This window comes from Zosterops lateralis (assembly GCF_965231275.1).
Source record: "Zosterops lateralis genome assembly, chromosome: 6".
In the NCBI taxonomy this organism is placed as follows: Eukaryota; Metazoa; Chordata; class Aves; order Passeriformes; family Zosteropidae; genus Zosterops; species Zosterops lateralis.
The window spans coordinates 53,041,064-53,147,785 of NC_139761.1; the positions used below are offsets into that span (position 1 = coordinate 53,041,064).

The 106,722-nt window shown below is 58.6% G+C and overlaps 11 protein-coding genes and 5 pseudogenes across 19 annotated transcripts; 7 read left to right on the plus strand and 9 right to left on the minus strand.

The window, feature by feature from the left end:
- The first annotated feature begins 12,598 nt into the window (after positions 1-12,598).
- On the plus strand, positions 12,599-14,922 carry LOC310910187 (NACHT, LRR and PYD domains-containing protein 12-like; annotated as a pseudogene). The gene is made up of 7 exons: positions 12,599-12,681; positions 13,294-13,306; positions 13,365-13,534; positions 13,748-13,920; positions 14,045-14,215; positions 14,377-14,531; positions 14,857-14,922. The product of its transcript is annotated as an NACHT, LRR and PYD domains-containing protein 12-like (transcript).
- Positions 14,923-15,144: 222 nt separating this feature from the next.
- On the minus strand, positions 15,145-19,570 carry LOC310910188 (scavenger receptor cysteine-rich type 1 protein M130-like; the record flags this gene model as incomplete). Its single annotated transcript, XM_083862638.1, is given in 14 exon segments — positions 15,145-15,260; positions 15,445-15,591; positions 15,824-15,907; positions 16,126-16,221; positions 16,359-16,469; positions 16,577-16,948; positions 17,034-17,342; positions 17,418-17,831; positions 17,947-18,261; positions 18,341-18,473; positions 18,477-18,643; positions 18,718-19,038; positions 19,127-19,447; positions 19,519-19,570. Coding segments are annotated over 14 exon segments (2,958 nt in total).
- A 2,688-nt stretch (positions 19,571-22,258) lies between these two features.
- LOC310910189 (NACHT, LRR and PYD domains-containing protein 3-like) lies at positions 22,259-29,686 on the plus strand (annotated as a pseudogene). The gene is made up of 9 exons: positions 22,259-22,613; positions 23,227-24,399; positions 24,864-25,017; positions 25,560-25,691; positions 25,922-26,091; positions 26,305-26,477; positions 26,602-26,772; positions 26,934-27,030; positions 29,594-29,686. The product of its transcript is annotated as an NACHT, LRR and PYD domains-containing protein 3-like (transcript).
- A 1,579-nt stretch (positions 29,687-31,265) lies between these two features.
- On the plus strand, positions 31,266-40,571 carry LOC310910190 (NACHT, LRR and PYD domains-containing protein 3-like; annotated as a pseudogene). Its single transcript has 8 exons — positions 31,266-31,620; positions 32,224-32,977; positions 38,358-38,917; positions 39,212-39,374; positions 39,464-39,789; positions 39,840-40,012; positions 40,137-40,307; positions 40,469-40,571. The product of its transcript is annotated as an NACHT, LRR and PYD domains-containing protein 3-like (transcript).
- Positions 40,572-44,825: 4,254 nt separating this feature from the next.
- Positions 44,826-49,025, plus strand: LOC310910191 (NACHT, LRR and PYD domains-containing protein 3-like; annotated as a pseudogene). The gene is made up of 5 exons: positions 44,826-45,180; positions 45,796-46,967; positions 48,132-48,301; positions 48,515-48,687; positions 48,812-49,025. The product of its transcript is annotated as an NACHT, LRR and PYD domains-containing protein 3-like (transcript).
- An 868-nt stretch (positions 49,026-49,893) lies between these two features.
- LOC310910192 (scavenger receptor cysteine-rich type 1 protein M130-like) lies at positions 49,894-54,319 on the minus strand (the record flags this gene model as incomplete). Its single annotated transcript, XM_083862639.1, has 13 exons — positions 49,894-50,009; positions 50,194-50,334; positions 50,567-50,650; positions 50,869-50,964; positions 51,102-51,239; positions 51,320-51,691; positions 51,777-52,085; positions 52,161-52,580; positions 52,696-53,010; positions 53,090-53,392; positions 53,467-53,787; positions 53,876-54,196; positions 54,268-54,319. The coding sequence occupies 13 exons, from the start codon at positions 54,317-54,319 to the stop codon at positions 49,894-49,896; spliced, it is 2,988 nt and encodes a 995-aa protein (XP_083718765.1).
- Positions 54,320-57,008: 2,689 nt separating this feature from the next.
- Positions 57,009-66,355, plus strand: LOC310910193 (NACHT, LRR and PYD domains-containing protein 3-like; annotated as a pseudogene). The gene is made up of 7 exons: positions 57,009-57,363; positions 57,982-58,725; positions 64,149-64,701; positions 65,248-65,410; positions 65,624-65,796; positions 65,921-66,091; positions 66,253-66,355. The product of its transcript is annotated as an NACHT, LRR and PYD domains-containing protein 3-like (transcript).
- A 3,091-nt stretch (positions 66,356-69,446) lies between these two features.
- Positions 69,447-73,946, minus strand: LOC310910194 (scavenger receptor cysteine-rich type 1 protein M130-like; the record flags this gene model as incomplete). Its single annotated transcript, XM_083862640.1, is given in 13 exon segments — positions 69,447-69,664; positions 69,872-70,012; positions 70,245-70,328; positions 70,548-70,643; positions 70,781-70,918; positions 70,999-71,370; positions 71,456-71,810; positions 71,814-72,208; positions 72,323-72,637; positions 72,717-73,019; positions 73,094-73,414; positions 73,503-73,823; positions 73,895-73,946. Coding segments are annotated over 13 exon segments (2,988 nt in total). The 3' UTR covers positions 69,447-69,569.
- A 1,450-nt stretch (positions 73,947-75,396) lies between these two features.
- AIP (AHR interacting HSP90 co-chaperone) lies at positions 75,397-77,306 on the plus strand. 2 transcript variants are annotated; one of them, XM_083863352.1, is made up of 6 exons: positions 75,397-75,531; positions 75,662-75,841; positions 76,035-76,223; positions 76,404-76,580; positions 76,667-76,808; positions 76,894-77,306. In XM_083863352.1, the coding sequence occupies exons 1-6, from the start codon at positions 75,433-75,435 to the stop codon at positions 77,097-77,099; spliced, it is 993 nt and encodes a 330-aa protein (XP_083719478.1). In that variant the 5' UTR covers positions 75,397-75,432; the 3' UTR covers positions 77,100-77,306. The 2 variants fall into 2 exon arrangements, with proteins under 2 accessions (XP_083719478.1, XP_083719479.1); XM_083863353.1 differs by having other exon boundaries at positions 76,667-76,800; positions 76,894-77,089.
- A 613-nt stretch (positions 77,307-77,919) lies between these two features.
- On the minus strand, positions 77,920-89,002 carry PITPNM1 (phosphatidylinositol transfer protein membrane associated 1). Its single transcript, XM_083863306.1, has 24 exons — positions 88,984-89,002; positions 88,431-88,541; positions 87,589-87,803; positions 87,394-87,515; positions 84,808-85,032; positions 84,408-84,722; positions 83,994-84,089; positions 83,779-83,886; positions 83,609-83,670; positions 83,294-83,538; positions 82,603-82,792; positions 82,391-82,498; positions 82,158-82,300; positions 81,753-81,931; positions 81,262-81,432; positions 80,914-81,063; positions 80,666-80,814; positions 80,482-80,592; positions 80,231-80,347; positions 79,872-80,020; positions 79,621-79,770; positions 79,104-79,287; positions 78,729-78,857; positions 77,920-78,623 (listed from the first exon to the last, which is right to left on the minus strand). The coding sequence occupies exons 2-24, from the start codon at positions 88,506-88,508 to the stop codon at positions 78,357-78,359; spliced, it is 3,663 nt and encodes a 1,220-aa protein (XP_083719432.1). The 5' UTR covers positions 88,509-88,541; positions 88,984-89,002; the 3' UTR covers positions 77,920-78,356.
- A 323-nt stretch (positions 89,003-89,325) lies between these two features.
- On the minus strand, positions 89,326-90,557 carry CDK2AP2 (cyclin dependent kinase 2 associated protein 2). Its single transcript, XM_083864220.1, has 4 exons — positions 90,131-90,557; positions 89,876-89,976; positions 89,651-89,783; positions 89,326-89,537 (listed from the first exon to the last, which is right to left on the minus strand). Exons 1-4 carry the CDS (start codon positions 90,219-90,221, stop codon positions 89,470-89,472), a joined length of 393 nt encoding a protein of 130 aa, XP_083720346.1. The 5' UTR covers positions 90,222-90,557; the 3' UTR covers positions 89,326-89,469.
- A 1,067-nt stretch (positions 90,558-91,624) lies between these two features.
- Positions 91,625-93,543, minus strand: CABP2 (calcium binding protein 2). 2 transcript variants are annotated; one of them, XM_083863363.1, is made up of 7 exons: positions 93,206-93,543; positions 92,612-92,773; positions 92,461-92,491; positions 92,249-92,383; positions 92,065-92,174; positions 91,839-91,986; positions 91,625-91,764 (listed from the first exon to the last, which is right to left on the minus strand). In XM_083863363.1, exons 1-7 carry the CDS (start codon positions 93,446-93,448, stop codon positions 91,739-91,741), a joined length of 855 nt encoding a protein of 284 aa, XP_083719489.1. In that variant the 5' UTR covers positions 93,449-93,543; the 3' UTR covers positions 91,625-91,738. The 2 variants fall into 2 exon arrangements, with proteins under 2 accessions (XP_083719489.1, XP_083719490.1); XM_083863364.1 differs by lacking the exon at positions 93,206-93,543 and having other exon boundaries at positions 92,608-92,774.
- Positions 93,544-93,867: 324 nt separating this feature from the next.
- On the plus strand, positions 93,868-96,384 carry NDUFV1 (NADH:ubiquinone oxidoreductase core subunit V1). The gene is made up of 10 exons (XM_083863051.1): positions 93,868-94,001; positions 94,086-94,168; positions 94,239-94,409; positions 94,489-94,672; positions 94,763-94,952; positions 95,292-95,504; positions 95,573-95,739; positions 95,815-95,896; positions 95,971-96,116; positions 96,191-96,384. The coding sequence occupies exons 1-10, from the start codon at positions 93,948-93,950 to the stop codon at positions 96,272-96,274; spliced, it is 1,374 nt and encodes a 457-aa protein (XP_083719177.1). The 5' UTR covers positions 93,868-93,947; the 3' UTR covers positions 96,275-96,384.
- A 13-nt stretch (positions 96,385-96,397) lies between these two features.
- Positions 96,398-98,467, minus strand: NUDT8 (nudix hydrolase 8). Its single transcript, XM_083863054.1, has 4 exons — positions 98,169-98,467; positions 97,970-98,102; positions 97,134-97,211; positions 96,398-97,059 (listed from the first exon to the last, which is right to left on the minus strand). The coding sequence occupies exons 1-4, from the start codon at positions 98,378-98,380 to the stop codon at positions 96,829-96,831; spliced, it is 654 nt and encodes a 217-aa protein (XP_083719180.1). The 5' UTR covers positions 98,381-98,467; the 3' UTR covers positions 96,398-96,828.
- Positions 98,468-99,200: 733 nt separating this feature from the next.
- Positions 99,201-102,330, minus strand: MTCH2 (mitochondrial carrier 2). 2 transcript variants are annotated; one of them, XM_083863053.1, is made up of 13 exons: positions 102,178-102,330; positions 102,006-102,090; positions 101,812-101,918; positions 101,649-101,672; positions 101,136-101,189; positions 100,997-101,054; positions 100,838-100,889; positions 100,690-100,749; positions 100,334-100,427; positions 100,170-100,217; positions 99,842-99,909; positions 99,534-99,609; positions 99,201-99,402 (listed from the first exon to the last, which is right to left on the minus strand). In XM_083863053.1, the coding sequence occupies exons 1-13, from the start codon at positions 102,262-102,264 to the stop codon at positions 99,316-99,318; spliced, it is 900 nt and encodes a 299-aa protein (XP_083719179.1). In that variant the 5' UTR covers positions 102,265-102,330; the 3' UTR covers positions 99,201-99,315. The 2 variants fall into 2 exon arrangements, with proteins under 2 accessions (XP_083719179.1, XP_083719178.1); XM_083863052.1 differs by having other exon boundaries at positions 101,649-101,675.
- A 422-nt stretch (positions 102,331-102,752) lies between these two features.
- AGBL2 (AGBL carboxypeptidase 2) lies at positions 102,753-106,410 on the minus strand (the record flags this gene model as incomplete). Its single annotated transcript, XM_083862641.1, has 13 exons — positions 106,263-106,410; positions 106,050-106,175; positions 105,749-105,832; positions 105,549-105,656; positions 105,320-105,470; positions 104,479-105,243; positions 104,233-104,395; positions 103,998-104,124; positions 103,809-103,906; positions 103,619-103,728; positions 103,478-103,544; positions 103,285-103,371; positions 102,753-103,166 (listed from the first exon to the last, which is right to left on the minus strand). Exons 1-13 carry the CDS (start codon positions 106,390-106,392, stop codon positions 102,753-102,755), a joined length of 2,430 nt encoding a protein of 809 aa, XP_083718767.1. The 5' UTR covers positions 106,393-106,410.
- Between the last annotated feature and the right edge of the window lie 312 nt (positions 106,411-106,722).

The following is a 106,722-nucleotide window of genomic DNA, read 5'->3' on the forward strand; positions in this document are numbered from 1 at the left end:
CCAACACCCGGCCTCTTGTCCGGGGCTCCCACCCACAGCAAACGCAGCAGCTTTAAGTGCAGCTGTTCCCCATCCACCCGCACCGCAGGAATTCCTCACTGGCACAACGTGCTGGTGCCTCGCTCTGCGGCGGCAGGAGGAGCTGCCCTGCCCCATCCGCCCGCCCTGCCGGGCACCGGGCACCAGGCAGTGTCCGCAGCTGTTCCAGGGACAGACATTGGCACTGCATGGAGCCCAAAGCAGAGCCCGTGGACGGGGGCACCTGAACCAGAGGGCAGTGCACGGCTGGGTGGGTGGGTGGCTGCAACACTGGCCACAGGGGACAGGAGCTCTCCGAGTCCACGGGTACCTCTGGGGGCCTGGGTCGGCTCGGAGGCTTTTTCCCGAGGGTTCCCATTGGGCTGAGATATTGCCGCCTCACGGGCCCCTGCTTCTGGGAGGACGTCACCCATTGCTCCGCCCTTCCCACCTGCAGCAGCTCAGCAAGCCGAGGCCAAAGCCCTCCTTCCCTGATCCCCTGGCTCCCACAGCCTGGGGAGCTGCCGGTTGTCGGGTGCCTGCTGCCCAGCCCTGGCCACGCAGCTGCTGCAGGGGCCCCGTCTCACCTGCCTGGACCTGAGTGACAACGAGCTGGGAGCCCCCGGCGTCCTGCAGCTCTGCCAGCAGCTCCAGCATCCCACCTGCTACTGCAGAGCCTGGGCTGAGGACCCTGCCACGGCCCCTTCCATGCCCGGCATTCCCTGAGCTGGGGAGCAGAGGCTGTGGGACAGGCAGGGCCACACCTGGAACCCGGCTGCTTCAGCACCTCCCTCCCCACAAGCTCCAACACCTTCTCCTCTTTTCCTGCATCCTCCATGCCCAGGCTGAGCACAGACTTCAGTCAGGCCCTGCTGCAGGAACTGGACGCCCTCCGGGAACTGTGGCCCTCCCTGAAGATCAGGAACCTCCTGGAGCGTGGATGTGTGATTTCAGGAAGTATTTAAGGGGGCTGCTTGACCATGTAGGAAAAAAATTAGGGAGGCCAAAGCTCTGTTTGAACCTAGAATGGCGACTTCTCTAAAGGATAATAAAAAACGGTTCTACAAATATATTAATGGCAGAAGGAAAGGCAAGGCCAACCCTTGTTCTCTATTGGATGAGAGAGAGAACTTAGTAACGGCATCTGAGGAGAAGGCAGAAGTGCTTAATGCCTTCTTTGCCTCAGTTTTCAGTGGGACGACAACTTGCCTTCAAGACAACTGTCCTCCTGGCTTGCTTGGTGGTGTCAGGGAACAGAATGGTCCCCCCAGCATCCAAGAGGAGGCAGTCAGAGAACTGCTGAGATGCTTGGATACTCCTAAATCTGTGGGCCCAGATGGGATCCATCCCAGGGTGATGAGGGAGCTGGCAGATGAGCTTGCAAAGCCACTCTCCAGCATTTACAATCAGTCCTGGCTCACTGGGGAAGCTCCGGGTGACTGGAAACTGGCCAGTGTGACACCCACTCACAAAAAGGGTGGGAGGGAGGATCCCAGTAATTATAGACCAGTCAGCCTGACCTCAGTACCTGGCAAGATAATGGAACAGTTTATACTGAGTGTCATCAGGGAGCACCTACAGGCTGGCCAGCTCTTGGGAAAGTTGGGACAGGAAGGGCTTATGGATATGTTTGCCTAGTAAGAAATACTAGAGATGTAAAACCTGTGAGGGAAATAGAAACGAAGGCCAGCTTTGTAATGTAGGCATGGCAGGCAGGAAGACAGCGATTAGCTGGAGTTAGGTTGAAGGACAGAAAACAAAAGGACCCAAGAATGCAGCCCCTCTCCACCCTGCCAAGGCATCAGGGAAAAAGTAGATAAGAAAAGCTGTCTTTAGAGTTTAGAATATAAGATGATATGGTAATATAATAGTTCTCATAGGCTACATGCAAAGCTTGTAGGGTTTGTATCTTGTGCCGGTTGGTCACTGTAAATTACAATATTCAACACAAAAGGAGATACAATGTATTGTAACAAGGTCCTCTCTCTCTTACCTTTCTCACTCTGACCTCTCTCTGGCTCTTACCTCACTCTTACCTCTCTTACCCCTCTTAGCTTTTTTCCTCCCTTACCTCATACCCTCTCTCTCTCCCTTTCTCTTTGGGCCTTTGCTTCAGCCGAGGCTGGTGGCTGAAAGCAGGCCCTCTTTACCCACCACCCTTGAAATAAAACCACGTGTTTCTAGAATATCTCAGGTCTGCAGAGTTCCTTCTCCCTGCCGTCCACGGATGCTCCCACAGCCAGCCTCTCTGGCCCAGCCAGCACGGGTTTAGGAGAGGGAGGTCATGTTTGACCAACCTGATCTCCTTTTATGACCAAGTGACCCACCTGGTGGATGCAGGAAGGGCTGTTTATGTTGTCTATTTGGACTTCAGCCAGGCTTTTGACACTATCTCCCACAGCACACTCCTGGATAAGCTGGCAGCACGTGGCTTGGACAGGAGCACTCTTCTCTGGGTGAGGAACTGGCTGCACAGCCAGGCCCAGAGAGTGCTGGTGAACAGTGCTGTATCCAGCTGGGGACAGTCACCAGTGGTGTCCCTTGGGGTCTGTGCTGGGACCACTTCTGTTCAATATTTTCATTGATGACATAGATGAGGCTGTTGAATCTTTCATTAGTAAACTTGCAGACAACACTAAGCTGGGAGCATGTGTCAATCTGTTGGAAGATAGGATGGCTCTGCAGAGAGACCTGGAACGGTTGGATGGATGGGCAGAGTCTAACAAGATGAAATTTGATATGTCCAAGTGTCAAGTCCTGCACTTGGCCACAATAACCCCCTGCAGTGTTATAGGCTGGGGACCGTGTGGCTGGACAGCGCCCAGGAGGAAAGGGGGCTGGGGGTTCTGGTCAGCAGCCAGCTGAACATGAGCCAGCAGTGTGCCCAGGTGGCCAAGAGGGCAATGGCATCCCGGCCTGGATCAGAAATGGCGTGGCCAGCAGGAGCAGGGAGCTCATTCTTCCCCTGTACTCGGCACTGGTCAGGCCACACCTCGAGTGCTGTGTCCAGTTCTGGCCCCTCCGTTTAGGAAGGACATTGAGATGCTTCAGTGCATCCAGTGGAGGGCAACAAGGCCAGTGAGGGCCTTGGAAAACAAGCCATATGAAGAATGATTGAGGGAGCTGGGGTCATTTAGGCTGGAGAGAAGGAGACTCAGAGCTGACCTTATCACTCTCTACAACTTCCTGAAGGGGGGTTGCAGACAGCTGGGGGTTGGTCTCTTTCTCCAGGCAGCAACTGACAGAAGGAGAGGACACAGTCTCAGGCTGTGTCAAGGGAAATACAGGATGGATATTAGGAAGAAGTTTTTCACAGGAAGAGTGATTAAAGACTGGAATAGTCTGCTTCGGGAGGTGGTGGAGTCACCATCTCTGGACGTGTTTAAAAAACACTGGATGTGGCACTTGATGCCATGATCCGGTTGAGGTGTTAGGGCTGAATTGGACCCAATGATCCTAAAGGTCTCTTCCAACCTACACATTCTGTGATTCTGTGATTCTATGCTGCAGGCAGGGACCATGGCCCGGCTGCCCTGCCACCACAGGGTCCTGCTGGAGGGCAGGAAGACACTCCCCTCCTTCAGGAGACCTCCCCTCCTTTAGGAAAAGTCCTTCCAACAACCAGAGCCATTCCCAGCCCAGCTCTCACTGCTGCCACTGGGACTGAACGTGCTGCAACTGTGGGACACAAGAGGGAGATCCTGCTGCATCTGCAGGTGGGCAGAGGTCCGGGTCCTTCCCTCTCCCTTCTCCCCTCGGAGCTGCTGGGAACACTTGTGAGCATTTGGCATTGCCAAATAAACACCCTGCAGACAATCCCAGCAATCCCTCAGCGCTCTGCCTCCTCACCCCACCACTCCCAGGGATGTTTCTTTGCATCCTGTTACTTCCTCACATCCCCGAGGTGATGAGTGATATACTCGTTATAGAGGTGCCAGTGCCGGTGTGTGGTCACAGGCCTGGGAAAGAGTCTCTGAACAGTTTGGGTTTTAAAAAGAAAAAAGGGAAATTCACACTGAAATCAAAGACAATCCCTACACTGGAGCTGTCTTCCTGCAGCGCTGGGCAGGGAGGGGTGACCTCTGTGGGCAGGGCCACTCCTTCCTGGGGACAGGGCCCCAACACACTGACACACATGTGTCCCCAGGGCTGTGACATGGCCAGGCCATCCTCATGGCAACATCCCCAGGGTGCTGCTGCCAACATAATCATAGTCCATGTGTGGCAGGGGCTGTTCTGAGGGGTCACTGGATGCTCCTGGGGGACCTGGAGGGGAGCAGATCCCACCTTGGGGACAGCACAGAAAGGTGCCTGAGGGGACAGGCAGCTCCATGTCCCCTCTCACACACCCCACCTGGGCTCTGACCACAGCACCCATGGATCTGCTACTGGGTCCCTGCCCTTCCCCACAGACAAACCCTGCCAGGGAGTGGCTCTGCAGAACAAACAGGGCAGCTGTGAGCCCTCTTACCTGTGGGGAGGACACTGATCCACCTGGGCTGTGACACTCCCTGGGAGATGTCCCCAGTGCTGGCAGAGGGGGCCTCCTGCGGCACATCCAGGACATCGTCGTAGCCGTCCGGGGTTCCTTGCTGGGGCCTGAGCTCTGAGTTCAGTCCGGGGCCCTCCTAGTTGAAGCCTGTGCTGAGGTCAGGCTCACCAAATCTGTCCAGCCACCTCATAACTGCAGTGGGCTTGTAATGCCTCGATAAAGGTGTTGTTTAAAATCACAGAAGGGTTTGTGTTGGAAGTGACCCTAAAGCTCACCCAGTGCTCTCAGCACTTTCCAGCAGACAGCTGGGCACATTCTTTCCTCCTGGGATGGGGATTAAGCATGTCTGCTGAAATCTGAGCTCTGGAGCCCAGGGACAGTGCCTATGTCCCCTGCAGCATGAGTCAGAGGCTCTAGGGATGAGGATGATCAAACAAGAGTTGATAGATCAGGATCAGGAGCCAGAAGAAGAATGTCCAACTGACCAGAGTGCCCAAATGCTCACCAATTGTGTCCTTAGTGCCCTAGCCAGACTGAGGAAAGCAGTGAGCCTTGAAATTGGTGGCTGCTGGTGTGTCAGGAGCATGGCTGGGCTGGAAGGGAATTGGTCTGGGCTGGGGACTGACCCTGCTCCTCATGGGCACAGAGCACAGGTGGGACAGCAGAGAGCACAAGGTGCGGGAGCCCCGCCAGGACAGGGAGCTGGGCAGCTGTCCCAGGGAGAGCCCATCCTTCCACAGCCACTCCACCACCCTGACCATCTCCAGGGAGCCTGGGAGCAAGCACGGAGCCAAGGATGGAGCCGTGGCAACCGGCCAGGGATGTGGCAGCGCCGGCAGCGGAGCAGCCACCGCCGGCACCACGGCGCTGTTTGAACCTGGCAGAGACGGGCAAAGCCCGCAGGTCGTGGTGCTGCTGGGGGCCCCGGGGATGGGGAAGACAACCACGGTCAGGAAGGTGATGGTGGAGTGGACAGAAGGGACACTCTGCACCCACTTTGACTTGGTCTTCCGCTCTGACTGCCCTTGTCTTCTGCACAGCTGTTACAGTTCTGCCTGCTTTATCTCAGCTGAGGTCAGGATGAAAGACACAGGAAATGCAGAGTCGAGTTGGGTCTTGGTTGTTTATCATATCTTATCTATTTACAGTATTTACAGTCTCATCAAGCGTGAGCTCCAACTTGCTATTTAAAGAAACGAGACGAAAAGGAGACTTTCTAACTTTTACCAAGGCTATTTAGGAGATAATTAGCCAATACCAAAGTGACACTTTATGCTTTTGACGCAATCATGACCATTCCAGGTCTGCAATGCAGACATCTCTCACCCAGTTAGAAAAAACCACCCAAATCCACGAAGAAGAAGGAAGAAGTTGAGGAAGAAGAGCTCACACAGCACCCAAAATCTTCCATCTTGATCCCCACACACTACTATATACCAAAACCCCAAACTTAAGTTTACACCCTGTGAGATCACACAACACCATTCCAAGAACACACCCACTACCCCAGTGCTATCACAAATCTCAGAAGCCTCTTCCAAGGCCTCAAGTCAAATGCAGTGCCTGCCTGAGGGTCAGCACCCCTCAGCCCAGAAAGCCTGAAATTTCCACAATCCAGGGTTCCAACACCAACCCATTGTCCTTGCCATGGAAGCCAGCGTGGCAGACCTGGATCCACAGCACTGTCCTGGCCTGCGAGTGCCAGCTGGGAAGATCCTGGATGACCACAAGAGGATCCTGTTCATTTTGGATGGCTTCCAGGCCCTGGGGCTTTCCTTGGTTCAGCCCAAAGCTGGGCTGAGCTCTGACCCCAGGGAGGTGAAGCTGCTGGAGCTCAGCCTGATGAGTTTGTTGAAGGAGACAGTGCTCCCCAAAGCCTCTTTGCTCATCACCGTGAGGTCAACGGCTCTAGGAATCCTGAAGGGTGGGTATTCCATGGAGATCCTGGGATGTTCTGCAGCCAGGAGGGAGGAGTATTTCCACAGGTATTTTGAGAAGCCCAACAAAGCAGACATGGCCTTCAGGTTTGCCACAGGCAACGACATCCTCTAGAGCTGGTGTGTCATCCCTGTCAGAATCTGGACCATCTGCACCATCCTGGAACAAGAGTTCTGTCGGAAGTAAAACCTCCTGTAGTGCTCCAAAGCCAGCACAGTGATGATGATGTTCTACCTCTCCCAATCACTGAAGCACAGGGACAACGCCCAGATCCTGCAGCAGTTCCTCCTCCAGCTTTGCTCCTTGGCTGCTGAGGGTATGTGGAAGCACAAGGTCGTCTTTGAGGAGAAGGAAGTCAAGGACTGTGGATTGGACCAGCCAGGTCTTCTCTCCTTTCTTCCTCAGTAAAAGGATCCCAGGGGAAGGAGAAAACACAGGAAGGGCAAACAGGTTTTGCTGACCACCCAGAAACGTGGCGGAAAGAACTCCACCATTAATAATAATTGTTAGAGCGATATGTATTTATTAATATCAAAATGCGTGGGGGATTAATTTCACCAAAGACACGCATACTCACCAGGGAACTTGCCCCCCTTGTTATTCCCTATGGTCTCTACATATGCATGACATTCCATGGTCCCCCTTCATCCATATTCATTCTCTGACCCTGCCCATCTTCACATGGTATGGTAATTACTTCCACCCCCTTCTGGCCATGCTCAGTCCATTATGGTGGTCTTTTGGCTGGTCTTCAGGTGTTTACCTCTTCACCTTTATCCCTCCCATGTCTGCTTTGGCTCCCTTGGCACATTTGCGAGGGAACATACCATCTTAGAATCTGTGTTCTTTTTTTTATCTGCACCCTTAGTTCTGCTATTCTACTGTTTAGGCTAGTTTTTCTTCTGACTATGGCCCAGTCTCCCAGTATGTGTAATGTTTAAAAATATTCCAAAGGGTAACAGACACAGCATTCAGTGTTCACTAAGTGTCTTCTAAAATATGATCTCATATATTCTAAAGTACTACTTGGAATACATCCTAACATACAGTACATCTTCTTAAATCTACTATAAAGGATTAGCAGGGATTTTTCAAATCTATGTCTCACACCCCTTGGCTCTACAGCTCATGGATCATCTTGTGGATGGGGATCACGGCGTCTCGATGCCTCCAATCCTGCCGGCAGTGCACCGTCCAGGTGGCAACAGGTACTCATTGCTCTTCTACCTTCAGGAGTCCTACTGCAGATGGCTTCTCTGATAGTCCAGGCAAGGTGTTCAATTGCTTAATGCCCTCTGCCTCCACAGCAGCTATCCCAAAAGCCCATCTGAGTCCCTTAGGGTCTTTGGAATAGCCATTCCTGAGGAAGTCTATGCTCAAAATACATGGGGACTCTGGGCCAGTCACAATGGGATGATTCTACCACTTCTTCCCAGTCAGGCCCACCTCAGCTTCCAACAGAGTCAATTCCTGTCATTCCCCCTGTCACCCCGGCAATGGAAATTTGTTCTGCCCCCACATGTCCTGATGCCATTAGGGTCCCCTTGCCCCAGTATTGACCTATGGCTCTCATGTGCCAGGCCATGGAATCCACACAGTCCAAAAGACCTGGTTTTCCCGTGCCTATTTCTGGCTAGAGGCAGGGCCCCTCTAGCACTGGTTATTATTCCCTTCCTGGGCATACACACTAGAGGTTCCTTCAAGGGGATCCAACACAGTATCCTCACTTCTGTAATACCTGGTGACTCAGTCATGGGAGGCTGAGGCTACTTCATTTTAGTGGAAGCCCCTCGGTGAGTGTTTCTCTCCTTGAGCTCACACACCCATGCTGCCAGGACAGAAGTGGGCTTCCCATCCCACCTTCCCATGTCTTCCCCGTGATCATGCAGGAAGGACCACAGGTCAGCTCGTGGGGTGCACCCTCTCTGTAGCTGGGGGACGTTGAGCTCTGACTCTGGGGCCTGTGACACACACTGGTGCCATATGGGAACTCTTCCTCCTCATCTCCTCCCTCACCTCCCTTATCTCCTCTTCGAGTTCCTTAACCACAGCAGAGACCTGAGCCTGCATTGGGTCACTGATCATACTCTCATCATTTCTGAGCTTGTTGGTGACAGAACCCACAGTCTCTGGGTTGGTATCAGGATTAATTGTGGCAATGAATGTGGCGTATGGAGACGGCCCATGAGTTGCCAGTGTCCACAACGTGTGCCCTGTGCATCAAACCTTGTTGGGGTCATTATCCTGGTGTCCACCCCTCCCAAAGTGTGCCTCCAATACTGCCTCTTCTCTCAGCTGTTGGATCCCCTCCTCAAGGGTCTTCCAGTCCATTGTATGATGGTGCTCCTGCACTTTGTCTTGGTGGACAAACCTCTCTCTTCTACTCCATAAAAGCCGCTCCCAGAGGGAAAGGGGGCCTGGCTCTCTTACGAATACCTGATTTACATCTGAGTCCTGGGTCAAGGGTCCCAAATTCCTTGCCTCACTACTATCCAGTTGCACCCCTGTACCCATAAGGTCCCAGACCTGAAGTAACCAGGCTGTGTAAGCCTCACGACCCGTCGCACAATATCTTTGTGCAGATTACGTAGACTTTCATACGACAGAGAGTCAGTGATGATCTCAAGCTCTGGTTCCCCTGTGGGTTGTGAGGGCCCTCCTTTCCTCTCCTTATTACCTGGCTGCTCTGATTTCATCTTGTACTTCTTTGTTTCCACAGGGGTGACTGCTGCTGGCTGTGACTGCCCCTGTGGTTCAGCTGGAATCTGGACGGTTGTAATGTCTGTGGGTTCCATTGCTGCACCTTCAGACTCTCCCTTTTCAGGGCTGGAGGAGGTTTTCCCATCAGCTGGGGCTAATGAGGCTAAAGAGGCCACCACTGGGGAAATGTGCTCCTTCAGCATCTGGCCCATCTCCTTCACCAGAACCCCCACTCAATCCAGGTGGTTCATTTCTGAGGTGGGCTGTGGGGCAGGATCAGGCAGTGGGCCAGCATCCCTATTCTGTGGGGCAGTTTCAGGCCCCATGGCAGTATCCCTGTTCTGTGGGGCAGTGTCAGGCCCCATGGCAGTATCCCCAGTCTCTGGGGCAGTGTCAGGCCCCATGGCAGTATCCATGGTCTGTGGGGCAGTGTCAGGCAGTGGGCAGTATCCCCAGTCTCTGGGGCAGTGTCAGGCAGTGGGGCGGTATCCCTGTTCTGTGGGGCAGTGTCAGGCCCCATAGCAGTATCCCTGGTCTGTGGGGCAGTGTCAGGCAGTGGGGCAGTATCCCCAGTCTCTGGGGCAGTGTCAGACTCCATAGAAGTATCCCCAGTCTCTGGGGTAGGTGTCTGTGCAGTCATCCAAGTTGACCTCACCTCATCTCTGAAAGCTAAATAGACTGGGACTATCAGCAACACTTGGTTAGTATCTACAGGAAATTCAAACCCTTCAAAGAACTGGTTAAAGGGCTGGGACAAAACTTCCCCTGCTGTCATTTCCTCACAGAAAGTACCATTCTTAAAGGAACCCCAAAAACATACCCTTAGTGTGTGGTAGCCATGTAGCCATGTGCCTGCCTTCCAGAGGAAGTTAAAAATCCATGAATGCCTCACCTTATCTACCCAGAAAACAAAATGGATAACAGCCACAGCAGCCTTACTGATAGGGCCCGTGTTTAGATAGGGGCCTGCAAATGGGAGGAATACAGCCACAACCACGAGCCATCCTAACCAGGGGAAGCTGGACCACATGATGCTGCCTAATGAGGTTTTTAGATCCAGCACACACAGAAGAAAATATTAGTTTACTCAAGATCCGTTATTCCTTTTTTCTCTTTTCTTTCCTCATTGCCCTCAAGCCCCACGTTGATCACTGTTATATATGGTATAAAATAATTCCTGCTTAAGAATTAAAGATTTCAGCAATTATAAAACCACAGGCGGCGATGGGGAAGGAACCGATTTGCAATAGAAAATGGTGGCTTTGATTGAAGCTGAGTCTCCTCCGGGGATGGGCTCGACAAGGCCCCGGTGATGAGCACCCGATATGCATCTAAGGTCTTATCTATGTGATAAGACAATCTTCGTCGTCAAGGGCATACATCCCAATGCCAGATCCCCGTAAAAAGAATCAAGTACTCATCTCTACCCAAAAAATTTTCAAGAGACCCTTTTCAACAGACCGGCAGCAAGAAAAGAAACTACATGAATATGTGAGAAGAACAAGAAGGACAAGAGAAGAAGAACATCCCTGTTCGGTCGAAAAACTGTATAAAAACGGGCCCTGCAAAGGCAGAATTTGTGAACAGAGGGGGATTCAGAGCAATAGAGGCTGAATCTAGGTTCACCCAGCGCCAACCCCAGGCTCAATGCTGTTTTTGATTGTGGCTTTCCAAAACCAATTTTGATATCGCAATCAAATCCGCTTTCATTATCAATTTGGTTACGTCGTTTATAACAGGCACCAAAATCTGTCTTGGTTTGGGAAGACACGTATCTGCCAGGGAAAGCTGGAGTTTCCCTTGGAATGGAGAATGTAAACCACCTCTCCCACCACCTCTTCCAATTATAAATTTGCAGTTAGAGGCTTTCAGGCAAAGATTGGGAGATAGAAATAGCAGTTCTTTACTAGTATGTATAACGAAACAAACAAAAACAACAATTACAGCATCAATAACAAAACAGTACCAAAAACCTTGAGGGATTTGCCTCACAAAAACCCAGGTGGGGCAGTTTGGCCTCATTGCCCCTGCAGGACCCTCAGAGCACCAGGCTGGAACAGTGGAGAGTCCCGGGCTGGGAGCTGGTGTCCTGGGTTGCAGTGACGGATGTACACACAGTATTTATTCTATCACCATCTTCATGAACTGTTAAACCAGGTGGGGCAGTGATATCCCAGGCCCCCTGCCTTTGGGCTGTCTCCTGCTAATGGCCCATTAACGCCTTGCCCATGACTCACAGGGAACTCCCTCCAGGAGTTATCTCTGTTTAATGGGCCATCAAGGACCCACTTCACAACTCATCATCCCATTGTGAGATGCTCTGCCCAGGGGGAGCAGCCAAGCATTCTCACCTGGATATAAGCTGGGATTTGGGACAGTGCAAGCAGCCCTTACCTACTGGATTCCCAGAGGACCAGAGCTACCAGACCTTTCTACAGGATCACGGCTTCAGGAAGACCACTTCATCTGGACTGCTTCCACCATCCTGCTCAGGTCGTATTCTGACTCTGTCAGTGGTCCATTGTGTTATTGCATTTATTTTATTTTCACCTTTTTACCTTTTTTCTTATTAAATTGTATTTCTGAGTTGGAGCCTCTCACTCGTTTTGCTTTCAAACCACGACAGCTGGGATGGCAGGATGTCCCCGGCAGGCAGGGACAGGAGGTCCCGGCAGTCAGGGGAGTGCAGAGTCACACTGTAGCAAGAGGAGCAGAGCTGAAGAAGCCGCGACAGTGGGGCAGGGCTGGCCCAGCTCCAGCAGGGCAGACAAAGGAGCTCAGAATTCCAAGACATGCAAGCAGATGATGGTAGATTTCCCAACACTGGACATTCGGGTGACAGTGAACTCCTCCTGCAGCAAGCAGGAGCCTGGCCGTGTCCTCTCCATCTCCGAATGGCGAGAGCCAGAGAGCCAAGCTGCCTCCAGCTCTGTCCATTGCCTGCCACAAAACTGGCGCTATCCCCCCTCCGAGCTTTCTGCCACCTCTTTGTTCTGGTCAAGCACCCTTAAGCACACAATACTTAGTCTACTAAATAACATATGGGGAAAAAAATTCTTTATAGTGAAGAAAAAAAAGAGAACAATACTAATCCCTAAAAGAGGGGAAGGAGAAGAGCATGTGAGTGTCTTTGCCTTCACTCACCTGCACCTCCAGGACTTTTTGGCAGCAATGTTTTACGTCCTGGAGGATGATGGGAAAATGGTCAGCACCTTGGGGAGGCTTGAAAAGGATGTAAATCAGTTCTTAGAAAGCTACAACAAGTCCAGAAAGGATTTGAATGTCACAGTGAGGTTTCTCTTTGCTCTGGTCAGCCAGAAAGCCATAGAGTACATGGACAAAACCACTGGGTGCAGAATTTCACCACGAGCCAGGGAAGAGCTGCTGCAGTGGCTTCGGGGGAGGCACAGAGGCCTCTCCCACCCTGGCCAAGCACTGAAGCTTCCAGACATGGACACTTTGCACTTCTTGTTCGAGGCCAACGAGAAGAGCTTTGCACCAAGTGCATTCAGTCATTTCACTGACCTGGACTGGTGAGACCCCAAGCTGAGCCTGTACGACCAGATGGCTCCTTCCTTCTGCATCCAGACCTGGGCTGGGCTGTGTCACCCTCCAGGGATGTCCCTTCCACTGGCAGCATCCTCAGGCAGAGCTGGATGCCAAGTCAGTGCCTTGTTAAGTCCTGCTCCTCCTCACTTGAATGACCCAAAAGGGCAAAGATTTCTCTTCCTCTGCCACAAAGGATGATTCAGCTCCTCCCACCCCAACACCAGCTGGGCCTTTCCCTGGGTGTTTAGTTCCTCAGCAGAGAATTTACTTCCTCCTGGGGAGAATGAGGAACACATGGGCCTCTCCATCCACTGCCCACTATGGGATTGATGGTGATGGAGCTTCTTGGCTCCACCTGGCCAGGCCCCCCTGTGCCCAGTTGTCACTCTGGCTTCCGGTCTGCCTTCTCCCTCACAAAGGGAAATCCCTGGTGCTGGAATGTTCAGTGCACCCTGTGATTCACCTCACATCCATCTCCCGGCTGGTTCCAGCAGCAATGCTCCAGGTCCTTCACATCTGCACAACCAGCAAGGTCCCTTCCAGAGGAGCCCTCCGGTGCACTGGAGGCTCTGTTCGGGGTGGGTGTTGTCCCTCAGGTTTGGTGGGCAGGTGAGCAGCCAGCACAGGTGAGGTGTGCTGAGCCCCCGTTCTCCGTGCTCTCCCACAGGCTGCAGCGGTGCCGCTGTCCCAGAGCTGCTGCACGGAGCCCGCAGCGCCGCTGGCGGAGCAGCCTGGCCTGGCCCGTCTGGAGCTGGGTGACAGCTCGCTGGGTGACAGCGGCGTGCGCCTCCTCTGTCAGGGGCTGCGGACTGCGGGCTGCCGCCTGCGCATCCTGCCGTGAGCACCCCCGGCATCCCTCGGGCATCTCCGGCCTGGGAGCTGGGGACGTGCCCCAAAGGGACCCCACGGGGTGGCATCGTGCCTCTGTCCCACTCTTCCAGGCCAAGGAGCTCCAAGGTTATGGCTCTAGGCTGGGGACTGCCACCATGGTGGGAGGGCAGTGAGGGCACTGGGGAGGCTCTGAGGGTGTTTCCACGGGATTCCCACCAGGCTGCGCTATTCCCGCATCACCCGCTCCTGCTGCGAGGACCTTGCCGTGTGCTGAGCACCAACACATGCCTGGAGGAACTGGATTTGTCCTTCAGCCCGGGGCTGCACGATGCCGGCGTGGAGCTGCTGTGTCAGGGCCTCCAGCACTGTGCCTGCCCTCTACAGACACTGCGGTAAAGGGGCTGCGACATGGGCCAGTGCTCCCTCCTTCCCAGGCAGAGCTTTCTCCTTCCCACCTGCAGCAGCTCAGCAAGCCGAGGCCAAAGCCCTCCTTCCCTGTTCCCCTGGCTCCCACAGCCTGGGGAGCTGCCGGCTGTCGGGTGCCTGCTGCCCAGCCCTGGCCACGCAGCTGCTGCAGGGGCCCCGTCTCACCTGCCTGGACCTGAGGGACAACGAGCTGGGAGCCCCCGGCGTCCTGCAGCTCTGCCAGCAGCTCCAGCATCCCACCTGCTACTGCAGAGCCTGGGCTGAGGGCCCTGCCACGGCCCCTTCCATGCCCGGCATTCTCTGAGCTGGGGAGCAGAGGCTGCGGGACAGGCAGGGCCACACCTGGAACCCGGCTGCTTCAGCACCTCCCTCCCCACAAGCTCCAACACCTTCTCCTCTTTTCCTGCATCCTCCATGCCCAGGCTGAGCACAGACTTTAGCCAGGCCCTGCTGCAGGAACTGGACAGCCTCCAAGAAATGTAGCCGGCCCTGAAATTCAGGAACTTCCTGGGGCATGGATGTGCCACAGGCAAGGGCCATGGCCCAGCTGCCCTGCCACCATGTGGTCCAGCCAGGGGTCAGGAAAGCACTCCCGTCATTCACGAAACTTCTCCTCTTTCAGAAAAATTCCTTACAACAACCAGAGCCATTCCCAGCCCAGCTCTCACTGCTGCCACTAGGTCTGAGCCTGCCTCACCCCTGGGGCACACACTGGAGATCCTGCTGCATCTGCAGGTGGGCAGAGTTCCGCGTCCTGCCCTCTCCCTTTTCCCCTCGGAGTTGCTGGGAACACTTGTGAGCATTTGGCAGTGCCAAATAAATGCCCTGCAGACAATCCCAGCAATCTCCATGTGCTCTTCCTCTTTATGCTACCGTGTATTTGGATATGTCTGTGCATTCAGTTACTGCCTCACATCCCCAAGGATATGACTGATATATGTGGTATGGAGGATCCAGAGGTGGAGTGATGTCCCAAACCTGGGAAAGAGTCACTGACCAGTTTGGCTTTTAATAGGAAGAAAGAGAAATTTACTCTGAAATCAAAGACAATCCCTACACAGGATCTGTTATCCTGCAGCGCTGGGCAGGAAGGGGTGACCTCTGTGGGCAGGGCCACCCCTTCCTGGGGACAGGCCCCAACCACACTGCCACACACGTGTCCCCAGGGCTGGGACATGGCCAGGCCATCCTCATGGCAACGTCCCCAGGGTGCTGCTGCCAACATCATCATAGTCCGTGTGTGCCAGGGGCTGTTCTGAGGGGTCACTGGTTGCTCCTGGGGGACCTGGAGGGGAGCAGATCCCACCTTGGAGAGAGCACAGAAAGGTGCCTGAGGGGACAGGCAGCTCCATGTCCCCTCTCACACACCCCACGTGGGCTCTGACCACAGCACCCATGGATCTGCTGCTGGGTCCCTGCCCTTCCCCACAGACAAACCCTGCCAGGGAGTGGCTCTGCAGAGAAGACAGGGCAGCTGTGAGCCCTCTTACTTCTGGGGAGGACACAGATCCACCTGGGCTGTGACACTCCCTGGGAGATGTGACACTCCCCAGTGCTGGCAGCAGGGGCCTCCTGCGGCACATCCAGGACATCGTCGTAGCCGTCCGGGCTTCCTTGCTGGGGCCGGGCAGGGGGATCTGGGACAGGCACAGGGCTCCATGGCAGTGACCAGCGGCCCTGGCAGGGCTCTGCCTCTGCCATCCCCTACGGCCTTGCCACTGGGCATGTGCTGGAGGCCCTTGGCTCCCGCAGGGAAAGGCGATGCTTCCCTTCACACCAACAAGGGGAGGACTTGTCCCCTCAGCTCCCCAGCCCAGCTGTGTCCTCTGTCCTCCTACTCCCCGCTGGGTCCCTGCCCTGTGGCCTTACCTGGGGCAGCCTCGGTGTCACTCCCCTCCACGCTGTCCCCGGTGTAATAGGGCAGCTTCTGGAGCGATCCCTCTGACAGGGAACCTGAACGGGACAAACAGGGACATCGCGGGGGGATGGCCTCAAGCAGCATCACAGGTAACAGAACTTCACACTGCAGACCGGGGTGCCATAGTACTGAGGGGCCACCCACAGCCCTTAGAGAGGAGCCATTACTGGGCCACCAAGACCCAGAGCTGCTGTGGGGCTCTCAGGCAGAGCCTTCACTCCAGACAGAGCTGGGGCACAAGGGCTGCACCCACCTGGGCGACTGAGCACGTCTTGGTACTCAGGCATTGCGGTGTAGTCCAGCTCCTCATAGACAGCATTGGAGATGGCATCTGCAGCTCTGCCAGGGCCTGGAACAACAGGCAGCACTCACCTGGGGCCCTGGACACTGGGATCATCACTACTCACTGTGTGAGCTGTTATGCATGATAGGAGCCCTTGGACCCCCAGACTAGGTCTCTCCCTGCCTCTACCCACCAGGACCCACCTTGGCGCCGGGCAAGGCACAGCAGCACAGCCAGGGCTCCCAGGGACAGGCACAGCAGCGTCCCCAGCACCACACACAGCACAGTTGGCACAGGCACAGTCCCCACAGCCACTGCCACGGTGGTTCTGCTGGGAAAACCTTCGGGGACACATTCAGGCAGTGAGGGCAGGGGATCCCAGCCAGCCTGGCACAGGGAATGCAGGAACAGGCAGAGCTACCTGTGCTGCTGGCACCCTCCAGATACGGGGTAGTGTCTGTCTCAGTGACGTCATCCCTGTCCTCCTCACAAGCCACGTGGGCGTCCCCGCCAGGGCCGCAGCTCTGCAGGTGCCAGGGTGCCGAGGGGCACCCCCAGAGCGAGCGGGCCCCGTCCTCGCAGCCCAGCCAGGCCAGCCAGGCACGGGACGGCTGCTGGGCGGGGACGGCTGACAGCCAGCCCCGGTGCCCACAGCCCAGCTGGCGGCAGACGGCGGCGCCGGTGCCGGGGCTGGTGCCGTTGGCGCACACGCGGCCCCAGGTGCCCTTGTGGGACACCTCCAGGAACCCGCGGCAGCGCCCGCCGCCGCCTGCCAGCCGCACGGAGAGATGCTCTGCAAGGGGTGCAGGGGGGTCACGGCACGGCCACCAACCCCCCGGGCCTTCTGCCGGCCTCTGCCCCCAGTGGCCGCCACTGACCTGAGCACACGGCCCCTGCCCCGCCGCCGCCAACGCACTCGCGTTTTTCCGAGTGCCCGCATTCCCAGAGAGACTCCTCGGCCCCGGAGCACTCGGGGATGGACGGCCACAGCGGCCCCGGGCCGGGACCGAAGTGCGCCGAGCTCGGCGCCTCCAGTGCCCTGCCACAGCCCAGCTCACGGCACACAACGGCAGCGTCCTGCAGCTCCCAGCCTTCCTGGCAGACGCTGCTCCAGCTGCCACCGGAATAGACCTCCACACGCCCGGCACAGCGCCCAGAGCTCCCCACCAGCCTCACCCGCCGGCTGCCTGTGGGCGTGGAAGGAAAGGGCTGGGCTGGCTGCCTGGGGCACCATCACCTCTCGCCTTTATAGGGACACTCACCTGAGCAGACCACGGATGCCCCTTGAGAGATGTCAGTTGGTGCAGTGTACTTAATATCTTTATCATAGTCATACACATACTGAAACTCATACTCATACTCTAATGAGAATGATTGATTAAAAATTGGATTTACAGTTGTAGTTGTCAGTTCTGTTGTTATCCCGTGGATGGTTTCAATCACCCTTTTCATAACAGCTTTCTCCGTCTCGTTGACCTCCGAAAGCCTGAGGTTACCAGAGACTCCATGACTCTTGTCCAGTCCTCCACAGTCCAGCTCCCAGCACACATTGCTGAAATTCCGTATGAGCAAAAGCTCTGCGGGCACTCGGCGCCAGGTCCCGTTGTCTATGGCCACCTCCAGCCACCCATCGCACCGGGTCTCACCCTCCACCAGCCGCAGGGACTCCACAATCCCTGGAAAATGGCCAGACGCAGCCCGTCATCACAAAACATCCCTGCATCTTCTGATCCAAGTTCCTGGGAGGGACCCAAAAGCCCTTCAGGCTCCTCCCGCAGGTGCCCTACACACCTGAGCAGGTGACAGCCGCGGCGTTTCCGGGGGCACACGGCGGCTTCCCCAGCACGGCCACGGGGCACTGGCCCGGGTGCCGCTCGCTCCCGCTGCAGCCCAAGGCGTCCGGCCGCAGCGGCCCCTCCCCGCTGCCGAAGGAGCCTCCCGGGGGCACGCTCAGGGCGCGGCCGCAGCCCAGGTGGCGGCACAGGACGTGGGCATCGGGCAGGTCCCACTCGGCGGCGCACACCGACCCCCACGTCCCCCTCACTGCCGCCTCCACCCGCCCGCTGCATCCCGAGCTGCTGTTCCCCAGCCGGAAGCCCGTGTAGGCTGTGGCAGGAAGGGCAATAAGAAGGGGGATTGTGCAGGGAACCCCAAGAGCCCCCGCCCCGCTGGCCCCGGCACTTACGGGAGCAGATGAGGCCCGCGGCGCCGCTGCAGCCCCGGCTGCGGGGCGGACGCCGGGCACAGGCACTGAGGAGGGGCTCCGTGCCATTGCACTGGAAGCCCCCGTCCCACAGCGATCCCGATCCCGCCGCAAATCAGCCACTGCCGGCGATGCCCAGCGCCGCCCCACAGCCCAGCTCCCTGCACACCACCTGCGCCACCTTCATGTCCACCTCCTCCTCGCACACGCCGACCCAGGCCCGGCCCTGCCGCACCTCCAGCTGCCCGGCGCAGGCTCCATCGCCTCCGACCAGCCGGGAAAAGCCTGTGGGAGCAGCACAGGGTCAGTGTCAAGGCTTGTGCATGAACAGCCGCGTCCCCCCACAGTCCAGCTCCTACCTTGGCAGACAACGGCAGTGTCATAGTCATGGAGGAGGCCGTTATAGGGACCCCAGCCACGGATCTCGCAGTCCCAGAGCGTGGCCTCAAACCCATCACAGTCCACCCAGACCAGACTGACGGGCCCCTCTCCTGCACCAAAGCGCTCGAGGGCAGAGTAGGCACCGGAAGCCGAGCCACAGCCCAGCTGCTGGCAAACCACCTCGGCCTCCTCCATGTCCCAGTCGTCTTCTGACACAGAGCCCCATCGTCCCTGCAGCTTCACTTCCACCCTCCCGGCACAGGGACTGTCACCGCCTGCCAGCCTCAGCTCCACGGCATCTGCACCGGGACACCGGCACGGCTCAGCCCTGCCCGGGATGCAGCAGCACAAGGTGCCTGTCCCGGCACGGCCAGCGTGTCCCCTCACCTGTGCAGGTCACCCCCGCATCCCGCTCGTGGCCGCAGAAGTGCCGGCCCCATCCGAAGTGCGGACACTCCTGCAGCGCATCCTCGGTGCCTCGGCAGAAGAAGGGCTGCAGCCAGATCCGCCCTTTGCCCTGTCCGAATGGGGCGTACGGGGACGCCTTGGCCACCCGGCCACAGCCCAGCTGCCGGCACACCACGGAGGCCCAACGCGCTTCCCAGTCGAAGTCGAAGACGCACACGAAGCCCCACTCACCGTCATGCTTCACCTCCACACGCCCGGCACAGCGCCCGCCGCCGCCCACCAGACGCAGCTCCCCGGAGCCTGCGGCACGGAGCCCGCTGAGCCGGGCCCGGCACCGCCGCGGGCCGCGCTCCCGCCCGCCCGGCACTCACCCGCACACAGCCGCACGCACAGCAGCAGCCCCAGCGCCGCCAGCGGCCCCATGCCACCGGCCCCGACCCAGCGCGGCCGGGACACGTCTCGCCTCCAGCCGAGCCACTGCAGGCAGCGGCACCAGGGCAGCCTTTATCAGGCGCCTCATCTCCCGGCTGCGGGGCCGCCACCTCCAATAACCTGCTCCCTGCCCAAATATGAGCCTCGGCTGCGCTTCTGGCGTCACACACCTCCTCGCCACAGTGGGCTGCCACCCGGATGTCCCCGGGGGGAGACAGCCCCCCCTCGGCACCTGGGCTGCGGGGGCCCTTCCTCTACCCCCCGTGCCTACAGCTCTGCTGCTGGAGCCTGCCAAGAGCCGTCCCGATGGGGACAGCCTTCCCCCCAAATCCCAGCAACAGCATCCGTGGGGCCACCTCTGCCTCGGGCACCGGCAAAGCTCCAAGCCCCCATTTTTGGGGAGCTCCCCTCCCCCGCGGGGGGTGGCAGCAGCCCCCGGCTCCGCTCGGGGCTGGCAGGTGCCGGGTCCCCGGGCCCTCGCGGCGGCGCTGGCACATGGCGCTGCTGCCGCAGCTGTGGCCCCGCGCTCGCCTCGCCGCCAGGGCAGGAAGGAGGCGGTTACCCCCCGGCGGCTCCCGGCATCGCCATCGACCGCACGCGGCTCCCGACACCTGCGCTGCCGCCGATAACGCCGCGGATAACGCCGCCCCTGCCCTGCCGCTCTGTGCCCCTCCAGCTCGGCAGCCGAGCACTTCTGCAAACTGAACCACCCTCACCCTTCACCACACTCTCTGTCAGCACGATCCCAAGGCAGGAATCAGCTTCCACTCCTGGCCCCGGCCCCCCTTCACAGCTGCGGCTCCTGTGACCCACGCTGGCCCCGCAGCTTCCCCAAACACTCATTCCCACATCCACACCATGTTTCCTCATCCGTTCCACCCCAGGTTTCCCATGGCACAGTGGCAGGTGTTTCCATCCTTAAATCCACTTTGCGCTGCCCCAGGAGCACAGGAAGAGCCCCAGGTGGTGCCTCCAGGAGATTCCAAGGTAAAGGAATTGGGCCAAGGTCAGGCTGCCCTTCATCCGCAGGGCCCTGCCGGGGGACAGGAAGGCACTCCCCTCCAACAAGAGACCTCCGCTCCTTTAGGAGAAGTCCTTCCAACAACCACAGCCATTCCCAGCCCAGCTCTCACTGCTGACACTGGGTCTGAGCCTGCCCCACCTGTGGGGCACACACTGGAGATCCTGCTGCATCTGCAGAGTTCCGGTTCCTGCCCTCTCCCTTTTCCCCTCGGAGTTTCTGGGAACAGTTGTGAGCATTCGGCAGTGCCAAATAAACCCCCTGCAGACAATCCCAGCAATCTCTTCCCCCTCAGTCCACCTTTCAAGGAGGTGTCTGTGCATCCAGATCCTGCATCACATCCCCAAGGCGATGACTGATATACCCAGTATAAAGGTGCCAGCACCAGAGTGAGGTCCCTGACCTGGGAAAGAATCTCTGACCAGTTTGGGTTTTAATAGGAAAAAAGGCAAATTCACACTGAAATCAAAGACAATCCCTAAAATCCCTACACAGGAGCTGTTTTCCTGCAGCGCTGGGCAGGGAGGGGTGACCTCTTTGGGCAGGGCCACCCCTTCCTGGGGACAGGGCCCCACCACACTGCCACACACGTGTCCCCAGGGCTGGGACATGGCCAGGCCATCCTCATGGCAACGTCCCCAGGGTGCTGCTGCCAACATCATCATAGTCTGTGTGTGGCAGGGGTTGCTCTGAGAGGTCACTGGCTGCTCCTGTGGGACCTGGAGGGGAGCAGATCCCACCTTGGAGAGAGCACAGAAAGGTGCCTGAGGGGACAGGCAGCTCCATGTCCCCTCTCACACACCCCACCTGGGCTCTGACCACAGCACCCATGGATCTGCTGCTGGGTCCCTGCCTTTCCCCACAGACAAATCCTGCCAGGGAGTGGCTCTGCAGAGGGGACAGGGCAGCTGTGAGCCCTCTTACCTCTGGGAAGGACACTGATCCGCCTGGGCTGTGACACTCCCTGGGAGATGTCCCCAGTGCTGGCAGCGGGGGCCTCCTGCGGCACATCCAGGACATCGTCGTAGCCGTCCGGGGCTCCTTGCTGGGGCCTGAGCTCTGAGTTCAGTCCGGGGCACTCCTAGTTGAAGCTGTGCTGGAGTCAGACTCACCAACTCTGTCCACCCAGCTCATCCCTGCAGTCAATTATGTGTGCTTGTAATTCCTCGATAAATATGTTGTTTAAAATCACAGAAGGGTTTGTGTTGGAAGTGACCTTAAAGCTCCCTCGGTGCTCTCAGCACTTTCCAGCAGGCAGCTGGGCACATTCTTTTCTCTTGGGATGTGGATTAAGGATGTCTCTGCTGAAATCTCAGTTCTGGAGCCCAGGAACAGTGCCTTCTTCCCCTGCAGCATGACTCAGAGGCTGCAGGTAGCCCTGGGGAGTTGCATTTGCTCCAGGGGGATGAGGATGATCAAAGAAGAGTTGCTAGATCAGGATCAGGAGCCAGAAGAAGAATGTCCAACTGACCAGAGTGCCCAAATGCTCACAAATTGTGTCCTTAGTGCCCCAGCCAGACTGAGGAAAGCACTGAGCCTTGAAATAGGTGGCTGCTGGTGTGTCAGGAGCATGGCTGGGCTGGAGGGGAATTGGTCTGGGCTGGGGAATGACCCTGCTCCTCATGGGCACAGAGCACAGGCGGGACAGCAGAGAGCACATGGTGCGGGAGTCCCGCCAGGACAGGGAGCTGGGCAGCTGTCCCAGGGAGAGCCCATCCTTCCACAGCCACTCCACCACCCTGACCATCTCCAGGGAGCCTGGGAGCAAGCACGGAGCCAAGGATGGAGCCGTGGCAACCGGCCAGGGATGTGGCAGCGCCGGCAGCGGAGCAGCCACCGCCGGCACCACGGCGCTGTTTGAACCTGGCAGAGACGGGCAAAGCCCGCAGGTCGTGGTGCTGCTGGGGGCCCCGGGGATGGGGAAGACAACCACGGTCAGGAAGGTGATGGTGGAGTGGACAGAAGGGACACTCTGCACCCACTTTGACTTGGTCTTCTGCACTGACTGCCCTTGTCTTCTGCACAGCTGTTACAGTTCTGCCTGCTTTATCTCAGCTGAGGTCAGGATGAAAGACACAGGAAATGCAGAGTCGAGTTGGGTCTTGGCTGTTTATCATATCTTATCTATTTACAGTATTTACAGTCTCATCAAGCGTGCGCTTCAACTTGCTTTCATTTTAAAGAAACAAGACAAAATGGAGACTTTTTAACTTTTACCAAAGCTATTTAGGAGATAATTAGCCAATACCAAAGTGACACCTATATTATTTATGCTTCTGACCCAATCATGACCATTCCAGATCTGCAATACAGACATCTTTCACCCAGTTAGACAAAACCACCCAAATCCATGAAGAAGAAGGAAGAAGGTGAAGAAGAGCTCACATGGCAGCCTGAATCCTCCATCCTGCCCCCCACACTACTATATACCCAAACCCCAAACTTAAGTTTACACTCTGTGAGATCACACAACACCATTCCAAGAACACACCCACTACCCCAGTGCTATCACAAATCTCAGAAGCCTCTTCCAAGGCCTCAAGTCAAATGCAGTGCCTGCTTGACGGTCAGCACCCCTCAGCCCAGAAAGCCTGAAATTTCCACAATCCAGGATTCCAACACAAAGCCATCGTCCTTGCCATGGAAGCCAGCATGGCAGACCTGGATCCACAGCACTGTCTTGGCCTGCGAGTGCCGGCTGGGAAGATCCTGGATGACCACAAGAGGATCCTGTTCATTTTGGATGGCTTCCAGGTGCAGGGGCTTTCCTTGGTTCAGCCCAAAGCTGGGCTGAGCTCTGACCCCAGGGAGGTGAAGCTGCTGGAGCTCACCCTGATGAGTTTGTTGAAGGAGACAGTGCTCCCCAAAGCCTCTTTGCTCATCACCGTGAGTCCAATGGCTCTAGGAATCCTGAAGGGTGAGTATTCCATGGAGATCCTGGGATTTTCTGCAGCCAGGAGGGAGGAGTATTTTCAAAGGTATTTTGAGAAGCCCAGCAAAACAGACATGGCCTACAGATTTGCCAGAGGCAACGAGATCCTCTACAGCTGGTGTGTCATCCCTGTCAGGAGCTGGACCATCTGCACCATCCTGGAACAAGAGCTCTGTGGGAAGAAAAACCTGCTGGAGTGCTCCAAAGCCAGCACAGGGATGATGATGTTCTACCTCTCCCAATCACTGAAGCACAGGGACAGGGACAACGCCCAGATACTGCAGCAATTCCTCGTCCAGCTTTGCTCCTTGGCTGCTGAGGGTGTCTGGAAACACAAGGTCCTCTTTGAGGAGAAGGAAATCAAGAATTGTGGCTTGGACCAGCCAGGTCTTCTCCCCTTCATCCTCAGTGAAAAGATCCCAGGGGAAAGAGAAGACCATGGCTCTGTCTATGTCTTCACTCACCTGCACCTCCAGGACTTTTTGGCAGCAATGTTTTACGTTCTGGAGGACGATGGGGAAATGGTCAGCACCTTGGGGAGGCTTGAGAAGGATGTAAATCAGTACTTAGAAAGCTACAACAAGTCCAGAAAGGATTTGAATGTCACAGTGAGGTTCCTCTTTGGTCTGGTCAGCCAGAAAGCCATAGAGTACATGGACAAAACCACTGGGTGCAGAATTTCACCACGAGCCAGGGAAGAGCTGCTGCAGTGGCTTCAGGGGAGGCACAGAGGCCTCTCCCACCCTGGCCAAGCACTGAAGCTTTCAGACATGGGCACTTCTTGTTCGAGACCAACGAGAAGAGCTTTGCACCAAGTGCATTGGGTCATTTCACTGACCTAGACTTATAAGATAGCAAGTTGACCCTGTGGAGAGCAGTTTCCCCTCGAAAAAATGAGAACCCTGGAAAAATGCTTTGGGAAACTCCATTCTTAGTGCCATTACACAAGGCTGAGTGACATACTCTCTATGCTAATTGTTACCAGAAAGTTCTCAGTTCTCTGTGTTATCATGGGTTGATTTTTCATGCAGAAATGTAATATTTCGAATCACTGTTCCCCATTGTCTGACCCTCCCCTCACACCCCACTGAAACTCCCCACCCACACCAGAGTGTAAAACTACCCCTCTCTGCCCCTAGACATGACCCTTCTCCTCATGCCTTTTGCCCCTTGTATTGCCTTGGCCAGTTTGGTCCAACACAGTGGAGGTCTTATTGTTTCTTATTTTGGTATTATTAAAAGTACTTTTGGGACAACTGGTTCAAAGCTGTCTCTCTCCAATCAAATCACTGAGGGGCTGAGTCCCAAGGAAACACAAAGGGCCATGATAGTCTGGGCCAGACCCCAGGAACTTTCATGACTCTGTATGACCAGATGGCTCTTTCCTTCTGCATCCAGACCTGGGCTGGGCTGTGTCACCCTCCAGGGATGCTCCTTCCACTGGCAGCATCCTCAGGCAGAGCTGGATGCCAAGTCAGTGCCCTGGTAAGTCCTGCTCCTCCCCACTTGAATGACCCAAAAGGGCAAAGATTTCTATTCCTCTGCAAAAAAAGGATGATTCAGCTCCTCCCTCCTGGTCACTAGCTTGGCCTTTCCCAGGGAGTTTAGTTCCTCAGCAGAGAATTTACTTCCTCCTGGGGAGAATGAGGAACACATGGGCTCCTCCATCCACTGCCCACTGTGGGATTGATGGTGATGGAGCTTCTCGGCTCCACCTGGCCAGGCCCCCCTGTGCCCAGCTGTCACTCTGGCTCCCCTTCCCTCTTCTCCCTCACAAAGGGAGAAGAAATCCCTGGTGCTGGAATGTTCAGTGCACCCTGTGATTCACCTCACATCCATCTCCCGGCTGGTTCCAGCAGCAATGCTCCAGGTCCTTCACATCTGCACAACCAGCAAGGTCCCTCCGGAGGAGCCCTCCCGTGCGCTGGAGGCTCTGCTCGGGGTGGGGGGTTGTGTGCCGCTGTCGGAGCCAGGAGCTCCCAGCACCGCCAAGGGCTGCCCGGCCCCGCGGCTCCGTTCCCCTGCAGCTCTGGAGTCTCGGCACCCGGAGCACATCCCAATGGCCTCGTCGTGCGGCGGCGGCAAGAGGAGCTGCCCTGCCCCATCCACCTGCTCTGCCGGGCTCTGCGGCACAGGGACAGCGCCCTGCAGGTGCTCCGGTGAGAGATGCATGTGGAGCCCAATCCAGGGCTAGGATCAGGGCTCGGGCTGGGGGCACCCAGACCACAGGGCAGTGGGTGAATGGGTTGCGGCTGCCCTGCTGCTCCCTGGGGACCCCGTAAGACCCTGTTTAGCTGAGGGTGGGTGTTGTCCCTCAGGTTTGGTGGGCAGGTGAGCAGCCAGCACAGGTGAGGTGTGCTGAGCCCCCGCTCTCCGTGCTCTCCCACAGGCTGCAGAGGTGCCGCTGTCCCAGAGCTGCTGCACGGAGCCGGCAGCGCCGCTGGTGGAGCAGCCTGGCCTGGCCCGTCTGGAGCTGGGTGACAGCTCACTGGGTGACAACGGCGTGCGCCTCCTCTGTCAGGGGCTGCGGACTGCGGGCTGCCGCCTGCGCATCCTGCCGTGAGCACCCCCGGCATCCCTCGGGCATCTCCGGCCTGGGAGCTGGGGACGTGCCCCAAAGGGACCCCACGGGGTGGAATCGTGCCTCTGTCCCACTCTTCCAGGCCAAGGAGCTCCATGGTTATGGCACTAGGCTGGGGACTGCCACCATGGTGGGAGGGCAGTGAGGGCACTGGGGAGGCTCTGAGGGTGTTTCCCGGGGGTTCCCACCAGGCTGCGCTATTCCCGCATCACCAGCGCCTGCTGCGAGGACCTTGCCGTGTGCTGAGCACCACCACGTGCCTGGAGGAGCTGGATTTGTCCTTCAGCCCGGAGCTGCACGATGCCGGTGTGGAGCTGCTGTGTCAGGGCCTCCAGCACTGTGCCTGCCCTCTACAGACACTGCGGTAAAGGGGCTGCGACATGAGCCAGTGCTCCCTCCTTCCCAGCCAGAGCTTTCTCCTTCCCACCTGCAGCAGCTCAGCAAGCCGAGGCCAAAGCCCTCCTTCCCTGATCCCCTGGCTCCCACAGCCTGGGGAGCTGCCAGCTGTCGGGTGCCTGCTGCCCAGCCCTGGCCACGCAGCTGCTGCAGGGGCCCCGTCTCACCTGCCTGGACCTGAGTGACAACGAGCTGGGAGCCCCCGGCGTCCTGCAGCTCTGCCAGCAGCTCCAGCATCCCACCTGCTACTGCAGAGCCTGGGCTGAGGGCCCTGCCACGGCCCCTTCCATGCCCGGCATTCCCTGAGCTGGGGAGCAGAGGCTGCGGGACAGGCAGGGCCACACCTGGAACCCGGCTGCTTCAGCACCTCCCTCCCCACAAGCTCCAACACCTTCTCCTCTTTTCCTGCATCCTCCATGCCCAGGCTGAGCAGAGACTTCAGTCAGGCCCTGCTGCAGGAACTGGACACCCTCTGGAAACTGTGGCCCTCCCTGAAGATCAGGAGCCTCCTGGAGCGTGATGTGTGATTTCAGGAGGTATTTAAGGGGGCTGCTTGACCATGTAGGAAAAAAATTAGGGTGGCCGAAGCTCTGTTTGAACCTAGAATGGCGACTTCTCTAAAGGATAATAAAAAATGGTTCTACAAATATATTAATGGTAGAAGGAAAGGCAAGGCCAACCCTTGTTCTCTATTGATTGAGGGAGAGAACTTAGTAACAGCATCAGAGGAGAAGGCAGAAGTGCTTAATGCCTTCTTTGCCTCAGTTTTCAGTGGGACGACAACTTGCCTTCAGGACAACTGTCCTCCTGGGTTGCTTGGTGGTGTCAGGGAACAGAATGGTCCCCCCAGCATCCAAGAGGAGGCAGTCAGAGAACTGCTGAGATGCTTGGATACTCCTAAATCTGTGGGCCCAGATGGGATCCATCCCAGGGTGATGAGGGAGCTGGCAGATGAGCTTGCAAAGCCACTCTCCAGCATTTACAATCAGTCCTGGCTCACTGGGGAAGCTCCGGGTGACTGGAAACTGGCCAGTGTGACACCCATTCACAAAAAGGGTGGGAGGGAGGATCCCAGTAATTATAGACCAGTCAGCCTGACCTCAGTACCTGGCAAGATAATGGAACAGTTTATACTGAGTGTCATCAGGGAGCACCTACAGGCTGGCCAGCTCTTGGGAAAGATGGGACAGGAAGGGCTTATGGATATGTTTGCCTAGTAAGAAATACTAGAGATGTAAAACCTGTGAGGGAAATAGAAATGAAGGCCAGCTTTGAAATGTAGGCATGGCAGGCAGGAAGACAGCGATTAGCTGGAGTTAGGCTGAAGGACAGCAAACAAAAGGACCCAAAAATGCAGCCCCTCTCCACTCTGCCAAGGCATCAGGGGAAAAGTAGGTAAGAAAAGCTGTCTTTAGAGTTTAGAATAAAAATTATATTGTAATATAGTAGTTCTCATAGGCTACATGCAAAGCTTGTAGGGTTTGTATCTTGTGCCGGTTGGTCACTGTAAATTACAATATTCAACACAAAAGGAGATACAATGTATTGTAACAAGGTCCTCCCTCTCTTACCTTTCTCATTCTGACCTCTCTCTGGCTCTTACCTCACTCTTACCTCTCTTACCCCTCTTAGTTTTATTCCTCCCTTACCTCATACCCTCTCTCTCTGCCTTTCTCTTTGGGCCTTTGCTTCAGCCGAGGCTGGTGGCTGAAAGCAGGCCCTCTTTACCCACCACCCTTGAAATAAAACCACGTGTGTCTAGAATATCTCAGATCTGCAGAGTTCCTTCTCCCTGCCGTCCACGGATGCTCCCACAGCCAGCCTCTCTGGCCCAGCCAGCACGGGTTTAGGAGAGGGAGGTCATGTTTGACCAACCTGATCTCCTTTTATGACCAGGTGACCCACCTGGTGGATGCAGGAAGGGCTGTGGATGTTGTCTATTTGGACTTCAGCCAGGCTTTTGACACTATCTCCCACAGCACACTCCTGGATAAGCTGGCAGCCCATGGCTTGGACAGGAGCACTCTTCTCTGGGTGAGGAACTGGCTGCACAGCCAGGCCCAGAGAGTGCTGGTGAACAGTGCTGTATCCAGCTGGGGACAGTCACCAGTGGTGTCCCTTGGGGTCTGTGCTGGGACCACTTCTGTTCAATATTTTCACTGATGACATAGATGAGGCTGTTGAATCTTTCATTAGTAAACTTGCAGACAACACTAAGCTGGGAGCATGTGTCAATCTGTTGGAAGATAGGATGGCTCTGCAGAGAGACCTGGAACGGTTGGATGGATGGGCAGAGTCTAACAAGATGAAATTTGATATGTCCAAGTGTCGAGTCCTGCACTTTGGCCACAATAACCCCCTGCAGTGTTATAGGCTGGGGACCGTGTGGCTGGACAGTGCCCAGGAGGAAAGGGGGCTGGGGGTTCTGGTCAGCAGCCAGCTGAACATGAGCCAGCAGTGTGCCCAGGTGGCCAAGAGGGCCAATGGCATCCTGGCCTGGATCAGGAATGGCGTGGCCAGCAGGAGCAGGGAGCTCATTCTTCCCCTGTACTCGGCACTGGTCAGGCCACACCTCGAGTGCTGTGTCCAGTTCTGGCCCCTCCGTTTAGGAAGGACATTGAGATGCTTCAATGCATCCAGAGGAGGGCAACAAGGCTAGTGAGGGGCTTGGAAAACAAGCCATATGAAGAATGACTGAGGGAGCTGGGGTTGTTTAGGCTGGAGAAAAGGAGACTCAGAGCTGACCTTATCACTCTCTACAACTTCCTGAAGGGGGGTTGCAGACAGCTGGGGGTTGGTCTCTTTGTCCAGGCAGCAACTGACAGAAGGAGAGGACACAGTCTCAGGCTGTGTCAAGGGAAATACAGGATGGATATTAGGAAGAAGTTTTTTTTACGGGAAGAGTGATTAAAGCCTGGAATAGTCTGCTTCGGGAGGTGGTGGAGTCACCATCCCTGGACGTGTTTAAAAACCACTGGATGTGGCACACGATGCCATGATCCGGTTGAGGTGTTAGGGCTGAATTGGACTCAATGATCTTGAAGGTCTTTTCCAACCTACACATTCTGTGATTCTATGCTGCAGGCAGGGACCATGGCCCGGCTGCCCTGCCACCACAGGGTCCTGCTGGAGGGCAGGAAGGCATTCCCCTCCTCCAGGAGACCTCCCCTCCTTTAGGAAAAGTCCTTCCAACAACCAGAGCCATTCCCAGCCCAGCTCTCACTGCTGCCACTGGGACTGAACGTGCTGCAGCTGTGGGACACAAGGGGGAGATCCTGCTGCATCTGCAGGTGGGCAGAGGTCCGGGTCCTTCCCTCTCCCTTCTCACCTCGGAGCTGCTGGGAACACTTGTGAGCATTTGGCATTGCCAAATAAACACCCTGCAGACAATCCCCGCAATCCCTCAGTGCTTTTTTCCCTCAGCCCACCACTCCCAGGGATGTTTCTTTGCATCCAGTTACTTCCTCACATCCCCGAGGTGATGAGTGATATACTCGTTATAGAGGTGCCAGTGCCGGTGTGTGGTCACAGGCCTGGGAAAGAGTCTCTGAACAGTTTGGGTTTTATTAGGAAAAAAGGGAAATTCACACTGAAATCAAAGACAATCCCTACACTGGAGCTGTTTTCCTGCAGCGCTGCACAGGAAGGGGTGGGCAGGGCCTCCCCTTCCTGGGGACAGGGCCCCACCACGCTGCCACACACGTGTCCCCAGGGCTGGGACATGGCCAGGCCATCCTCATGGCAACGTCCACAGGGTGCTGCTGCCAACATCATCATAGTCTGTGTGTGCCAGGGGCTGATCTGAGGGGTCACTGGTTGTTCCTGGGACACCTGGAGGGGAGCAGATCCCACCTTGGAGAGAGCACAGCAAGGTGCCTGAGGGGACAGGCAGCTCCATGTCCCCCTGACAGACCCCACCTGGACTCTGACCACGGCACCCATGGATCTGCTGCTGGGTCCCTGCCCTTCCCCACAGACAAACCCTGCCAGGGAGTGGCTCTGCAGAACAAACAGAGCAGCTGTGAGCCCTCTTACCTCTGGGGAGGACACTGATCCACCTGGGCTGTGACACTCCCTGGGAGATGTCCCCAGTGCTGGCAGTGCGGGCCTCCTGCGGCACATCCAGGACATCGTCGTAGCCGTCCGGGGTTCCTTGCTGGGGCCTGAGCTCTCAGTTCAGTCCTGGGCACTCCTTGCTGAAGCTGTGCTGGGGTCAGGCTCACCAAATCTGTCCAGCCACCTCATAACTGCAGTGGGCTTGTAATGCCTCGATAAAGGTGTTGTTTAAAATTACAGAAGGGTTTGTGTTGGAAATGACCCTAAAGCTCACCCAGTGTTCTCAGCACTTTCCAGCAGACAGCTGGGCACATTCTTTCCTCCTGGGATGGGCATTAAGCATGTCTGCTGAGATCTGAGCTCTGGAGCCCAGGGACAGTGCCTTTGTCCCCTGCAGCATGAGTCAGAGGCTGCAGGTAGCCCTGGGGAGTTGCATTTGCTCTAGGGATGAGGATGATCAAACAAGAGTTGCTAGATCAGGATCAGGAGCCAGAAGAAGAATGTCCAACTGACCAGAGTGCCCAAATGCTCACAAATTGTGTTCTTAGTGCCCCAGCCAGACTGAGGAAAGCACTGAGCCTTGAAATAGGTGGCTGCTGGTGTGTAAGGAGCATGGCTGGGCTGGAGGGGAATTGGTCTGGGCTGGGGACTGACCCTGCTCCTCATGGGCACAGAGCACAGGCGGGACAGCAGAGAGCACATGGTGCGGGAGTCCCGCCAGGACAAGGAGCTGGGCAGCTGTCCCAGGGAGAGCCCATCCTTCCACAGCCACTCCACCACCCTGACCATCTCCAGGGAGCCTGGGAGCAAGCACGGAGCCAAGGATGGAGCTGTGGCAATCGGCCAGGGATGTGGCAGCGCCGGCAGCGGAGCAGCCACCGCCGGCACCACGGCGCTGTTTGAACCTGGCAGAGACGGGCAAAGCCCGCAGGTCGTGGTGCTGCTGGGGGCCCCGGGGATGGGGAAGACAACCACGGTCAGGAAGGTGATGGTGGAGTGGACAGAAGGGACACTCTGCACCCACTTTGACTTGGTCTTCTGCTCTGACTGCCCTTGTCTTCTGCACAGCTGTTACAGTTCTGCCTGCTTTATCTCAGCTGAGGTCAGGATGAAAGACACAGGAAACGTAGAGTCGAGTTGGGTCTTGGCTGTTTATCATATCTTATCTATTTCCAGTATTTACAGTCTCATTAAGCATGAGCTTCAACTTGCTTTCATTTTAAAGAAACGAGATGAAATGGAGACTATTTAAGTTTTACCAAGGCTATTTAGGAGATAATTAGCCAATACCAAAGTGACACCTATATTATTTATGCTTTTGACCCAATCATGACCATTCCAGGTCTGCAATGCAGACATCTTTCACCCAGTTAGACAAAACCACCCAAATCCGTGAAGAAGGAGGAAGAGGGTGAGGAAGAAGAGCTCACACAGCACCCAGAATCTTCCCTCTTGGTCCCCACACACTGCTATATACCCAAACCCCAAAGTTAGGTTTTCACCCTGTGAGATCACACAACACCATTCCAAGAACACACCCACTACCCCAGTGCTATCACAAATCTCAGAAGCCTCTTCCAAGGCCTCAAGTCAAATGCAGTGCCTGCCTGAGGGTCAGCATCCCTGAGCCCAGAAAGCCTGAAATTTCCAGAATCCAGGGTTCCAACACCAACCCATTGTCCTTGCCATGGAAGCCAGCGTGGCAGAACTGGATCCACAGCACTGTCCTGGCCTGCGAGTGCCGGCTGGGAAAATCCTGGATGACCACAAGAGGATCCTGTTCATTTTGGATGGCTTCCAGGCCCTGGGGCTTTCCTTGGTTCAGCCCAAAGCTGGGCTGAGCTCTGACCCCAGGGAGGTGAAGCTGCTGGAGCTCAGCCTGATGAGTTTGTTGAAGGAGACAGTGCTCCCCAAAGCCTCTTTGCTCATCACCGTGAGGCCAACGGCTCTAGGAATCCTGAAGGGTGAGTATTCCATGGAGATCCTGGGATTTTCAGCAGCCAGGAGGGAGGAGTATTTCCACAGGTATTTTGAGAAGCCCAGCAAAACAGACATGGCCTTCAGGCTTGCCAGAGGCAAGGAGATCTTCTAGAGCTTTGTGTGTCATCCCTGTCAGGAGCTGGACCATCTGCACCATTCTGGAACAAGAGCTCTGTGGGAAGAAAAACCTCCTGGAGTGCTCCAAAGCCAGCACAGGGATGATGATGTTCTACCTCTCCCAATCACTGAAGGACAGGGACAACGCCCAAATACTGCAGCAGTTCCTACTCCAGCTTTGTTCCTTGGCTGCTGAGGGTGTCTGGAAACAGAAGGTCTTCTTTGAGGAGAAGGAAATCAAGGACTGTGGATTGGACCAGCCAGGTCTTCTCTCCTTTCTTCCTCAGTAAAAGGATCCCAGGGGAAGGAGAAAACAGGAGAAGGGTGAACAGGTTTTGCTGACCACCCAGAAACGTGGTGGAAAGAACTCCACAATTAATAATAATTGTTAAAGCAATATGTATTTATTACCGTCAAGATGTGTGGGGGAATAATTTCACCAAAGACACGCATACCCACCAGGGAACTTGCCCCCCTTGTTATTCCCTACAGTCTCTACATATGCATGACATTCCATGGTCCCCCTTCATCCATATTCATTCTCTGACCCTGCCCATCTTCACATGGTATGGTAATTACTTCCACCCCCTTCTGGCCATGCTCAGTCCATTGTGGTGGTCTTTTGGCTGGTCTTCAGGCGTTTACCTCTTCACTTTTATCCCTCCCATGTCTGCTTTGGCTCTCTTGGCACATTTGCGAGGGAACATACCATCTTAGAATCTGTGTTCTTTTTTTTATCTGCACCCTTAGCTCTGCTATTCTGCTGTTTAGGCTAGTTCTTCTTCTGACTATGGCCAAGTCTCCTGGTACTTGTAGTGTTTAAAAATATTCAAAAGGGTAACAGACACAGCATTCAGTGTTCACTAAATGTCTTCTAAAACATGATCTCACATATTCTAAAGTACTACTTGGAATACATCCTAACATACAGTACATGGTCTTAAATCTACTATAAAGGATTAGCAGGGATTTTTCAAATCTATGTCTCACACCCCTTGGCTCTACAGCTCATGGATCATCTTGTGGATGGGGATCACGGCGTCTTGATGCCTCCGATCCTGCTGGCAGTGCACCGTCCAGGTGGCAACAGGTACTCGTTGCTCTTCTACCTTCAGGAGTCCTACTGTAGATGGCTTCTCCGATAGTCCAGGCAAGGTGTTCAATTGCTTAATGCCCTTTGCCTCCACAGCAGCTATCCCAAAAGCCCATCTGAGTCCCTTAGGGTCTTTGGAATAGCCATTCCTGAGGAAGTCTATGCCCAAAATACATGGGGACTCTGGGCCAGTCACAATGGGATGATTCTACCACTTCTTCCCAGTCAGGCCCACCTCAGCTTCCAACAGAGTCAATTCCTGTGATCCCCCTGTCACCCTGGCAATGGAAATTTGTTCTGCCCCCACATGTCCTGATGCCATTAGGGTCCCCTTGCCCCAGTATTGACCTATGGCTCTCATGTGCCAGGCCATGGAATCCACACAGTCCAAAAGACCTGGTTTTCCCGTGCCTATTTCTGGCTAGAGGCAGGGCCCCTCTAGCACTGGTTATTATTCCCTTCCTGGGCATACACACTAGAGGTTCCTTCAAGGGGATCCAACACAGTATCCTCACTTCTGTAATACCTGGTGACTCAGTCATGGGAGGCTACTTCATTTTAGTGGAAGCCCCTCGGTGAGTGTTTCTCTCCTTGAGCTCACACACCCATGCTGCCAGGACAGAAGTGGGCTTCCCATCCCACCTTCCCATGTCTTCCCCGTGATCATGCAGGAAGGACCACAGGTCAGCTCGTGGGGTGCACCCTCTCTGTAGCTGGGGGACGTTGAGCTCTGACTCTGGGGCCTGTGACACACACTGGTGCCATATGGGAACTCTTCCTCCTCATCTCCTCCCTCACCTCCCTTATCTCCTCTTCGAGTTCCTTAACCACAGCAGAGACCTGAGCCTGCATTGGGTCACTGATCATACTCTCATCATTTCTGAGCTTGTTGGTGACAGAACCCACAGTCTCTGGGTTGGTATCAGGATTAATTGTGGCAATGAATGTGGCGTATGGAGACGGCCCATGAGTTGCCAGTGTCCACAACGTGTGCCCTGTGCATCAAACCTTGTTGGGGTCATTATCCTGGTGTCCACCCCTCCCAAAGAGTACCTCCAATACTGCCTCTTCTCTCAGCTGTTGGATCCCCTCCTCAAGGGTCTTCCAGTCCATTGTATGATGGTGCTCCTGCACTTTGTCTTGGTGGACAAACCTCTCTCTTCTACTCCATAAAAGCCGCTCCCAGAGGGAAAGGGGGCCTGGCTCTCTTACAAATACCTGATTTACATCTGAGTCCTGGGTCAAGGGTCCCAAATTCCTTGCCTCACTACTATCCAGTTGCACCCCTGTACCCATAAGGTCCCAGACCTGAAGTAACCAGGCTGTGTAAGCCTCACGTCCCCGTCGCACAATATCTTTGTGCAGATTACGTAGACTTTCATACGACAGAGAGTCAGTGATGATCTCAAGCTCTGGTTCCCCTGTGGGTTGTGAGGGCCCTCCTTTCTTCTCCTTATTACCTGGCTGCTCTGATTTCATCCTGTGCTTCTTTGTTTCCACAGGGGTGACTGCTGCTGGCTGTGACTGCCCCTGTGGTTCAGCTGGAATCTGGACGGTTGTAATGTCTGTGGGTTCCATTGCTGCACCTTCAGACTCTCCCTTTTCAGGGCTGGAGGAGGTTTTCCCATCAGCTGGGGCTAATGAGGCTAAAGAGGCCACCACTGGGGAAATGTGCTCCTTCAGCATCTGGCCCATCTCCTTCACCAGAACCCCCACTCAATCCAGGTGGTTCATTTCTGAGGTGGGCTGTGGGGCAGGATCAGGCAGTGGGCCAGCATCCCTATTCTGTGGGGCAGTTTCAGGCCCCATGGCAGTATCCCTATTCTGTGGGGCAGTTTCAGGCCCCATGGCAGTATCCCTGGTCTGTGGGGCAGTGTCAGGCCCCATGGCAGTATCCATGGTCTGTGGGGCAGTGTCAGGCAGTGGGCAGTATCCCCAGTCTCTGGGGCAGTGTCAGGCAGTGGGGCGGTATCCCTGTTCTGTGGGGCAGTGTCAGGCCCCATAGCAGTATCCCTGGTCTGTGGGGCAGTGTCAGGCAGTGGGGCAGTATCCTCAGTCTCTGGGGCAGTGTCAGACTCCATAGAAGTATCCCCAGTCTCTGGGGTAGGTGTCTGTGCAGTCATCCAAGCCGATCTCACCTCATCTCTGAAAGCTAAATAGACTGGGACTATCAGCAACACTTGGTTAGTATCTACAGGAAATTCAAACCCTTCAAAGAACTGGTTAAAGGGCTGGGACAAAACTTCCCCTGCTGTCATTTCCTCACAGAAAGTACCATTCTTAAAGGAACCCCAAAAACATACCCTTAGTGTGTGGTAGCCATGTAGCCATGTGCCTGCCTTCCAGAGGAAGTTAAAAATCCATGAATGCCTCACCTTATCTACCCAGAAAACAAACTGGATAACAGCCACAGCAGCCTTAGTGATAGGGCCCATGTTTAGATAGGGGCCTGCAAATGGGAGGAATACAGCCACAACCACGAGCCATCCTAACCAGGGGAAGCTGGACCACATGATGCTGCCTAATGAGGTTTTTAGATCCAGCACACACAGAAGAAAATATTAGTTTACTCAAGATCCGTTATTCCTTTTTTCTCTTTTCTTTCCTCATTGCCCTCAAGCCCTACCGTGATCGCTGTGATATATGGTATAAAATAATTCCTGCTTAAGAATTAAAGATTTCAGCAATTATAAAACCACAGGCGGCGATGGGGAAGGAACCGATTTGCAATAGAAAATGGTGGCTTTGATTGAAGCTGAGTCTCCTCCGGGGATGGGCTCGACAAGGCCCCGGTGATGAGCACCCGATATGCATCTAAGGTCTTATCTATGTGATAAGACAATCTTCGTCGTCAAGGGCATACATCCCAATGCCAGATCCCCGTAAAAAGAATCAAGTATTCATCTCTACCCCCAAAAAAAATTCAACAGACCCTTTTCAACAGACCGGCAGCAACAAAAGAATCTACATGAATATGTTAGAAGAACAAGAAGGACAAAAGAATAAAACCAACACTGTTCGGTCGAAAAACTGTATAAAAACGGGCCCTGCAAAGGCAGAATTTGTGAACAGAGGGGGTTCAGAGCAAGGGAGTCTGAATCTAGGTTCACCCAGCGCCAACCCCAGGCTCGACGCTGTTTTTGATTGTGGCTTTCCAAAACCGATTTTAATATCCCAATGAAATCCGCTTTCATTATCAATTTGGTTACGTCGTTTATAACAGGCACCAAAATCTGTCTTGGTTTGGGAAGACACGTATCTGCCAGGGAAAGCTGGAGTTTCCCTTGGAATGGAGAATGTAAACCACCTCTCCCACCACCTTTTCCAATTATAAATTTGCAGTTAGAGGCTTTCAGGCAAAGATTGGGAGATAGAAATAGCAGTTCTTTACTAGTATGTATAACGAAACAAACAAAAACAACAATTACAGCGTCAATAACAAAACAGTACCAAGAACCTTGAGGGATTTGCTTCACAAAAACCCAGGTGGGGCAGTTTGGCCTCATTGCCCCTGCAGGACCCTCAGAGCACCAGGCTGGAACAGTGGAGAGTCCCGGGCTGGGAGCTGGTGTCCTGGGTTGCAGTGACGGATGTACACAAAGTATTTTTTCTATCACCATCTTCATGAACTGTTAAACCAGGTGGGGCAGTGATTTCCCAGGCCCCCTGCCTTTGGGCTGTCTCCTGCTAATGGCCCATTAACGCCTTGCCCATGACTCCCAGGTAACTCCCTCCAGGAGTTATCTCTGTTTAATGGGCCATCAAGGACCCACTTCACAACTCATCATCCCATTGTGAGATGCTCTGCCCAGGGGGAGGAGCCAAGCATTCTCACCTGGATATAAGGTAGGATTTGGGACACTACAAGCAGCCCTTACCTACTGGATTCCCAGAGGAGCAGAGCTACCAGACCATGCTACAGGATCACTGCTTCAGGAAGACCACCACATCTGGACTGCTTCCACCATCCTGCTCAGGTCGCATTCTGACTCTGTCAGTGGTCCGTTGTGTTATTGCATTTATTTTATTTTTACCTTTTTACCTTTTTTCTTATTAAATTGTATTTCTGACTTGGAGCCTCTCACTCATTTTGCTTTCAAACCACAACAGCTGGGATGGCAGGATGTCCCCGGCAGGCAGGGACAGGATGCCCCAGCAGTCAGGGGGGTGCAGAGTCACACTGTAGCAAGAGGAGCAGAGCTGAAGAAGCCGCGACAGCGGGGCAGGGCTGGCCCAGCTCCAGCAGGGCAGACAAAGGAGCTCAGAATTCCAAGACATGCAAGCAGATGATGGTAGATTTCCCAACACTGGACATTCAGGTGACAGTGAACTCCTCCTGCAGCAAGCAGGAGCCTGGCCGTGTCCTCTCCATCTCCGAATGGCGAGAGCCAGAGAGCCAAGCTGCCTCCAGCTCTGTCCATTGCCTGCCACAAAACTGGCGTTATCCCCCCCTCCAAGCTTTCTGCCACCTCTTTGTTTTGGTCAAGCATCCTTAAGCACACAATACTTAGTCTTCTAAATAACATATGGGGAAAAAAATTCTTTAGAGTGAAGAAAAAAAGGAGAACAATCCTAACCCCTAAAACAGGGGAAGGAGAAGAGCATGGCAGTGTCTTTGCCTTCACTCTCCTGCACCTCCAGGATTTTTGGCAGCAATGTTTTACATTCTGGAGGATGATGGGGAAATGGTCAGCACCTTGGGGAGGCTTGAGAAGGATATAAATCAGTACTTAGAAAGCTACAAGTCCAGAAATGATTTGAATGTCACAGTGAGATTCCTCTTTGCTCTTGTCAGCCAGAAAGCCATAGAGTACATGGACAAAACCACTGGGTGCAGAATTTCACCACGAGCCAGGGAAGAGCTGCTGCAGTGGCTTCAGGGGAGGCACAGAGGCCTCTCCCACCCTGGCCAAGCACTGAAGCTTTCAGACATGGACACTTTGCACTTCTTGTTCGAGACCAACGAGAAGAGCTTTGCACCAAGTGCATTCAGTCATTTCACTAACCTGGACTAGCGAGACCCCAAGCTGATCCTGTGGAGACCAGATGCCTCTTTCCTTCTGCATCCAGACCTGGGCTGGGCTGGGCTGTGTCACCCTCCAGGGATGTCCCTTCCACTGGCAGCATCCTCAGGCAGAGCTGGATGCCAAGTCAGTGCCCTGGTAAGTCCTGCTCCTCCCCACTTGAATGACCCAAAAGGGCAAAGATTTCTCTTCCTCTGTGAAAAAAGGATGATTCAGCTCCTCCCTCCCCAACACCAGCTTGGCCTTTCCCTGGGTGTTTAGTTCCTCAGCAGAGAATTTACTTCCTCCTGGGGAGAATGAGGAACACATGGGCTCCTCCATCCACTGCCCACTGTGGGATTGATGGTGATGGAGCTTCTTGACTCCACCTGGCCAGGCCCCCCTGTGCCCACCTGTTACCCTGGCTCCCCTTCTCTCTTCTCCCTCACAAAGGGAGAAGAAATCCCTGGCGCTGGAAAGTTCAGTGCACCCTGTGATTCACCTCACATCCATCTCCCGGCTGGTTCCAGCAGCAATGCTCCAGGTCCTTCACATCTGCACAACCAGCAAGGTCCCTCCAGAGGAACCCTCCCGTGCGCTGGAGGCTCTGCTCGGGGTGGGTGTTGTCCCTCAGGTTTGGTGGGCAGGTGAGCAGCCAGCACAGGGGAGGTGTGCTGAGCCCCCGTTCTCCGTGCTCTCCCACAGGCTGCAGCAGTGCCGCTGTCCCAGAGCTGCTGCACGGAGCCGGCAGCGCCGCTGGCGGAGCAGCCTGGCCTGGCCCGTCTGGAGCTGGGTGACAGCTCGCTGGGTGACAGCGGCGTGCGCCTCCTCTGTCAGGGGCTGCGGGCTGCCGCCTGCGCATCCTGCCGTGAGCACCCCCGGCATCCCTCGGGCATGTCCGGCCTGGGAGCTGGGGACGTGCCCCAAAGGGACCCCACGGGGTGGCATCGTGCCTCTGTCCCACTCTTCCAGGCCAAGGAGCTCCAAGGTTATGGCACTAGGCTGGGGACTGCCACCATGGTGGGAGGGCAGTGAGGGCACTGGGGAGGCTCTGAGGGTGTTTCCCGGGGGTTCCCACCAGGCTGCGCTATTCCTGCATCACCAGCGCCTGCTGCGAGGACCTTGCCGTGTGCCGAGCACCAACACATGCCTGGAGGAGCTGGATTTGTCCTTCAGCCCGGGGCTGCACGATGCCAGCGTGGAGCTGCTGTGTCAGGGCCTCCAGCACTGTGCCTGCCCTCTACAGACACTGCGGTAAAGGGGCTGCAACATGGGCCAGTGCTCCCTCCTTCCCAGCCAGAGCTTTCTCCTTCCCACCTGCAGCAGCTCAGCAAGCCGAGGCCAAAGCCCTCCTTCCCTGTTCCCCTGGCTCCCACAGCCTGGGGAGCTGCCGGCTGTCGGGTGCCTGCTGCCCAGCCCTGGCCACGCAGCTGCTGCAGGGGCCCCGTCTCACCTGCCTGGACCTGAGTGACAACGAGCTGGGAGCCCCCGGCGTCCTGCAGCTCTGCCAGCAGCTCCAGCATCCCACCTGCTACTGCAGAGCCTGGGCTGAGGGCCCTGCCACGGCCCCTTCCATGCCCGGCATTCCCTGAGCTGGGGAGCAGAGGCTGCGGGACAGGCAGGGCCACACCTGGAACCCGGCTGCTTCAGCACCTCCCTCCCCACAAGCTCCAACACCTTCTCCTCTTTTCCTGCATCCTCCATGCCCAGGCTGAGCACAGACTTCAGTCAGGCCCTGCTGCAGGAACTGGACACCCTCCGGAAACTGTGGCCCTCCCTGAAGATTAGGAACCTCCTGGAGCGTGATGTGTGATTTCAGGAGGTATTTAAGGGGGCTGCTTGACCATGTAGGAAAAAAATTAGGGAGGCCAAAGCTCTGTTTGAACCTAGAATGGCGACTTCTCTAAAGGATAATAAAAAACGGTTCTACAAATATATTAATGGTAGAAGGAAAGGCAAGGCCAACCCTTGTTCTCTATTGGATGAGAGAGAGAACTTAGTAACGGCATCTGAGGAGAAGGCAGAAGTGCTTAATGCCTTCTTTGCCTCGGTTTTCAGTGGGACGACAACTTGCCTTCAGGACAACTGTCCTCCTGGCTTGCTTGGTGGTGTCAGGGAACAGAATGGTCCCCCCAGCATCCAAGAGGAGGCAGTCAGAGAACTGCTGAGATGCTTGCATACTCCTAAATCTGTGGGCCCAGATGGGATCCATCCCAGGGTGATGAGGGAGCTGGCAGATGAGCTTGCAAAGCCACTCTCCAGCATTTACAATCAGTCCTGGCTCACTGGGGAAGCTCCGGGTGATTGGAAACTGGCCAGTGTGACACCCATTCACAAAAAGGGTGGGAGGGAGGATCCCAGTAATTATAGACCAGTCAGCCTGACCTCAGTACCTGGCAAGATAATGGAACAGTTTATACTGAGTGTCATCACGCAGCACCTACAGCTGGCAAGCTCTTGGGAAAGATGGGACAGGAAGGGCTTATGGATATGATTGCCTAGTAAGAAATACTAGAGATGTAAAAACTGTGAGGAAAATAGAAATGAAGGCCAGCTTTGAAATGTAGGCATGGCAGGCAGGAAGACAGCGATTAGCTGGAGTTAGGTTGAAGGACAGAAAACAAAAGGACCCAAGAATGCAGCCCCTCTCCACCCTGCCAAGGCATCAGGGGAAAAGTAGATAAGAAAAGCTGTCTTTAGAGTTTAGAATATAAGATGATATGGTAATATAGTAGTTCTCATAGGCTACATGCAAAGCTTGTAGGGTTTGTATCTTGTGCCGGTTGGTCACTGTAAATTACAATATTCAACACAAAAGGAGATACAATGTATTGTAACAAGGTCCTCTCTCTCTTACCTTTCTCACTCTGACCTCTCTCTGGCTCTTACCTCACTCTTACCTCTCTTACCCCTCTTAGCTTTTTTCCTCCCTTACCTCATACCCTCTCTCTCTGCCTTTCTCTTTGGGCCTTTGCTTCAGCCGAGGCTGGTGGCTGAAAGCAGGCCCTCTTTACCCACCACCCTTGAAATAAAACCACGTGTGTCTAGAATATCTCAGATCTGCAGAGTTCCTTCTCCCTGCCGTCCACGGATGCTCCCACAGCCAGCCTCTCTGGCCCAGCCAGCACGGGTTTAGGAGAGGGAGGTCATGTTTGACCAACCTGATCTCCTTTTATGACCAAGTGACCCACCTGGTGGATGCAGGAAGGGCTGTTTATGTTGTCTATTTGGACTTCAGCCAGGCTTTTGACACTATCTCCCACAGCACACTCCTGGATAAGCTGGCAGCCCATGGCTTGGACAGGAGCACTCTTCTCTGGGTGAGGAACTGGCTGCACAGCCAGGCCCAGAGAGTGCTGGTGAACAGTGCTGTATCCAGCTGGGGACAGTCACCAGTGGTGTCCCTTGGGGTCTGTGCTGGGACCAGCTCTGTTCAATATTTTCATTGATGACATAGATGAGGCTGTTGAATCTTTCATTAGTAAACTTGCAGACAACACTAAGCTGGGAGCATGTGTCAATCTGTTGGAAGATAGGATGGCTCTGCAGAGAGACCTGGAACGGTTGGATGGATGGGCAGAGTCTAACAAGATGAAATTTGATATGTCCAAGTGTCGAGTCCTGCACTTTGGCCACAATAACCCCCTGCAGTGTTATAGGCTGGGGACCGTGTGGCTGGACAGTGCCCAGGAGGAAAGGGGGCTGGGGGTTCTGGTCAGCAGCCAGCTGAACATGAGCCAGCAGTGTGCCCAGGTGGCCAAGAGGGCAATGGCATCCCGGCCTGGATCAGAAATGGCGTGGCCAGCAGGAGCAGGGAGCTCATTCTTCCCCTGTACTCGGCACTGGTCAGGCCACACCTCGAGTGCTGTGTCCAGTTCTGGCCCCTCCGTTTAGGAAGGACACTGAGATGCTTCAGTGCATCCAGTGGAGGGCAACAAGGCTAGTGAGGGCCTTGGAAAACAAGCCATATGAAGAATGACTGAGGGAGCTGGGGTCATTTAGGCTGGAGAGAAGGAGACTCAGAGGTGACCTTATCACTCTCTACAACTTCCTGAAGGGGGGTTGCAGACAGCTGGGGGTTGGTCTCTTTCTCCAGGCAGCAACTGACAGAAGGAGAGGACACAGTCTCAGGCTGTATCAAGGGAAATACAGGATGGATATTAGGAAGAAGTTTTTCCCGGGAAGAGTGATTAAAGACTGGAATAGTCTGCTTGGGGAGGTGATGGAGTCACCATCTCTGGATGTGTTTAAAAACCACTGGATGTGGCACTCGATGCCATGATCCGGTTGAGGTGTTAGGGCTGAATTGGACTCAATGATCCTAAAGGTCTCTTCCAACCTACACATTCTGTGATTCTGTGATTCTATGCTGCAGGCAGGGACCATGGCCTGGCTGCCTTGCCACCACAGGTTCCTGCTGGGGGCAGGAAGACACTCCCCTCCTTCAGGAGACCTCCCCTCCTTTAGGAAAAGTCCTTCCAACAACCACAGCCATTCCCAGCCCAGCTCTCACTGCTGCCACTGGGTCTGAACCTGCTGCAGGTGTGGGACACAAGGGGGAGATCCTGCTGCATCTGCAGGTGGGCAGAGGTCCGGGTCCTTCCCTCTCCCTTCTCACCTCGGAGCTGCTGGGAACACTTGTGAGTATTTGGCATTGCCAAATAAACCCCCTGCAGACAATCCCAGCAATCCCTCAGCGCTCTGCCTCCTCACCCCACCACTCCCAGAGATGTTTCTTTGCATCCTGTTACTTCCTCACATCCCCGAGGTGATGAGTGATATACTCGTTATAGAGGTGCCAGTGCCGGTGTGTGGTCACAGGCCTGGGAAAGAGTCTCTGAACAGTTTGGGGTTTAATAAGAAAAAAGGGAAATTCACACTGAAATCAAAGACAATCCCTACACTGGAGCTGTCTTCCTGCAGCGCTGGGCAGGGAGGGGTGACCTCTGTGGGCAGGGCCACTCCTTCCTGGGGACAGGGCCCCACCACACTGCCACACACGTGTCCCCAGAGCTGTGACATGGCCAGGCCATCCTCATGGCAACGTCCCCAGGGTGCTGCTGCCAACATCATCATAGTCTGTGTGTGCCAGGGGCTGTTCTGAGGGGTCACTGGTTGCTCCTGGGAGACCTGGAGGGGAGCAGATCCCACCTTGGAGAGAGCACAGAAAGGTGCCTGAGGGGACAGGCAGCTCCATGTCCCCTCTCACACACCCCACCTGGGCTCTGACCACAGCACCCATGGATCTGCTGCTGGGTCCCTGCCCTTCCCCACAGACAAACCCTGCCAGGGAGTGGCTCTGCAGAGGGGACAGGGCAGCTGTGAGCCCTCTTACCTCTGGGGAGGACACTGATCCACTTGGGCTGTGACACTCCCTGGGAGATGTCCCCAGTGCTGGCAGCTGGGGCCTCCTGCGGCACATCCAGGACATCGTCGTAGCCGTCCGGGCTTCCTTGCTGGGGCCTGAGCTCTGAGTTCAGTCCTGGGCACTCCTAGTTGAAGCCTGTGCTGGGGTCAGACTCACCAAATCTGTCCACCCAGCTCATCCCTGCAGTCAATTACCTGCACTTGTAATTCCTCGACAAATATGTTGTTTAAAATCACAGAATGGTTTGTGTTGGAAGTGACCTTTAAGCTCACCCGGTGCTCTCAGCCCTTTCCAGCAGACAGCGGGGCACATTCTTTCCTCTTGGGATGGGAATTAAGGATGTCTGTGCTGAGATCTGAGCTCTGGAGCCCAGGGACAGTGCCTTTGTGCCCTGCAGCATGAGCCAGAGGCTGCAGGTAGCCCTGGGGAGTTGCATTTGCTCCAGGGGGATGAGGACGATCAAACAAGAGTTGATAGATCAGGATCAGGAGCCAGAAGAATGTCCAACTGACCAGAGTGCCCAAATGCTCACCAATTGTGTCCTCAGTGCCCCAGCCAGACTGAGGAAAGCACTGAGCCTTGAAATAGGTGGCTGCTGGTGTGTCAGGAGCATGGCTGGGCTGGAGGGGAATTTGTCTGGGTTGGGGACTGACCCTGCTCCTCATGGGCACAGAGCACAGGTGGGACAGCAGAGAGCACATGGTGCGGGAGTCCCGCCAGGACAGGGAGCTGGGCAGCTGTCCCAGGGAGAGCCCATCCTTCCACAGCCACTCCACCACCCTGACCATCTCCAGGGAGCCTGGGAGCAAGCACGGAGCCAAGGATGGAGCCGTGGCAACCGGCCAGGGATGTGGCAGCGCCGGCAGCGGAGCAGCCACCGCCGGCACCACGGCGCTGTTTGAACCTGGCAGAGACGGGCAAAGCCCGCAGGTCGTGGTGCTGCTGGGGGCCCTGGGGATGGGGAAGACAACCACGGTCAGGAAGGTGATGGTGGAGTGGACAGAAGGGACACTCTGCACCCACTTTGACTTGGTCTTCTGCTCTGACTGCCCTTGTCTTCTGCACAGCTGTTACAGTTCTGCCTGCTTTATCTCAGCTGAGGTCAGGATGAAAGACACAGGAAACGTAGAGTCGAGTTGGGTCTTGGTTGTTTATCATATCTTATCTATTTACAGTATTTACAGTCTCATGAAGCAGGAGCTTCAACTTGCTTTCATTTTAAAGAAACAAGACAAAATGGAGACTTTCTAACTTTTACCAAGGCTATTTAGGAGATAATTAGCCAATACCAAAGTGACACCTATATTATTTATGCTTCTGACCCAATCATGACCATTCCAGGTCTGCAATGCAGACATCTTTCACCCAGTTAGACAAAACCACCCAAATCCATGAAGAAGAAGGAAGAAGGTGAAGAAGAACACACACAGCAGCCTGAATCCTCCAACTTGGTCCCCACACACTACTATATACCAAAATTCCAGAGTTAGGTTTTCACCCTGTGAGATCACACAACACCATTCCAAGAACACACCCACTACCCCAGTGCTATCACAAATCTCAGAAGCCTCTTCCAAGGCCTCAAGTTAAATGCAGTGCCTGCCTGAGGGTCAGCACCCCTCAGCCCAGAAAGCCTGAAATTTCCACAATCCAGGGTTCCAACACAAAGCCATCGTCCTTGCCATGGAAGCCAGCGTGGCAGACATGGATCCACATCGCTGTCCTGGCCTGCGAGTGCCAGCTGGGAAAATCCTGGATGACCACAAGAGGATCCTGTTCATTTTGGATGGCTTCCAGGCCCTGGGGCTTTCCTTGGTTCAGCCCAAAGCTGGGCTGAGCTCTGACCCCAGGGAGGTGAAGCTGCTGGAGCTCAGCCTGATGAGTTTGTTGAAGGAGACAGTGCTCCACAAACCTCTTTGCTCATCACCGTGAGGCCAACGGCTCTAGGAATCCTGAAGGGTGAGTATTCCATGGAGATCCTGGGATTTTCTGCAGCCAGGAGGGGGGAGTATTTCCACAGGTATTTTGAGAAGCCCAGCAAAACAGACATGGCCTACAGATTTGCCACAGGCAACGAGATCCTCTAGAGCTGGTGTGTCATCCCTGTCATGAGCTGGACCATCTGCACCATCCTGGAACAAGAGCTCTGTGGGAAGAAAAACCTGCTGTAGTGCTCCAAAGCCAGCACAGGGATGATGATGTTCTACCTCTCCCAATCACTGAAGCACAGGGACAGGGACAACGCCCAGATACTGCAGCAGTTCCTACTCCCACTTTGCTCCTTGGCCGCTGAGGGTGTCTGGAGACACAAGGTCCTCTTTGAGGAGAAGGAAATCAAGAATTGTGGCTTGGACCAGCCAGGTCTTCTCCCCTTCATCCTCAGTGAAAAGATCCCAGGGGAAGGAGAAGACCATGGCTCTGTCTATGCCTTCACTCACCTGCACCTCCAGGACTTTTTGGCAGCAATGTTTTACATTCTGGAGGATGATGGGGACATGGTCAGCACCTTGGGGAGGCTTGAGAAGGATGTAAATCAGTACTTAGAAAGCAACAACAAGTCCAGAAAGGATTTGAATGTCACAGTGAGGTTCCTCTTTGCTCTGGTCAGCCAGAAAGCCACAGAGTACATGGACAAACCCACTGGGTGCAGAATTTCACCACAAGCCAGGGAAGAGCTGCTGCAGTGGCTTCAGGGGAGGCACAGAGGCCTCTCCCACCCTGGCCAAGCACTGAAGCTTTCAGACATGGGCACTTCTTGTTCGAGACCAACGAGAAGAGCTTTGCACCAAGTGCATTGGGTCATTTCACTGACCTAGACTTATAAGATAGCAAGCTGACCCTGTGGAGAGCAGTTTCCCCTCGAAAAAATGAGAACCCTGGAAAAATGCTTTGGGAAACTCCATTCTTAGTGCCATTACACAAGGCTGATTGACATACTCTCTATGGTAATTGTTACCAGAAAGTTCTCAGTTCTCTGTGTTATCATGGGTTGATTTTTCATGCAGAAATGTAATATTTCGAATCACTGTTCCCCATTGTCTGACCCTCCCCTCACACCCCACTGAAACTCCCCACCCACACCAGAGTGTAAAACTACCTCTCTCTGCCCCTAGACATGACCCTTCTCCTCATGCCTTTTGCCCCTTGTATTGCCTTGGCCAGTTTGGTCCAACACAGTGGAGGTCTTATTGTTTCTTATTTTGGTATTATTAAAAGTACTTTTGGGACAACTGGTTCAAAGCTGTCTCTCTCCAATCAAATCACTGAGGGGCTGAGTCCCAGGGAAACACAAAGGGCCATGATAGTCTGGGCCAGACCCCAGGAACTTTCATGACTCTGTATGACCAGATGGCTTTTTCCTTCTGCATCCAGACCTGGGCTGGGCTGGGCTGTGTCACCCTCCAGGGATGCTCTTTCCACTGGCAGCATCCTCAGGCAGAGCTGGATGCCAAGTCAGTGCCCTGGTATGTCCAGCTCCTCCCCACTTGAATGACCCAAAAGGGCAAAGATTTCTATTCCTCTGCAAAAAAAGGATGATTCAGCTCCTCCCTCCCCAACACCAGCTGGGCCTTTCCCTGTGTGTTTAGTTCCTCAGCAGAGAATTTACTTCCTCCTGGGGAGAATGAGGAACACATGGGCTTCTCCATCCACTGCCCACTGTGGGATTGATGGTGATGGAGCTTCTTGGCTCCACCTGGCCAGGCCCCCCTGTGCCCACATGTCACTCTGGCTTCCTGTCTGCCTTCTCCCTCACAAAGGGAAATTCCTGGTGCTGGAATGTTCAGTGCACCCTGTGATTCACCTCACATCCATCTCCCGGCTGGTTGCAGCAGCAATGCTCCAGGCCCTCCACATCTGCACAACCAGCAAGGTCCCTCCGGAGGAGCCCTCCCGTGCACTGGAGGCTCTGCTCGGGGTGGGTGTTGTCCCTCAGGTTTGGTGGGCAGCTGAGCAGCCAGCACAGGGGAGGTGTGCTGAGCCCCCGTTCTCCGTGCTCTCCCACAGGCTGCAGCGGTGCCGCTGTCCCAGAGCTGCTGCACGGAGCCGGCAGCGCCGCTGGCGGAGCAGCCTGGCCTGGCCCGTCTGGAGCTGGGTGACAGCTCGCTGGGTGACAGCGGCGTGCGCCTCCTCTGTCAGGGGCTGCGGACTGCGGGCTGCCGCCTGCGGGTCCTGCCGTGAGCACCCCCGGCATCCCTCGGGCATCTCCGGCCTGGGAGCTGGGGACGTGCCCCAAAGGGACCCCGTGGGGTGGCATTGTGCCTCTGTCCCACTCTTCCAGGCCAAGGAGCTCCATGGTTATGGCTCTAGGCTGGGGACTGCCACCATGGTGGGAGGGCAGTGAGGGCACTGGGGAGGCTCTGAGGGTGTTTCCCGGGGGTTCCCACCAGGCTGCGCTATTCCCGCATCACCAGCGCCTGCTGCGAGGACCTTGCCGTGTGCTGAGCACCAACACGTGCCTGGAGGAGCTGGATTTGTCCTTCAGCCTGGGGCTGCACGATGCCAGCGTGGAGCTGCTGTGTCAGGGCCTCCAGCACTGTGCCTGCCCTCTACAGACACTGCGGTAAAGGGGCTGCGACATGGGCCAGTGCTCCCTCCTTCCCAGGCAGAGCTTTCTCCTTCCCACCTGCAGCAGCTCAGCAAGCCGAGGCCAAAGCCCTCCTTCCCTGTTCCCCTGGCTCCCACAGCCTGGGGAGCTGCCGGCTGTCGGGTGCCTGCTGCCCAGCCCTGGCCACGCAGCTGCTGCAGGGGCCCCGTCTCACCTGCCTGGACCTGAGTGACAACGAGCTGGGAGCCCCCGGCGTCCTGCAGCTCTGCCAGCAGCTCCAGCATCCCACCTGCTACTGCAGAGCCTGGGCTGAGGGCCCTGCCACGGCCCCTTCCATGCCCGGCATTCTCTGAGCTGGGGAGCAGAGGCTGCGGGACAGGCAGGGCCACACCTGGAACCCGGCTGCTTCAGCACCTCCCTCCCCACAAGCTCCAACACCTTCTCCTCTTTTCCTGCATCCTCCATGCCCAGGCTGAGCACAGACAGTGTCAGCCAGACCCTGCTGTAGGAACTGGAAATGTAGCCCGCCCTGAACATCGGGAACTTCCTGGAGCATGGATGTGCCACAGGCAGGGACCATGGCCCGGCTGCCCTGCCACCACGGGGTCCTGGCAGGGGGTAGGAAAGCACTCCCCTCATTCACGAAACTTCTCCTCTTTCAGAAAAATTCCTTCCAACAACCAGAGCCATTCCCAGCCCAGCTCTCACTGCTGCCACTGGGTCTGAGCCTGCCCCACCCCTGGGGCACACACAGGAGATCCTGCTGCATCTGCAGGTGGGCAGAGTTCTGGGTCCTGCCCTCTCCCTTTTCCCCTCAGAGTTGCTGGGAACACTTGTGAGCATTTGGCAGTGCCAAATAAATGCCCTGCAGACAATCCCAGCAATCTCCATGTGCTCTTCCTCCTCATGCAACCGTGTATTTGGATATGTCTGTGCTTTCAGTTACTGCATCACATCCCCAAGGATATGACTGATATATGTGGTATAGAGGTTCCAGAGGTGGAGTGATGTCCCAAACCTGGGAAAGAGTCTCTGACCAGTTTGGGTTTTAATAAGAAAAAAGGGAAATTCACACAGAAACCAAAGACAATCCCTACACTGGAGCTTTTTTCCTTCAGTGCTGCACAGGAAGGGGTGGGCAGGGCCACTCCTTCCAGGGGACAGGGCCCAACCACACTGCCACACACGTGTCCCCAGGGCTGGGACATGGCCAGGCCATCCTCATGGCAACGTCCCCAGGGTGCTGCTGCCAACATCATCATAGTCCATGTGTGCCAGGGGCTGTTCTGGGAGGTCACTGGATGCTCCTGGGAGACCTGGAGGGGAGCAGATCCCACCTTGGGGACAGCACAGAAAGGTGCCTGAGGGGACAGGCAGCTCCATGTCCCCTCTCACACACCCCACCTGGAGTATCGCCACAGAACCCATGGATCTGCTGCTGGGTCCCTGCCCTTCCCCACAGACAAAGCCTGCCAGGGAGTGGCTCTGCAGAGGGGACAGGGCAGCTGTGAGCCCTCTTACCTCTGGGGAGGACACTGATCCACCTGGGCTGTGACATCCTCTCGGAGATGTCCCCAGTGCTGGCAGCGGGGGCCTCCTGCGGCACATCCAGGACATCGTCGTAGCCGTCTGGGGTTACTTGCTGGGGCCGGGCAGGGGGATCTGGGACAGGCACAGGGCTCCATGGCAGTGACCAGCAGCCCTGGCAGGGCTCTGCCTCTGCCATCCCCTACGGCCTTGCCACTGGGCATGTGCTGGAGGCCCTTGGCTCCCGCAGGGAAAGGTGATGCTTCCCTGCACAACAACAAGGGGAGGACTTGTCCCCTCAGCTCCCCAGCCCAGCTGTGTCCTCTGTCCTCCTGCTCCCCGCTGGGTCCCTGCCCTGTGGCCTTACCTGGGGCTGCCTCGGTGTCACTCCCCTCCACGCTGTCCCCGGTGTAATAGGGCAGCTTCTGGAGCGATCCCTCTGACAGGGAACCTGCAGGGGACAAACAGGGACATCGGGGGGAGATGGCCTCAAGCAGCACCACAGGTAACAGAACTTCACACTGCAGACCGGGGTGCCGTAGTACTGAGGGGCCATCCACAGCCCTTAGAGAGGAACCATTACTGGGTCACCAAGACCCAGAGCTGCCGTAGGGCTGTCAGGCAGAGCCTTCACTCCAGACAGAGCTGGGGCGCAAGGGCTGCACCTACCTGAGCGACTGAGCACGTCTTGGTACTCAGGCATTGCGGTGTAGTCCAGCTCCTCATAGACAGCATTGGAGATGGCATCTGCAGCTCTGCCAGGGCCTGGAACAACAGGCAGCACTCACCTGGGGCCCTGGACACTGGGATCATCACTACTCACTGTGTAAGCTGTTATGCATGATAGGAGCCCTTGGACCCCCAAACTAGGTCTCTCCCTGCCTCTACCCACCAGGACCCACCTTGGCGCCGGGCACGGCACAGCAGCACAGCCAGGGCTCCCAGGGACAGGCACAGCAGCGTCCCCAGCACCACACACAGCACAGTTGGCACAGGCACAGTCCCCACAGCCACTGCCACGGTGGTTCTGATGGGAAAACCTTCGGGGACACATTCAGGCAGTGAGAGCAGGGGATCCCAGCCATCCTGGCATGGGGAATGCAGGAACAGGCAGAGCTACCTGTGCTGCTGGCACCCTCCGGATACGGGGTAGTGTCTGTCTCAGTGACGCCATCCCTGTCCTCCTCACAAGCCACGTGGGCGTCCCCGCCAGGGCCGCAGCTCTGCAGGTGCCAGGGTGCCGAGGGGCACCCCCAGAGCGAGCGGGCCCCGTCCTCGCAGCCCAGCCAGGCCAGCCAGGCACGGGACGGCTGCTGGGCGGGGACGGCCGACAGCCAGCCCCGGTGCCCACAGCCCAGCTGGCGGCAGACGGCGGCGCCGGTGCCGGGGCTGGTGCCGTTGGCGCACACGCGGCCCCAGGTGCCCTTGTGGGACACCTCCAGGAACCCGCGGCAGCGCCCGCCGCCGCCTGCCAGCCGCACGGAGAGATGCTCTGCAAGGGGTGCAGGGGGGTCACGGCACGGCCACCGACCCCCCGGGCCTTCTGCCGGCCTCTGCCCCCAGTGGCCGCCACTGACCTGAGCACACGGCCCCTGCCCCGCCGCCGCCAACGCACTCGCGCTTTTCCCAGCGCCCGCATTCCCAGAGAGACTCCTCGGCCCCGGAGCACTCGGGGATGGACGGCCACAGCGGCCCCGGGCCGGGACCGAAGCGCGCCGAGCTCGGCGCCTCCAGTGCCCTGCCACAGCCCAGCTCACGGCACACAACGGCAGCGTCCTGCAGCTCCCAGCCTTCCTGGCAGACGCTGCTCCAGCTGCCACCGGAATAGACCTCCACACGCCCGGCACAGCGCCCAGAGCTCCCCACCAGCCTCACCCGCCGGCTGCCTGTGGGCGTGGAAGGAAAGGGCTGGGCTGGCTGCCTGGGGCACCATCACCTCTCACCTTTATAGGGACACTCACCTGAGCAGACCACGGATGCCCCTTGAGAGATGCCAGCTGGTGCAGTGTACTTAATATCTTTATCATAGTCATACACATACTGAAACTCATACTCATGTTCATACTCTAATGAGAATGATTGATTAAAAATTGGATTTACAGCTGTAGTTGTCAGTTCTGTTGTTATCCCGTGGATGGTTTCAATCACCCTTTTCATAACAGCTTTCTCCGTCTCGTTGACCTCCGACAGCCTGAGGTTACCAGAGACTCCATGACTCTTGTCCAGTCCTCCACAGTCCAGCTCCCAGCACACATTGCTGAAATTCTGTATGAACAAAAGCTCTGCGGGCACTCGGCGCCAGGTCCCGGTGTCTATGGCCACCTCCAGCCACCCATCGCACCGGGTCTCACCCTCCACCAGCCGCAGGGACTCCACAATCCCTGGAAAATGGCCAGACGCAGCCCGTCATCACAAAATATCCCTGCATCTTCTCACTGGAATTCTTGAGAGGGCCCCGAAAGCCCCTAAGGCTCCTCCCGCAGGTGCCCTACACACCTGAGCAGGTGACAGCCGCGGCGTTTCCGGGGACACACGGCGGCTTCCCCAGCACGGCCACGGGGCACTGGCCCGGGTGCCGCTCGCTCCCGCTGCAGCCCAAGGCGTCCGGCCGCAGCGGCCCCTCCCCGCTGCCGAAGGAGCCTCCCGGGGGCACGCTCAGGGCGCGGCCGCAGCCCAGGTGGCGGCACAGGACGTGGGCATCGGGCAGGTCCCACTCGGCGGCGCACACCGACCCCCACGTCCCCCTCACTGCCGCCTCCACCCGCCCGCTGCATCCCGAGCTGCTGTTCCCCAGCCGGAAGCCCGTGTAGGCTGTGGCAGGAAGGGCAATAAGAAGGGGGATTGTGCAGGGAACCCCAAGAGCCCCCGCCCCGCTGGCCCCGGCACTTACGGGAGCAGATGAGGCCCGCGGCGCCGCTGCAGCCCTGGCTGCGGGGCGGACGCCGGGCACAGGCACTGAGGAGGGGCTCCGTGCCATTGCACTGGAAGCCCCCGTCCCACAGCGATCCCGATCCCGCCGCAAATCGGCCACTGCCGGCGATGCCCAGCGCCGCCCCACAGCCCAGCTCCCTGCACACCACCTGCGCCACCTTCATGTCCACCTCCTCCTCGCACACGCCGACCCAGGCCCGGCCCTGCCGCACCTCCAGCTGCCCGGCGCAGGCTCCATCGCCTCCGACCAGCCGGGAAAAGCCTGCGGGAGCAGCACAGGGTCAGTGTCAAGGCTTGTGCATGAACAGCCGTGTCCCCCCACAGTCCAGCTCCTACCTTGGCAGACAACGGCAGTGTCATAGTCATGGAGGAGGCCGTTATAGGGGCCCCAGCCACGGATCTCGCAGTCCCAGAGCGTGGCCTCAAACCCATCACAGTCCACCAGGGCCAGACTGACGGGCCCCTCTCCTGCACCAAAGCGCTCGAGGGCAGAGTAGGCACAGGAAGCCGAGCCACAGCCCAGCTGCTGGCAAACCACCTCGGCCTCCTCCATGTCCCAGTCGTCTTCTGACACCGATCCCCATTGTCCCTGCAGCTTCACTTCCACCCTCCCGGCACAGGGACTGTCACCGCCTGCCAGCCTCAGCTCCACGGCATCTGCACCGGGACACCGGCACGGCTCAGCCCTGCCCGGGATGCAGCAGCACAAGGTGCCTGTCCCAGCACGGCCAGCGTGTCCCCTCACCTGTGCAGGTCACCCCCGCATCCCGCTCGTGGCCGCAGAAGTGCCGGCCCCATCCGAAGTGCGGACACTCCTGCAGCGCATCCTCGGTGCCTCGGCAGAAGAAGGGCTGCAGCCAGATCCGCCCTTTGCCCTGACCGAATGGGGCGTACGGGGACGCCTTGGCCACCCGGCCACAGCCCAGCTGCCGGCACACCACGGAGGCCCAACGGGCTTCCCAGTCGAAGTCGAAGACGCACACGGAGCCCCACTCACCATCATGCTTCACCTCCACACGCCCGGCACAGCGCCCGCCGCCGCCCACCAGACGCAGCTCCCCGGAGCCTGCGGCACGGAGCCCGCTGAGCCGGGCCCGGCACCGCCACGGGCCGCGCTCCCGCCCGCCCGGCACTCACCCGCACACAGCCACACGCACAGCAGCAGCCCCAGCGCCGCCAGCGGCCCCATGCCACCGGCCCCGACCCAGCGCGGCCGGGACACGTCTCGCCTCCAGCCGAGCCACTGCAGGCAGCGGCACCAGGGCAGCCTTTATCAGGTGCCTCATCTCCCGGCTGCGGGGCCGCCGCCTCCAATAACCTGCTCCCTGCCCAAATATGAGCCTCGGCTGCGCTTCTGGCGTCACACACCTCCTCGCCACAGTGGGCTGCCACCCGGATGTCCCCGGGGGGAGACAGCCCCCCCTCGGCACCTGGGCTGCGGGGGCCCTTCCTCTACCCCCCGTGCCTACAGCTCTGCTGCTGGAGCCTGCCAAGAGCCGTCCCGATGGGGACGGCCTTCCCCCCAAAGCCCAGCAACAGCATCCGCGGGGCCACCTCTGCCTCGGGCACCGGCAAAGCTCCAAGCCCCCATTTTTGGGGAGCTCCCCTCCCCCACGGGGGGCGGCAGCAGCCCCGGGCTCCGCTCGGGGCTGGCAGGTGCCGGGTCCCCGGGCCCTCGCGGCGGCGCTGGCACATGGCGCTGCTGCCGCAGCTGTGGCCCCGCGCTCGCCTCGCCGCCAGGGCAGGAAGGAGGCGGTTACCCCCCGGCGGCTCCCGGCATCGCCATCGACCGCACGCGGCTCCCGACACCTGCGCTGCCGCCGATAACGCCGCGGATAACGCCGCGCCTGCCCCGCCGCTCTGTGCCCCTCCAGCTCGGCAGCCGAGCACTTCTGCAAACTGAACCACCCTCACCCTTCACCACACTCTCTGTCAGCACGATCCCAAGGCAGGAATCAGCTTCCACTCCTGGCCCCGGCCCCCCTTCACAGCTGCGGCTCCTGTGACCCACGCTGGCCCCGCAGCTTCCCCAAACACTCATTCCCACATCCACACCATGTTTCCTCATCCGTTCCACCCCAGGTTTCCCATGGCACAGTGGCAGGTGTTTCCATCCTTAAATCCACTTTGCGCTGCCCCAGGAGCACAGGAAGAGCCCCAGGTGGTGCCTCCAGGAGATTCCAAGGTAAAGGAATTGGGCCAAGGTCAGGCTGCCCTTCATCCGCAGGGCCCTGCCGGGGGACAGGAAGGCACTCCCCTCCAACAAGAGACCTCCGCTCCTTTAGGAGAAGTCCTTCCAACAACCACAGCCATTCCCAGCCCAGCTCTCACTGCTGACACTGGGTCTGAGCCTGCCCCACCTGTGGGGCACACACTGGAGATCCTGCTGCATCTGCAGAGTTCCGGTTCCTGCCCTCTCCCTTATCCCCTCGGAGTTTCTGGGAACAGTTGTGAGCATTCGGCAGTGCCAAATAAACACCCTGCAGACAATCCCAGCAATCTCTTCCCCCTCAGTCCACCTTTCAAGGAGGTGTCTGTGCATCCAGATCCTGCATCACATCCCCAAGGGGATGAGTGATATACCCAGTATAAAGGTGCCAGCACCAGAGTGAGGTCCCTGACCTGGGAAAGAATCTCTGACCAGTTTGGGTTTTAATAGGAAAAAAGGGAAATTCACACTGAAATCAAAGACAATCCCTAAAATCCCTACACAGGAGCTGTTTTCCTGCAGCGCTGGGCAGGGAGGGGTGACCTCTTTGGGCAGGGCCACCCCTTCCTGGGGACAGGGCCCCACCACACTGCCACACACGTGTCCCCAGGGCTGGGACATGGCCAGGCCATCCTCATGGCAACGTCCCCAGGGTGCTGCTGCCAACATCATCATAGTCTGTGTGTGGCAGGGGTTGCTCTGAGAGGTCACTGGCTGCTCCTGTGGGACCTGGAGGGGAGCAGATCCCACCTTGGAGAGAGCACAGAAAGGTGCCTGAGGGGACAGGCAGCTCCATGTCCCCTCTCACACACCCCACCTGGGCTCTGACCACAGCACCCATGGATCTGCTGCTGGGTCCCTGCCCTTCCCCACAGCCAAACCCTGCCAGGGAGTGGCTCTGCAGAGGGGACAGGGCAGCTGTGAGCCCTCTTACCTCTGGGGAGGACACTGATCCACCTGGGCTGTGACACTCCCTGGGAGATGTCCCCAGTGCTGGCAGCGGGGGCCTCCTGCGGCACATCCAGGACATCGTCGTAGCCGTCCGGGCTTCCTTGCTGGGGCCTGAGCTCTGAGTTCAGTCCGGGGCACTCCTAGTTGAAGCCTGTGCTGGGGTCAGACTCACCAACTCTGTCCACCCAGCTCATCCCTGCAGTCAATTATGTGTGCTTGTAATTCCTCGATAAATATGTTGTTTAAAATCACAGAAGGGTTTGTGTTGGAAGTGACCCTAAAGCTCACCCAGTGCTCTCAGCACTTTCCAGCAGGCAGCTGGGCACATTCTTTCCTCTTGGGATGTGGATTAAGGATGTCTCTGCTGAAATCTCAGTTCTGGAGCCCAGGGACAGTGCCTTTGTCCCCTGCAGCATGACTCAGAGGCTGCAGGTAGCCCTGGAGAGTTGCATTTGCTCCAGGGGGATGAGGATGATCAAAGAAGAGTTGCTAGATCAGGATCAGGAGCCAGAAGAAGAATGTCCAACTGACCAGAGTGCCCAAATGCTCACAAATTGTGTCCTTAGTGCCCCAGCCAGACTGAGGAAAGCACTGAGCCTTGAAATAGGTGGCTGCTGGTGTGTCAGGAGCATGGCTGGGCTGGAGGGGAATTGGTCTGGGCTGGGGACTGACCCTGCTCCTCATGGGCACAGAGCACAGGCGGGACAGCAGAGAGCACATGGTGCGGGAGTCCCGCCAGGACAGGGAGCTGGGCAGCTGTCCCAGGGAGAGCCCATCCTTCCACAGCCACTCCACCACCCTGACCATCTCCAGGGAGCCTGGGAGCAAGCACGGAGCCAAGGATGGAGCTGTGGCAACCGGCCAGGGATGTGGCAGCGCCGGCAGCGGAGCAGCCACCGCCGGCACCACGGCGCTGTTTGAACCTGGCAGAGACGGGCAAAGCCCGCAGGCCGTGGTGCTGCTGGGGGCCCCGGGAATGGGGAAGACAACCACGGTCAGGAAGGTGATGGTGGAGTGGACAGAAGGGACACTCTGCACCCACTTTGACTTGGTCTTCTGCTCTGACTGCCCTTGTCTTCTGCACAGCTGTTACAGTTCTGCCTGCTTTATCTCAGCTGAGGTCAGGATGAAAGACACAGGAAATGCAGAGTCGAGTTGGGTCTTGGCTGTTTATCATATCTTATCTATTTACAGTATTTACAGTCTCATGAAGCATGAGCTGCAACTTGCTTTCATTTTAAAGAAACAAGACAAAATGGAGACTTTCTAACTTTTACCAAGGCTATTTAGGAGATAATTAGCCAATACCAAAGTGACACCTATATTATTTATGCTTTTGACCCAATCATGACCATTCCAGGTCCGCAATGCAGACATCTTTCACCCAGTTAGACAAAACCACCCAAATCCGTGAAGAAGGAAGAAGAGGGTGAGGAAGAAGAGCTCACACAGGAGCCTGAATCCTCCAACTTCGTCCCCACACACTACTATATACCAAAATTCCAGAGTTAGGTTTACACCCTGTGAGATCACACAACACCATTCCAAGAACACACCCACTACCCCAGTGCTATCACAAATCTCAGAAGCCTCTTCCAAGGCCTCAAGTCAAATGCAGTGCCTGCCTGAGGGTCAGCACCCCTCAGCCCAGAAAGCCTGAAATTTCCAGAATCCAGGATTCCAACGCAAAGCCATCGTCCTTGCCATGGAAGCCAGCATGGCAGACCTGGATCCACAGCGCTGTCCTGGCCTGCGAGTGCCAGCTGGGAAAATCCTGGATGAGCACAAGAGGATCCTGTTCATCTTGGATGGCTTCCAGGCCCTGGGGTTTTCCTTGGTTCAGCCCAAAGCTGGGCTGAGCTCTGACCCCAGGGAGGTGAAGCTGCTGGAGCTCAGCCTGATGAGTTTGTTGAAGGAGACAGTGCTCCCCAAAGCCTCTTTGCTCATCACCGTGAGGCCAACGGTTCTAGGAAGCCTGAAGGGTGAGTATTCCATGGAGATCCTGGGATTTTCTGCAGCCAGGAGGGAGGAGTATTTCCACAGGTATTTTCAGAAGCCCAGCAAAACAGACATGGCCTTCAGGTTTGCTACAGGCAAGGAGATCCTCTAGAGCTGGTGTGTCATCCCTGTCAGAATCTGGACCATCTGCACCATCCTGGAACAAGAGTTCTGTGGGAAGAAAAACCTCCTGGAATGCTCCAAAGCCAGCACAGGGATGATGATGTTCTACCTCTCCCAATCACTGAAGCACAGGGACAGGGACAACGCCCAGATACTGCAGCAGTTCCTCATCCAGCTTTCCTCCTTGGCTGCTGAGGGTATGTGGAAACACAAGGTCGTCTTTGAGGAGAAGGAAGTCAAGGACTGTGGATTGGACCAGCCAGGTCTTCTTCCCTTTCTTCCTCAGTAAAAGGATCCCCGGGGAAGGAGAAAACAGAAGAAGGGTGAAGAGGTTTTGCTGACCACCCAGAAACGTGGTGGAAAGAACTCCACAATAATAATAATTGTTAGAGCGATATGTATTCATTAACGTTGAGATGCGTGGGGGAATAATTTCACCAAAGACACGCATACTCACCAGGGAACTTGCCCCCCTTGTTATTCCCTATGGTCTCTACACATGCATGACATTCCATGGTCCCCCTTCATCCATATTCATTCTCTGACCCTGCCCATCTTCACATGGTATGGTAATTACTTCCACCCCCTTCTGGCCATGCTCAGTCCATTGTGGTGGTCTTTTGGCTGGTCTTCAGGCGTTCACCTCTTCAGCTTTATCCCTCCCGTGTCTGCTTTGGCTCTCTTGACACATTTGTGAGGGAACATACCATCTTAGAATCTGTGTTCTTTTTTTTATCTGCACCCTTAGCTCTGCTATTCTGCTGTTTAGGCTAGTTTTGCTTCTGACTATGGCCAAGTCTCCTGGTACTTGTAGTGTTTAAAAATATGCAAAAGGGTAACAGACACAGCATTCAGTGTTCACTAAGTGTCTTCTAAAACGTGATCTCATATATTCTAAAGTACTACTTGGAATACATCCTAACATACAGTACATGTTCTTAAATCTACTATAAAGGATTAGCAGGGATTTTTCAAATCTATGTCTCACACCCCTTGGCTCTACAGCTCATGGATCATCTTGTGGATGGGGATCACGGCGTCTTGATGCCTCCGATCCTGCCGGCAGTGCACCGTCCAGGTGGCAACAGGTACTCATTGCTCTTCTACCTTCAGGAGTTCTACTGCAGATGGCTTCTCCGATAGTCCAGGCAAGGTGTTCAATTGCTTAATGCCTTCTGCCTCCACAGCAGCTATCCCAAAAGCCCATCTGAGTCCCTTAGGGTCTTTGGAATAGCCGTTCCTGAGGAAGTCTATGCCCAAAATACATGGGGACTCTGGGCCAGTCACAATGGGGACTCTGGGCCAGTCACAATGGGATGATTCTACCACTTCTTCCCAGTCAGGCCCACCTCAGCTTCCAACAGAGTCAATTCCTGTCATTCCCCCTGTCACCCTGGCAATGGAAATTTGTTCTGCCCCCACATGTCCTGATGCCATTAAGGTCCCCTTGCCCCAGTATTGACATAAGCTTTGTATATCTGTGGCTCTGATGTGCCAGGCCATTGAATCCACACAGTCCAAAAGACCTGGTTTTCCCATGCCTATTTCTGGCTAGAGGGAGGGCCCCTCTAGCACTGGTTATTATTCCCTTCCTGGGCATACACACTAGAGGTTCCTTCAAGGGGATCCAACACAGTATCCTCACTTCTGTAATACCTGGTGACTCAGTCATGGGAGGTTGAGGCTACTTCATTTTAGATGAACCCCCTCGGTGAGTGTTTCTCTCCTTGAGCTCACACAGCCATGCTGCCAGGACAGAAGTGGGCTTCCCATCCCACCTTCCCATGTCTTCCCCGTGGTCATGCAGGAAGGACCACAGGTCAGCTCGTGGGGTGTACCCTCTCTGTAGCTGGGGGACGTTGAGCTCTGACTCTGGGGCCTGTGACACACACTGGTGCCATATGGGAACTCTTCCTCCTCATCTCCTCCCTCGCCTCCCTTATCTCCTCTTTGAGTTCCTTAATCACAGCAGAGACTTGAGCCTGCATTGGGTCACTGATCATACTCTCATCATTTCTGAGCTTGTTGGCGGCAGAACCCACAGTCTCTGGGTTGGTATCAGGATTAATTGTGGCAATGAATGCGGCATAGGGAGACGGTCCATGAGTTGCCAGCGTCCACAACGTCTGCCCTGTGCATCAAACCTTGTTGGGGTCATTATCCTGGTGTCCACCCCTCCCAAAGAGTACCTCCAATACTGCCACTTCTCTCAGCTGTTGGATCCCCTCCTCAAGGGTCTTCCAGTCCATTGTATGATGGTGCTCCTGCACTTTGTCTCGGTGGACAAACCTCTCCCTTCTACTCCTTAAAAGCCACTCCCAGAGGGAAAGGGGGCCTGGTCTCTTACAAATACCTGATTTACACCTGAGTCGTGGGTCAAAGGTCCCAAATTCCTTGCCTCACTACTATCCAGTTGCACCCCCGTACCCATAAGGTCCCAGACCTGAAGTAACCAGGCTGTGTAAGCCTCACGTCCCCGTCGCACAATATCTTTGTGCAGATTACTTAGACTTTCATACGACAGAGAGTCAGTGATGATCTCAAGCTCTGGTTCCCCTGTGGGTTGTGAGGGCCCTCCTTTCTTCTCCTTATTACCTGGCTGCTCTGATTTCATCTTGTACTTCTTTGTTTCCACAGGGGTGACTGCTGCTGGCTGTGACTGCCCCTGTGGTTCAGCTGGAATCTGGACGGTTGTAATGTCTGTGGGTTCCATTGCTGCACCTTCAGACTCTCCCTTTTCAGGGCTGGAGGAGGTTTTCCCATCAGCTGGGGCTAATGAGGCTAAAGAGGCCACCACTGGGGAAATGTGCTCCTTCAGCATCTGGCCCATCTCCTTCACCAGAACCCCCACTCAATCCAGGTGGTTCATTTCTGAGGTGGGCTGTGGGGCAGGATCAGGCAGTGGGCCAGCATCCCTATTCTGTGGGGCAGTTTCAGGCCCCATGGCAGTATCCCTATTCTGTGGGGCAGTTTCAGGCCCCATGGCAGTATCCCTGGTCTGTGGGGCAGTGTCAGGCCCCATGGCAGTATCCATGGTCTGTGGGGCAGTGTCAGGCAGTGGGCAGTATCCCCAGTCTCTGGGGCAGTGTCAGGCAGTGGGGCGGTATCCCTGTTCTGTGGGGCAGTGTCAGGCCCCATAGCAGTATCCCTGGTCTGTGGGGCAGTGTCAGGCAGTGGGGCAGTATCCCCAGTCTCTGGGGCAGTGTCAGACTCCATAGAAGTATCCCCAGTCTCTGGGGTAGGTGTCTGTGCAGTCATCCAAGTTGACCTCACCTCATCTCTGAAAGCTAAATAGACTGGGACTATCAGCAACACTTGGTTAGTATCTACAGGAAATTCAAACCCTTCAAAGAACTGGTTAAAGGGCTGGGACAAAACTTCCCCTGCTGTCATTTCCTCACAGAAAGTACCATTCTTAAAGGAACCCCAAAAACATACCCTTAGTGTGTGGTAGCCATGTAGCCATGTGCCTGCCTTCCAGAGGAAGTTAAAAATCCATGAATGCCTCACCTTATCTACCCAGAAAACAAAATGGATAACAGCCACAGCAGCCTTAGTGATAGGGCCCGTGTTTAGATAGGGGCCTGCAAATGGGAGGAATACAGCCACAACCACGAGCCATCCTAACCAGGGGAAGCTGGACCACATGATGCTGCCTAATGAGGTTTTTAGATCCAGCACACACAGAAGAAAATATTAGTTTACTCAAGATCCGTTATTCCTTTTTTCTCTTTTCTTTCCTCATTGCCCTCAAGCCCTACCGTGATCGCTGTGATATATGGTATAAAATAATTCCTGCTTAAGAATTAAAGATTTCAGCAATTATAAAACCACAGGCGGCGATGGGGAAGGAACCGATTTGCAATAGAAAATGGTGGCTTTGATTGAAGCTGAGTCTCCTCCGGGGATGGGCTCGACAAGGCCCCGGTGATGAGCACCCGATATGCATCTAAGGTCTTATCTATGTGATAAGACAATCTTCGTCGTCAAGGGCATACATCCCAATGCCAGATCCCCGTAAAAAGAATCAAGTATTCATCTCTACCCCCAAAAAAAATTCAACAGACCCTTTTCAACAGACCGGCAGCAACAAAAGAATCTACATGAATATGTTAGAAGAACAAGAAGGACAAAAGAATAAAACCAACACTGTTCGGTCGAAAAACTGTATAAAAACGGGCCCTGCAAAGGCAGAATTTGTGAACAGAGGGGGTTCAGAGCAAGAGAGTCTGAATCTAGGTTCACCCAGCGCCAACCCCAGGCTCGACGCTGTTTTTGATTGTGGCTTTCCAAAACCGATTTTAATATCCCAATGAAATCCGCTTTCATTATCAATTTGGTTACGTCGTTTATAACAGGCACCAAAATCTGTCTTGGTTTGGGAAGACACGTATCTGCCAGGGAAAGCTGGAGTTTCCCTTGGAATGGAGAATGTAAACCACCTCTCCCACCACCTCTTCCAATTATAAATTTGCAGTTAGAGGCTTTCAGGCAAAGATTGGGAGATAGAAATAGCAGTTCTTTACTAGTATGTATAACGAAACAAACAAAAACAACAATTACAGCGTCAATAACAAAACAGTACCAAGAACCTTGAGGGATTTGCTTCACAAAAACCCAGGTGGGGCAGTTTGGCCTCATTGCCCCTGCAGGACCCTCAGAGCACCAGGCTGGAACAGTGGAGAGTCCCAGGCTGGGAGCTGGTGTCCTGGGTTGCAGTGACGGATGTACACAAAGTATTTCTTCTATCACCATCTTCATGAACTGTTAAACCAGGTGGGGCAGTGATTTCCCAGGCCCCCTGCCTTTGGGCTGTCTCCTGCTAATGGCCCATTAACGCCCTGCCCATGACTCCCAGGTAACTCCCTCCAGGAGTTATCTCTGTTTAATGGGCCATCAAGGACCCACTTCACAACTCATCATCCCATTGTGAGATGCTCTGCCCAGGGGGAGGAGCCAAGCATTCTCACCTGGATATAAGGTAGGATTTGGGACACTACAAGCAGCCCTTACCTACTGGATTCCCAGAGGAGCAGAGCTACCAGACCATGCTACAGGATCACTGCTTCAGGAAGACCACCACATCTGGACTGCTTCCACCATCCTGCTCAGGTCGCATTCTGACTCTGTCAGTGGTCCGTTGTGTTATTGCATTTATTTTATTTTTACCTTTTTACCTTTTTTCTTATTAAATTGTATTTCTGACTTGGAGCCTCTCACTCATTTTGCTTTCAAACCACAACAGCTGGGATGGCAGGATGTCCCCGGCAGGCAGGGACAGGATGCCCCAGCAGTCAGGGGGGTGCAGAGTCACACTGTAGCAAGAGGAGCAGAGCTGAAGAAGCCGCGACAGCGGGGCAGGGCTGGCCCAGCTCCAGCAGGGCAGACAAAGGAGCTCAGAATTCCAAGACATGCAAGCAGATGATGGTAGATTTCCCAACACTGGACATTCAGGTGACAGTGAACTCCTCCTGCAGCAAGCAGGAGCCTGGCCGTGTCCTCTCCATCTCCGAATGGCGAGAGCCAGAGAGCCAAGCTGCCTCCAGCTCTGTCCATTGCCTGCCACAAAACTGGCGTTATCCCCCCCTCCAAGCTTTCTGCCACCTCTTTGTTTTGGTCAAGCATCCTTAAGCACACAATACTTAGTCTTCTAAATAACATATGGGGAAAAAAATTCTTTAGAGTGAAGAAAAAAAGGAGAACAATCCTAACCCCTAAAACAGGGGAAGGAGAAGAGCATGGCAGTGTCTTTGCCTTCACTCTCCTGCACCTCCAGGATTTTTGGCAGCAATGTTTTACATTCTGGAGGATGATGGGGAAATGGTCAGCACCTTGGGGAGGCTTGAGAAGGATATAAATCAGTACTTAGAAAGCTACAAGTCCAGAAATGATTTGAATGTCACAGTGAGATTCCTCTTTGCTCTTGTCAGCCAGAAAGCCATAGAGTACATGGACAAAACCACTGGGTGCAGAATTTCACCACGAGCCAGGGAAGAGCTGCTGCAGTGGCTTCAGGGGAGGCACAGAGGCCTCTCCCACCCTGGCCAAGCACTGAAGCTTTCAGACATGGGCACTTCTTGTTCGAGACCAACGAGAAGAGCTTTGCACCAAGTGCATTCAGTCATTTCACTAACCTGGACTAGCGAGACCCCAAGCTGATCCTGTGGAGACCAGATGCCTCTTTCCTTCTGCATCCAGACCTGGGCTGGGCTGGGCTGTGTCACCCTCCAGGGATGTCCCTTCCACTGGCAGCATCCTCAGGCAGAGCTGGATGCCAAGTCAGTGCCCTGGTAAGTCCTGCTCCTCCCCACTTGAATGACCCAAAAGGGCAAAGATTTCTCTTCCTCTGTGAAAAAAGGATGATTCAGCTCCTCCCTCCCCAACACCAGCTTGGCCTTTCCCTGGGTGTTTAGTTCCTCAGCAGAGAATTTACTTCCTCCTGGGGAGAATGAGGAACACATGGGCTCCTCCATCCACTGCCCACTGTGGGATTGATGGTGATGGAGCTTCTTGACTCCACCTGGCCAGGCCCCCCTGTGCCCACCTGTTACCCTGGCTCCCCTTCTCTCTTCTCCCTCACAAAGGGAGAAGAAATCCCTGGCGCTGGAAAGTTCAGTGCACCCTGTGATTCACCTCACATCCATCTCCCGGCTGGTTCCAGCAGCAATGCTCCAGGTCCTTCACATCTGCACAACCACCAAGGTCCCTCCAGAGGAGCCCTCCCGTGCGCTGGAGGCTCTGCTCGGGGTGGGTGTTGTCCCTCAGGTTTGGTGGGCAGGTGAGCAGCCAGCACAGGTGAGGTGTGCTGAGCCCCCGTTCTCCGTGCTCTCCCACAGGCTGCAGCGGTGCCGCTGTCCCAGAGCTGCTGCACGGAGCCGGCAGCGCCGCTGGCGGAGCAGCCTGGCCTGGCCCGTCTGGAGCTGGGTGACAGCTCGCTGGGTGACAGCGGCGTGCGCCTCCTCTGTCAGGGGCTGCGGGCTGCCGCCTGCGCATCCTGCCGTGAGCACCCCCGGCATCCCTCGGGCATGTCCGGCCTGGGAGCTGGGGACGTGCCCCAAAGGGACCCCACGGGGTGGCATCGTGCCTCTGTCCCACTCTTCCAGGCCAAGGAGCTCCATGGTTATGGCACTAGGCTGGGGACTGCCACCATGGTGGGAGGGCAGTGAGGGCACTGGGGAGGCTCTGAGGGTGTTTCCCGGGGGTTCCCACCAGGCTGCGCTATTCCCGCCTCACCAGCGCCTGCTGCGAGGACCTTGCCGTGTGCTGAGCACCAACACGTGCCTGGAGGAGCTGGATTTGTCCTTCAGCCCGGGGCTGCACGATGCCAGCGTGGAGCTGCTGTGTCAGGGCCTCCAGCACTGTGCCTGCCCTCTACAGACACTGCGGTAAAGGGGCTGCAACATGGGCCAGTGCTCCCTCCTTCCCAGCCAGAGCTTTCTCCTTCCCACCTGCAGCAGCTCAGCAAGCCGAGGCCAAAGCCCTCCTTCCCTCTTCCCCTGGCTCCCACAGCCTGGGGAGCTGCCGGCTGTCGGGTGCCTGCTGCCCAGCCCTGGCCACGCAGCTGCTGCAGGGGCCCCGTCTCACCTGCCTGGACCTGAGTGACAACGAGCTGGGAGCCCCCGGCGTCCTGCAGCTCTGCCAGCAGCTCCAGCATCCCACCTGCTACTGCAGAGCCTGGGCTGAGGGCCCTGCCACGGCCCCTTCCATGCCCGGCATTCCCTGAGCTGGGGAGCAGAGGCTGCGGGACAGGCAGGGCCACACCTGGAACCCGGCTGCTTCAGCACCTCCCTCCCCACAAGCTCCAACACCTTCTCCTCTTTTCCTGCATCCTCCATGCCCAGGCTGAGCACAGACTTCAGTCAGGCCCTGCTGCAGGAACTGGACACCCTCCGGAAACTGTGGCCCTCCCTGAAGTTTAGGAACCTCCTGGAGCGTGATGTGTGATTTCAGGAGGTATTTAAGGGGGCTGCTTGACCATGTAGGAAAAAAATTAGGGAGGCCAAAGCTCTGTTTGAACCTAGAATGGCGACTTCTCTAAAGGATAATAAAAAACGGTTCTACAAATATATTAATGGTAGAAGGAAAGGCAAGGCCAACCCTTGTTCTCTATTGGATGAGAGAGAGAACTTAGTAACGGCATCTGAGGAGAAGGCAGAAGTGCTTAATGCCTTCTTTGCCTCGGTTTTCAGTGGGATGACAACTTGCCTTCAGGACAACTGTCCTCCTGGCTTGCTTGGTGGTGTCAGGGAACAGAATGGTCCCCCCAGCATCCAAGAGGAGGCAGTCAGAGAACTGCTGAGATGCTTGGATACTCCTAAATCTGTGGGCCCAGATGGGATCCATCCCAGGGTGATGAGGGAGCTGGCAGATGAGCTTGCAAAGCCACTCTCCAGCATTTACAATCAGTCCTGGCTCACTGGGGAAGCTCCGGGTGATTGGAAACTGGCCAGTGTGACACCCATTCACAAAAAGGGTGGGAGGGAGGATCCCAGTAATTATAGACCAGTCAGCCTGACCTCAGTACCTGGCAAGATAATGGAACAGTTTATACTGAGTGTCATCACGCAGCACCTACAGCTGGCAAGCTCTTGGGAAAGATGGGACAGGAAGGGCTTATGGATATGATTGCCTAGTAAGAAATACTAGAGATGTAAAAACTGTGAGGAAAATAGAAATGAAGGCCAGCTTTGAAATGTAGGCATGGCAGGCAGGAAGACAGCGATTAGCTGGAGTTAGGTTGAAGGACAGAAAACAAAAGGACCCAAGAATGCAGCCCCTCTCCACCCTGCCAAGGCATCAGGGGAAAAGTAGATAAGAAAAGCTGTCTTTAGAGTTTAGAATATAAGATGATATGGTAATATAGTAGTTCTCATAGGCTACATGCAAAGCTTGTAGGTTTTGTATCTTGTGCCGGTTGGTCACTGTAAATTACAATATTCAACACAAAAGGAGATACAATGTATTGTAACAAGGTCCTCTCTCTCTTACCTTTCTCACTCTGACCTCTCTCTGGCTCTTACCTCACTCTTACCTCTCTTACCCCTCTTAGCTTTTTTCCTCCCTTACCTCATACCCTCTCTCTCTCCCTTTCTCTTTGGGCCTTTGCTTCAGCCGAGGCTGGTGGCTGAAAGCAGGCCCTCTTTACCCACCACCCTTGAAATAAAACCACGTGTTTCTAGAATATCTCAGATCTGCAGAGTTCCTTCTCCCTGCCGTCCACGGATGCTCCCACAGCCAGCCTCTCTGGCCCAGCCAGCACGGGTTTAGGAGAGGGAGGTCATGTTTGACCAACCTGATCTCCTTTTATGACCAAGTGACCCACCTGGTGGATGCAGGAAGGGCTGTTTATGTTGTCTATTTGGACTTCAGCCAGGCTTTTGACACTATCTCCCACAGCACACTCCTGGATAAGCTGGCAGCCCATGGCTTGGACAGGAGCACTCTTCTCTGGGTGAGGAACTGGCTGCACAGCCAGGCCCAGAGAGTGCTGGTGAACAGTGCTGTATCCAGCTGGGGACAGTCACCAGTGGTGTCCCTTGGGGTCTGTGCTGGGACCAGCTCTGTTCAATATTTTCATTGATGACATAGATGAGGCTGTTGAATCTTTCATTAGTAAACTTGCAGACAACACTAAGCTGGGAGCATGTGTCAATCTGTTGGAAGATAGGATGGCTCTGCAGAGAGACCTGGAACGGTTGGATGGATGGGCAGAGTCTAACAAGATGAAATTTGATATGTCCAAGTGTCGAGTCCTGCACTTTGGCCACAATAACCCCCTGCAGTGTTATAGGCTGGGGACCGTGTGGCTGGACAGTGCCCAGGAGGAAAGGGGGCTGGGGGTTCTGGTCAGCAGCCAGCTGAACATGAGCCAGCAGTGTGCCCAGGTGGCCAAGAGGGCAATGGCATCCCGGCCTGGATCAGGAATGGCGTGGCCAGCAGGAGCAGGGAGCTCATTCTTCCCCTGTACTCAGCACTGGTCAGGCCACACCTCGAGTGCTGTGTCCAGTTCTGGCCCCTCCGTTTAGGAAGGACACTGAGATGCTTCAGTGCATCCAGTGGAGGGCAACAAGGCTAGTGAGGGCCTTGGAAAACAAGCCATATGAAGAATGATTGAGGGAGCTGGGGTCATTTAGGCTGGAGAGAAGGAGACTCAGAGCTGACCTTATCACTCTCTACAACTTCCTGAAGGGGGGTTGCAGACAGCCGGGGGTTGGTCTCTTTCTCCAGGCAGCAACTGACAGAAGGAGAGGACACAGTCTCAGGCTGTGTCAAGGGAAATACAGGATGGATATTAGGAAGAAGTTTTTCACGGGAAGAGTGATTAAAGACTGGAATAGTCTGCTTCGGGAGGTGGTGGAGTCACCATCTCTGGACGTGTTTAAAAAACACTGGATGTGGCACTTGATGCCATGATCCAGTTGAGGTGTTAGGGCTGAATTGGACTCAATGATCTTGAAGGTCTTTTCCAACCTACACATTCTGTGATTCTATGCTGCAGGCAGGGACCATGGCCTGGCTGCCCTGCCACCACAGGGTCCTGCTGGAGAGCAGGAAGGCATTCCCCTCCTTCAGGAGACCTCCCCTCCTTTAGGAAAAGTCCTTCCAACAACCACAGCCATTCCCAGCCCAGCTCTCACTGCTGCCACTGGGTCTGAACGTGCAGCAGGTGTGGGACACAAGGGGGAGATCCTGCTGCATCTGCAGGTGGGCAGAGGTCCGGGTCCTTCCCTCTCCCTTCTCCCCTCGGAGCTGCTGGGAACACTTGTGAGCATTTGGCAGTGCCAAATAAATGCCCTGCAGACAATCCCAGCAATCTCCATGTGCTCTTGCCCCTCATGCAACCATGTATTTGGATATGTCTGTGCATTCAGTTACTGCCTCACATCCCCAAGGATATGACTGATATATGTGGTATAGAGGTTCCAGAGCTGGAGTGATGTCCCAAACCTGGGAAAGAGTCACTGAGCAGTTTGGATTTAACAGGAAGAAAGAGAAATTTACTCTGAAATCAAAGACAATCCCTACACTGGAGCTGTTTTCCTGCAGCGCTGGGCAGGGAGGGGTGACCTCTGTGGGCAGGGCCACCCCTTCCTGGGGACAGGCCCCAACCACACTGCCACACACCTGTCCCCAGGGCTGGGACATGGCCAGGCCATCCTCATGGCAACGTCCCCAGGGTGCTGATGCCGACATCATCATAGTCCGTGTGTGCCAGGGGCTGTTCTGAGGGGTCACTGGCTGCTCCTGGGAGACCTGGAGGGGAGCAGATCCCACCTTGGAGAGAGAGCACAGCAAGGTGCCTGAGGGGACAGGCAGCTCCATGTCCCCTCTCACACACCCCACCTGGGCTCTGACCACAGCACCCATGGATCTGCTGCTGGGTCCCTGCCCTTCCCCACAGACAAACCCTGCCAGGGAGTGGCTCTGCAGAGGGGACAGGGCAGCTGTGAGCCCTCCTACCTGTGGGGAGGACACTGATCCACCTGGGCTGTGACATCCTCTCGGAGATGTCCCCAGTGCTGGCAGCGGGGGCCTCCTGCGGCACATCCAGGACATCGTCGTAGCCGTCCGGGGTTCCTTGCTGGGGCCAGGCAGGGGGATCTGGGACAGGCACAGGGCTCCATGGCAGTGACCAGCAGCCCTGGCAGGGCTCTGCCTCTGCCATCCCCTACGGCCTTGCCACTGGGCATGTGCTGGAGGCCCTTGGCTCCCGCAGGGAAAGGTGATGCTTCCCTGCACACCAACAAGGGGAGGACTTGTCCCCTCAGCTCCCCAGCCCAGCTGTGTCCTCTGTCCTCCTGCTCCCCGCTGGGTCCCTGCCCTGTGGCCTTACCTGGGGCTGCCTCGGTGTCACTCCCCTCCACGCTGTACCCAGTGTAATAGGGCAGCTTCTGGAGCGATCCCTCTGACAGGGAACCTGCAGGGGACAAACAGGGACATCGCGGGGGGGATGGCCTCAAGCAGCACCACAGGTAACAGAACTTCACACTGCAGACTGGGGTGCCGTAGTACTGAGGGGCCACCCACAGCCCTTAGAGAGGAGCCATTACTGGGCCACCAAGACCCAGAGCTGCTGTGGGGCTCTCAGGCAGAGCCTTCACTCCAGACAGAGCTGGGGCACAAGGGCTGCACCTACCTGAGCGACTGAGCACCTCCTGGTACTTGGGCATTGCGGTGTAGTCCAGCTCCTCATAGACAGCATTGGAGATGGCATCTGCAGCTCTGCCAGGGCCTGGAAAAACAGGCAGCACTCACCTGGGGCCCTGGACACTGGGATCATCACTACTCACTGTGTGAGCTGTTATGCACGATAGGAGCCCTTGGACCCCCAAACTAGGTCTCTCCCTGCCTCTACCCACCAGGACCCACCTTGGCGCCGGGCACGGCACAGCAGCACAGCCAGGGCTCCCAGGGACAGGCACAGCAGCGTCCCCAGCACCACACACAGCACAGTTGGCACAGGCACAGTCCCCACAGCCACTGCCACGGAGGTTCTGATGGGAAAACCTTTGGGGACACATTCAGACAGTGAGAGTAGGAGATCCCAGCCATCCTGGCATAGGGAATGCAGGAACAGGCAGAGCTACCTGTGCTGCTGGCACCCTCCGGATACGGGGTAGTGTCTGTCTCAGTGACGCCATCCCTGTCCTCCTCACAAGCCACGTGGGCGTCCCCGCCAGGGCCGCAGCTCTGCAGGTGCCAGGGTGCCGAGGGGCACCCCCAGAGCGAGCGGGCCCCGTCCTCACAGCCCAGCCAGGCCAGCCAGGCACGGGACGGCTCCTGGGTGGGGACGGCCGACAGCCGGCCCCGGTGCCCACAGCCCAGCTGGCGGCAGACGGCGGCGCCGGTGCCGGGGCTGGTGCCGTTGGCGCACACCCGGCCCCAGGTGCCCTTGTGGGACACCTCCAGGAACCCGCGGCAGCGCCCGCCGCCGCCTGCCAGCCGCACGGAGAGATGCTCTGCAAGGGGTGCAGGGGGGTCACGGCACGGCCACCGACCCCCCGGGCCTTCTGCCGGCCTCTGCCCCCAGTGGCCGCCACTGACCTGAGCACACGGCCCCTGCCCCGCCGCCGCCAACGCACTCGCGCTTTTCCCAGCGCCCGCATTCCCAGAGAGACTCCTCGGCCCCGGAGCACTCGGGGATGGACGGCCACAGCGGCCCCGGGCCGGGACCGAAGCGCGCCGAGCTCGGCGCCTCCAGTGCCCTGCCACAGCCCAGCTCACGGCACACAACGGCAGCGTCCTGCAGCTCCCAGCCTTCCTGGCAGACGCTGCTCCAGCTGCCACCGGAATAGACCTCCACACGCCCGGCACAGCGCCCAGAGCTCCCCACCAGCCTCACCCGCCGGCTGCCTGTGGGCGTGGAAGGAAAGGGCTGGGCTGGCTGCCTGGGGCACCATCACCTCTCACCTTTATTGGGACACTCACCTGAGCAGACCACGGATGCCCCATGAGAGATGTCAGCTGGGGCAGTGGTCATTATAGAAGTAAAATTCTTAAGGTTATTCAGATATGTGTCGTTAGTTGTCAGATCAGTGGTTATCCCCTTGATGGTTTCAATCACCCTTTCCATGATGGCCCTCTCCGTCTTGTTGACCTGTGTCAGGTAGGTCTCACCAGGGACAACATGACTCTTGTCCAGTCCTCCACAGTCCAGCTCCCAGCACACATTGCTGAAATTCCGTATGAGCAAAAGCTCTGCGGGCACTCGGCGCCAGGTCCCGGTGTCTATGGCCACCTCCAGCCACCCATCGCACCGGGTCTCACCCTCCACCAGCCGCAGGGACTCCACAATCCCTGGAAAATGCCCAGACGCAGCCCGTCATCACAGAACACCCCTGCATCTTCTGATCCAAGTTCCTGGGAGGGCCCCAAAAGCCCTTCAGCTCCTCCCGCAGGTGCCCTACACACCTGAGCAGGTGACAGCCGCGGCGTTTCCAGGGGCACACGGCGGCTTCCCCAGCACGGCCACGGGGCACTGGCCCGGGTGCCGCTCGCTCCCGCTGCAGCCCAAGGCGTCCGGCCGCAGCGGCCCCTCCCCGCTGCCGAAGGAGCCTCCCGGGGGCACGCTCAGGGCGCGGCCGCAGCCCAGGTGGCGGCACAGGACGTGGGCATCGGGCAGGTCCCACTCGGCGGCGCACACCGACCCCCACGTCCCCCTCACTGCCGCCTCCACCCGCCCGCTGCATCCCGAGCTGCTGTTCCCCAGCCGGAAGCCCGTGTAGGCTGTGGCAGGAAGGGCAATAAGAAGGGGGATTGTGCAGGGAACCCCAAGAGCCCCCGCCCCGCTGGCCCCGGCACTTACGGGAGCAGATGACGCCCGCGGCGCCGCTGCAGCCCCGGCTGCGGGGCGGACGCCGGGCACAGGCACTGAGGAGGGGCTCCGTGCCATTGCACTGGAAGCCCCCGTCCCACAGTGATCCCGATCCCGCCGCAAATCGGCCACTGCCGGCGATGCCCAGCGCCGCCCCACAGCCCAGCTCCCTGCACACCACCTGCGCCACCTTCATGTCCACCTCCTCCTCGCACACACCGACCCAGGCCCGGCCCTGCCGCACCTCCAGCTGCCCGGCGCAGGCTCCATCGCCTCCGACCAGCCGGGAAAAGCCTGCGGGAGCAGCACAGGGTCAGTGTCAAGGCTTGTGCATGAACGGCCGTGTCTCCCCACAGTCCAGCTCCTACCTTGGCAGACAACGGCAGTGTCCAAATCATGGTGGAGGCCGTTATAGGGACCCCAGCCACGGATCTCGCAGTCCCAGAGCGTGGCCTCGAACCCATCACAGTCCACCCAGACCAGACTGACGGGCCCCTCTCCTGCACCAAAGCGCTCGAGGGCAGAGTAGGCACCGGAAGCCGAGCCACAGCCCAGCTGCTGGCAAACCACCTCGGCGTCCTCCATGTCCCAGTTGTCGTCTGACACCGATCCCCATTGTCCCTGCAGCTTCACTTCCACCCTCCCGGCACAGGGACTGTCACCGCCTGCCAGCCTCAGCTCCACGGCATCTGCACCGGGACACCGGCACGGCTCAGCCCTGCCCGGGATGCAGCAGCACAAGGTGCCTGTCCCAGCACGGCCAGCGTGTCCCCTCACCTGTGCAGGTCACCCCCACATCCCGCTCGTGGCCGCAGACATGCCGGCCCCATCCGAAGTGCGGACACTCCTGCAGCGCATCCTCGGTGCCTCGGCAGAAGAAGGGCTGCAGCCAGATCCGCCCTTTGCCCTGACCGAATGGGGCGTACGGGGACGCCTTGGCCACCCGGCCACAGCCCAGCTGCCGGCACACCACGGAGGCCCAACGCGCTTCCCAGTCGAAGTCGAAGACGCACACGGAGCCCCACTCACCGTCGTGCTTCACCTCCACACGCCCGGCACAGCGCCCGCCGCCGTCCACCAGACGCAGCTCCCCGGAGCCTGCAGCACGGAGCCCGCTGAGCCGGGCCCGGCACCGCCACGGGCCGCGCTCCCGCCCGCCCGGCACTCACCCGCACACAGCCGCACGCACAGCAGCAGCCCCAGCACCGCCACCGGCCCCATGCCACCGGCCCCGACCCAGCGCGGCCGGGACACGTCTCGCCCCCAGCCGAGCCACTGCAGGCAGCGGCACCAGGGCAGCCTTTATCAGGCGCCTCATCTCCCGGCTGCGGGGCCGCCGCCTCCAATAACCTGCTCCCTGCCCAAATATGAGCCTCGGCTGCGCTTCTGGCGTCACACACCTCCTCGCCACAGTGGGCTGCCACCCGGATGTCCCCGGGGGGAGACAGCCCCCCCTCGGCACCTGGGCTGCGGGGGCCCTTCCTCTACCCCCCGTGCCTACAGCTCTGCTGCTGGAGCCTGCCAAGAGCCGTCCCGATGGGGACAGCCTTCCCCCCAAAGCCCAGCAACAGCATCTGCGGGGCCACCTCTGCCTCGGGCACCGGCAAAGCTCCAAGCCCCCATTTTTGGGGAGCTCCCCTCCCCCGCGGGGGGTGGCAGCAGCCCCCGGCTCCGCTCGGGGCTGGCAGGTGCCGGGTCCCCGGGCCCTCGCGGCGGCGCTGGCACATGGCGCTGCTGCCGCAGCTGTGGCCCCGCGCTCGCCTCGCCGCCAGGGCAGGAAGGAGGCGGTTACCCCCCGGCGGCTCCCGGCATCGCCATCGACCGCACGCGGCTCCCGACACCTGCGCTGCCGCCGATAACGCCGCGGATAACGCCGCGCCTGCTGCACGGTGAAGCCGCAGTTGGGGAGGGACACAGAGCCCACTTCATTTTTGGGGGCCCACCTCAATAAGCTGGGACCAAACACCATCAAAAAACAAGGGGTGCAAGCGAGGGGAGCAGGAGCTTCCTTGTGGTCTTGGCTTCCTGTGAGGGTGAGGACGGGGCTGAGCCAAGTCCCTGCAGTGCTGAGCAGTGATAGTGGAGATAGAACAAGCGTGCTCCCTGCGGGGTCACTCCTGTAGCAACACAGTCAACTCCATGGGCCACTAGCCCTTCTGTGGGACTGGGGACCTGACAGTCAGTCCTCGTGTCACCCCAGGACGGCTTTTGAGCTGGGCTGAACCCTGAGGTGTCCCACCAACTGTGTGGCGCAGCCCCGTCGTGGCTGCCTGTCCTTCCTGCCCGCACGGAGACTCGGCCGGGGCTGACGGGAGGACACGACCCGACTACCCTCTCCCCGCGGCGGGCGGGGCCCCTCACAGTGGCTCCCGGCGACATTATCAACCTCCTATCCTACACCGCAGCCTTTCCATGTAGGTGCCAGAGTGTCACAGGGGGTTTTCATTCCGGAATGCCTCCCGTGTCTCCTGAAATAGCGCCCGAGAAAGGTGGGGGGAGACAGGAAACCACAAGCACCAAGTGAGCACCGGCCGCCTCCTCTGGCCGCGCCCTCTGCCATGACCACGCCCCTTTTCGGGGTCCCCGCCCCGCAGGGCTCCCTCCGGGCCGGCAGGGGGCGCCCCGCGCAGCCACGACTATCCGGAAAGAGCCGAGCGGCGGCGGAGGCGGCCGAGCCAGGGAGGGCGGCGCGGGCGGAGCGGGCTCGATGGCGCAGCAAGTCGAGCAGCTGCGGGCGGACGGCGTGGACAAGGAGGTGCTGCGGGAGGGCACCGGGCCGCTGCCAGACTTCCGCGACGGCACGAAGGTCAGGTCCGCGGGGGGACGGGCGGGTGGGGGGGATGTGGGAAGCGGAACGCGGCGGGGAGGCGCGCATGCGCGCCCCTCCCCCCCCATCTGCGTCGCCATGGTGACGCCGCGGGCTCCTCCCTGTTCAGGCCACTTTCCACTACCGGACGCTGCGGTGCGGCGATGAGGAGACGCCAGTGGACGATAGCAGGGCGCGAGGGAAGCCCATGGAGCTCATCGTCGGGAAGAAGTTCAAGCTGCCGGTGTGGGAAGCGGTGCTGCGAACTATGCGGCCCGGCGAGCGAGCGCGCTTCCGCTGCGACGCCAAGGTGGGCGGGACGATGACCTCCGGGGGCGTGGCTTATGGTTGGGGCGTGGCCTGTGCTTATGGGCGGGGATTTCGTGTCGTGGGCGTGGCTTGGGGCGCCCCGGTGCGCTCCAGCCGCGGAGTGCGAGGCGGGGGCATCCTGGTATTTTCGCCCCCGCCCTCCTCAAATTCCGGTACTCCCTTCCCTCCCGCAGCACGTGGTGCTTTATCCGCTAGTGTCCAAGAGCCTGCGGAACATTGCAGCAGGGAAGGATCCGCTGGAGGGGCAGCGGCACTGCTGCAACATCGCACAGATGCATGAGCACTACTCACTGGGATACCCCGACCTTGATGAGCTCCAGAAGAACCCCCAGCCCCTCATCTTCGACATCGAGGTGCTGAAGGTGAGGTGCCAGCATGGGGAGCTCGGGCATGGAAGTGTCCAAAAAACACACAGATGTAGCATGTGGGATGTGGTTTAGTAATGGCCTTGGCAGTGCAGGACTCGATTGATCCTAGAGGTCTTCTCCAACCTAAACAATTCCATGATCCTGTTCTCTGATTCCATGATGGGGTGCTGGCAGGTGGAGCCCCCCGGCTCCTACCAGCAGGACCCATGGGCCATGACAGATGAGGAGAAGCTGCAGGCTGTGCCCCAGATCCACAAGGAAGGCAACGAGCTGTACCGGCAGGGCAAGGTGCCCGAGGCGGCTGCCAAATACTACGATGCCATCGCCTGTCTCAAGAACCTGCAGATGAAGGTAGGTCTCTTCAGCTGCACACAGGCATCCCTGGGACTGCAGGGCTTGAGAGCTGCCCCTCACTTTCCCTGCTCTGTATGCCACAGGAGCAGCCAGGCTCTCCGGACTGGATCGAGCTCGACCAAAAGATCACACCCCTGCTCTTAAACTACTGCCAGTGCAAGCTGCAGTGTGAGGAGTACTACGAGGTGCTGGACCACTGCTCCTCCATCCTCAACAAGTACGAGGGTAAGGAGCCACAAGCCATCCCAGGTGGCTGTGGCAGGCACCAGGAGACCCCCACGCTCTGCTGACCCTAGCTCTCTCCCCACAGACAATGTCAAGGCCTACTTCAAGCGGGGCAAGGCCCATGCAGCCGTGTGGAACGTGGCTGAGGCGCAGGCTGACTTCGCCAAAGTTCTGGCGCTCGACCCCTCGCTGCGCCCCGTGGTCTCCAAGGAGCTGCGGAGCTTGGAAGCACGGCTGCGGGAGAAGGACGCCGAAGACAAGATCCGCTTCAAGGGCATCTTCTCCCAGTAGAGTCCACGGCCGCAAGGGAGAGCCCAATGCTCTCAGGACAGGTTCTTTTAGATATTCCACATGTGGAATGGTCATGGATGTTTATTAATGTTTAATACAGATTTTACTTATTTGAAGTCAGTGGAAATGGCCCCGGAGCTTGCCACAGCCTGGGGACACAGCCAGGCACTTAAGTGGCAGCATAAAGCATCGCAGCATGTGGTTGAAGCTCTTTGCTGGGCTCTAGACTCTGCTCATCGTCACTCCAGGGATGTGTCGATGATGAGCCCACTGCTCCCTGCCAACTTTTATCACTTAGCTGATGTTTTTATACTTTATGGTGGCCATGGAGGGGGGCAGCACCGAGCCTCAGCCCCAGCTCCAGCCTGTTCATGCCTGTTCTCCTCTGTGCCACACCATAGTGACTTCCCTAGGCTGCTGCTATCATCCCAAACCAGTGTGTCCTCTTGTCATGTCAGTGTCGGGAATATTTTATATAGAATAACAGCTTGTTCCTGCTATCTCTATAAACCTCTGGTCATGCTCTGCCAAGATAAACTCAAGTAAAACCAGTCATACCCCCTGATCACTACAAAAATTGCCTGCTAGAGGTAAATGAGGGGAAACCAAGTCATGAGGGGGAGGGTATTGGCATCGGCACAACCCACACACCCCAGGCTCTTATCCTTAATTGCTTGTGACCCAAATGCTGTGCCTCACAGCCATTTCCTTGTGGGACATGGTGTCCCTGGAGGCTCCCCAGGGCTTTCCCAGTGGGTGGGAATCCTGCTTCCACAGGGACAGAGCAGACTCGCGAGTGCTGGCACCTTGTCATAACATGTTTATTCAACACCAAAACGAAAGGGGGGGAACAGAGGAACCACTCTGGAACCCCAACCCAGCCCTGCCCCGTGACACCGGACGGAAATAAATAGGTGGGGAGGTGCCACTTGCTCTGGAGCACAGCCAGAGCCCCTAGTTCTGCACAGGGATAATGACCCTGGTGTGCAGACCCCACTGGGCACTGCCCAACGGCCCCAAAGGACCAGAGGGGACGGGACTGGGGGCAGCAGGAGGATGCAGAATGGCTCAGCCCTGAGGGGATCACTCTGGTCCTCTGGGGGCCTCTGGCCATCTCCCGGCACAGCCCCAGTCTCGGGGGACCCAGCACCCTTTACTCCTTCCTGTGGCCTCGTGGCCCAGCACTGGCTCTGTCCCCAGGTGCTCCTTGCTGGGAAATCAGGGATGTGGTTGAGGGGGGACATGTCCGTGCCACCCTCACTCCTCACCCTCCAGCTTGAGGCTGACACTGCGGGGCTTGGTCCGGGACAAGCCAGGGGGTGCTGAGGGGGGGCCCCCATCCCCCTCTGCCTGGCTGGAGCCCCGGGAGCGCAGGAGCTGACTCTGCTTCCGCAGGAAGTCGACAGGCGCCGGGCAGCCATAGGTGCCTTTGCCCAGCACAGGTCGTGGGGGGCCCTTGGGGGAGTGAGCCAGGGCTGCGGCTTCCAACTGGGCCAGGTGGGCAACGTAACCCTCGGAGAGGAACTGCAGGACACACAGACAGCCTAAACTGGTGGCCACGGCTGACTGGTGAGGTCAGCCATCGTTCCCTGCATCCCCAGTCTGTCAGCATCCCTGCCACCACCATACCTGGCACTGGTTGTGGAACTTCTTGACAGCCCGCCCCACAATGTAGATGTGGGCTGGTGTGAGTCCCAGTGAGCTGTAGACGGAGACATCCTTGGTGGAGCCGTAGCCGGCAACTATGGAGATCTCTGCCTGCCCAGGAACAAGAGCATTAGGGCAGGGAACAGCCCTTCCCACAGGGACAGCCACCCCCGGGGTCTGGAACACCCTCTTGTTGAGAGGGATGGCTGGGGCCTGCCCTGAGAACCTTCCAGCTCTGCCATGGCAGTGCAGTCCAACTCCCAGCATCTCCACTGGGATGCAGAGGTGCACAGGATTCAGCATAGACCACACCACCCCATCACCAGCCCTGTGTCCTGGCAGCATTCCCATCCCCACCTCGGTGCGCAGGCTCTGCAGGAAGGCGGCTTTCTGGCGCAGCGGGTCATGGGTAAGCCCGTCACAGAAGGAGACAGCGCCGTGGGGGAAGTTGTGCTGGGAGAGCCAGGCCACCACACGGTGCTTCTGCATATCAGGGCGCCCCGTCACATAGATGATCATGTACCCCGAGTCCTGCCAGTGCCTAGGAGGGGACATGGGTGGCTGCCAGGAGCCTTGTGTGGAGACAGTCCAGCTATGGGAAGCTGGGATCTCCCAATAGAGCACATGTGGGTGCTGCCTCCAAAACCTCCCTGCTCCCAGGGATTTTATCAAAAAGGTACAGCAAAGCTGTGAGGACCACATCCAAACTGAGAGAGGATTATTTTCCACGATAGGGGACCAGCATAGAGATGATGTGCTGGAGGCAAGGGAGTGGTGGAATACCCTCCCACTTGTCCCTGCTCTGACTCCCCCCAACTGAGTTGTCACACCATGAAAGATGGGGAGACTGACTCCCTGATTGAAGGGCACCCACCTTACAACATCCACAGCCCCCGCCCGCACTTTGGGGTCACTGCCCATGATGGAGACGCTTGCAGTGAAGGAGCCGTCGATGCTGAACACAACAGACTCGGTGCCACGGGCCACCACGGTCAGGTACGCCTCGGCGTAGCTGTGGTCCCCTCTGCAAAGGCAGAGGTGGTAACTCAGCACCGGCCCTGCTGCCAGGGCAGCAGGTGTAGCTCTGCCAAAAGGGCTGGAGGAGAAACTGAGGCAACACCTCACCTAACCACCATGCGCACAGGATAGATTCCAATGGCCAGAGCCTTGTCTGGAGGGATGGTGAAGGTCAGGCGCCCACTGCCACTCGTCACCTCAGTGCCGTAGTACAGCCACTTCCCTGACAGCGGCTGTGTCATAATGTAGATGTCCACCTGAGAGAGGGAAACGGGCTGGGCACAGGCTGGACCCTCACATCCTGCTGTGTCCTCACCAGCAAGTCCTTACAACCTTCTCCCACTACCTAACACAGGGTCCTGTTAACCTCATCCTTCCCCTACTGTGGGTAACACCAGCCCCATGCCTGGTCCTGGACACCCCACCCTGTTTGAGGGGTCCTGGTGGCCCCCTGAGCCCAGCAATACCTTCTCCCCAGTCAGTGTCACCACATCCAGGGGTCCGTACATGAAGCGCCCACTGAGGACCTGCGCTTTGCCCTCACACACGATCACATCACAGGCACGGTGATTGGCTGTCACGTTCTGCAGGCACACAGGGTGTTCAGCAGCTCCTGAGGGAGCTCCTGAGATACCACTGGGACATCACTGGGCTGTGGGATTGTCCTAGAACCCACACACTCCAGAATGCCCTTGGTGGCCTCCCGCTGGCGACATACCCGGATCTTCACTTGGGTGCGTTTGCGCTGCCACTTCTCCCGAGGGATGGCGGGGCTGTAGATGGAGCTCTCCTCACTCTCCGCAGGCTGCGGCCCCTCTTTCTCCATCACCTGCCAACAGCATGATGCTGGCTCAGCCTGTGTCGGCCCTGGCTTGCTGCCCACCCCACCGTGCCCACCATACCTGGCGCAGGATGAAGGCCACCACGTCAGAGGATTCCCAGTAGCTGGCGTGGAAGAGGTGGGGTAGGGTGATGGTGGGGAAGGCAGTCAGGGCATCGGGGCAGTACAGAGAGTAGTCAATGCGCTTTGGGCCCCACCAGCGCTCCAGGACTGTAGGGAGAGCTGGGATGAAGCCTTTTCCAGACCTCATCCCCTGTTGTGCAGCCTGAGGTGCCCGCATGGGATGGGGCGGGTAGGAATGACACTTACTCTTGACAACCTCACTGGTGCTGGCAGGAGTGGGGGGCTCTGCCAGCTCATTGCCCTTCCAGAATCCCCCAAAGCTGCCAGTGGGGGTAGGGGGAGCAGCCACATCCACTTTGGGCAGGAACAGGGCAGAGTGTGTCTGCAGGGCCTCCGCTGAAGAGAGAGCTGGATGAGCACACCCAGAGCCCCCAGGGACACCCACCATGCCAAGACACCCCTCCAGCAGAGCCCCAGAGCAGTGGGAAGGGCTTGCACATCCCTATCCCCCAATCCAGGCAGGATGTGGGGTGCTCTGGGTACCCTGTCAGGGGCCCAGGATGCCTGGCACCAGCCTAGTGGGAACCTGCTCACCCAACAGGGATGAGGTGCCATCACCCAGGGGGTACTTCTGGTATCGGGGCACGCTGAGTGGGGGCACAGCATGGAAGGCCTTGGCCAGGAGGGGCTCCAGGCGGGAGGCACACGGATCGGCAGCATGGAAGAGGTTGTAGATCTGCTCACAGGCAGGACGCAACTGGGCCACTGCAGCACAGAGAGAGGTCAGGGGCACCCATGAGGGCTGGGGGGCACCAGGAGCAAAACACCCAAGAATGGTAAAGCAGGACACAGAAAGAGGAAAATTTGGGGCACCAGGGATAGGCTGAGGCTGGAACAGAGCAGAGACACTCAGTCACCCACCAACACCCACACAGCCAAGGCTGGGCATGCAAGGGGCTCAAACCCAAAGAGGGCTCTCTGGGGTGGTCCTGGGGAGCTCAGGCTTGTCAGGTGAGCAAAACTCAGAGACTTGAGCCCTGCAGTGAGGGTCAGGGGCTGGCACCGCAGCAGGCAGGGATCCTCACCATCCAGAGCAGGCATGACGGTCTTGCGCAGTGCGAGCACCAGCCCCAGTGGGGAACCGAAGAGGAAGAAGCCGGATACCTTAAATTCAAGGCGGGTGCTGGCACCCTCCGCCCCATCCAGCACCATGCCAGTACTCCGGGGTGCCTCTGCCTCCAGCGAGGCCTCGCTGGCCTGCAGGCTGGGACAGCAGAGACAGTGGGCATGGGGAGGGATGGCAACATCGTGCTCCCACCATCCTGATGGCAAAGCTGGGCTTGGCATGGCCCTGTTATCCCAGAGGAGCTCCAGCAAGATTCCCCTGGGCCAGGTGGCCTCCATGAAATGCTCCTTTCCAGCCTGAAGCAGACGGGAACTGCACCCTTTCCATAAAGCACGAGGTAGCCAACCATCCCCCTTGGGCTCACCTGCACGTGGAGCTGTGCTGTTGGCTGTCCCCCTGTGTCCCTGGGGCCTCAGGGCTGGCCTGGCCCAATACCGGCACTCCCTCCATCCCATCAGCCAGTGGGTCTGGGCCACCGCACTGCTCCGGGGAGATGGGCTCCATGCTCTGCAGGGGAGACAGCAACACCCAGACCCCATGTAGCCCCAGTGCACCCCTAAAACCTCCCCAGGGGGTGCTGGGATGCAAGGCACTCACCAGGCTGCCACGGCGGCTGCTGCTCCGGCTGCCCCCTGAGCCCGTCCGGCTCTGGCACAGGGCATCAAATCCTAGGATGCCACCCACGCAGTCCCCCAGCAGCACCACCTGTGGAGACCATGGATCCATGAGGATGGTGACACCCCCAAACCCTCCATGCAGGGTCACAGCTGGACCCAAGAAGCCAAGCTTCCCCCCAGATTCCACCTCACCTGGCCGCAGAAGCCAGTGCCCTCTCCAGATTGCAGGAAGGCTGCATAGGCCTGGTTGGCGCGGGTGATGACGGTGCCCACGGCATGCTGGTAGGTGCCTGAGGAGGTGGCCAGCAGCGGGAGTGCTGCCAGCGGGATGTGGTCTTGGCTGCTGGACAGGCTGTCCCTGTCATGGCTGTAGGGGCTGAGCCTGAGGGGGACATGGTGAGGGATGAACAGGACTGTCCTGATGTCCTCATCCCACTGCATGGTACTGGTTCACCCTGGGATGCTGCACAAGGAGTAATCCCCATCCCCTTCCCTCCCACTGCAGGACACTTACTCACCTGGGATGCTGTATCCGGAGTTATCCCCATCCCATCCAATTCCATGCCATTCCATGCTGCCCTGATGTCCCCATCCCTCTGCACAACGCTTGCTCAACCCAGGATGCTGCACAAGGAGTTATCCCCATCCTATCCCATCGCATCCTGCCTCACTGTCCTCATCCCAGAACAAAACACCTATGTGCCCTGGGATACCACACCAGGAATTATATGTATCCCATCTCACCACATAACGTGCATATGCCCCAAGATGCTGCACCAGGACTTAACCCCCATCCCAGTCCTTAATGTCCCACTAGAAGTGAAGTCTCCTCTCCAAGGATACCAGCTCCCTGGTCCCCTGCTTTCCCAGCAGGAATCCATACCTGGAGACAAGGGCATAGGCTGCAGCACAGATGGGTGGGCAGGGCACCAGGCGCAGGGCCACGTGTCCCAATGCCTCGGGAAAGTGGACGCGGGTGACAGCATCAAAGGTGGCTGCCAGTGTCTGCACATCTGCCTGCTTGGAGCCTGGCTCGCCCGCTCCCTGATCCAGGATATTCCCACTGTGGAGGATGAGGAAGAGGGCGTGGATCCGGCACATCTGCTCCGTGCTCTCTGTTGCGCTGCCCTGCAGGAAGGAGAGCAGTCAAGTCGTGGGGCACAGCAAGAGGGCACAGCCCGAGGTAGGGGACACGCACCTCAGAAAAGCTGGATGGTCCCAATCCTTCACCATTCCCCTTGGTGGCGCTGGCTCCTTCCCCTGTGAGCACACAGCCCTGATGAGGCAGCTGGGGTCTCCAGATGGGAATCAGGTCCCTCTCAGGACACCCACCCCAGGATCTGGGGACAGAGCACCCTGAACACTCACCCAGTGCCTCGTCCAGCTCTGCTGGCCGCTCCAGCGTGTCCAAGAAGTCGTTGGAGCTCCACTTGGTCATCTCCTTGGCAAAGACCTCATCGCTGTCAGACAGATCCTCTGCAGAGGCAGGAAGGGAGCGTGGGTGGGGGGACACCCCTGTGCCTGCATGCCCATCCTCAGACGTCCTTGCCCCCACCCAGCCTGTTCCGAGATAGTGCCAGTACCGTGGGCATCGAAAAATTCCTCTTCGGAGCTGTTCTCCGAGTCCCGGGCAATGTTCTGCATCCGCCACTCCGACAGGCTCTGAGGAGACACGCCCCCTGCCACCCGTGGGGGGTCAGCACTCACAGCCCCCTGCAGAGAGACCCTCGCTCCTGCCTCACAGCTCCCCCTTAGTCCTGGACCCAGTTCCCCCCAGGGAGATCTGGGGCCATCCCTGTGTCACCCTGAGTCCCTCCTTGGGAGATCCGTGACCATCCCTGGGTCACCCAGGGCCCTTCAAGAAAGCTGGGACCATACCTGGGACACCCAGAGCCCCAGCCCAGGAGACCCAAGCCAGGCAAAACAGTCCCCTGACACATCTCCTGTGGAAGAACAGCAGCATTCACAGCATAACCACATCAGACCTGGTCTCTCACCTCCGTGCTGGGAAGAGTAAGAAGACCGGGAAGAGGTGGACCACTGCTTGGCAAAAGTATCATCAGAGGGGGTATCAGTCCCTGCCTGCAGCTCAGCCTCCTCCTGCCTGCCAGGACCACCTGGCTCTGGCTGCCCCTCGGGGCTGATCCCAGATGCTGGTGGCTCCTCATCCTCGCCACACTTGGCCATCTTCTGTGCCAGCATTCGCGCTGTCTCCTCCTCCAGCTGCCGGATATCCTCCATCGTCAGGTCCGTCCACTCATCCTGCCAGCACCAGGCTTGGCGGTGGGCACGCAGCATCACCTTCCTCAAACCTGTGGGGAGAAGGGAGGAAGTGAGTTCAGTGTGATCCCACGGCTGCCCAAATGACCCTCTAGCAACCCACGGGTCCCAACTCACCCACGTCATGGATGAACTGCTCGATCTTGGACTGCATCCCCCAGTATCGGAACTCCACCTTGCAGAGCTTGTAGGCGCACATGAGGGGCCCGCTGGCCACTGCTGCCTCCAGCCAGTCATCCCCCAGTGGCCCCCGGCCTGTCTTGGATGAGTGGTAGAGTTTGGGATCCTCCTCGGGCTTGTATTCCCCAGGGGAGATGGGATCACGCACAATGTCAATGGTGTCTGTGGGGGGAACGGTGCTTGTCACCCCACAGTGTTTGGCAAGGGGGCATAGGTAGGAAAACAAGGAAAAGGGACAAAAATCAGGTCAGATTATTCCCACAAGCCATGCACCCAACACAGCTGACAGCAAACACTCTCTGTCCTAGAATTCTAAAATCTTGGAGTTCTGAGATCATAGAATCCTGGAATGGTTTTGGTTGGAAGGGACCTTTTGGGTCATCTCATCTCACCCCCTGCCATGGGCAGGGACACCGTCCACTATCCCAGGTTGCTCCAAACCCCATCCAACCTGGCCTTGGAAACTTCCAGGGACAGAGAATCTGCAGTTTCTCCGGGCAACCTGTCAAGGCCTTACCACCCTCACAGGGAAGAATTTCCTGATAGAACATATAAAATCTCACAGCTGGAACATCACAGACACCCTTGGTGCAACCAAAGACATCCCCATTCACATGTGGGATCCCAATCTGGCACCCCAGGGAGGGGCACAGGGAGGGAGGGGCTGGGAGTGTGCGGAGAGCCAGGGCTGACATACATACACGCATTAGCCAGCAGATCTGGCAGCTGCAGAGTGATCCTGGCCACTCTGGGGGACTTGGGAGCTGAGGACAGGGACAGCTTATGGGGCAGCTCGGCACAGCTCCTGGTTCCCCCCACAAAAAAGCCCAAAGGTCCCCCCAAAAAAGGGCACAGCAAAACCACCACGTGACACAGAAGCCTCCGGAGAGCTGGGCGGGAGGACAATGAACCCCATCCCCAAATAAAGGTGATCTCTCCTGAAATGAGCATAAGCTCCCCCAAGATAAGGATGACCTCCCAAGGCCAGAGAGAGGCCCCTGAATGACACCCAGGATAACACAATCCAACAGCCATTCGGGCTCAATCCAGCATAAAATCTCCTAGAATTTGGCTTTTCCACCCATGTCTCCAGGTCATGGTCTGGGGGATCCCAGGGCACCCCACTGGCTCCCAGTACCATCCCACATCACTGTCCCCATTCCCAGGCTGTGCCAAGCCTTGCATTTATTTGCCCCCCTTGATGTCCCCAAGGTGCTGTCAGCCTCTCTTCCTGCAGCTTGGGCTGAAAAAAGGGGAAAAAAGAAAACTAGAGATGCCCTGAATCCACAAAAATGATGCAATGCACAGCATGATGCCAAGCATCTTGGATAACAGAAGCAAAGAGCTGGGACAGGACCTGCTGTCCCCAAGCAGCTCCTGGCAGTGTCATTCCCATCACACTCCAATTCCCTTTGCTTTTGCCACTGGGAGAAAGCTGCCAAGGAAGCAGCTATCCTTGCGGATCACCCAGACCATGTTTTTCCATCACCCTTTGAAACATGAGAGGGGTTTAAATCTGTCAGTGCTACAGGACACCAGGGCAGAGAAAATCCCAGTGGGATCCACACTGGGGCTGGTCCCACTACAACCCTGCTTCCTGTGGAAGGCAGCAGCCACTGGAAATTCGAGTGCCCTGTGAAATACCCACGGGACGGGCGCTAGAATGGAAAACCAGGAAGTGGGCACAGAGCCATGCCCTCATGCTGTCTGCTTGGCCCTGATTGCTTCCCAGGGGCAGTAGGGGCAGAATTCCTGCCCCCAGGTCCGAGCCATCGGTATCCCAGCCGGACATCCCCAGTGCCGCAAGAGCCGGGGAGAGAAATAGGTCAGATGAATCATTTCCTCCGAGTGCCTATTTTAGGCCTCCATTTTAAGAGGCAGCACGTCACACTCCACACTCTGGCGCCTGAACTGACCATGTCCACACCACCAGGAACAGGAACCTGGTGGAGAGGGAAGAATCTCACCCCAAGTTCCCAGTTCTGCCCACCAGTTCCCCCGCAAAGGAGACAGAGAGCTATCTGGAGCAAAGCCCTGGGGAGAGGGGAAGCAGGGCAGGGAGCAGGAAAATGGGGACATGCTTTTCCAGCTCTCTCTTCTCCAGCTGATCCAGAACACTCCACAGGACGCAGGTTTTGGGTCCCACGTACACCAGGAGAGATTGAGAAGGCAAATCCATGCCAGAACAAGGCTGGAACACGGAAGGAGAGGGGAGCAGGCTGGTACTAGGAAGGAGAAGCTGCAAACAGAAATAGAGGCAAGGGAAGAGGAAGAGGACAAAACTGTCCCTGAATATATCTTTAATGTGGAACTTAATTCAGCAGCACTGAGAGGGAGCAGGCAGGGAGCTCAGAATCCAGGGAGCTCTTCCCTTCCAGCATCCCTTTAACATGAGGACCAGCAAGGAGAGTGAAGTTGAGCCCCTAAGGCCCCATCACAACTACACACTCATCCCAGAAGCACTACATGGGAATCCCAGCAGCCACAGCATCCCGCCCAGCTCCCCAAGCCAGCCATACCCACCCAAAATCCTCTGCCTCTTCTCTGCTGCGCTCAGGTTGAAGATGTTGGTCTGCTGCCCTGCATCCGGGCGGTAGTACGTCTCAATCTCAATGGAAAACTTCTCCACGAAGGGACATGTGTACCTGGAGGGGCACAGGACTGAGCCTGGGGGCATGGCCAGTCCTGCAGCCCACCCTGCCACCTCCTAGCTCCCACCTGGTGCGTGTGTAGGGATAAGCATTCCAGGACTCCTCTTCCACCTGAAGCGCGGCTTTGGGGAGCAGCGCCCGGAACCAGCTGGGGATGTGGGAGCCGACATGGTAGATTTTGTGGGTGTACTGGCCGCTGCCCCCAGGGCCATCGCTGTAGGGTCGGTTGGCCAGGATCTCTACACCGCTGCCCTCACCACTCGACTCCTCCCGGCTCTTCTTCTGCACAGAGACGATGCTCAGTGTGGCCCCTCCAATACTCCCATGGGCACCCAGAGTCCCCGTGCACTCCCGTCTCCATGTGCTGGCAACCCCCAGCCCCACAACTGCTCCCAGGACCCCCTGCTTGGCTCAGGGGTCCCAAACCCACCCAAAGCCTCAGTGACATCCCTGCAACCTGCCAATCCCTTGGGATCAGCCTCAGGCACCCCTGTGCCCCTCCAGGCTCCAAGCTCAGTTCCACAGCTCCTCTGTTCCCCACATACAGTCCCACAGCCCCCTTACACCCTCCAGCACCTTCAGCCTCAAAGTCCCCTGTGCATCCCCAGGGACAGCCCCTGCACCCTTCATGCTTCCCCACAGCCCACTACACCCCTCAGGTTACAATCTCCAGCCTCTCTCAGCCCCCTGCACCCCCTCAGTCTCAGTCCCCTCCACCTGCCCGAGCCCAGCCCCACAGCCCTGTACACCTCTTCAGTCTTGAAGGACCTACACCCCTCGGACCCTACACCCCTCAGGCTCAGCCCCACAAACCCCAGACCCATCCCCCAGACCCCTGCAACCCCCAGCCCTCCCCCCCTCAGCCCCGCAGCTCCCTCGAGTCCTCATGGCTCAGCCCCGTATGCCCACCTGGATCATGTAGAGCTGGGCCACCTGGTACTCCTCCAGGCTCATGGGCAGCAGGATGTGGTACTCCTTGATCAGCATGGCGGCGGCGGCGGGGCACGGCGGGGGCAGCTCCTGAGGGGGCCTCCGTTACACCGGACCGGGCCGGCTTCGGGACTGCTCAAGCCGGTTCGGCACCCCTTCAGAACCGCTCGGGGCGCACTCAGCTCAGCCCGGCACCGCTCAGTCCCGGTTCGGCCCGTCTCGGAGCCGCTCCGCCCCCGGGTTCGGCTGAGTCCGGTACCGCTCGGCTCCGGGTTCGGCTGAGTCCGGTACCGCTCGGCTGCTTTCGGCCCCAGGTTCGGCCCGGCTCGGAAAAGCTCGGCCCCGGGTTCGGCGGAGTCCGGTACCGCTCGGCCCCCGGTTCGGTTCAGTCCGGTACCGCTCGGCCCCCCTCGGCCCGGGGTTCGGCCCGGCTCGGCCCCGCTCGGCTCGGCTCCGTTGCCATGGCAACGCGGCCCCCTCCGCTCCCCCCCGCCCGCCCCCCCGGTCCCCGCCGCCCCCGGCCCCACCGAACCTGCGCCGCTCCGCACCGGCCCCTCGGATCGTGACATCACAGCCCGTTCCCACGGCGACAGCCGTGACGTAGGGAGGTGAGGGGGGGCCCCCGTGACGTCAGAGAGCGGAAGACAACGAGCGCCACTCACGGGCGCTCCGCGTGTGCCGGCACCGCCGCCCCCGGAAAAACCCGGTGCTTTATTTAAAAAGCCACTTTTTCAAGCGATCGGCGAGTGGTTTGATGGCTCCTGCACCTCTGAGCTCCGGGACACCGGCGCGGCTCCAAACTCTCCCCCACCTCTACCCCGCGTCCCGCCATCACCAGCGGGACCCGCCCCCGCGGGGACACACCGAGGCCAAGTCCCAACATCGTCCTTTATTTATAAAAACACGCATTTATAAAGAGCGGAGAGCGCGGGGAGGAGGGGCTCGGGCAGCACGGCGGCCCCCCCGGCCCCGCCGCCGCCACCGGGATGTCCCGGGGGGTCCCGGGCGGCAGCTGCCGTTACGTGCGGGCGTTTCGCTCTGTCTCTGCCAGGCACTCCCTGACCAGCGCCCGGGCGTGGATAATCCCTGCGGGGAGAAGCACAGGGACACCTCGAGTCACCCTCCAGTCGCTCCCCGCGGGGCTGGGGAGCCTCGGGGGCGCAGCCTGGCGGCCGCCCGGCGCCCCTCCCTGCCCCTACCCCGCTTCAGCCGCTCCATGGCGCTCTTGCTGCCGGCGTAGGTGGGCCGGATCTCCTTCCCCATCTCCTCGATGACCGAGAGCAGGTCGGTGTAGGTGCTCTGCGAGCCCTGCGCCCCGGGGGGCTTCATGGCCTGCGGGAACAGGGGGACACGCGGGGACGGAGGGGCTGGGGGCCGCCCCCGCCGCGGCGCTCGGCCCCGCCGGCCCCGGCCCCGCGCCTCACCTGCACGTAGCCCATGGACGGCGGCCCGAAGTCATTGAAGAGCGGCCGGAAAGGGGCGGCGGCGCCAGGGACGGAACCGGAGGGCGACGGGACACTCGTGGCTGCGGGAAACTGAGGGTCACGGCCACACTCCCCTTTGCCCGGTATCTCCCTTATCCGGTGCCATCCCTTCCCGGGGTACCCCCCCTCAGCCCTCCGGCCCCTCTCCGCCCCCGGTGTCCCCCGTCCCCCGCGGTCACCGCGGGGTTCTCTCACCGGCGGACGGTGCCCCGGGCCCCGGCGGGGCGGGGCTGGCGCTGGCGGCTCCGGGGGTGGCGGGGGCGGGAGCGATGGGCTTGTAGGACATCCCCGACGGCCGCCCGCCGCTCCCGGATCCCTGGAGCCCCGCGGCGGGGGTCGGCGTGCGGCCCCCGCGCTCGCCCCGCCGGTTGTATCGCCGGTGCCCGCCTCTCTTCAGCTCAGCTCGGCCCCGCTCGGCCCGGCGGGAAGCCGGGAACCGGAGCGGAGCGCGGCGGCCCCGGTTCCCGGTAGCGCTGCGCGGCCCCGGCCTGACCCGGGTCTCTCCCCCCTCCGCCGCCGCCGGCGCTCGCGCTGATGACGCAGACGCGTCACGACTGCGACGTCATCACGCCGCCGCGCGCCCGCCCGCCGGCCGGTCACCGTGGAGACACGCGGCGTCGGCCCCGCCCCCTCGGCCCCTCGCCGACCACGTGACTGCGTCGTAGGCCACGCCCCCTCGCGCGCGGGAGGGGGTGTCCGCCTCTGGGTCACGTGATCATCGGCGCCACCACCTCGGGGGCCGCGGGGGGGGGGGACCGGGAGCCGCCCCATCCGCCCCGCCGCTCCCCCCCCCGCCAAGGGAGCCCGTGCCGCCCACAGCCCCGGGCCAGCGCCGGTCAGGGCGGGCAGACTCTGCGGGATGAACCCGGGCCCGGGTTCTGGCGGGCATCGCCGCCGCCCCTCCCGGGAACCGGCCCCACCCGCCGGCCATACATCCCCCAGGGCCCCGTGCCCGCACGGGTGAGGGGGTGCCCGGGGTCCCGCCTCCCTCCGCGGCTCCCATGAGACACACTGGGAGTCCGAGGATACCCGTGGATGGCGTGATCACGAATAAACCCTTTGGATACAACATAAAACGCAAAACAAAATTCTGTAGAGAGAGTTTTATAATTTCAAAAGGGCGAAATTGGCCCCAAAACTGCAGCTAGGGTAGGGAGGGTACCTACAGCAGCCCTGCCTGCAGCTGGCTGAGGCCCTTCCACCCAGGAATGCTTTATTTTTCTCCTAGAGGGTCTCCTGGCTGGGCTGCCAGGAGTCTCCCCTGTGCTGGGGGCTGCCAGAACATCCATGAGGGTCTGTGCCAGCCCCGAAACGGGAGGGATGCCTCACCTTAGGCAGGTCTGGGGTAGGTCTGAGCTCAAACCACGGTGACAGGGTGGGTTATGCTGTGCAGTCTGCATTGAACATAGTGTGGGGGGAGCCTGAGAGTGGCACACAGAGTGGGAATGGAGGCTGGAGGGATGAGCAGTAGGGATGGAGCACAGCTGAAGGAGAGGGGACCACGATGGTGTGACTTTTAGAGTGAGGTCTGAGTGGGAAGGGGGATGATGCAGGGACAGAGCAGAGATGAGGGTGAGAGCGGGCGAAGTTCGGCTGAGCCTGTGCTGAAAAGGGTCCCGACTTTGACCCCGGTGCCTCCCACCACAGTCAGACATTGGAGCAGCTCCGGCACCCGGCCTCACCCCAGGCACGGGCACCGCTGTGCCAGCACTGCCCCAGCCCCTGGAGCGGGGGGTCCACCTGCGGCCCCCTCCTCTTCATAAGGCACGGGGGGCTTGGGTCCCGTGTTGGCACACGCCGCCCTCAGCGCGACATCATCCGCACAAACTCTGCCGGGGGAAAACACACGTGGGACATCCCAGATATCCCTTGGGGTGGCTCCAGGCCCCTTCTCTGCTCCTACCTTCAAAGTCCACCAGGCCGTCGCCATTGAGATCCACGTCCTTGAGGATCTCATCCACCTCCCGATAGTTGAGCTGCTGCCCCAGGAGCTTGCGCATGGCCTCCCGCAGCTCCGCCATGCTGATCTGTCCGTCCCCGTTGGTGTCAAACTACAGACAAGGCCCCGCTGCCATCGGCCACCTCTGGCACGCTGGCAGCCTCCCCATCTGTCCCCACCGTCCCCGTACCTCGCGGAAGGCGTCACGCAGCTCCTTGATCCCGATCATATCCGCCGTCTCCGCCAGCATCTTGGGGCCCATCAGCTCCACAAAATCATCAAAATCCACTTTGCCCCCGGCTGCAGCAGGAGAGGGGTGTCAGCGGGGCGTGGGGCAGGGATCGATGGGGACCTGCTGCCCCACCACCACATACTGATCTGCTGAGACAGCTCGATGAGCTCCATCTCCGTGGGCATGTATCCCATGGTCCGCATGCACTCGCCCAGGTCCTTGTAGCTGATGTAGCCATCGTGGTCCTTGTCGAACTCCCGGAATGCCTGCTTCAGCTCTGGGAACACCACAGCATCACCACCGGCACCCCGGCACCGCCACCCGCCCCAGCGGGGCCCCCTCCCAGCACCTCACCTTCAATCTCCTCGGGCCGCAGCTCCCGGTCCTGGGGAAGAGAAAACGGGAAGAGACGAAGGAGGGGTCCTACTCCCGGGGATCCCACAGGGATTCTGCCCTAAGCCCCCCGGGAGTGCAGGCGGGACACGGGGAGGGGACAGCGGCGTACCCGTTGGGTGATGGCGATGCTCTGCCGCAGGAAGATGCAGGCCGGCCCCACCAGCCCCTGCAGCACCGAGTATCCCTGCATCGGGGGGGTCTGCGCCGCCTCCAGCACCTCCTCGGGGTCCCCTGCGCCGGAGCCTGGAGCGCCCGAGCGCGGCTTCCCATCCTGCGGGTGGAGCAGGCATCAGTGGCGAGGGGGGCCAAGCAGGGACGCCTTCCTCCTCCTCCTCCTCCTCCTCCCGCTGCCCCGCGGGGTGTGACAGCCCCGCAGCACCTTGGGGAGCCGCCGCTCAGGGGTCTTGGTGCAGTTGCCCATGGCTGGGGGCTGCCCCCGCGCCGCAGGACATGCCTGGCCCCGGGGGGGGCCGGCTGGCGCAGACCGTGGGGCTGCCACCGGGGATTTGAGGTTTTTATGGAATATCAGGGGATATGCAGGGCAGGCGCGGGGGGGTGGGTGCCGCGCCCGCCTGCATAATCCTCCGGATTATTCCCCGCTCGGCCGCCCTGCTCCAGATGTGGGCAGCCGCCCAGCTGTTCCCCAGTCCCGAGGGCACGCAGGATCCCCCCGTGCCCCGGCCCTGTCCCTGCCGCCGGTTACCTCCCCACGAGCGGGCCGGGGCCCCGGCTCCTCGGCAGCCCGGTGACGCTCCGTGGGGGCCGCACCACTGCGGCTCCATCTGCCCCGGCTCCCCGCGGGGCCGCCACCCCTGAGCCGGGGGCCCGGGCGGGAGCCGCGGACACCCCTCCGGCCGGGGCCGTGGTGCCGGGGGCTGCCCCGACAGGCGGGAGGCGCGGGGCTGCCGGAGCCGCGCCGCTGCGGCCCGCGGAAGAGGAAGAACATTCCGCCCGCTCCTGCTCCTGCTCCTTCTCCCCACGACTGGGGCCGAGCAGGAGGAAACCAGATCGCCCCGAACTGCGCTCGCCCCTCGCAGGGACGAGGCCACCGCTGTCCCCGGGACCCGCCGTGTCGCCCAGGAGACCGGGTGGAAGGCGGCGACCCCCCGGGGCGCTGGGGGGAGGAATCGGGGCGCCCCGGGGGGCTCCGGGGGGGGCGGACGGGGGGCTCCGGTTTCAGCACCGAAACCCGACCTGGCCCGGGCGCGGGGCACGTGCCGGCGCGCCGCCAGCGAGTCCACGCCCCCTCGGGGCCGCGAGCCCGCCTTGTGACCGCGCCCCCCGCTCTGGCCCCGCCCCTCCGCGCAGCCACGCCCCAAACCGGGCCTGGTCTGGCCCGTCTCGTGACGTCACCGCCGCGCCGCCGGCGCTCCCCCTGACGTCACCGCGGGGGCGACTGAAGGTGACGGTGGTCGGTGCTGGTCCCGGTGCCGGTGGCCCCCGCCATGGCCGGCAGGCAGCTGCTGGCGCTGCGGCGCCTGCCTGCCGCCTCCTTCTCGGTGAGCGGGGACGGGGCGAGGAGCGCCGGGACCGTGTGGGACGGGTCCCAGCGTTCCCCGTGCTGAATCCGTGTGTCCCCGCAGACGGCGCCCAAGAAGACGCAGTTCGGGTCGCTGCGGGATGAGGACCGGATCTTCACCAACCTCTACGGGCGGCACGACTGGCGGTGAGTAGCGGGAGCAGCGTGGGGAGTGGCGGTGCCCCGTGCCCGGTGCCACCGTGCCCGGTGCCCGCAGGCTGCAGGGCGCGCTGCGCCGCGGCGACTGGTACAAGACGAAGGAGATCCTGCTCAAGGGCGTGGACTGGATCCTCGGCGAGATCAAGACCTCGGGGCTGCGGGGCCGCGGCGGCGCCGGGTTCCCCACCGGGCTCAAGTGGAGCTTCATGAACAAACCCCCGGACGGGAGGTGAGACCGGGACCGGCCGCAGCTCCGGCAGCGCTGCCCGGCCCTGCGGAGAGCACCCCCTGACGTGAGCTGCCCGCAGGCCCAAGTACCTGGTGGTGAACGCGGACGAGGGCGAGCCGGGCACCTGCAAGGACCGGGAGATCATGCGCCACGACCCGCACAAGCTGCTGGAGGGCTGCCTGGTGGCGGGGCGGGCCATGGGCGCCCGTGCCGCCTACATCTACATCCGCGGGGAGTTCTACAACGAGGCCTCCAACCTGCAGGTGGGGGGAGCGCCCCGCAGCCACCCCACAGCCGCCCCACAGCCCGGCGTGGCTGGGGGCGCCCCTAGGTTCACCACCCCCTTGCTGCAGGTGGCCATCCGTGAGGCGTACGAGGCCGGGCTGCTGGGCGGCGACGCCTGCGGGTCGGGATACGCCTTCGACGTGTTCGTGGTGCGCGGCGCCGGCGCCTACATCTGCGGGGAGGAGACGGCGCTCATCGAGTCCATCGAGGGCAAGCAGGGCAAGCCCCGCCTCAAGCCCCCCTTCCCCGCTGACGTGGGTACGGCCCCACAGCTCTGTCCTGAGTCCCCAGCTGCCACCCCAAAACCACTGTGTCCAGTACACTGTCCTGCTGCAAGGACAACACCACAGCCAACACCACGTCCCTTGGTGGCTCCCAATGTTTCATAGAATGGAGTGGGTTGTAAGGGACCTGAAAAGACTGTCTCATTCCACCCCACTTCCATGGGCTACATACCACAATCCCAGGTTGCTCCAAGCCCTGTTGAACCTAGTCTTAGACATTTCCAGGGATGAAGCAGCCGCAGCATCTTTGGGCCACTTGTGGCAGGGCATCACCACCCTCACAGGGAGGGATTTTTTCCTAATGTTTTCCCAGGCGTGTTCGGCTGCCCCACCACGGTGGCCAACGTGGAGACGGTGTCGGTGGCCCCCACAATCTGCCGGCGCGGCGGCGCCTGGTTCGCCAGCTTCGGCCGGGAGCGGAATTCCGGCACCAAGCTCTTCAACATCTCGGGGCATGTCAACACGCCCTGCACGGTGGAGGAGGAGATGTCGGTGCCACTGAAGGAGCTCATTGAGAAACATGCCGGTGAGTGCCGCAGCCGAGCCAGGCCGGAGCGGGACTGGAGCTGCCCGTCCTGACCGTCCTCTTTGCAGGAGGTGTCCGTGGGGGCTGGGACAACCTGCTGGCCGTCATCCCAGGCGGCTCCTCCACGCCGCTGCTGCCCAAGTCCGTGTGTGAGACGGTGCTGATGGACTTCGATTCCCTGGTGCAGGCGCAGAGTGGGCTGGGCACGGCCGCCGTCATCGTCATGGATAAATCGGTAAGGGATGCACCTCCCTCAACGCGCCCAGCCACGGTGGGACCCTCACCTTCCTCACCCTCCCTCTCTTCCCAGACCGACATCATCAAAGCCATCGCGCGCCTGATCGAGTTCTACAAGCACGAGAGCTGTGGGCAGTGCACCCCGTGCCGGGAAGGTGAGCAGGGGGCTGTAGTGAGGGGCTGCAGAGCGGGGCACTGCAGGGACCCATCCCCATCCCAATTCCCACAGGCGTGGACTGGATGAACAAGGTGATGGCGCGGTTCGTGCGGGGTGACGCGCAGGCTGCCGAGATCGACGCGCTCTGGGAGATCAGCAAGCAGATCGAGGGACACACCATCTGCGCCCTGGGCGACGGCGCGGCCTGGCCCGTGCAGGTGAGAGGCCCGGAAGGCTCGGACGGGACAGCAGCCTTCCCCTACCCCATTAACCAACTCTCTGCTCCATGCAGGGCCTCATCCGCCACTTCCGCCCCGAGCTGGAGGAGAGGATGCGGCGCTACAGCGAGGCCAAAGGCCGAGCAGCATCAGCATAAGGATTCACCACCACACCTCCCTTCTTCTGCTTGGAAGGGGTTTCTGGGGTGCTGCCAGCACTCAGAGGGTTCTCCAGAGGGTCCTCAATAAATGCTGCTGTGCTCCCAGGCTCTGCTGTGGACATAAAACAGTAGGAAGGGATGGACGGGGCAGGGGGCCTCTGGGTCCTGCTGCCCCTGGAGCAGGAGATCCCCAGGGATCATGGGGTGACACAGCTGGGGCCTGAATACCCCAGAGGGGAGATTCTGGATTTCCATGAGGCTGGGGGTGGTGCAGAGGTGATGGTTGTAGGGTATTAACAGACACAGTCTCCTCCTTGGGAACCCCACACTCCCTGTCCCCACCACAGCGGCACCAGGACTCCTCCTCCTGTGCCGATGCCAAGGGACAGCTGTCCTGGCCCGATTCCACAACTCAGAGCCCAGGACAGTTCCAAACATGGCTTTTACTGAATCACAGTGTGCAACATCACTGCTGGGCTCGGAGTCATTCCCCCTGTGCAGGGGTGGAGAACCAAGGCATGGGGACTGACGCACAGCCGCCCCCTCCTCGCTCAGGCCGGGGCTTTCTGGGGAGGCACGTGGGTCTTCCTGCGGTAGCGGCCGGGCAGCAGCAGCTCCAGGGTCAGCTCGGTGATGATGGCTGTGAGCCCCCACACCTTGTGGGGGCCGTTGAGGAACACGGGCAAGGTGTATCCATAGCCACTGGGTGTGCGGAAGTGAGTGTAGCCCTGGTTCTCCTCGCGGAGCAGGTGAGCCAGGGGCAGGGTGAACACCTCCTCCACCTGTGGGCACAGACCACAGTGACCAGGACTGGCTGCCACGGGACGGGGAGCAGGCCTGGGGAGGAGTCACTCACCTCGTCAGGGTTGGGGTTCAGTGTCAAGGCCTCCAGCGGCCCCAGGTTGGCCACGACGGGCGCCACGGTCATTCCATGCTGGAAGGCGTGTCAGCAAGGGAGAGGATGACACCCCCTCCCCAAAGCGCCTGTGCCTTGACCCCCCTGCACCCAGTGCAGGCACCCACCATGTGTGCCACCCCCTCACCAATGCCATTGCTTTGTGTTCTGTCACCTTGAATCCCCAGAACTCTTGTTATCTATGTCCCTGCTGACCTGTCCCTGTCACCTGTAACCTTTTACTTGTGTCCCTGTCACACCAAATCCACCACCCTTGTCCCTGCTGCCCTGTCCCTGTCACCCAGAATCCCCATTACCTGTAACACCTATCACCTGTGTCCCTGTCCCCCTGAACCTGTCCCCCATGACCCTGGCATGGGTCCTTGTCACCTGTGACCCTGCTGCCTTTTTCCTGTCATTCCAATCCTCTGCTGCCTGCAACCTCCCTCACCTGTGCCCCTGTCCCCCTGTCACCTTGCACCCTGTTGCCTCGTCCCTGTCAGTCAGAACCCTTGCTCTGCCACCTTTGTCCCTACTGCTTTGTCTCTGTCAACTGAACCCCTTTTCCGTGTTCCTGCGGCCTTGTTCCTGTCACTGCTTGTTCCTTGTTCTTGTCACCAAAACCCCTGTCACCTGTGCCCCTGTCACCCCAAACCCAGCGCACCAGAACCCTTGTCCCCGTCGCCCATGACCCTGCTGCCTTGCCCCTGTCACCCGTGACCCTGTCACCTTGAACCCATCCCCGTGTCCCCGCACGCCCTTGTCCCCGCGCTCCAGGCCCCGCCGATCGCCGGTACCCGGTCGGGCAGGGTCCGAAGCTGTCCCCAGACGCTGGCGGGGGCCACCGCCACCCCTAGCTCCTCCCGCGTCTCGCGCAGAGCCGTGGCCACCGCGTCCCCGTCCGCCGGGTCCCGCCGCCCGCCGGGGAAGCTGCGGGAGGGATCGGTGGGGGGTCAGGGCCGGCCCGGCCCCGGTGCCCGCTCCCCCCGCCGGTACCTGACGTCTCCGCTGTGACGGCCGGCGAGGCGGCGGGAGCGGAGCGTGAAGAGCAGCGCGGGGCGGCCGCGCACCGAGCACAGCGGCACCAGCACCGCCGCCGCCGCCGCCGCGCCCCCCGCGCCCCCCGCCGCCAGCCGAGCCCGGCACCGCCGCTCGCTGCCGCCGCTCAGCACATCCCCGGCATCGCCCGCACCGCCCGGGCCCGCCATGGCGCCGGCACGGGGCGGGGAGGAGCAGCAAGAGAGGAGGGACCGGCAGGGAGACACCGGCACCGCCCCCGGCACCGAGCCCGCCCCCGCCGCGGCCCTTCCGTCCCGGGGCTGCGGAGCTCCGCCCGGTGCGCGACAGCCTCGGGCCTCTGCCGGGTACGAAACCACCTGGCAGCTTGGCCGTGCCCCGCCCGCTGTGCGACAGCCGCCGCCAGGTGTGTGACCCGCCTCCCACCTTCACAACGGCCCTGCCAAGCGTGCAAGTCCCTCTCCAGCTTTGTGCAACATCCCCCAACAGGTGTGCAGCAACTCTTGCCAGGTGTGAGAACTACCTTCCAGCTTTGCAAACACCTTCCGGCTCTGTTGGCTGTGCAAGTTCTGCTCCAGCCAGGCTAAAGCCCTCACATGTGCAGCAGCCCCTGCCAGGTGTGCAATAACCTCCCCCAGGTGTGTCCCTCTTGCCCCAGGTGTGTGACAGTCCCTGCCGGGTGTGTGACCCTACCCCCAGCTCTACACGCCCCCTGTGTGTGCACACCTCTGGCAATGCGCACCTCTGCCCCCTCCACAGGCCCTGCAAGGACCCTTCCAGGTGTCCAACCCCTTCCAGGCATATATTCCCCCCAGTTCTGACAGCCCCCATATGCCGCTGGCCCTCCGTGTCACCAGGTGTGTGGGGTTGTCAGGGAATTTCCCCTGTGGAAACAGCCTCAACAGTGTCCGAGGTTGGGAAAAGGCTCCTGGATAAATCAGGGAATCCTGGTGATCAGCCAGCCCCTCTTCCCAGGAGACCTCCATGGACAGAGACTCTCACACCTGCACCTTCAGCTCTCAGCAGGAAATGATTTTTAAAAAACTGTATAGAAATCATCACTCTCCATGATTCTTTGCTTCCAGAGCCCGGCATTGACTCCATCATCCCACTCCCATCTCCGGAATCAGCGGAACCTCCGCTCCTCCCACACATATCGCTTCCCTGCTGGAACCTTCCGGAAGAACAGGCTGTTCCCTCGGCTCATGTTGCCCTGGAAAGGGAAAATGACCATGGAGGGGTCACACAAGGTCCAGGGTGGCCTCTCCAAACCCCCTTGGGGCTCCCACCCGGCTTCTCTCTGTGTCACAGTGTATGCCAGTGCATCCCAGCTTCAGCACTTACCTCTCTGTGCAGCTGGCTCCAGCAATCCAGCCAAGAGGAGTAGGTGGGTGCATAGGGAAGGAGACCCCCGGCCAACCTGGGGAAGGGAGCAAAGACACACCGGGAATGATTCCCATTCCCAGGAATGACCCATTCCCTCTGTGGCTCCACACTGGGTTGAACCCCAAAACAACCCTTTCCGACTCCAAGCAAGGAGGGATCAACCTTATGGAGTGCTGGAAGCACCTTTCCATCTGGGAGTATCAGAAAAGTTCCAGGACCTGATCTGGGGCACGGGGACACAGGTGTCAGTGGGATTAGGGACTCACCCGCAGTTGTTCACAGCCATCAGGTTGGAGACCAGGACGAAGGGGTAGGTCAGCATGCTGGCAAAGAACTGCAGGAAAAGTGGGGATTGGTGAGATGCTCCCTCTTATTTCCACATGGGGAGAACCCTTGGGAGTTTTACCCTGGGGAGGGAGCCCACTCCTGCCACCTCCACAGGGTCACACGTGTCCTCCACAGAGCATCCCCTGGCCTGTGAGCTGATCTGGCTGATCCCAGCCTGGCTCCATCCCCACCCTGGCAGCCGCAGCATTCTGGGAACACACCACTCCCTAGGAAAAGGATCCACTTCCTGCCCATGGATGTACTCACTCCAGTGACCGCCTGGGAGTAGCTCTTCATCTCGGTCATGGTGGAGACCTGAGGGAGGAGCAACAGCACTTGAATCCCCCTAAAACAGGGTTGTGGCTCCCAGAATAGCCCTGGAGCTGCTCCCAGTCAGCTCCGGGCACCCCAGACCCCCGAGCGGAGCCTACCCCGTTCTCCAGCGCGTATGTGTTGATGAGGTAGGCCAGCATGTTACACAGCCACAGGGAGAGGATGTCCCCGAGGAGCCGCGGGATGAGGCCGCTGCAAGGGGAGAAACAGCGGGAATGTCGGCTGGGGGTTGGGATCTGACTGTGCAGAGAGCTGGGAACAGCTGGTTTGGGACAGGGGCCAGCTGTTCCCACAGCAGCAGGGTGATGGGGGGAACAGCCATCCCTGGGAGCAGGGATGCTTAGGTGAGTGATCTGGAGCTGCTGGAGGGATTCAAGATGCTCCCAGTAAGGCTTTGGAACCTTTCCACTGACGTCACCCCCGCCAGGCCCCTCCCTGCCTTCCCGGCACTCACGCAAAGAATCCCAGGATTCCCTCTTCCCGGTAGATTGTGGTGAAGGCGCTTAGTGTCCCACTGGGATAGGGAAAAAAAAGAAAAGATAATGTCAGGGGGATCCCAGGATCCCAAGCCTCCCGGAGCACCCAGAACCCGCGGGCCATACCTGTACTTGGTCTCACGGCCGATGAACTGCACCATGCAGCGCAGGGTGATCACTGCAGGGACACGGGAGTGACACGGGAGGGACACAGCAGTGACATGAGAGTGAGAGGAGGCACCTGGCACTGCGCCCCTCGGTCCCCTGGGATGGGGGAACACCTACCATGGAAGGGGTGGGTGATGATGGTGGCGGCGGAGCGGGCGACCATCTCCCGGGAGGTCTGGGAACAAAGGGAGTGTCACCAGGAGGGGACAGGGATGTGACATCCCACTGCCCTCCTCCTCCTCCTGCTGCTCCTCACCTCCTTGAGCACCTGCTCCAGCGAGGACACTGGCTCCTTCTTGCTGGCTCCAGGCTGGAGGGGGAAAGAGGAGTCAGGTGGGAAAAGCTGCCTGGAGAGGGGACGTTGTCCCCAGGGTGGGGACAGAAGCTCCTGGGCCCACCAGAGCACTCTGGATGCAGGGCTGGGGCTGTCCAAAGCCAGGGGGTGTGGGGAGGGAGAGAGGGAAGAGAGAAAGGAGGGAAGGATGGGGAGGATGGAGGGAAACAAAGAGAAAAAGAACAAAGGAAGGAATGGAGAAGACAAAATGGAAAATAAGAACAGAATGAAGGAAAGAGGGAAGGAGAGAGGGAAGAGGAGGAAGGAAAGAAGAAGAGAAGGAGAAAAAGAAAGGAATGAAGGAAAGAAGAAGAGAAAGAAAGGAGAAGGGAGGAATAGAGGAATAGAGAAATGGAAAGGGAGAAAGGAGGAGACAGGGAGGGAGGAAGGGAAGGGAAAAGGAAAATTCCCCATGGGAAACATCTCTGCACCCACCTCAGTCTGCTCGGCCTCCTGGTACTGCTGTGGAGCAAAGGGCAGGGTCAGTGCAGGGTCAGCACCGCGCGGGGAGCCAGGGGGCCCCGGTGTCCCCTGTCCCGGCGGCAGAACCGCCGGTTCCCGCAGCGCCCCGGGCCCGGCGCCCCGCCCGTGCCGGTACCTGCAGCACTTTGCTGTGCACCACGGTGCCGATGGCGCTGGAGCAGAGGCGGGGGGCGAGGCCTTTGAAGAGTCCCGCTCTCCCGTCCACCTTTACGATGTGCTTGGCTGGGGACAGCGGGGACCGTCAGCCCCGGGGCGACCCCACGGCGGCACCGGGACGGCGCCGGGGCGGCCCCACCGGGGCGGACTCACCGTAAGAGAAGAGGCCGGGCAGCTGGTATACCTGACGGCCGAAGATGTTCCTCCCCAGAGTAGGTGGCAGCGGCTCGTAGCCCACCTGCAGCGGAGACGGGCAGGCTGTACCCCGCCAGCGGCCGATACCGAGCCCTGTACCCCCCCTCAGCCCCGCCATTCCCGCCCTTACCTGCACCAGCACCTTCACGTACATAAGCGGCTGCGAGAGCACGGTGAGCCCTGAGCCCAGCAGCACCTGCGAAGCGGCGTCCGCCATGGTGCCGCCCCGGCGTCACGGCACAGAAGGACACGGCCACGGCTGCCGCCGCTTCCGCTTCCGTCTCCCCGGTACTTCCGGCGCCGCCGTGACGCGCTTCCCGCCGCTGGGGGGCGCTCTGGGGGAGCAGCGGCTGCCATGGAAACGCCCGGCGGCGCCGCGGGGAGGTTGCCATGGCAACGGGGCCTGCGGGGCTGGGGACACCCACGGGGCTGTGGGGACACGGTGGGCACGGCGGGGACAGCGTGATGACAGGGCTGAGGAGACACCAGGGTGCCAGAGGCAGTGACACCACATCCCTAGAGCCCGAGGTGACACCACGGTGGCAGGGCCCGAGGTAACACCACGGGCACGGGCTGACGCCATGGTGGCTCGGGGCTGGGCGCCAGCAAGACCCTGTCCGGGCTCGGGGAAAAGGGGACCCCCCTGAGGGGACATCACAATGAGAACAGGTAGCACCAGGCACAGACATGAAGGTGGCAGCATCTTTATTGCCGAGCGCAGGCACTGCAGCGTGAGGCCACTGCAGGGACAGTGAGGGGACGTGTCCTGTCCTTGGGCCGGCGCCTGCCCTGCTCCCGGGATGGCCCCAAGATCGTTCCCGCGGCATCCCGGGAATAGTCACTGGTGGCACCACGGTGGCAGAGGCTCAGTGGTGGCTTGCGGTGTGTCACGGCGCTTGTGCCACTGTCCGGCTGATGCCTCCCCATGGTGGCAAAGCAGCCATTCCCTGCTTCAGGTGCCCTGGGAAGGGCCACTCCAGAGCCAGCTCCAGGCACCCTGCCATTCCCTGCTCCGGCTGCCTTGGGAAAGGTGACACTGGAGCTGGCTCTGGGCTTCTCTCCCACACTGCCACCTCCATTCTGGACACCAGGAAGAACTGGATGCCTGCAGGTCCCAGCCTGGGGGGCACAGGAGAGAGGTCAGACCCACTTGAGAGGTGGGACAGCACTGGGGACAAGTGTCCCTGCAGGACTGTCCCCTTGGGGCCTGGATGGACTGTAGTGGCTCCAGGCTCACCGGGATGCTGGTGCGGCTCCGGTTTGTTCGGCGCAGGGCATTCCTTGCTCTCCATCTCTGCAGCCTCTTCCTCCTGCGTGGCTCCATCTGTGCGGGTGGTAAAGTGGCACTGGGACATCTGCACCCTCTGTCACCTTGTTCCACCCTGACTGCATCTCTCCCACCTCAAAATCAGTGGCACATGGGGACTCACCGGCCAGCTGGGGCTGTGGAATTCATCTGGGATCCCGTCGGACACAGAACTGTCAGAGCCACTGGTGCTGCAGGGGGAAAGAACCGTCTGCAGCCCCCAGTGGCACCACGGGGTGACATGGGGTGACAGGGGATGACGTACCTGGACTCAAGCTCTGAGGGGGACACATCACTCCAGCTTCCTCCAGAGCCTGGCTCACGACCCATCTGCTGCTGCAGCAGCGCATCCGCCTCCATCAGGCACTGCTGGAGCTGTGGGACAGTGTCAGTGTCACGACGGTGTCACCGTGGTCCCGTGGCACCAGGGCACCCAGGGCCAAGTCCAAGCCCACCTTGGCGGGCGCAGGGTCGCAGAAGTCAAGCAGGGTGTCACAGAGGAGGCGGCCCAGTGACTCCAGATCCTCCACGCTGAAGTGGGAACTCCTCCCACCTGGAGAGGACAAGGAAAAGGAAACAAGGGCAGCTCTCCAGCCCAGGACCACCCCCCTGGCACTGTCCCTGTGGCTGTGGCAGCCCCTCACCCAGCGTGGAGCCACTGAAAGCCACCTCTAGGGTGTAGCTGTGCGAGACACCCAGGCGCCACATGGAGACCCGGCCTGTCCTCTCTTTGCTCTTCTGCACCTGGAACTTGCAGCTGGAGAAAGAGAACTGGGGATCCCAGGGTCAGAGGGGTCCCAACCCCCCAGGGACAGCTCGGGAAGCAGCTGCATTCCCGCTGTCACTGCAACACGTTGCTCTGAGGCACCCGTGTCCCACCTTGTCGGGGGCGTTTTTGCTCAGCATCAGGGGGAACACGCGCTGGCGCAGCCGTGTCCCGGCGTCGTCCCCGCCAGCATCGCAACCATACATGAAGACGTTGTTCTTCCGGCTGTGCCCATGGAAGTCACAGTACAGCACCACCTCCCGCTCTGCCAGCATCCTGCACGTATCAGGATATGGCCACCAGCACTGCCACAGGAGTGGCCCCATCCTGCTGGCTCCCCAAGCCAGAGCCCATCTCACCTCTGGACCATGGCCCGCAGGTACCACACGCTGGGGAAGGAGCCAGGAAGCGCCATCCCGTAGGCCCTGTTGGGATCCCGTCCCGCCAGGGAGCAGCGGGAGTTGCCCACCACCACCCCATCGGGGTTGAGCATCGGCACCACCTTGAAGACGAAGAGGCGGCGCAGGAGCCGCGCGTCCGCGTGGGCGCTGAGCAGGAAATCGAGGAATCCCCTCATGGCCCAGGAGCCGCCACTCTCCCCAGGGTGGGCGCGGGCGCTCGCCACCACCACGCGCTTGCCGGCCATGCCGCCCGGGCTGGTGATGGTCAGCAGGTACACGGCGTTGCCGGCCAGGCTGCGGCACAGCGCCTGCACCCTGCAGTACCGTGAGCGCGCCGGGTCGGCCGCCAGCATGCGCAGGTAGCGCTGCAGGTCCGAGTAGGTGTAGGGGTAGCCGGCGGCCAAGAAGCAGGTGTCACCGTCGTGCGGGAAGCGCACCGTCCAGCTGAGCCGGAACAGCGGCGGCTCCCCTGTGCTGCCACAGTAATAGCAGATGTCAGTCCCGACCCGGCGCCAGCCTATGCCATGGCTCTGGGCATCCCGCTGGGAGTAGAGCAGTGGCTGCAGGCCCTGGCCGTAGAGGCTCTTGGGTTTGGCCATGTTGGCAATGGTGAAGCGATAGAGCGGCTCCTGCCGCGTGTTTTGGACACGGAAGTAGAACCACTGTGTGTGTTTGGCCGTGTACAGGTCTGGCCGCAGCATCAGCACATACTCATAGGGACCTCTGTGTGGAGGAAAGGGCCATGCTCTGGATCCGGGCCTGACACGAGAGGCTCCGTGCCCCCCGGCATCTCTCTTACACCTTAATGGCCTTCTGGAGGTTCCCACTCTCAAAGCGGGACTCGAAGAGCAGCGTGGTGTCCTGGGGACCCTCCAAGGGTGCTGCTGGCGAGGAGAGTGGCCCTGGGGCCCCCCCGACTCGAGCACGGATAAAGCAGGAGCCTTGGAGTGCTGTGGAGGAAGAAAGGACAGTGGTGGGGGGCTGGGGAGAGCAGAGGCACTCAGGGGTGCTGCCCCCTGCTCCGTTACCTGGGCTGTAGTGGTAGACAACGGTGCCCTGCTCCTCACCAAGGGTGTACAGGGTCTGCTCTGGGTCCATGGGTGGGCAAAAGGGCTCTGGTTTGGGGGGGACCCACTCTGGGAAGGGGGGGACACAGAGACAAATGGCATACGTACAACAGGGGTCTGACACAGGGGTGAGGACGGAGACAGCTGAACCATCCCCTCACCAATGTGCTCAATCTTCTCCTGGATGACTTCACACTCCACAGGCCAGCGGGGCAGTGAGAGGGAGAATGGAGCCTGTGGTTCTCCTGGAGACCACCAGGGATGTGTTGAGGGAGCCAGCCTGCCCTGGTGGGGGGTCTGCCCCACCACCTCAGGGGCTGCAAGAGCACCGGGAAGGGCTGGGGGTCTCCTGTGTAGGTGGGGTAGGGGCATTCCCCAAAACCAAGGCAGGGGCAGGGAGAGGGCCCTCCCACCACACTTGCTGTGCTGGAGGGCCATGAGGGGCTGCAGGGTCTCACTCACGGTTTGGCTCGTTCCCAGGACCTCGCTGCCAGCCAGGGCCGGTGTTACCCATGATGGATGCCTTGGGATGCTGCCCGGAGGGTTTCCCCAGGGACATGGCAGTCTCTTCCCTGCCTGTCTTTTCATCTTGGGGAGAACAGCACTGCAGCCAGGGGGCAGGAGGGGACACGGCTCAGGGACAGGAGGGGAAACTGCAGAGCAGCCAGGGCTCACCTCGGAAGTAGCCATAGAAGCGCAGGTGGGTGCGGATGAAGCTGTCATAGGGCTTCAGGAACTGTCCCCCAGCAAACCCCCCCGGAGCCCCCTGCCCTCTCTGGGCAGCGCGGTGCCCCACGGGCTCCATGCCTGTGAGAGCCCCAGGAGACCCGGAACAGCAGTGACACTGCCAGGGCTGGGCTGGCCTGGCATGTGGTTGCTCAGCTACAGAGGGGAACAGGGCAGTCCTGCAGCAGAGCTGGGAAAGCAGCCAGAGGGATTTCAGAGTCATTAAGGTTGGAAAAGACCTCCAGGGTCATTGAGCCCAACCTGTGACGAATCCCCATCTTGTCACCCAGACCAGAGCACGGAGCACATTCCTTGGACACCTCCAGGGCTGGGGACTCCATTACCTTCCTGAGCAGCCCCTTCCAATGCCTGACACCACTTTCTATGAAGAAATTCCTCTTCATGTCCA

Excerpts from the sequence above, each read along its gene's own strand:
- AIP (XM_083863352.1), top strand. The coding sequence starts at position 75,433 with ATGGCGCAGCAAGTCGAGCAGCTGCGGGCGGACGGCGTGGACAAGGAG. Across the intron at positions 76,224-76,403 it reads TCGACATCGAGGTGCTGAAG|GTGGAGCCCCCCGGCTCCTA; the intron begins GTGAGGTGCCAG and ends GGGTGCTGGCAG. Across the intron at positions 76,581-76,666 it reads TCAAGAACCTGCAGATGAAG|GAGCAGCCAGGCTCTCCGGA; the intron begins GTAGGTCTCTTC and ends TGTATGCCACAG.
- PITPNM1 (XM_083863306.1), bottom strand. The coding sequence starts at position 88,508 with ATGCTGATCAAGGAGTACCACATCCTGCTGCCCATGAGCCTGGAGGAG. Across the intron at positions 83,671-83,778 it reads AGAGCTGGACGAGGCACTGG|GGGAAGGAGCCAGCGCCACC; the intron begins GTGAGTGTTCAG and ends GTGTGCTCACAG. Across the intron at positions 81,064-81,261 it reads TGGCACCTCATCCCTGTTGG|CGGAGGCCCTGCAGACACAC; the intron begins GTGAGCAGGTTC and ends CTCTCTCTTCAG.
- CDK2AP2 (XM_083864220.1), bottom strand. The coding sequence starts at position 90,221 with ATGTCCTACAAGCCCATCGCTCCCGCCCCCGCCACCCCCGGAGCCGCC. Across the intron at positions 89,977-90,130 it reads GCCCGGGGCACCGTCCGCCG|CCACGAGTGTCCCGTCGCCC; the intron begins GTGAGAGAACCC and ends AGTTTCCCGCAG. Across the intron at positions 89,538-89,650 it reads CATGGAGCGGCTGAAGCGGG|GGATTATCCACGCCCGGGCG; the intron begins GTAGGGGCAGGG and ends TTCTCCCCGCAG.
- CABP2 (XM_083863363.1), bottom strand. The coding sequence starts at position 93,448 with ATGTTCTTCCTCTTCCGCGGGCCGCAGCGGCGCGGCTCCGGCAGCCCC. Across the intron at positions 92,175-92,248 it reads CGAGCTGTCTCAGCAGATCA|CCGGGGGCAAAGTGGATTTT; the intron begins GTATGTGGTGGT and ends CTCCTGCTGCAG. Across the intron at positions 91,987-92,064 it reads TGCGTGACGCCTTCCGCGAG|TTTGACACCAACGGGGACGG; the intron begins GTACGGGGACGG and ends CCTTGTCTGTAG.
- NDUFV1 (XM_083863051.1), top strand. The coding sequence starts at position 93,948 with ATGGCCGGCAGGCAGCTGCTGGCGCTGCGGCGCCTGCCTGCCGCCTCC. Across the intron at positions 94,673-94,762 it reads ACGAGGCCTCCAACCTGCAG|GTGGCCATCCGTGAGGCGTA; the intron begins GTGGGGGGAGCG and ends CCCTTGCTGCAG. Across the intron at positions 95,740-95,814 it reads TCATCGTCATGGATAAATCG|ACCGACATCATCAAAGCCAT; the intron begins GTAAGGGATGCA and ends CTCTCTTCCCAG.
- NUDT8 (XM_083863054.1), bottom strand. The coding sequence starts at position 98,380 with ATGGCGGGCCCGGGCGGTGCGGGCGATGCCGGGGATGTGCTGAGCGGC. Across the intron at positions 98,103-98,168 it reads CGTCACAGCGGAGACGTCAG|CTTCCCCGGCGGGCGGCGGG; the intron begins GTACCGGCGGGG and ends TCCCTCCCGCAG. Across the intron at positions 97,212-97,969 it reads TTCGGACCCTGCCCGACCGG|CATGGAATGACCGTGGCGCC; the intron begins GTACCGGCGATC and ends CACGCCTTCCAG.
- MTCH2 (XM_083863052.1), bottom strand. The coding sequence starts at position 102,264 with ATGGCGGACGCCGCTTCGCAGGTGCTGCTGGGCTCAGGGCTCACCGTG. Across the intron at positions 102,091-102,177 it reads ACGTGAAGGTGCTGGTGCAG|GTGGGCTACGAGCCGCTGCC; the intron begins GTAAGGGCGGGA and ends TCTCCGCTGCAG. Across the intron at positions 100,890-100,996 it reads CATCACCCACCCCTTCCATG|TGATCACCCTGCGCTGCATG; the intron begins GTAGGTGTTCCC and ends GTGTCCCTGCAG.